At 42.0% G+C, this 121896-nt stretch overlaps 9 protein-coding genes and 1 pseudogene across 9 annotated transcripts; 5 read left to right on the top strand and 5 right to left on the bottom strand.

Moving 5' to 3' along the window:
• The first annotated feature begins 6790 nt into the window (after positions 1 to 6790).
• Positions 6791 to 16665, top strand: vap (vascular associated protein). The gene is made up of 10 exons (XM_085356823.1): positions 6791 to 6953; positions 7562 to 9496; positions 9596 to 9684; positions 9803 to 9861; positions 10463 to 10626; positions 12084 to 12249; positions 12338 to 12529; positions 14468 to 14689; positions 16222 to 16381; positions 16487 to 16665. The coding sequence occupies exons 1-10, from the start codon at positions 6911 to 6913 to the stop codon at positions 16559 to 16561; spliced, it is 3105 nt and encodes a 1034-aa protein (XP_085212949.1). The 5' UTR covers positions 6791 to 6910; the 3' UTR covers positions 16562 to 16665.
• Positions 16666 to 20460: 3795 nt separating this feature from the next.
• On the top strand, positions 20461 to 24048 carry LOC146630263 (actin, cytoplasmic 2). Its single transcript, XM_085356830.1, has 7 exons — positions 20461 to 20530; positions 21543 to 21668; positions 21758 to 21997; positions 22498 to 22744; positions 22829 to 23020; positions 23117 to 23298; positions 23386 to 24048. The coding sequence occupies exons 2-7, from the start codon at positions 21546 to 21548 to the stop codon at positions 23527 to 23529; spliced, it is 1128 nt and encodes a 375-aa protein (XP_085212956.1). The 5' UTR covers positions 20461 to 20530; positions 21543 to 21545; the 3' UTR covers positions 23530 to 24048.
• Positions 24049 to 26072: 2024 nt separating this feature from the next.
• On the top strand, positions 26073 to 31750 carry fbxl18 (F-box and leucine-rich repeat protein 18). The gene is made up of 7 exons (XM_085355704.1): positions 26073 to 26204; positions 26900 to 27097; positions 27232 to 27581; positions 27985 to 28120; positions 28202 to 29280; positions 31259 to 31477; positions 31594 to 31750. Exons 1-7 carry the CDS (start codon positions 26151 to 26153, stop codon positions 31748 to 31750), a joined length of 2193 nt encoding a protein of 730 aa, XP_085211830.1. The 5' UTR covers positions 26073 to 26150.
• A 3442-nt stretch (positions 31751 to 35192) lies between these two features.
• ptcd1 (pentatricopeptide repeat domain 1) lies at positions 35193 to 40191 on the top strand. The gene is made up of 8 exons (XM_085355705.1): positions 35193 to 35785; positions 35940 to 36080; positions 37198 to 37416; positions 37507 to 37608; positions 37775 to 38422; positions 38659 to 38775; positions 38940 to 39122; positions 39801 to 40191. Exons 1-8 carry the CDS (start codon positions 35321 to 35323, stop codon positions 40050 to 40052), a joined length of 2127 nt encoding a protein of 708 aa, XP_085211831.1. The 5' UTR covers positions 35193 to 35320; the 3' UTR covers positions 40053 to 40191.
• A 2875-nt stretch (positions 40192 to 43066) lies between these two features.
• LOC146630266 (uncharacterized) lies at positions 43067 to 51268 on the top strand. Its single transcript, XM_085355706.1, has 18 exons — positions 43067 to 43116; positions 43530 to 43659; positions 43740 to 43848; positions 43938 to 44031; positions 45049 to 45199; positions 45305 to 45422; positions 46969 to 47094; positions 47184 to 47246; positions 47338 to 47460; positions 47540 to 47695; positions 47767 to 47820; positions 48414 to 48643; positions 49181 to 49260; positions 49415 to 49504; positions 49607 to 49684; positions 49755 to 49859; positions 50825 to 50898; positions 51208 to 51268. The coding sequence occupies exons 2-18, from the start codon at positions 43539 to 43541 to the stop codon at positions 51266 to 51268; spliced, it is 1833 nt and encodes a 610-aa protein (XP_085211832.1). The 5' UTR covers positions 43067 to 43116; positions 43530 to 43538.
• LOC146630267 (small ribosomal subunit protein eS1 pseudogene) lies at positions 45597 to 46429 on the bottom strand (annotated as a pseudogene).
• A 2036-nt stretch (positions 51269 to 53304) lies between the features above and the next one.
• Positions 53305 to 62955, bottom strand: smcr8b (Smith-Magenis syndrome chromosome region, candidate 8b). Its single transcript, XM_085355707.1, has 6 exons — positions 62186 to 62955; positions 59353 to 59765; positions 57589 to 58310; positions 56724 to 57185; positions 55886 to 56387; positions 53305 to 55074 (listed from the first exon to the last, which is right to left on the bottom strand). Exons 1-6 carry the CDS (start codon positions 62369 to 62371, stop codon positions 54636 to 54638), a joined length of 2724 nt encoding a protein of 907 aa, XP_085211833.1. The 5' UTR covers positions 62372 to 62955; the 3' UTR covers positions 53305 to 54635.
• A 1131-nt stretch (positions 62956 to 64086) lies between these two features.
• mief2 (mitochondrial elongation factor 2) lies at positions 64087 to 71831 on the bottom strand. Its single transcript, XM_085355708.1, has 8 exons — positions 71681 to 71831; positions 68321 to 68480; positions 67544 to 67709; positions 67356 to 67447; positions 66706 to 66882; positions 66443 to 66606; positions 66120 to 66272; positions 64087 to 65703 (listed from the first exon to the last, which is right to left on the bottom strand). Exons 2-8 carry the CDS (start codon positions 68456 to 68458, stop codon positions 65193 to 65195), a joined length of 1401 nt encoding a protein of 466 aa, XP_085211834.1. The 5' UTR covers positions 68459 to 68480; positions 71681 to 71831; the 3' UTR covers positions 64087 to 65192.
• A 906-nt stretch (positions 71832 to 72737) lies between these two features.
• On the bottom strand, positions 72738 to 77106 carry alkbh5 (alkB homolog 5, RNA demethylase). The gene is made up of 4 exons (XM_085355709.1): positions 75780 to 77106; positions 75601 to 75681; positions 75378 to 75500; positions 72738 to 74358 (listed from the first exon to the last, which is right to left on the bottom strand). The coding sequence occupies exons 1-4, from the start codon at positions 76490 to 76492 to the stop codon at positions 74202 to 74204; spliced, it is 1074 nt and encodes a 357-aa protein (XP_085211835.1). The 5' UTR covers positions 76493 to 77106; the 3' UTR covers positions 72738 to 74201.
• A 1027-nt stretch (positions 77107 to 78133) lies between these two features.
• myo15ab (myosin XVAb) lies at positions 78134 to 120689 on the bottom strand. Its single transcript, XM_085356562.1, has 64 exons — positions 120613 to 120689; positions 120160 to 120223; positions 119918 to 120027; positions 118591 to 118665; positions 118408 to 118504; positions 118087 to 118190; positions 117511 to 117574; positions 116722 to 116835; positions 115331 to 115492; positions 115102 to 115215; positions 114933 to 114991; positions 114495 to 114618; positions 114288 to 114383; positions 112543 to 112674; positions 111700 to 111825; positions 110532 to 110609; positions 110277 to 110428; positions 108617 to 108662; positions 108347 to 108471; positions 107772 to 107889; positions 107492 to 107667; positions 105967 to 106051; positions 105606 to 105687; positions 105300 to 105430; positions 104792 to 104887; positions 103210 to 103338; positions 103013 to 103119; positions 102666 to 102844; positions 101166 to 101238; positions 100854 to 101045; positions 99240 to 99319; positions 99086 to 99159; positions 96941 to 97049; positions 96586 to 96650; positions 96122 to 96499; positions 94511 to 94592; positions 94327 to 94422; positions 94140 to 94200; positions 93709 to 93802; positions 93195 to 93312; positions 91002 to 91117; positions 90839 to 90898; positions 90619 to 90694; positions 90404 to 90519; positions 90180 to 90298; positions 88720 to 88861; positions 88411 to 88522; positions 88248 to 88322; positions 85606 to 85811; positions 85396 to 85514; positions 84683 to 84752; positions 84515 to 84587; positions 84159 to 84232; positions 83953 to 84035; positions 83737 to 83867; positions 83565 to 83659; positions 82546 to 82623; positions 82343 to 82439; positions 81075 to 81235; positions 80855 to 80988; positions 78858 to 78991; positions 78594 to 78727; positions 78324 to 78464; positions 78134 to 78235 (listed from the first exon to the last, which is right to left on the bottom strand). Exons 1-64 carry the CDS (start codon positions 120675 to 120677, stop codon positions 78134 to 78136), a joined length of 7080 nt encoding a protein of 2359 aa, XP_085212688.1. The 5' UTR covers positions 120678 to 120689.
• Positions 120690 to 121896: the final 1207 nt, after the last annotated feature.

Below are 121896 nucleotides of genomic sequence, written 5' to 3' on the forward strand. Positions count from 1 at the left end.
GAGGCGAATGCTGTCCAAGATAAAGACAATGTTGGACAATACCTTCCACCCACTCCATGACATGCTGGTCAGTCACAGGAACACGTTCAGTGAGAGACTGAGATTACCAAAAAGCACCACTGAACAACACAGGAAATCATTCCTGCCTGTGGCCATCTCCCTGTACAACTCCTCCATCTAATACAATGTAAACACTGCAATAGTTACATCCTTTTCCATACGCTCTTTTCTTGCTCTGTATGTTGTTGTCTACTTTTTATTATTAAATAATTTAAAAGAATGGAAGTTGGTCAGAGCTCCTGTAACTGGCAGCCTCTCCCGTGGCGACATCTTGAAACAGATTTGGGGCTTTGGATTTCTTCGAATTTGTTTTTTTAGTGGAGTTCATTTCTGGTTGTGTGCAAATGTATTTTCATTTATGTGTGCATGCGTGGAGATCTGAGGTTGGTTGGTAGGGTGGACCTCTGCACATAATCGCATGTGTGTGCAAACATTTCTGTGTTTGGATTTCTTAGGATTTGGTTCCTTTGGTGGACTTCATTTCTGGTTGTGTGCAAATGTTAGAACATTCATGTCTGCATGCGTGGAGATCTGACGTTGGTTGGTCGGGTTGGACCTCTGTGCATAATCACATATTTGTGCAAACATTTGTCTGTTTCGATTTCTTGGAATTTGGTTCCTTTGGTTGAGTTTTGTCTCTGTTTGTGTTCAAATGTATTTTCGTTCATGTGTGCATGTGTGGAGATCTGAGGTTGGTCAGTAGAGTGGACCTCTGTGCATAATCACATGTGTGTGCAAACATTTTTGTGTTTGGATTTCGTAATTTTGGTTCCTTTGGTGGAGTTCATTTCTGGTTGTGTGCAAAGTCATGTGTATTCATGTTTGCATGCGTGGAGATCTGAGGTTGGTTGGTAGGGACCTCTTTGCATAATCACATATTTGTGCAAACATTTCTGTGTTTGGATTTCTTGGAATTTGGTTTCTTTTGTAGAGTTTATAGAATTCCAGCATGATTACATTGCTTTGTTTTAGCATTATGCACCAAGTTAATTATTTAATGATGAATAACCCTATTTTTTGCAGTTAAGTCCAACTGTATTTAATTGAGTTGATCCAACCCATTCAAATTATTTTAGTCCAACAAAAATATTTAATCCTAGAAAGGCATTTATTAACATGGAAATCCTTTCCGTGATTTTTTTAAAATAAGTTTAAAATGATATTTTTTGGAGTCAGTAAACAAAGTCTAGTCTGGTTAACATAATAACTGATTACAAGGCTTGATACAGATTTTTATTTATATTTTTGTCCTTGACATGTTAAACTAATATAAATAGCAATACTTTTTTTCTTTTTCTGCCTCTTATAACACGAGTGATTTCCCGTGGTTTGAAATCTTGTGTGATCTCGTGAATTTTGCAAGTCCAGGCTACTAACCACTCTTTCTAGATTATATCATCTCATATTAAAGTGGCTGAATTTCATGCAGATCCTACACAATATAATGATGTTCACCATATAAACAGTTGTTTTGTTTAAATTACAAGTTATAAATGTAACAACCACCCAATTTTATTTTTTGAGTGCTTTATTCAAAGCACACAAGGATTTCAGTTTGGCACCAGTGTTTTCGAGACTCCTTAGCTTTCCACCTGACTCTGCTCTCTCAGGTAAGTAAAAACATTTTTCTTTTTAGACTCGAATTGAATTATTTTTCTTTTTTTTAACTGCTTTCTACATTATACTAAAAACATCAAATATGTTAAGCAAGATATGAGGAATTATGTAGCAAAGAGAAAAAAGATAAATAACTCTAAATATGTCTTATATTTTAGATTCCTCAAAGTAGCCACACTTTGCTTTGTTGACAGCGCTGCAAACCCTTGGTCTTTTGTCAATGAGCATTATGATGTAGCCACCTGAACTGGTTTTCACTTTCACAGGTGTGCCTGGCAGTATACAGCTGACAGCCCTATGAAAAGTGTTAGACTTAATATTATGGCAAGAACCAATCAGCTAAGTGAATAAAAGTGACAGTCCATCATTTCTTGAAGAACTAAAGGTCAGTCAATCTGGAGAATTGGTAAAATTTTCAGTGTGTCCCCAAGTGCAGTCGCAAAACCCATCAAGTGCTATGACAAAACTGGGTCACATAAGTACCACCCAAGGAAAGGATGACCAAGAGTCACCTCTGCTGCACAGGATAAATTCATGTGAGTCTCAGAGATTGTAGTTAGTAACACCTCAGATTAGGGCCCAGATAAATGCCACACAGGGTTCCAGTAACAGACACATCTCTACATCAACTGTTCAGAGGAGACTGCACGAATCAGGTGTTATGGTCAAATAGTTGCTAAGAAACTACTACTAAGGAAAAGCAACAAGTAGAAGAGATTTGTTTGGGCCAAGAAATACAAGGAATGGACATTAAAACCACTGGAAAACTGTGCTTTGTTCTTCTGAGTCCAAATCTGAGATCTTTGGTTCCACCCCTTGTCTTTGTGTGCTTTCCTGGTGACACTGTTGGGGAGTTGAACAGTAGCACACTGAACCAGCATGGGTACCACAGCATCCTGCAGTGACATACCATCCCATTCGGTTTACGTTTAGTTGAACCATCATTTATTTTTCAAGACCCAAATACACCTCCAGACTGTGTAAGGGCTGTTTGACCAAGAAGGACTGATGGAGTGGGAACTTGTTGGAAAACCATTTCTGGTGCCTACCTCATCTACAGACTGACTACCTCTCTCCAAAAAAGAGAATGTCAACAGTGTCCAAAGCAGTGATCAAAGCAAAGTGTGTGTGTCACGGTTCTGGGTCCATTGGACCCAGTATTTTGAGTTTATTATGTTTTGGTTTAATTTTGCATCATGGATTATTCTTTATGTTTCTCTGGTACTTTGTGTTTCAGTTATCTTGGTGTTTTGGATTGTTTTCTCATTCTCTTGTTATGATGATGATGATGATGATGATGATGATTAGAGTTTCATGTTTCTGTTATCCATGTTTTAGGAATTGTGGTTTCACTTACAGTTCAGTTCCATGTGTCATTTTCTGTCTGTCTCTCTGTGTTGAGTCCGTGTCTCTGAGTTGTGATTCATGTTTCCTGTTTTATTGTGAAAGTCTTTGTCTTATGTTAGTGTGTGCAGCTTTGTTCCCCCTGTCTCATTAGCCCTGATCTCTCCCAGCTGTGTCGCCCTCCTGTTGCCGATTCCCTCGTTACTACCCTGTGTATATAAGCCCTGTGTTTTCCCGTGCTTGGTGTTGTGTTGTACCCTCAGATTATGCCTGTGTGTTTTTTGTGGCAGTGGTTCACGTTCATTGCATTGCTCAGTTTATGTTTTGTTTTATGCCAGCAATAAAGCTGAGGTTTGAGTTACAGTTCAGTGTCGGAGTCCTGCGCTTGGATCCTCCTCTCCACCTGCCTGCACACAGAGCCCTGACAGTGTGTATTCTGTAGATTCTAAAATATATATTTTTTGTTTACTACATTCAATTCCAATGTGTTCATTCATAGTTCTGAAGCTTTGGTGAGAATCTACAATGTAAATAGTCATGAAAAAAAGAAACTATTAAATGAGAAGGTATGTTCAAACATTTAACTGATAGTGTATATAAAAAATGCTGATGTTATGCAATGGGATTGTGTACTCACATAAAAAAAATTTGATCTCGCATTTGTGTCACAGTGTTCAAAAAACACAGCATGATAGAGCAGGTACCCATGAAACAACCATATTTGGTCCATATTTTCTATCCTTTCTAATGATAAAGGAAGCATGTATGAGGTAAATAGAACTGGTCCTAGCACAGAACCCTGTGGAACTCCATAATTAAACTCAGTGTGTAAAGATAACTCTCCATTTAATAAATATTAATAACTGTAATAAAATATTATGGTCAACAGCATCGACTGCTGCACTGAGGTCTAGCAGCACAAGCACAGAGTCCGCTGCCAGAGGCCACAATGGTCATTGTAATTAACTTTCCAGTGTCCCAATTTACCATCTTATAAAAATGTTTTCTCTCGTTCTGTTGCACATCTCCCCTGACACTCTCCTCTTCACCTCTCCTGTGCACCCGACCCGATTCTATGCACCCATGTCTCCCTAAACTGGTGTGTTTAAATCTGCAGCAGAAAATATGCACATACAGCCAAGCTATAACTAAGCACTAACAAGCTTTCTAAAAAATGGAATTAATTAAATATTTTTGATTTCACTTTCTGTAGATGCATGTCACATGTGCTGATGATGTATGAGTTTTATTTGGATAATGGCTTAGAGTATGTTTCTGCTTTAACTCAGATGCAGAAGGCTTTTGAAGATGCCTCCTTTGCTCTCAAAGTGGGAAACATGAGCGGTCCATAGCCACCTCCTGTACATGGATGACATCAAGCTGTATGCCAAGAGTGAACGAGACATCGATTCACTGATCCACACCACCAGGATATACAGCAATGACACTGGAATGTCGTTCGGACTGGAGAAGTGTAGTCGGGTAACCAAGTGAAGGAAGGTAGTCAGAACTGAGGGGATATAATTACCAGAAGGCAACATTTCAGACATAGAGCACAGTTACAAGTACCTGGGGATCCCACAGGCAAATGGGAACCATGAAGAGGCCGCTAGAAAGGCTGCAACCACCAAGTACCTGCAGAGGATTAGGCAAGTCCTGAGGAGTCAGTTGAACGGTAAGAACAAGATCCAGGCTATGAATATCTACACCCTGCCTGTGATCAGGTACCGTGCTGGGATAATAAGCTGGTCAAAGGAGCAGATAGAAGCCACTTAAGCCAAGGAAGTTCCTTACCACGCATAGAGGGTTTCCCCCCAAGTCGGGCAACCTGAGGCTGTATGCTAAGCAGAAGGAGGGAGGCCGGGGACTGGTGAGTCTCAGTACCACAGTCCAGGGTGAGACAACGAAAATCCACGAATACATCAGGAAGATGGCCCCAACCGACCGCGTGCTCAGTGATTACCTCAGCCGGCAGAAACCCAAGAAAGAGGAGGAAGAGGAGGAACCATCATGGAAGGACAGGCATGGTACCACCGGCAGATAGAGGAAGTGTCTGACATCCAGAAGTCCTACCAGTGGCTGGACAAAGCTGGACTGAAAGACAGCACAGAGGCACTAATCATGGCAGCACAGGAACAAGCTCTGAGCACAAGATTAATCGAGGCTGGGGTCTATCACGCATGCATACATGGAACGCAACAACTAAGTAGCTGGCATAGTATACACAAACATCTGTGCCGAGTATGGACCTGAAGTCCCAAGGTCAAAATAGGAGACTCCTCCTAGGGTGGTTAAGAATGGCCGAGCTAAGATCCTCTGGGATTTCCAGATACAGACAAAATAGTGGTGGCTAACCAACTGGACATAGTGGTAGACAAACAGAAGAAGACGGCCGTAGTGATAGATGTAGCGATACCGAATGAAAGTAATATCAGGAATAAGGAACACAAGAAGTTAGAGAAGTACCAAGGGCTCAGAGAAGAAGCTTGAGAAGATGTGCAGGGTGAAGGTGACGGTGGTCCCCGTGGTAATCGGAACACTAGCTGCAGTGACTCCCAAGCTAGGCAAGTGGCTCCAGCAGATCCCAGGAACAACATCCGAGTTCTCTGTCCAGAAGAATGCAGTCCTAGGAACAGCAAAGATACTGGGCAGGACCCTCAAGCTCCCAGGATATATATATTTGCTTGTTTAAGGTCTCCCTGGAAAACATATACTGTCATTTATAAAATTTGTGAATATGAAAGAAGGATAATGATAGTACCAAGATTGAAAATGTATTTTCATATTAATTTGAAATTTGCTTCATCAAACAATCCTTTATTGGCAGCAATCACAGCCTTGCAGACTTTCATTCAGATGGTCTGACTGATTTAAACGAGATGTTTCTCTTTTTTGTTTGTTTTTTATTATTTCTCTCCAGTGACATCACGTGCTTACTGGGATTCTCTCTATGAAACTGTATTTCTTTACCTTACACTTTAAAGTGCTTTGACGTGGTTATTGTTGTTGGCATTATATGAATAAAACAAAACTGTGTCCTGTGTGATTGTTATTGTTTTTGATTGTTTGTTTTTAAATGTGTGGAAATTTCTCCTGTACAATGTGGTTCTGATTTTCGGGTCACCATCTTGTAGAAAGCAACCGTTTCTTCACAAGTCAGTCCATGGGGGTGTCATGGTGTTATAAAATAGGGGAGGAAGCTAATGTGTTTACAGATCTTACACGTTCTGATTACAAAGACACCTCCAAAGTTCATTTTCTCCCACATGTTTAAGAAATGATGTCATCCGCTTTCCCGGTATATTTTCATTTGTTCTGCATTTCCTAAACTTTTTTTGAACCTATAGACTTAAAACCTGTTTACGTGTTCGTAGCATTCATTTTTAGTCTTTCGAGCACTCCTAGTGGGGCGTAAGTATAAAAGCTCTAATGAACTGCTCCCTCTCATGCCTCCATGCCGCCTGCGGTAATTTTCCTGTGTAGACTTTACGCACTGGATTCCTTCCTCTCATCTCTGAAATGTCGTGTGGAACAGCCTGGAGGCGGCGTAAAACCTTCCCATCCGCAAGCCTCTGTCCATTCTGCAGTACAGGACAGGCTGCCTCTCACACACACGTGTGTTTAATTTAGGTGAGTGTACGGCGCTGTGCCCCTGACAGCGCAGCGGTTTCCGTTACAAGGAAATGATGGAGGAGGAAAGTTTCTGACGCCTCTCTGCTCTCTCTCTCTCTCTCTCTCAGGGACAGTCCACAGGAAAGACTGGAGCTCATTAATCATTTGCGCAGTTTGCTCGTCCTCCTCGTAACATGTACATGTTGTCAGTGTAAAAAAAACTGCATGTGTTTTGGATTAAAAGGGTGTTCTACACTGAAATGTCTCACCATTGGAAATGCAGCTCCACGCCTGTCTGTTGCTTTTTATCGTCACAACAGGTAAGAACGCCCGCCCGCCGCTGACATGTTAGATGTTATTGTGCTATTTGCTATTCTTTTGTCTTTAAATTAGGCTAAATCAAAGTGATATGCACACTGTCGGTATGGAATAGCGTTTTGTTCTCGGATCAACCTCAATATTATTGGGGTTAGTCAATGGAAATAAGATGTTCTGTAAGCTCTGAAATTCTCTGTTTAAATTAACCTTTTGGTTGTACTTCCCTCAGCTTATTCCCACAAATGCAGTTTGAGCTGTAAAAGTCTAACAAGGTTTTTCTCTTTCTCTTCTCAGATAAAGCGCGAATCACGAGAATCATAATGACATTTATTTCTGGTATTTTTAGAGCTGTTTCTGCCTCCTGATGTTCTCAGTGAATACATGAAATATATTCATGATTTACAGTAGGAGTCAGGTTGAGCAGTGTATAACTTAACATGCTGTGAAAATGTGTTGTTCCAACTGTGCCGTGAGCTGGGAATCTGTCGGAAAGATCTTATCTCCCTCTGTGGTGTTACACAGAGCAATGTTATGTTGTTGTGATTTCCACTCTGTCTCTTCTCACCCTGTCTCTCTCTCTCTGTTATTGTGTTTGTTCCTGGTTTTCCAGTCCAGGAAGATGAGAGGAATTCCTCGGAGGACCACTCAACCCAACATCCAGACCTAGACCCCACTCAATGGTTTCCAACAGGAACCAGCTTTACAAATAGTCCTCCTGTTGATCAAGAAGTGACGAGAGGCATGAAGGAGGGCAGAGATCACACCTACGATGGTCTGGAGAGGAGTTTTGCACCTCTGTCTGTGTCTAGTGCCTCCTCTCTGGATCAAGGACTGCTGAACCCCACCTCACCCCAGCAGGGACTCCCTGTCGCTGGGAGAAGTGATAGGGAAACTCTCCCTCTTCCTGAGGAAAAACCAAACAATGGAGCGGAAACATCTGGAGCGGCTCACCTCACCGATGGGCCCATGGCTGCCAGAAATACAACACACCCATATTTTCAGCATGGACTCAGTGCAGGCCCCAATACAAGCACACCCTCAAACCCGACTGAAAAAAGCCTTCAAACTCTGATGGCATTGACAGAGGAAACAGCCAGTAGTTCAGCTCTCATGCTTGACAAAGCTATACAAGATACATCCGTTCAGACATCTAAAAACACAGGCAAAGATGTTGCCACACAAATGGATCAAAGAGTGTCCAGCGCCAGCGTTCCTCTCCGTACTTCTGCTCCAGCTGAGCTATCTTCCTCCAGGACAGGTCATACAGGCATAACCGCACATGGTGTGGGTGTTAGTGGGACATCTGGAGATGAACAGCCTCATTCCTGGAGGAGCCAGAGAAGCACAGACAGACATAATTCTGACCTGACCTTTGCTGTCACTTCTGACCCTTTAAAATCCTCCATCAAAACACTGCAGGATGACTTCAGTGCACAAACCCACACTGAACCCACTGCATCATCATCATCTTCAGAAGTTTACAGCGGCACTCATTCATTCAACACCCACTTCACAGAGCTCAACAACGTTGTTAGCACTGTGGAGGCTGATCCAGTTCATCCAAACATAAGTCAAATTAACTCATTTGTATCTGTTGCTGCTGCTCAGACTGACACATCTGAGTTGCCTGATAAGTTTGAACAAACTGAGATGACGCTCCCATTTTCCTCAAGGAGTCTAACAGACTCTCCTCAAAGCACAGAGAGCCCCACACATTCTGCTTACACGTCATCTTTATTTACACAGACAGACAAAGAGACACAAACGGCAGTAGAAAGTGCACGCGGAAATATCATTGATGCGCACCCGACTAGAAACACTATCCCTTCCCCACCTGGTATTACCAAGGCTTACAGTTGGACTTCAGGGTTCACCGATTCTTCTTCTACACCCGGGGCAGCGCTGACCGTGGGAGGTGTAACCCAAAACTCAGCCATCACAGGAACCACTGGAGTGACATACACTCTGCATCCTGCTCACACACTCCTACGTGATGACTCGCCCACAGATTCTACTGCTGTTGCTGTTTCATCTTCCACCACATCCACAGAGTCCTCTACAGCTTTGTACACACTCCACACACACAGTACATTTCCTGATAGTTCACACCCTGCTTTAACCTCGTCTGTGTCTCAGACCACGGACCACACAGTCAGCAAAGCCACGCCTTCACCTCCACAAATGTCACCTCCTACACACAATCACCCGCCTCCTCAGACTTCTACTAATATGTCACCAACACATAACCAATCCCAACCCCTAATTATTACTACTACTGCACATACTCCTCTCCTTTCTACTGTAACATTAGATTATGGACATGGAGCTGGAGAAGAACAAGTAGAAAAGTATAAGTTCTGGCAGTGGTCTTCCAGCAGCACGACCACACGCACTCCCACATCTGGACTACCACAGCAACCTCCACAGCAGACAACCATGCATCCCAGCCAGGAGCCCTCTTCTGCTTTAACCTCCACACCTGCTCGAAGCTCCACAAACAGTCCCAAGTTCTACATCGTGCCAGATCAGCCTGCTGCCATCAGAGGTACTTCCCAAACACCACTGAAGTGTTTTACGTTTAGGTAAATATCCTGATTATATATCCAGAAGTCCTGAAATTAGTTTATTTACTTGTTCTGTCCAGTGGAGTCAGTTGAGCTGCTACTGCAGATAGTTGTAGAAGAGCCCATGTTGGCTTCAAATGTCAATTTGGAGAACGACACTACTACCTGGGTGAGGGATTGTACAGTAACACACACTGGCACAAAAAAGCAGAAATAATCAAATAATTAAGTATTTTTGACTTCAGCTGAGTAGTTTTTACAGAGTTCTCAATTAAGGTTTCTTTCAGATGAAGCCATACCTACAGAAAGCCCCGGGGTTCAGCCGGCTGCTGGGAGTCTGGAGCAGGTGAGGTGGTGCAGACAAGCTGAAAATGAAAGGCACCTCCAGGCTCTTTCTAGATTTCAATTAGCTCCACCTTGTCTCTCAATATGCACTGTCCATTTCTCAGTTGTGTGTGTTTCCTATCCCAGGTTATGGGACGTTAAATACATCATTTCTGCTAGGGGAAGATATAAACTCTCAGACATAAGTAAACACAATTAAAACACCACAAAAATCCACCAGAGTTAAACATCATTAGGGGAAAAAATGTGAAAAAAACATAATAAATTCTTCATCATCCTTCTGCATTTTTCTCCCCTTTCTTAAGTATTAACCTTTTTTTTTTTTTTTTTTTTTTTTTTTTTACCCATGCAGCTAATGGGACTTTGGAAACTAAAGTCAGTGTCCATTAAATTATGTAATGGTCTCTAACCTCTATGTTGCTTTCCCGACATTAATTTTATTAGCCATCCCTCAGTTTGTCAACAGGGCTCAGATAATTTCCCAACTGGAATGTTTTGATCTAACTAAAGCACAGTGGAAATTGTAATTGGGTTATGCTTTGGGATCGGTCACAGAAAGTTGCGTAAAAGGAGGTAAATCTCCAGTTCTGTTTTTGTTCCAGTGGCCGTGCAGTGCAGAGCCTGCTGGAGTTCAAAACCAGCAGAGCTTTGGAGTGGCTCAGCATAACAGAACCCACATCACTGCTGGAGCGTACTGGACTAGCCCAGGCTGTTCGCAACAAGAGGACATTCAGGACTTCCAGGATCACCAACATCACAGTCGGAGGTAAGCCCGTGTTCAGGTGCCGGTCTGCAGGCAGCTGACTGAAGCCCTGGTGGCTGAGCAGTTTGGGAGGAGTCTGGTTGCCTTTTCATGCACATTGTTCTTAATATCTTTCCGTTCATTTCCTGTCATCTTTCTGCAGAAGACTGGGTGTTTGTGTTTGTCATCAATGTCAAAAATTGACACCAAGATGTCCTGAGTTTCTTCATTAACCTGAGAGAAAGTTCCTTTTTTTTTTTTTAACGTCTTAATTCAATTAACCCAGATACAGGAAAACTGATGTAAACATCGTAACTCAGTTAGCCTGACTCAGTTAAGCTCAAAATCTAATTATGAAAAATCTAATTATTCTACCTGGCTTGGTCTAACAAACTTTTTCTTCTTTACTATAGCGTGGAGTCATTTTATTTGTTTCCATTTTAATGTTTGGCATCAGAAAAAATCTAAAATGCAGAAGTGCTGCAGTGTAGTTTAAATAGTCATTTGGTAAAAAACGCAGTAGGTTCAGTGATTCATTTTTGTACTGCAAGCTTGTTAGAGGCATAACATGTGAGGAGAGCACATGCTACAGACATCTTCACCAGAAAAGCAAGAGTGATGTCATGTAGCTTTAAGATGAGAATTATTCTAAAAGTGGGGAAACTTTCTAATAAATTTTTTATATTTCTCCAGGTGATAAAGTAAAACCTTTAAGATACTGAAAATGTGGCCGGTTCATTTCCATTTTCAGGGGATGCTCAGCCATCGAAACTCATGTCATGAAGCACTTGATGCGCATTTCTTGTGCTGATGTTAATGCCAGAGGAAGTTTGGAGTCGGAGTGTTGGTGACTTTTACACACTATGTACCTCACCACTTTGTGACTTTATGTGATCGGTTACTTTGGTGACTGTTACAACTACCTGGTGTGGAGATCCCTTTTAAATGGTGGAAATCTTGGAAGGAAGAAATTTGACAAATTGAATTATTGCAATGAAACCATCCTTGCAATAACAGTCCAACACTTGAATTCAGTTAACTCTTTAGAAAGACACATTTTTTTTTCACAACTCAGTCCAGGGCCACACCTGTGGTCACAGGACTGAAAACACCTGAGCTCAAAGATCAAGCGATGTAACCTTTTGTCCATACAGTGCACATACTTGTAACAATTTTTGAAATACGGATTACTGTTTAGACCAAATAAGAAACATTATCAGCTGGTTAATGGAGAACCTAATCAACAATTGTTAAGTTAAGTCTCAAGTATCTCAAGTACAACTGAAAATTCAGCCTTGTGACACATTAGCTTAATGTGTAATTGCATGATATTCACGTGACTACTAAAAACTTCAGTGCCTGTCTGATTTTTGGATGCATATATCATTACAATGAGATCACTTTATGATAAGAAAATTTAAAAAAAATGGCACCACCTTTATTATTTTCTTTAATTCTTTTTAAACATGCCTTCCCCTCAGGTCTGCAGGGCGACATCTGTGACTGGTTGCTGCAGTGCTCTGCAGGATATAAGTGTGTTTCCCAGCCTGGCACTGCCAACTACAGCTGTTCCTCAGTCTGCCACTTTGACTACTGCCACCATCACGGCATCTGCACACACCATCCACACCAGCTTCCAGTTTGCCGGTAAGAACGTTAAAAGGAAAAGCAAATATTTTTGTTCACCCAGGCATATTTTGTTTGCATGTGTAAATGACTTGTATTTGGGCATTAGCTGCCTTGCAGGTGACGATTTCTGGTTCATGGGTGAGAGGTGCGATGTCAGGATGACCCGCGCACGTCTCATTGGTGTGTGCCTTGCCATCTTACTCATCATAGTGACAGTGATCATCATTTTGGCGTTTGTGGCAGTGCGACGCTATCGAGCAATTCTGATTCAGGCCAAAGTAGACCAGACTCGCAGCAGGTAGGAAAAGGCTTTTATTAAGACGCACCTACAGTTCAGGCGTATGCATATTTTGTTAATTATACAATTTTTCTAATTTTGCCTTTCTGCACCACCACAGTGGATTTTTTTTATTATTATATTTATATATTATATATTAATTAAAACTGAAAGATTGCTCTTCAGTCACATCTTGTTTGCTTTTAGATCCATTGTGGTTTTTACTGCAAAGGTTACATTTTTTTTTGGACGATAAGTACTTCCATAAACCTTAAAATTTATAGTAAAAACGTGCATATTTGTGACGTACAGTAAATCGCAGTAGTCACAATAGGTGAAAGTATTCTGTTGTGATCCATGAGAGAAAAACCAGAGACTGACATAAACGCACATGCTCTTCAGTAACTGTAAACACTCATTGCCACTAGGTGGCACAGTCTAGCTGACAACGCACATACTAAGGATGAAGGTGGAACTGGATTGCTGGCTCAATCTGAATGTCTAACCTCCACATATGCTGACAGCTGAGCACACAGACACAGTCATTGATACTGTGACATGTTTCATTAGGGTGCTGGGCCAGGAGATGAGGAAACCTATTAGTTGTTCCTGAATGGAAATGCCTCCTACACAACTAATATTAGAGGTGTATGCATGGTAATATTAGTAAATCCAGCATAAATGCAATCTCAATTCTGTGTACTTTCTTTTCATATTAATGTTTGTTTTTAAACCTCGGGTGTTCCTCCAAGTGTAGTCTGGAAAAAATGACCTTGTGGTTTTGGATGGTTCTAATATGATGGCGTGCAGAGACTTGGATTCAGCTTCATGAAAGTCTACCTACAAGGATTCTTGTGTCGAAGCACTTTTCATTTGAACCTTAATAACAAACTGAGACTGCAAGAGGCAAAAGCATATTGATCTTAATCAAGATACTGTTTGTTTGACTGAATATTGAGCATGTACAAAGACAAAGATCAGACAGGAAGTAATAAGTCTGAAGCTAAGCCTTAAGTCCAGTATGTCTAGAGTAGGAAATGTGTGTTTTCCAGGAAATTGGGGCCTCTTTGGAGTCATCTTTTTAAACATCCCAAGTAGCTGATGATTGCCCGAGTTTAGAGAAACTTTGCAAAGCATATAATTTAGCACAGGAAAATATTTTAAAATTAGCCTAAAATAAGTTATTCCAGAGGATTTTTATACAAATAATGGGGAGGATTTGCCTTTTATAACTTTATACATCTTAGAGCAGTAATCTCCTGCCAGTATACACAAACCCTGGTTGTAAACTAGAGTTCATTACAAAACTGCTGACAACTACTGGTTTCAGGGCAATGGCTGGGTTTTAAAGGTGTTTATAAGTGGAACTTATGCTATTAAAATAACTTGGAAAAATCACCTGTGCCCATTAAATGGGGATTAAGCGGTATAGTTTTATATTGTTCTTGATCTGCAATGTTTTAAACAAATCTGTTAATGTTTCTTCTTACCTGTTGATCTATTTCTGGTAAATGGAAAGTTATTCACTGGCAAGGAGCAGTCATGTGTCACTGTGACACATCAGTTCATTCATGAAACATAACATCATCTGTATGAGCGGGGTCATCTCCGACCTTTCTGTTGTCATAGGAGTTCTTTGTTCCTTGGTGAAACTGAGCAGCTTTGTGAAGAGCTTTTAAGAAGAAACTCTTTTTAGGGGTAAAATAAGAGCTTCTATGAATGCCACAGAGATAAGGTTCAAGTTATGACCCCACATTGTAAAAGGGCTGTCTCCCATCGACTAGGTTGATTTTTTTTTTTTTTTTTTTCCTTCTTGAAATTTTGTTCATGTGAAACGTTTAAAGCTGGCACACAATTGTTAAAAAAAAAAGAAAAAAAAAGAGGAAAACCCAGATTGCAAAGAGAAGCAACAACAACAAGCATTGTACCCTGTGACCTCTCACGATTTTGTTTGCGCAGCTATCGCAGATTCAACCACTTTGATGAGCTGTCAGGTCGCTTCTGGTTGCGCTCGTGGGCGGGATCAGCAGACTCATTGGACAATCCTGCCTTCACACGCTCCGATGAGTTGCTGCATCTGCGAGCGCTTGACCGCCCCTGCTGTTACCACGACGACACGCTGTCACTGGCTTCCACCTGCCCCAGCCACGGAACACGAATCAACACAATCTACCCCCACAGGTATATACAGCGCGCGCGCACACACACACACACACACACACACACACACACACACACACACACAGTGTTCATTGTCTGACAGTGAGTTGTGTGTTCCAAAATGTGGGAGAGTTTTCAGTGAAAAGCTTCTCTGTTCTCACCAATGCCACTCTTGAAGCTTAAAAACAAGCTTGGTTCACAGTTATCAGTGATGGTCACCTTGGAATATTTACATGTTTTAAAGCCAGTAAAGCTAAAACTGTTTCTTACTGACATTTTTTTTTTTTGTATTGACAGCATATGGAATATAAGGAATTCTATATTCGGATTCTAAATCCCATGTTACTTTGGACCCTAAGGTCAAACTTACATAAAATGTAACTTATCTTAAAACTGCTTAAAATTCTTCTGCCTGTGTTTGCATTGGCAGCATTTAGGAAATGGTCCTGGTACATGGGGATTGTAAATCTCACATCATAGCTTGCATCCAAATATCATGTAACATTTGACCTCTGACTTCCCTTTTACATTTCAAATCTGCCTTTCTTTCAGTCTTACCCCAAAATGTGTTATAGCTTTAAAGAAATCGTTGTCAAGAGAATGAGCTGCCTAGTAAGAAATACACTGTAATAAAATATTATATAATCGGCTCAAATTATTCATGTCCCAGTCACTCTCCAAATGCTCCAGAATGGCATCAACAGCATATATCCAGGTCAGGTGGGGAATATCAGACTCTAGTAGCCCGATAAATCAATTATTAAAATAAGAAGAAGAAATTGAAACTAATAAATCACCCACCGTATAGATGTTTTGGAGAGGGGACAATCTATTTTTGTAGTGGACATGTTGTTGTTTTTAAGGCTGTAAAGCTGGCCATTTTAACATGGATGGGAGTCTGTGGACATTGACTCGCTTTTGGAGCCAGCCTCAAGTTGCCATTAGAGAGCATGCAGTATTTGGCACTTCAGCAGAAGTCGCAAATACCTTCTGTTCGCCACCTCTGCATCTCACTAATACATGGTAGTTTCAAAAAAATGTCAGATTTTGATTCATAAGCACAGAGTCCAAATTTCTAGTCAGTTCCTGGAGAGTTGTTGAAATGGAGTTTCTAATTAAACTCTGTGAGGCATTAGCGTGAGCTCTAAGTGTGTGTGAGGTGCTTTTAATTGCCAGTTCCCACAGCAGCTAACTCTAATGAATGTATCATGTGCAGATGAGGTTTCTCCAAGAAGTACGATGTTAGAGCATCAGTGGACTGGGCCTCCAAAATAATCCAAACTAAACTCACTTCATACAGTTTGGGATAAGTTGAACTGGATAGGAAATGAAATGAACTATCCATAATTAACTGCAGGACTTGACACAACATAATAATTAGAACATAAATGCAAAATACATTTGAGTCTAGTTTAAACGTTAATAAGTAATCTCTCTAATTCAAAGATCATTCAAAGATTTCACTACTCACTTCCCTAACTGTTGCTTAAAATAGCTACTAATTTGAGCTTGAAGTGATTAAATAATGTAAATAATCCTTTTGCATCCTGTAGTTCCCAGTATGGATGGAGGGGGAGTGAGATGAGCATGGGGGATGGTGTGCTGGACTCGGGTAAGGCCAGTGACCTTTCAGTGTGTAGCTGGCCAGTGGAACCCATTCACTGGACTCCATTTCCACTTCTGCAGCAACTGGCTTCTCACAGGACACCCACAGTGAGTGTGTGACTGTACATGTGGTTTCCATGAGAGTTTCGGTAAGATACAAATGTCTGCGTGGTTTCACAGTTTGAATGATGCGATGTTTCTCTATGAAACCAGGTCAGGGTGTCACGACCACGGTCCTACTGTGAAGGCATGGAGCTTGTAGACATGGGGAAGAGCTGGACTGCTTGACTTGCATATGGAGGATTCAATCTGTTCTGACACTGGTTTTTACAGTTTATTAATGCATTGTAAAGTTAAAATATTTGTGTTTTGTTAATAATAATAAAAAAGTAAGGCAGTAAATGTATAAATGTGTACACCTTTCTTTGAAAGATTAAATCTGTTTCTGATGCTGAGATGTTAACTGCATGTCTGTCATGTGTGGTACAAGGTCTTGGAAAATGTTCTACTGTTACTCAGGGCATCAATATATTGTATTTACTTTTGGAATTAAAGCCATCAAAGGATATTTATACTCTACTTACTTTCAATAACAACTGAAGACTTTACACTTATGAATACAATAAGATAAAAACACAAAGATGTTCTCACATTTTAGTACAGGCTAATTGATTTAAGTACTAGCTGAAATATTTTTAGTTACCACCCCTGCTTCCAAGGAGCAGGACTTTTTTGTAATTTTTCCAAGTGGTCCTGAACAATAGTTCTCCAGGCTTTCTTCAAAGTTCCTATTTGGACACTGGCTGCTTCCTGACAGGAGAGATGCATCAGGATCTTCACCTGATCCAGTTGATCCATCAGTGGAAAGGTCAAGAAGTCATAGTTAAGGAAAGGAAACTGGGAGAAAAGGGTGAAGTGTGCCTAATTTCATAAGAAGTGTACTGAAAATCAGTGGCAGAAGGTCTGATGAAGGGGTAAATCCAAACTGGAATTTATGTATTTTTTTTTGTTCACATCATTGTCTTTTTATGAAGGAGGTAGGGAGAGCGCTACCACAGTGAGTGTCTACATTAATCTGTAAAACACATTGGAGGCTCTGTCAGCCAGTGGTGTTGGAGATCTTGTCAGAATTGATGGAATTATGAACACAGAAGAAGTGCTGTCAAATTTAGATCCACCATGCAATACCATCTGAAAAGCATCTAATTGGCAACAAGTTTATTTTTCAGCATGACAGTGATCCAAACACACCTAATACAGTAAATGCATACCTGGGTAGAAAAACACACAATGAAAGATTATGAATCGGCCTCCCCAGAGGCTGGACCTCAACATTACTGAAGCAGTGTGGGATCATCTTTACAGAGAACAGAACAAAAAGCAGTATAACAGAGAAACAAGAAAGCTTTGAATGTCCTTTAGAAAGCCTCCAGAACTATTCCTGAAGACTACTTAAAGTATGAGAAAGCTTGCCTAAGAGTTCAGACTATGTTGGAGAGTAAGGATTGTCATACAAAGTATTGACTTTCGAGTTCCTTAGAATTGTACAAACTCTGTTTTTGCCTAAACAAAATATAAAGAAATGAGGTGACGCAAGCATAATACTGCATATCATTATTGTTCCTAATCTTGTAGCCCTGTATCTCATCTGTTAGGGGCCTAAAAGAAAGGTTGTGTGTCCCTGTGACTCTAAGATAGGACATAATATTTTAGAATTAAAAATTCAGTAAGCTTAAAGGTTGACAGAAGACTTCGTGCTAATGCCTTACATTATACACATGAGATGCATTGTTGTTTCACAGTAATAAATGTGCTATTATTTACTAAATGCGGTTTCTCTCATACCACACATACACGAGCCCTGCCCCCTCAATGCTGTGTGTGAAACTCTGCTGAAATGTGACCATTAAACGACTGGAAACACGGTGAAGATTGAAACAGGTATAGTATGCATACTGAGCACACATGGTGCTCACATACAGAAAAAGAGAGTGGCTGAATTGGAGACTTAATGGGAGTTTAAAGGAAGAGGGTGGGGAGAGAAGGGGATGAGTGAGAAGTGGACAGAAGCTACCTGCCAGCTTCTTCCATATACGGTCTTAGTCAGAGCTGGCCTTACCCAGGACTGTGAGTTTCTCTGACTGTGTGAGTGAGCAATGCAGGGAGGGAGTGCCTACATTTGTGTGTTGTAATGCGTGCATGAGTCATGCACGCTGCCTAGTTTTGAAATTGCTCAAGCAAAGGCGTGAGATTGAGAAACTACTGTCTGGATAGAGAACAAAGTTTAAAAGATTATTTTGTAAGATACATTTAATCATTTAAAACTGTGATTGAAACATAAATCGGATAAAGAATACAGAAGAAAATGTGAGCGGTAACAGACAAACATGGCCTTAAAAAGGGAGATTCATTCATTTCCTCAGAGTGGTCACATGACCGGAGCAGCGCATTCTTCCCCCCATGTGACTCTCTCCAATATCTCCTTATATGGACGTCATCCAAAGGAACTCTTAAAGGGATGGTGGTGCCCTGGGTCTATACTTGGTGTGTGTGCGTGTGTGTGTGTGTGTGTGTGTGTGTGTGTGTGTGTGTGTGTGTGTTTAGCGTCAATTCAAAGCAGGATAATGCTGAGCGGAAAAGCCAGTTCTCTGATCACCTGATTGCCTACCTACACCTAGGTGTGTGTGTGTGTGTGTGTGTGTGTGTGGTCACTTCCTCCATCTGTAGAAGTGAGGCACTTTAAAAGCTTGCTTCCTGTGCCTTTTGGTGATCCAGCTCCCATATATCCTTATTAGGAACACACAGGGCCTGTGAGAATTCCGAGTGTAAGTTTATGAGGCTTTGTCCGGTGCCCTTATTGAGTTAAAGCCCATCCAGCCACCTAATCTCTGGTCAACTTATAAAATGAGCCTTGGAGGAGGATTTTCATTATAAAAATTTTAAAAAAAAAATCAACAAAGAATTGAAATAGTTTCAGGCCAGAGGCAAACAATGGTGTGTGAAATACCTGCCTGTGTGTAGGCTGTATGCATACCAGAAGTGAATCATGTTCCTGAGTAATCAATCCAGGCCTAATTGTTTTTATTTTGACACCTAATATAAGTATGTTCTGAAAATAACACGCCTGTTTATCACACGTCATTCACAAGATTAGCCCCGTAAACTCAATTGCACAATTCCTGCGAGGTGATGAAAAGGTAAGACATTTACAGTCTCAGTTTTCAGTTTTATTTGTCATATGCAAGTTAGCACAGGGTCAACATTGCAATGAAATGTATTTGACGAGCAGAAGACAATCACTCAGCAGACTGGTACAGTAAAAAATAGTAAAGAGCAAAATATTAATAAAATATAGTAAAAGAAAAAAGATTTAACAGTTAACAGACTATATATATATATATATATATATATATAGTCTCGTTACAGTCATGCCCTAAACATTACCGCAATTCAGCCTGGATACATGCATTACTGTCAGTCTGCACTGTGTGCGTTTGTGTTTGTGTGACGCTGGTGTGCCGGGGCAGAAGAGCCAGATAGAGGATTAACCGTGCTGTCAGTGACCCTGAGATTAAACACCATCCCCAGTCCTGTCACCACAAACAAGCATCCTGCAAACAAATGGGAAATGGAATGGTGAAATCCTCTTCTGAAGCATTCCCTGACCCCGTGAATAAAATTAAGAGCACTCATTCATGGGTATATTATATCACTGAGGCTATAATCAGGATGATCCTGGCACCGTCACAATGTAGAGGATGTAAAAACGACGTAACTATAGGCTGGATTAATTCAGTCTATTAAAGTAATAACTAATACATGCTCAGGGACCATTCAGTGCTTTGCAGCAGGGGTTGTGGGATTTGTCATCCACTAGTCTGTATCCCACTTATGTATTATTATCACATTATGGCAGACAGTTTTAAAAAATCAGCAGGTTTACTGAACACTGAACGACCCCGGATTGATAACTTTTAGGGAGGTATATGGGTTAGTTTAGTGGAACTTGTCCCCCCACTGCTATGTCAGAGCGCACAAACCATGATCTGCATGCGCCACACCCAGTGGATGGAGCCGAACCAATCAGCGGGCGCCGTGCGGAAAGTTCTCCTTTTATGGAGAGGGGCTGCAGCACGAGCCCTCATAAAAATCCTCCACTTTATTGGCCTTCATTGCAGTCAAGTTCAGACACTACATCCTACCGGAGTGTAGCGCTCAGTCACAGTTCTCATACACCGAAAACCCTCCCTCACACAGGTAAGACAACTGCGGAATGTCGGTGGAAGTTTCTTCCTCACATTTTAACGCTTTAATGTAACATTTTGAACAGCGAGTGTTTTCTTTTTTATATATATATATCACTCCTTAGCTTACGAACCAAGTCGTTTTCTCATTTCAAGCTGAAGCCACTTGCTAGGCTTTACAGTGTTCCTATTATTTTGACCGCCACAGTTTTAACCATGTAACGGTTCGGTTTAGAAATGTGGTGACATGTTGCCGCTTATGTTTAAGTGGGTGTGAAATAACCTTGCCACTCGATGCTGTCATCACTTTGTAGTCCGACAAATCAAGACTACGTGTTAAAGGAAAAAAGCTTGACCTTCTCGCTTACATGTAAGCATCCACTGTGGCAGGTCTGCAGCTCTGGTGTCTCCGGTTTCAAACATTCAAACACCAGACCAGGCAAATGCAGATTAGATGGATTGGGTTTATAGAGACTTTACTAATTTTGTAAGTAGAGCTTCTGAAATTAAAGGTTTTTGCTGTGTCACTGCAGCTATCAGTTAATGTGCAAATCCTGGTGCGTCTGCTTCAAATAAATGTGCGAAGTTGGCTTTTTGTTCGTGTAACCTTGCAAATGCGTCAGTCACGACGTTCAGATATATCAGATTTAACTGTGATTTGTAGAAGTTCGTTCAGCTGCTAAAGGGTTTTCTGTGTGGTTAACGGTTGTGGTGAGCTCGGTGAAGGGAGTGGTCGCCTGTCGGTGTCATTTGAGGTTTAGCGACACGCGGGGCGGCTTCCGGGCCGGTCTACAGCAGTCTCTAAGCTGCATTCACTTTTGCCTTATATGGCCATGGCCAGCCCGAGTGAGAAACTGCCTTTGTTTCTCAGCTCTGGATTAGGACTCAACCTTGCGCCACTGCGACATCCAGCGTCCGTTCTCAATAACTGCAAGACTTCATCCAGGCTGTCTGCCAGATGTATCGCACACTGCTGCTGAACATTAGGATTAAAAATCCTTTCCTCCTGTTACTACTTCATACAGAAAATGGAAGACGAAATTGCCGCCCTCGTTGTTGACAACGGATCTGGAATGTGCAAAGCTGGCTTTGCAGGAGATGATGCTCCACGTGCTGTGTTCCCCTCCATTGTTGGACGCCCCAGGCATCAGGTACATATTCCTTAATAAACCTCACATACCTTGTAACCTTTTCATAACTGCTGACCTTTTCATAATCGCACTGCTCTTTGCATTCCTAGGGTGTAATGGTTGGTATGGGCCAGAAAGACAGCTATGTTGGTGACGAGGCACAGAGCAAAAGAGGAATCCTGACCCTCAAGTACCCCATTGAGCACGGAATTGTCACCAACTGGGATGACATGGAGAAGATCTGGCATCACACCTTCTACAATGAGCTGAGAGTTGCCCCTGAGGAGCATCCAGTCTTGCTCACAGAGGCCCCCCTGAACCCCAAGGCCAACAGGGAAAAGATGACGCAGGTAACAAGAGCTGACACCTTGACGAACTTCCCCCTAAGTCAGGAAACTGTTGAGCTGCAGTGCCCAACAACAGGAAACTATGTTGCCACTCGGGTGTTTCTTCCCCTGCTCAATCTGTCTTTCCTCATCCTCCTTCAACCCTCCAGGTTTCCTCTGCCCTCGACTGATCTTTTCAGCTCTGCAGATGCTTCAGGTTTCTATCTCTGCACTGTGATGCATCAGGAATGAGCTGCAGCATGGGCACTGCTGTTTATAAATTAGACTGAGACTTGTGTTTAACTACACGGGTGTCTGCATGAAGCAATGGATGATAATAGAGCAGTTTGCTGCACTTTAACTTTTAGAGTCAGTGTAACAAAGCAGTTTTCTATTGTAGTTGGCATAATACTCAACCCAGTGTGCTGTTCTTTCTGTACAATTGAACTAACACAGAAACTTATTCCAGAGTACTTTGGCTTTTAGTTTCACTGATCATCTCTTTTCTCCTGCTGTTCTTGCAGATCATGTTTGAGACCTTCAACACTCCTGCCATGTATGTGGCCATCCAGGCAGTGCTGTCCCTGTACGCCTCTGGTCGTACCACTGGTATTGTCATGGACTCAGGTGATGGTGTGACCCACACTGTGCCCATCTATGAAGGCTACGCTCTGCCCCATGCCATCCTCAGGTTGGACCTGGCTGGCAGGGACCTCACAGACTACCTCATGAAAATCCTGACTGAGAGGGGCTACAGCTTCACTACCACAGGTGAGCATGAGGATGGTTTTTGAGACATGATGTGCGGCTTTCAGGGTTTTCTTATCTTAACTGTAATGTTTTCTTGTCTCACAGCTGAGCGTGAGATTGTGCGTGACATCAAGGAGAAGCTGTGCTATGTTGCCCTGGACTTTGAGCAGGAGATGGGAACTGCTGCCTCCTCTTCATCCCTGGAGAAGAGCTATGAGCTGCCTGATGGACAGGTCATCACTATTGGGAATGAGAGGTTCCGTTGCCCAGAGGCTCTCTTCCAGCCCTCATTCCTTGGTAAGCAGCATCAGCTTTAAGACAGACTTCTGTGATTTGTAAAAAGTAGTCCTTAGCAAGGCTAACCTTAACCCCAAACTTTCCAACTCTCCACAGGTATGGAGTCTTGTGGTATCCATGAAACTACCTTTAACAGCATCATGAAGTGTGACGTTGACATCCGTAAGGACCTGTACGCCAACACTGTGCTGTCTGGAGGTACCACCATGTACCCTGGCATTGCTGACCGCATGCAGAAGGAGATCACTTCACTGGCACCCACCACCATGAAGATCAAGGTAAAATTCTTGTTCTGTCTGTTTTATTATAAGTTTATAATAAATGGACTGTATTCATTGCTGACAACTCTACTTCTGCCATTGCAGATTATTGCTCCCCCAGAGAGGAAGTACTCTGTATGGATTGGAGGCTCCATCCTGGCTTCTCTGTCCACCTTCCAGCAGATGTGGATCAGCAAGCAGGAGTACGATGAGTCCGGCCCCAGCATCGTCCACAGAAAGTGCTTCTAAACAGACTGTCCCCACCCCCACCAAAACACACTGCTACAAACCCAAACTAGCTCAGCATACATGCCTACACCACCACACTGGTGTATGCTGAGCCTACACCTCTTCCATTTTCCCTCATCACTCTGGCTACGGCACCATGCCCCCTGATGGGGAGAAACTCTGCAGGAAGTACGGAGCATCCCAGGCGGTGTGAATGTGTGAGAAACATGATATCCATTGTCGTGTTTGTGTAGGTCATTCCAGTTGTCTTTGTTCACCACCTTATTTGCCTCTATGAAGGTTTATTCTCTGGTGGGCTCGCTGCCCATCAGAACTGTAGTATTGCTTAATATGTAAATTATGTAATCTGAAACTTGTTTTGTTTTTGTACTTTCAGCCTTAAATGATACTTGGTCCAGTTTGTTTTTGTCATCATGCAAAAGACAAGGCTTGTACCTTGTATTGAGGTGTATGAAGGTTTGTGCATAGGGCTTTAAGCCTCTGGTGTACACAACAACCCAATAAAGCGCACATGTCTGACTCAAGTCTGATTTTGTCTTTATGTTGAATGCATCAAAGTAACCTATTCATCATTTGGCCTCAAACTGCACTCTGGGAAAGTTGTTTCAGCTTATGTAAGACTTAGTAAAATGCATCTGGAAGAGACAGAGGCTTTGCTGGTATAAATGGCAAAAGTCAAGAAGTGTGACACCTGGAAGTTAAACCATAGTGGATAGTAGGTTCAGTTTGCACATTAAAATTTAATAAAAGATGAACTCTGCACCCTTAATTTCAGGGGCAACACTTGTGACTTCAGTGTCATAAATGTAGTTGTGTGCTGTAACAATAAGCTACACCTGTCTCATGTTAATCTTGGCAAAAATATGACTGAAACAATAGTGTCTTAAATGACAAATCCAAGAACCAAAGCCTGCTTTTGTCTTAACAACACTTCAGCTTGCAGCTCGTAGGAAGGACTTGGGGGGTCATGTGAGGAAAGGAATCAAGGATGTCTAAATTAAGAAATGGGATAAGCATTTGGCGTGACTGGCATTGATGGCTGGAGCCCATTTGGCTACTGTTTGCATGTCAGTATAAGGTGCTGCACATGCAACAAACACTGATGCATCAAAGCCTCCATCCAAACACTGTGAATTCTGTAGATTCTTTTCTCAAGATTTTTCTTTAATCAGTTTAAAAAAAAAAAAAAAAGAATTTAACACACATTTCAGTCTGACTGCTGTCAAGAGTTAAACAGCAAATTTTACAGTCATCAGCCTTCATGGCAGGCTAAATACTGAAGATGGATTTTGAGGAGTATAACTTTACTACAAAAATTTTCTTTATAGTGCCATCATGTGAATAACTGATTATGGGAAACAATAATCAGCTTTTTTTTACATTAATGACTTTAGAAAATATATAAGATGTTATATAGTTCTATACATTAGGAAATATAAAGACTGCTGCACTGAAACTTTACTATCTTTCTGTTTAACACTAAAGCTGGCATACATTTGTCTTACCAATACTTTAGATTTGTGAATATTCAATAAATCCTGCATAACTCTCTTATCAGTCTGCATGCCAAAGTCAGGAGTGCAGGAGAAGTAATATGTGAGGGTGGGGCATGTATGAAAACAGCAGGACTGGTGACTGGTGATTTGTGACTGGTTTAGCATATGAGACTTTTGAATTCTCCCTCAGACTGTCTTCTCGAGAGGCTTTTGATTCAGTGGAACCAGCTATTCCTCTCATAAACAGTTCCCTTACATCTGGTTGTATTCCAGCTGCCTTTAAACATGCTGTTGTGCAGCCTCTTATTAAAAAGAAGAACCTGGACCCTGCTGTTTTTTCTAACTACAGACCTATTTCTAAATTACCATTTCTGTCTAAGGTCCTTGGAAAAAAATGTTTTTAAGCAAACAGAGTATGTGGGAAAAGTTTCAGTCAGTGTCAGGTCACATTACAGAGATGGCTTTTTTGAGAGTTCTTAATGATCTGCTTTTAACTGCTGACTCTGGCAGCCCTGCCATTTTAGTTCTTCTAAACCTGTTTGCTGCCTTTGATACTGTGGACAGCAAGATCCTGCTGTCTCGTCTGGTATATGTTACCTCTAGGGCAGTGGTGGGCAACTCCAGGCCTTGAGGGCCGGTGTCCTGCAGGTTTTAGATCTCACCCTGGGTCAACACACCTGAATCAAATGATTAGTTCATTACCAGGCCTCTGGAGAACTTCATGACATGTTGAGGAGGTCATTTAGCCATTTAAATCAGCTGTGTTGGATCAAGGACACATCTAAAACCTGAAGGACACTGGCCCTGATTCACTGTAGTGGGAGCAGCCAGCAAAAGAAGACAGCTCTGTTATCGCCCTGTATATTTTTTTTATATCTATCTAATAGCATCTATAAAAAAAAATACAAAACTTTATTTAATAACTTTTACAAAATAACTTGTATTTTATTGTGTAAATTGAACCAGCAGGAAGTGTGTCCGTCGCAAAAAGATGTCCGACACGTGCGACAGCATATATCGTCCGTGCAGCTAACGGTAACACAAACGTTCAGCCGCCTGTGGTTTCACGCAGCAGATTCACGGAACATGAAGCTCCAGCTGGGTGGATGAGCCTTTTTTAAAAACATGAGTGGGGATGTGTGCGGAGTTTCAGACGGCATGGATTACCAGATTTTACAGGTTGGTGAAGACGGCATTCACAGTTAGTTAGCGGTGCTGCTGAGCAGGTCAGCTCAAAGTAACGTTAGCGACAAAATGTTAACGCCGGTCAGGTAAGGTTATGCTCCAAACACTTTACACAATTATTTTTTTAATCCCGAGTTTGGTTTACCGGCGTCGGCAGTGTGTTGGAAATAAGTGCGTTTTGGTGTGTGCGCGTGTGGGTTTGTTTGTTTTATCGAGAAAACCTGCTAAGCTCAAACGCCCTGGTACTAAAACCATTAAAAGGTTGTATTGTCCCGAAGTGGTATTATCAAATAAAAAAATAACCTGGAGCACAGGGACCACTATTGCCATTTTCTATTAAAAATGTTTCATTTTTATTTTGTTTCTGCTAAATAATGCTTCAGCTATAGTGGGGGTCATACTTCATGAATAAAGATAAACCATGGAGAAATGATTGTTTCTGATCGAGTAAATTGAATACTTAACACATACCTGATATTAATGTTTAAAAAAAAAACGTACAAAAATGACAATAAAACAGGACACATTAAAAGGAGAGCTGTACAACAGCTACATAAAATAATACTGTCATGGTATAAATTATATTGTCAATTAAATTCCTCTAGAAGGAATTTAATTGACTAATTTTCTAATATTCTCCAAATGGCCTAAAAGCGCCTGTCACTGACACTGTGTGCTGTCTGGTTCAGGCTGTGTGCGATGAGGATACCTTGTCTTCTTCGTCCGTGGGGATGTCAGATTTGTCTGATGAAATCCTGCTATGCATCCTGCGCCATATTCCAGTGTGTGACCTGCTGCTGAATGTGGCAAATGTCTGCCAGAAGCTTAACACGCTGTGCCATGACAAGACCCTGCTCACACATGTCAGCCTGTCTGAGGATTATTGGGTAACTTACTGCAATATTCAAGTTCATGTATGTGTACAACTTTCCATGTATTTTAAAAAAAGAAAATGCCTCTGTAACAGCAAGTTGTATTCTAATGAAACATTAAATAGACTCTGTTCTTTATTTCTCTCCAGGCTGATGACGCATTGGTTCGACGCATACTAAAGCAGCTGGCCAATCATGTGCAGTCTCTGAGCCTGAATGGCTGCTACTGGCTATCTGGCTCCACCATGGAGCACATCGCACGCTGCAGAGGAGTGACGCACCTAGATGTCACCGGTTGTCGCATCACTTCACTTCGCCTGTCCCGTCTCCTCTCCTCCCTCGCTTTCCTCAAATCCCTCGCTTTTGACGTGGCACCAGGTTTCAACTCTGCTCAGCTCAGCTCAGAGGCAGTGGATGCACTGAGCCGCCTGTCAGAGCTTAGGCAGATGCTGTTGACACCAAGCTACGGTGTAGTGCCATGCTGTGCCCAACTCCGCAAGTAAGGATGTTGGCCCTGACCCAACTGTGTTTTTTGATCCCTTCCCTCCCTAAACCCCTTTCAAATGCTTAGGAGCGGCCCTCTTCAAAGTCTAGAAATATTTGGACAATGTCAGTTTTTATAGGTTTTGGCTCTCTGGACCACCATACTGCGTTTCCTTGAGGTTTTCTGCCAGTCCTTTAATCCAGCCACTCTCTGATAGGTTTACTTTGATTTTTCTTTGATCTGCTTAATTTTCATGACATAACGAGGGAACATGTCTAATTAAAAAATCTATAAATAGCCTATAAAATGGCTGTCATTTGTAAATTATGTGACAGCTGTGTCTTTGGCTTAAAAAACAAAAATGTATGATATTTAAATGATACAGTGTTGTGTGCATTTGCTTGTCGTTGCACCGTAGGCTGATGTTGCAGTTTGACATCCCAGATGTGACCAAAGAGGGTGTCGGCGTTTGCTGTCAGTTAATGGTCGGTCAGAGCAGCGTGCCACATTACAAACAGCTTGAGGAGTTCACTGCCAGGCTGGCTCCAGGAGAGGTGAGTGTGTTGGGGCTTATGTCCATGAAACCTGTTCCTATATGGGCTTTAATTAACGCGCTTGTGTTGTCATGTTCTTAGGTAAACCAGACCCTGCTCCTCCTATACCTGGCAGTGTTCAGCGTTAACGTTCCGAAGCATCTCAGAGTTTTCCTTGTGTCCATCCCCGGCCCAAACCCGGCTCCCTGGCCTGCTGCTCCCTCAGTGGCTCAGAGCTTGGGTGAGCGGGGCGACCTGGTTGCCCTGCAGCTCCCTCGGTCATGGCTGGACTCTGCATCGCTCAAGCAAGCTCTGGAAGGAAACAGCCCCAAACACCTTAGCTTCAGCCGATGCCCGGCATTGTGGCCACAGGTGTTCCAGTCGCTGTTGAACAGTGGTGTAAGAGACGCCACGCAGCTGGTTAGTCTGAATCTGAGCGGGATCAACCACGTTCCTTACTCGGAGTGCAGGATTGTGGAAGATCAGCTGGCTGCTGGGACAATGAGCCAGCTGGCAGACAGCTGTTCTAACATTAAATACCTAAACTTGATGCACACACATTATCATCATGAAAACGCACCTGGGCTGGAAGGGGAAACCCACCTGTGTGCCAGCTTGGCCAAATTCAGACACCTGCTGTCTCTCACTCTCCCTGCCTGTGCCCTGTCAGACGGTTTAAATACAAATCACACGCAAATGCAGAACACTCATCTCTCTCCGCTTTTCCAGGGATTGAAGAAGGTTCCTCGTGTGGGCCTCCAGAATTACAAGCCTGCCTCAGAGTCCTCTGTGTCAGGGGACAGCACATCGGGGCTCGCTTTGCTGTTAGCTGGCTGCCTTTTTTTAGAGACCTTTGAGCTTATCGGTCCAGGCTTTGCTTCCACACTGCCTCGGCTTGAGCCGTGCACTCGTGCAAGCGTGGAGCCTCGTGGCATGTGCGCTTGGGCACGAGGAATTGGAGACGCACATTTGGCGGTGCTTGAGGCTTTGCCTCAATTGCGTCGCCTGACTCTGGCTGGTCTTCCTGGAGTTCTTAGGGGAACGGGACTGGTACAGCTGGCAAAGCAGTGCAGAGACCTGCGAGTATTATCCCTCGCCAATCTGGGTTCGCTGAAAACCATGAACTACACCGCTGCCTTGCTGGACACACTTAAACAGTGCACGCAGCTACAGGAGCTCAGGTAAGAAGATGACTTTGTGTTCGCTTTGTTTATATAATAGTATGAAGTATGCTCATAGTATGAAAATGTGCTTTAAAACTGTCTGATTTCATACACCTGAAGCAAGAACATTAACATCACTTAAATATTATTCGTATTTATCTTTCTTTTTGCCCCCTATAGACTGTTAGGTTCATATATGCAAATGAGAGGATCTCATCTAAGAAGCACTAACCTGTATGACTGTCCAGCAGACAGTTGGCTCAGTTTTTTCTGTTAATTTGGAGAAAAAAAACATTAAGGAAATAAAATTTGCCCAACATTTTAAAGTTGACCAAATTGACCTGCCCTTGACTCTCTTCAATCAAAGCATTTAATGTTAATTACCTGTAAAGTGTAATTTGTGAATTATGTTTTGGTTTTGAGAGGCTTTTAAACAAATAGGATTTTCACTTTCCAGTTGTCCAATTGGTCTATATCAGGGGTGGGCAACTCCAGGCCTCAAGGGCCAGCGTCCTGCAGGTTTTAGATGTGTCCTTGATCCAAAACAGCTGATTCAAATGGCTAACTTGCCTCCTTAACATGTGTTGAATTTCTCCAGAGGTCTGGTAATGAACTAATCATTTGATTCAGGTGTGTTGACCCAGGGTGAGATCTAAAATCTGCAGGACACCGGCCCTCAAGGCCTGGAGTTCCCCACTCCTGCTCTTTATTTTACTCTGAACTGGGACAAATCTCAGACTGTTTCTACTTTTAATTCTGACTGAAGACATGTCTGTTCAGATTTTTGTCTTTATATAACCAACCAGCTCTTTATCCTCTCAAGGATACTTGAGGGCGCATGGGAGTTTGCCCAACCAGTCTACATGCGTTTTGTGGACTTGGAGAAGGCATTCGACCGTGTCCCTCAGGGTGTCCTGTGGGAGGTGCTGCGGGAGTATGGGGTGTCTGGCCCATTGCTACGGGCCATTCGATCCCTATACAACCGTTGCAAGAGCTTGGTTCGCATTGCCAGCAATAAGTCAGACTCCTTCCAGGTGGGTGATGGGCTCCGTCAGGGCTGCCCTTTGTCACCGATTCTGTTCATAATTTTTATGGACAGGATTTCTAGGCGCAGCCAAGTGGCGGAGGGCTTTCACTTTGGTGGCCTCAGAATCTCATCTCTGCTTTTTGCGGATGATGTGGTTCTGTTGGCTTCATCGGGTGAGGGCCTCCAGCTCGCACTGGAACGGTTCGCAGCAGAGTGTGAAGCAGCGGGAATGAGGATCAGCACCTCCACATCTGAGGCCTGGGTCTCAGCCGAAAAGGGGTGGAGTGCCCACTCCGGGTCGGGGAGGAGTTCCTGCCCCAAGTGGAGGAGTTCAAGTATCTCGGGGTCTTGTTCGCGAGTGTTGGGAGAAGGGAGCCGGAGATCGACAGACGGATTGGTGCTGCGGCCGCAGTGATGCGGACGCTGCACCGGTCCATCATGGTGAAGCGAGAGCTGAGTATAAAAGCGAAGCCCTCAATTTACCGGTCGATCTACGTCCCTACCCTCACCTATGGCCATGAGCTGTGGGTAGTGACCGAAAGAACGAGATCGCGGATACAAGCGGCAGAAATGAGCTTCCTCCGAAGGGTGGCTGGCCTCTCCCTTAGAGATGGGGTGAGACGTTCAGCCATCTGGGAGAGTAGAGCCGCTGCTCCTCCACATCGAAAGGAGTCGGCTGAAGTGGTTCGGGCATCTGACAAGGATGCCTCCTGGGCGCCTCCTGGGTGAGGTGTTCCGGGCATGTCCCACAAGGAGGAGGCCCCGGGGCAGACCCAGGACACGCTGGAGAGATTATTTCTCGGCTGGCCTGGGAATGCCTTGGTGTTCCCCCGGATAAGCTAGAGGAGGTGGCTCGCGAGAGGGAGGTCTGGGCTTCTCTGCTTAGGCTGCTTCCCCTGCGACCCGGCCCCGGATAAAGCGGATGAAGATGGATGGATGCATAACTAACCACGTGCATCTGTTTCTTAGGTTGGAGCAGCCCTACCTGAATGCGACTGCGTCGTTCTTCGAGGCTTTGTCCTGCTGCTCCCGACTGCAGCGCGTCTGCCTTATTTCACGCTGTGGCACTTTTGACCCATCAGCCACAGAAACTTTCATGGAGCGGTGCTGCCATGTCGTCATGTGCCACATGTTCATGGGTGGCACCTTAGTGATGTGTCGCACGCTGCAGAAAGCTCTGCTGGACAGGTTGGTGACTGTGTTCATGTATTTAAAGCTAGGGGGCATATTCTGTCGAAAGTTTTACCTGTGGGGTCTTTTCACTCGTTTTGTGTATTTTCTGGCTTTTTTTTTTCCTTCTTAAGGTTCTCAGCAGAGCGCCCGGCACTCAGTGTGGTCATCTATCCGTTACAACACGAAGACCTACCCTCAGTCATCAGAGATATCCCATTAACACTGCTGGACCGGATCACTTTGTTTCAGAGCCACGTGGCTCAACCACCACATTTATCACCATTGTGACCTCATCAGGATGCTTTAGTGTGATTGGTGCTCAGCAGTTGAGGTGCTCATCATTTTTTTTTTTTTTTTTTTCTCCTCTTGCACGAAATAAAATCCACAAATGATGCTGAGACTGAATGTCATCAGCACCATCATTTCTGTTTGTGTGCTCCACGATTGTTTACATTTACACCGGTGATCATCTTTCCAAGGGAAATAGACTCACTCAGGCTCACGGTTCGTTCCAGGATGTTTCAGATGTACTGCGGCTCTGTGACGGTTGTGGCTTCTCTATCACAAATCATTACAGTTCCTTTAAAATGAAGTGCCAAAATGGATTTTAGGATGCATTTGTATTTTAAACTTTGTACCAAATATCATAATAAAGTCTGTGTAAATAATTTTTAATCCTTCCCTTGTGTGCTGCTCTTCCATTCATGGCAGGCTGTTATTTTTATTTATTTATTTATTTTTTGAAGTAACTATAGTGGAATAGCACTGGAGGTAACTTTTTTTTTTTTTTTTTTTTTGTGTGTGTTTCAGTGTACTCAGTTTGAGACAAAATAATATATTGACATCTCTTTCATTTCAATATTCTCTGAGAACATAAAATTGGGTGGAGATTTGATTTATTTGATAAGTTATATTCATACTCAATTACCTTTTTATAAAGTATATTTGGGATCCAGACTTTTTAACACCATGTACAAAGTTCAAAATGAATTGGAAAGAAGCAGAAAGTCAAAATGAATCATTTAATGTTCATGGAACCCCATTTACAGTTAATTACTGCCTGTAGTCTTTGACCTACAGAGCCATCAGCAGGAGCTCTACTCAGACCTTTATTAAAGCCACTTAAAGATGGAGCTTCCTGTGTGATATTGGGCTCGCCTACAGCAGTGATGACCTCAGAGAATATGTCATCACCCTGACAAGCTGTGTGGCTGTTTGAGCTGCATGAATATGAATCATGTCCTTCACCGTCAGTCTGACTCAAACAATGCACACAGAAAGTGAGTGAGTAGCCATGGATACCCATCAGTCTGTGTGACTTGGTCAGGAACTATGACACACTAAAATGTACTGTAGGTAGGCTAGATGAGAAGGAAAAGACCGGTTGCCACCTCTCCTCGGTTACATTTTCAGGTTTCTTCCTGTTAAAAGGGAGTTTTTCCTTTTCACTGTTGAAAAATGCTTGCTCATGGAGGGTTGTATGATTGTTGGGGTTTTCTCTGTATTATTGTAGGGTCCATGGGACCATGATATACAGCACCTTTAGGGGACTGTTGTTCTAATTTGGCAAAATAGAAATAAAACTGAATTCAATTGAAAAAATGAAGATCTGTCCACATTCGCATATCTGTAAACTCCAGCGGCTGCAAAATCTTTCCAAACTTCTTGCTGTCTGTGATTTCAGTCGGAGTCTCAAAAACACTCCGAACACTGCCGAAGCTGTCTCTCGTACACTGGGGTTGTAGATTTCTGATTTTTCTGATCAGCCACAGCAGCGAGTGCCATGCTGGCCTTTTAATGATAAAGACTTGAAGAAGAGAGAGAATTTTTATTTTCTTCAAAGGCAGCTTCAGGGTGCCATAAAGGCAGATTATTTTCACCAAGAGTACTTGACTTTTGTTGGTTTTGGGTAATTTGCATGATTAAAAATTAAGATCCAAATATATGTATCTACAGGGATTGTAACAGGAAACAGGTGCACTTCTTTCCACATCACAATTCAGTGCTTTGTCTCAAAATAATAGCAAAATGCAGAACTTAGAAAAAACCCCAAAAAACTTAGTTCCTTAATTTCAAATAAAAGCTAGCATTGATTATTCATACATTTTTTTTTGCACTTTTTATCCACTTTAAAGTTTACTGTGCTTAGTGTCGACGTGGGACACTTTTCAAACTTTGTTGTGCTATTGTACTAACTATGACTGTGCAATGACAATAAAGAGTTCACAGTGATGGAAACATTCCTCAGAGATTTTGGTCCATGTGGACATGACAGCATCATACAGTTGCTGCAGATTATTCAGCTGCACATCCATGATGTGACTCTCCCGTTTTACCACCATGCTAAAGGTGCTGTACTTGATTGCTATCTGGTGACTGTGGACTCATTTTAAGTCCAACTCACCTTTAACTTAACTCTAAATCTTCAAGAAATCACTTTCATGACCTGAGCTTTGTTACATGGTGTGTTATCCTACTGGAAGCAGCCATAAAAAGATGGGTAAAGCCTAGTCCCAAAGGGAAAAACAATGTCAGCCACAATACTCAGATAGGCTGTGTTAAAGTGATGCTCAGTTGATGCTAAGGGGCCCTAAGTTTGCCAAAAAATACTCACCCACACTTTTACACCATCACTACCAGTCCGAACTGTTATAACTAAACATATCTGTTTATGCCAAATTGTGAACCTACAATCTGAATGTCACAGCAGAAATCAAGACTCCTCCGCTCGGAAAATGTTTTTGTAATCTTCTCTCGTGCAGTGTTGGTGAGCCTGTGCGAACTGTAGCCTCGGTTTCCTGTTCTTAGCGCACAGAAGTAGCACCTGGTGTGATTCTGCATACCTTGGTTGTAACGACTGGTTATTTGAATCACTGTTGCCTTTGTATCAGCTTCATTCTCCTCTGCCGCTCACAGAATATTTTCTCTTTTTCAGACCATTCAGTGTAATAAAAAGAGATGATCGTGTGGGAAAAGCCAAGTTAATCAACAGTTTCTGAAACACTCAAACTATCCCACCTGCCACACTGGAAGTCATGTAATGCTCGGTTTGACCATCAGCTGGTCATCTTGACCACGTCTACATCCCTAAATGCACTGAGTTCCTGTCATGTGATTGGCTGGTTAAGTATATGCGTTAACAAGCTTTAGCCTATTGAACTGAACTTGGAGCCCTCTGCTGAAATAATACCATAGTGTGACATGCTGCTGTAGCTTTCCTTGCAAGGGTAATAATGCTGACTAAACTATCCTGCCTATTCACTTGAGGGTTTATTACCTGTTTCATTTAAGCCTTGCTTGACCCCACCTGACCCGCCACTTAGATATTAACTAGAACATTTTCCTGGATGTTTAGTAAATAGAAAGATGTGGCTTTAGCCTTCACCTCATTTCACCCCATTCAAAAGACGGAACATGTACTTTCATAGCCAGCAGGGGGCGATATCAATCTATCTAAAGATTATGTGAAGCCTAAACACCACACAGGCGTACTAACATATTGTCGATGTAGTCGATCGAAGTACGCCATCCTTAATTAACTAGACTGGTATTTTTCAACAATTTATGTAAACCGTTAATAGAAATATACTTTTAATTAAATTAAATTAGTTAATTTACTCCAACGATCTAAAAAATAATCCCCCAAAAAGACGCTCATAATTATATTTGTATATCTACTATTAAGGTCTGGGCAAGTTTGTGTCATTGAAACATCGTGGTTGTACTCAGCTTGTCAGCAGCTAGTTAGTGCACCTTTAGCTAGCCTTGTAAGTGTAACACATTTTGTAGTTTTCTGACAAAAGGAAGAAACCCGACATGATCCGTTAGCTTTTAACCAGCTCGCTAACACTAACAAACATGCTGACGTCCGTTGTCCGTTCGTGTGCGCGAAACGGGAGGAAAATATCGCTTCCTGCTGCCAGGCTGTGCACATTTTCAACCTTTAGGAAGTCACCAGAACCGCTAACTCTAACAGGCAGACGGGATGTGTCACAGCACCCTTTATCCAGGCTTCTCACACACACTCCCTGGCATCCTAGGCCCGTGTGTCTGTCAGCCCTCTCCCGAGGAGACGCGGACCCACTGGACTCCCCCTCTGAACCACTTGACTGGGAAAATTTCGGCTCTCTGTCTACCGACATGGCCTCCAGGAGGACGTTCAGGAAAAGCAGCCCAGGCCTCCGGGACCTGCAGTACCGGGAAGACGGAACCGGGAACGAAGAAGAGCGAGAAGACGCCGGTAAACCTCAGAGGAGGCCCGTGAGGAGAAATACACCGTACTGGTACTTCTTACAATGCAAAAAGCTCATCAAAGAGAACAAGGTTAGTGTGGCTGAGCAGTTTTATGTTAACTGCTGTTCTTTCTCTTCTTCTTCTTCTTCTTCTTTGTGTTTAACTTGGCAACCAACGTAAAGGAGCATTCTGTTCTTTCTCTTCCCTGCTGATGTGTTTATAACCCTCCTCTGTGCTCTCACAGCTACAGGAGGCTCTGGATGTGTTCAGCAGGGACATGCTGCAGGGAGAGAGGCTGCAGCCGGAGGAGTACAACTACACGGTCCTGATAGGAGGCTGTGGACGAGCTGGACAACTGAAAAAAGCCTTCAAACTCTACAATGATGTAAGCATATTTAATTTGACCAATTGAAATGAGATGTCAGTGTGCAAGGTACACTCTAACTCTAAGTTAAAATATTCATGTTTGACAGTTTTAGAGTGGTGTTGATTCAGGTGCTGCAGTTTCCAGTTGCTGAATTGTGATGTTTGCAGATGACATTGTGATATGTAGTGAGGCTAAGGAGCAGGTGGAAGCAAGACGGGAGATGTGCAAGGAGTAGAGAAGGTGAATGCCTGGGGTCAACAATCCGAAGCAACAGGCAGGGTGAAAGATTTAAAGGGAAGGTCTAGAAGAGCTTCGATGGTGTATGGTTGGGAGACGGTGGCTCTGACTAAAGATAGGAGTAGTTCAAGGTGGCAGAGTTGAAGATGCTCTGATTTTCATCAGTAGTGACCAGGATGGACAAAATTCTAAATGTAGTTTATCACAGGGACAGCTCAGGTGAAGCAATTTGGAGACAAAGTTAGAGAGGCAAGGCTGAAATGGTTTGGACATGTGCAGAGGAGAGATGGTGGATGTAGTGAACAAAGGATGTTGAAGATGGAGCTGCCAGCGGGAAACAAGGAAGACCACAGAGAAGATGCATGAATATGGACCTCGCTTTTAATATCCACAAGAAGAGACTAAGATTAATACAAATGATTTGTACAATTGAACTGCCCCACATACCAGCTACTACAGCCATCAAAGTTACTATAAATTTATTTGTATGGCAGTCAAGATTTAATGAGAAACATTACTTTAAATGCTGCAGGCTGCCAATCCCTCCATCCTCCAGATTTGTGTCAGGAAAACTGTGGAGATTGGCTATAATCAAAGAACAGATTCTAGTATTTTTAAAGCTTCAGACACTGATGCGAGACTCCTATGTGTTTGTGTGTTAAAATAAATATAAGTCTTATTTCAAATTCAGAGGGGTTAAAAGCTTGGGGACTGCTTTAGTCCACTAATGCCATAGAAGAGCCAGCTTTCACAATCAGTTTAGTTTCATTGTAGATGTTTTTTTTTTTTTAATATTTAAGTGTGTTATTCATTCTTGTCCTTTATTCTGACCGATCGTTATACACAGTCAGAAACCCTCTCTGTAATTATTTGTTTATTTATTTATTTTCTCTCCTAGATGAAGAAGCGTGGTCTCACTGCTAACGATGCAACCTACACGGCGCTCTTCAACGCCTGCGCCGAGTCGCCTTCAAAACAAGCTGGCCTGCAGCAAGCGCTGAAGCTAGAGCAAGAGCTCCGTCGCAAAAACTACCCTCTCAGCACAATCACGTACCACGCTCTTCTGAAGGCGCACGCCGTCACCAACCACCTTCAGGCCTGCATTTATACGCTCAGGGTAGGACACACAGCTGCATGTTTATAAGGGAGAAAGCTCATCCATTGTCACCAAATTGTGTCTTATTCTGGGTTTGTGTGCATTTTGTAGGAGATGCTGGAGAATGGTCATGCTGTAACTCAGGAGACATTTCACTACCTGCTGATGGGCTGCTTGAAGGACAAAGAGGCAGGATTCAGGCTGGCGTTACAGGTACGCAATACTTAAGTGTGGGATGTTTTTAGGAGTAAACTTTAAAATAGCCCAACCAATGCCAGCTCTCGTTGATCTTAAAAATCTGATAATGATACATCAGGTGGTCATTAAACAATATTGATACTTGATACACAAATGAGCTCCTTCGTAATGTTCATTTCAGGTGTGGCGCCAGATGCTGCAGTCAGGGATTCGTCCTGACTCGCACAACTATACCCTGCTCCTGAGAACTGCCAGAGATTGTGGACTTGGCGATCCTGCCTTGGCCACTGCTCTTCTGCTGGGGACTGACTGTGAGGGTCAGAAAGGGAGCAAGGATGTGTCGGAGTCCAGGTGCAAGGCTGTGATAGACATCGACCTACTTGAGAGACGGTTATTTATCCAGCCTGAGCAGAAGGAAGACAGCAGTGAGACGCGACTCAGACATGACTCGGCCCATCTGATACCGGTCAGGCAAACAGTAAATGCCCGATTACCCGGAGAGTTAGTCGCCAACTCCTCTGCTCCTAACCTACTAGAACTTTTTGAGGGTAAAAGAGGTGCTGTGGTCTCCCTTGGCACTGTAGATAAAATGTCAGACAGGCTCGCCCTCATCGGTGGAGCTAAAGGTTTTCTAGAGAGGATGGAAGCTAACGGACTCAGTCCAAACCTCAGGACTCTGACCCTACTGGCCGACACGATGGAGCCAGGCTACCAGTCTCTGCAGGTGTTGTTGAAGGTCGCCAAACGGCATCAAGTGAAGCTTGATGTCGCGTTCTTCAACTCTGTGATTCACAGATCAGCGCGAGCCGGGGACTTGGACGAGGCAAAGGTGTGTGTGTGTGTGTGTGTGTGTGTGTGTGTGTGTGTTGTTTTTGTTTGTGACGCCCATCCTGGAGCAACTTCTTAGGAGAAATAGTCCTCAGAAAAACTGTTGTCTATCTGGTATCTGTAAATCTGGAGGAGGAAGGAACACAAATTTTAAACTTGGGTAAACGTTAACAAAATTGGAGTTAGAAATGTTTAAACTGTGCGTGCTGTTTTTCACACACTTCTTTCACTTTTCAGGCTGTGCTGAGTGTAATGAGACAGCGCAATGTAAATGTGGATCTGCAGACATTTGGGTGCCTTGCATTAGCCTGTGACCAGCAGAAAGACGGCCTTCAGTTGCTGAAAGGCATAGAGGTGACAAAGCATATGTTATTACACTAAATTTGGCTGTTTATTGACCTGAATTCTGTCTCTGGCATTGTTAGTGCAGAACTCGCCCCCTGCTGGTCGGTAGAAGGAATGCAGGGTTTAGGTGCTTGTGCATCTTAGTTAACTTTGCTCTATGCGTTTTTTCTCAGGAAGCAGGACTGAGGCCTAACGTCCACGTGTTCTCTGCTCTGATTGGCCGAGCGAGTCGCAAACTGGATTACGTCTACCTAAGAACAATCCTTAAAACCATGAGTGACATGAAAGTCTGGCCTAATGAGGTCATCATCAGACAGCTGGAGTTTGCTGCACAATATCCTCCCAACTATAACCAGGTCAGCATGCACCCATCTATACTGAGCACATCTGTAATGATTGGTACATGAGTGTTTCCCACATATTTAGAGAAGGCATATGCTCTTTTCAAATAATTGCTAGGATATTCCTTTATAAGTTTTTTTTTTCTAATTCACAAATAAGTGCCATATAACACAGAGTGCACAACTCTGTTGCTTGTGAAGCTCGCACACAAGAATTTCACTCACATGTGCTGTACCAATGTACCTGCACATGTGATGTGACAATAAAAGTGATTTGATTTGATTTGATATAATTAGCTGCCTCTCCAGTGAGTCTCTTATCACAGACTTCAGCTGGTGCCAAGCTCACTGAGGCTGCAGAGCAGAACAATTATTACTGGCTGCAGTCCAAAGCAGGCAAGTTGCAAGTCCAGCCAATGTTAAAATACACAGGCAGACCAGTCAAGTAAAATCTAAATTGGAAACACGGGAATAAAAAACACTGTAAACTATTTGGCTCTAATTGAAGTGTGTATGCTGTCAATCTTAATGCCTCTCTGTTTACTGACTTCAGTGCAGTCTGTAAACAGACAACTTCTTCTCATTTCGTGGCACAACAAAGATCCAACTTGGAAGGTGACTGTATGACTCACATTTCTCCTTTCACTCTGGTCCCCTCACTTTTTGGCACCCTCTCCCCTCTCTCTATCCCAGTACAAATCCAGAAACAACTATCTGGTCCAAATTGACGGTTTCCGTGGTTACTACCAGCAGTGGCTCAAGCACATGCCTGCTCAGAGCGCTGAGGAGGAGCAGGGAGCGCTGCAGTCCCAGACAGATGCTGCAGAGCTGAGAACAGAGGCTGCAGATGGGCTGACGGAGGCCCAGAGGAACCACAGAGCAGCAGCCAGGAGGTGTCATACTCGCAACAGGGACAGGAAGAGCAGCAGCACGTCCACTGTATGACTGAACTCCAGGAGATCATCACGACCACTCTTTTACCTGCTGCTTGTTCTGTAATAAACTTTATAACCCTGGATGGACTTGGATCAAAATAGTGGCTCATGTGGTTGCGTTATTCTTGAAAAACAGTGATGTCATTGTAATTTATGTTCCAGTTTCAAGTTTTTGGGCTTGTTTATTGAAAAATAAAACTTCTTCATCTCCATCTTTTCAGTTATACTGTCATTTTAAAGGTACCCAACCAACCCATTGGCTTTCAGTGACCCACACTGGTCATAAAATTTGTGGATTTCGGGTTAACTGAGTATTAATATTGATCAGCGTTTCAATAAACAAACAGCAGTTTCATAACGTTGTTTGGTGTGAGGATTACCTGCATTTGTAAGCAAGTTGAGGGCCTTTGTTAAATGTCAGGTTTGCTCAGTTCATTTTCAAAGTCAACTTTTATCCAAACGAACAGTAAGCGTGAACCTGATGACCCAGAGCTGAAGATAAATCATCTTGCAATAAGAGGCAAACGCATTTCTGATTTCTAAAGCAGCTGTTCCCAGACTCGCTGCTTCAGCCCACTCAAACCTTTAATCAGTACAGGACTGTACTACTTTGTGTTTTAATGGATTCAGTTTGATCTCCTGTGGATTTGCTTGAGACTGATTCTGCAGAAATGGCTTATATTTCCGTTCAGTTTCAACCTTCCTCCCGTGCTGACTGCTGGACGAGACCGAAGCACAGAGGAGGAGAGGAGAGGTGTCTGGCTCAGTGTGTGGGCTGTATACGGGGAGTGCAGAATTATTAGGCAAATGAGTATTTTGTCCACATCATCCTCTTCATGCATGTTGTCTTACTCCAAGCTGTATAGGCTCGAAAGCCTACTACCAATTAAGCATATTAGGTGATGTGCATCTCTGTAATGAGAAGGGGTGTGGTCTAATGACATCAACACCCTATATCAGGTGTGCATAATTATTAGGCAACGTCCTTTCCTTTGGCAAAATGGGTCAAAAGAAGGACTTGGCAGGCACAGAAAAGTCAAAAATAGTGAGATATCTTGCAGAGGGATGCAGCAGTCTCAAAATTGCAAAGCTTCTGAAGCGTGATCATCGAACAATCAAGCGTTTCATTCAAAATAGTCAACAGGGTCGCAAGAAGCGTGTGGAAAAACCAAGGCGCAAAATAACTGCCCATGAACTGAGAAAAGTCAAGCGTGCAGCTGCCAAGATGCCACTTGCCACCAGTTTGGCCATATTTCAGAGCTGCAACATCACTGGAGTGCCCAAAAGCACAAGGTGTGCAATACTCAGAGACATGGCCAAGGTAAGAAAGGCTGAAAGACGACCACCACTGAACAAGACACACAAGCTGAAACGTCAAGACTGGGCCAAGAAATATCTCAAGACTGGTTTTTCTAAGGTTTTATGGACTGATGAAATGAGAGTGAGTCTTGATGGGCCAGATGGATGGGCCTGTGGCTGGATTGGTAAAGGGCAGAGAGCTCCAGTCCGACTCAGACGCCAGCAAGGTGGAGGTGGAGTACTGGTTTGGGCTGGTATCATCAAAGATGAGCTTGTGGGGCTTTTTCGGGTTGAGGATGGAGTCAAGCTCAACTCCCAGTCCTACTGCCAGTTTCTGGAAGACACCTTCTTCAAGCAGTGGTACAGGAAGAAGTCTGCATCCTTCAAGAAAAACATGATTTTCATGCAGGACAATGCTCCATCACACGCGTCCAAGTACTCCACAGCGTGGCTGGCAAGAAAGGGTATAAAAGAAGAAAAACTAATGACATGGCCACCTTGTTCACCTGATCTGAACCCCATTGAGAACCTGTGGTCCATCATCAAATGTGAGATTTACAAGGAGGGAAAACAGTACACCTCTCTGAACAGTGTCTGGGAGGCTGTGGTTGCTGCTGCACGCAATGTTGATGGTGAACAGATCAAAACACTGACAGAATCCATGGATGGCAGGCTTTTGAGTGTCCTTGCAAAGAAAGGTGGCTATATTGGTCGCTGATTGGTTTTTGTTTTGTTTTTGAATGTCAGAAATGTATATTTGTGAATGTGGAGATGTTATATTGGTTTCACTGGTAAAAATAAATAATTGAAATGGGTATATATTTGTTTTTTGTTAAGTTGCCTAATAATTATGCACAGTAATAGTCACCTGCACACACAGATATCCCCTTAAAATAGCTAAAACTAAGAACAAACTAAAAACTACTTCCAAAAACATTCAGCTTTGATATTAATGAGTTTTTTGGGTTCATTGAGAACATGGTTGTTGTTCAATAATAAAATTATTCCTCAAAAATACAACTTTCCTAATAATTCTGCACTCCCTGTATTGATGCTGGCAGCATCTGATAAATCACATAATTTATGCATACTGAAAGTAACCTGCCATGAGAGGACAGAGTGCAGTAGCTGTGTATTAAAAGTGTTTAATGAATGTGTTTTGAATATATCATTAAGGTCTATTTGATCCCAGGAAGGAAAGTGTTAGTAAACAGATTTACCAATATCACAATTCTGGTAAAAATCTGACAGATTATTATTGAGTATTTAATTTAATACATGTTATCTTCAGTGATGTTTGACTGTCAGAGAGGAAGTAAAGAATACATAGAAAAACTGGATCTAAACATGGTCCCGTCCGAGCATGGAGGTCGGACAGGAGGGAAGACGAACATTTGATTGGTCAGAAGGTGGTGAGCTCATACCTCAAACCCAGGCTTAACACTGATGTTAACCTGAAGAAGTGGCTTACATGCTTTCTACTTCCTAACTGACAAAGTTGAAGAGACTCGACCGAGTGACCAAGTGTCCCCTTCATTTTTAGGAGCAATGTATTAACAAGATGATGATTTTCACCTTAATTAGACTGTTTTCTCTCTTCTATGCGGGAGGCGGCGGTAATGCAACTCGAAGCTGTTACACAGCCGCAAAAAACAGAAGAAAGAAACAGCAGCAGAGGAAGTGACGCCATCACATCCGGTGACGCAGAAATTTCAGTCGCCAGGCGCGAAGGAAAGCGTACTTCGGTTTAGACACAAACAGTAAAACAGAACAAGGTAAGAAAACTATGGTTTACGGTACCGACGCGGTCATTTATGTGGTTTACGTTACACGTTCGCCTGCAGCTAATAAAGCGCGAGGTCGACTTTTTTTTCTACGCGTTTCTAAAGTTGTAAAAATAAATAACTGTCCTCTTAAAAGTAAGAAAACCGTACTGTCCCTTTGTTAGGCCTGGCTGGAACAGTTCATGCTGCAGAATAACACAGTGTTGTTGAGAAAGTATGACCTCTAAAGTTTAGAAATTCACAACAAAGCACACAGCTGAGCCTGTGGGCTAGCAGCCTTGGTGCATGACTGCAGGGTTAAGTCTACATTCATGCACGCATTTCATACTGCAGGTCTGCATCTGTGAACTAACTGATGGTTGGTTTTCCTTTTTCTGTTTCTTTCTTCTTCTTTTTTTAACCAGGCATTTCTGATGTGCACGCCAGCAGACAGTGGAGATATAATCATCCTGAGTAGTGATGATGACGATGATCATAAGGATGACAGAGACATGTCCTGCCTCATCGTGGAGGTGGTGGATGTGAAGGAAAAAGGTGACAGCGGTTTTATTTTGTTTGCTCCATGTGTTTGTGGATGATCTTATGACTAATCACTAACAGCCTCTGTGTTCCAGACTGCGTGTCCTCTCCCAGCACTCTGGAGGAAGACCTGGTCGTGACCTTCTCCCGCCACGCTGATGTGCTACCTCATGCTCGCTACGACTGTCCCATACACCCTTTTACGTGAGATACACTTTGAAATGACCATCAGTGCTCTTTACCCCCGTCTTACTGTGTCAGGTGCTCACACTGCTTTTCTTTGGCACGCTCAGGCCTACAGAGTTGGAGACTAACATGCCAGTAGACAGTAACCAGCTCATTTGTGATCAGTGCTTCTGCTACATCTGCGATAAGCTGGCATCATTGGTAGGTGTTAATGTTAACAGGACAAAATGTTTCTGACCAGCAGTTTGGAGGGTTCACTAAACTGTATTCATCTGTTTTTTTTGCTTGTTTTTGCTCTTGCCTACTCAAAAATTAAATAAATGCATACTTTGTTTTTTGTTTTGTTTTTTAATAACACTGTATCAAGAAACAGTATGGGGGGAAATAAAGAATTAAAGATTTTTTTGTAGTGTTATCAGCTCATTTTAAGCTAATTTTGAATACAGGTCCTCTTCCACTTCTCTTACTTGTGGTGTGCCATAAGGTTCTGTACTGGGCTCTTATTGTTTCCGTTGTATCTGCTCCCTCTTCAGCACATTTTGGGGACCTTTAACAACATGACTGTCATCGCTGCTATCTGCTATGCTGATGACCTTCAGTTATACATCTCTCTTTTTAAGCTACAGATCCTGAATAGGTCTATGAAGAGTTGGATGGCAAACAGCTTTCTCCAATTTAATGAGGAAGTCCTTGTTTATGCCCCTGACTTATTTTTGCCTAAGGAAATAGAAGCTCTTGGTCGCCTTGCCTTGTTTGCTAAATTTCTATCAGGATTTGACATGAACATCACTTTGAGTGTTCATGTCTGATCTGTGGTTCACACTTGTTTTTATCACTAAAGACATATTGTCAAGTCCCATTGTGTCGCACTCTGACCTGGAGATTGTTATTTATGCATTTATTTCTTTACCCCTGGATTGCTGTAATTCATTGTTGTCTAAGTAAACACAACTTCCTGGAATGTCTGAAGGTTGGTCAGAGTGCTAAGTCTTCCAAGAGCTCTCATGGCACGCTGTTGCTGACCCAGCTGCACTGACTCCAGATTAAATTCAGAGTCGATTAAAAAAATTCAGGTTTTGATTTTTAGAGCTCTTCATGAACAAGCACCAGCTTATGTCAGTGAAGTTTTACATCCCTATGTCCCCAGCAGGTCCTTGAAGTCATGGGGAGGTCTCTTACAAAATAGTGATTGATGTGCTTTTCTCGCTGGTTTTTCAGTGTGAAATGTGGTGCGTGAGCGGCATTTGTCACTGCAACAGCCACAAGAGGAGTGCCTTCTGGAGCAACCTCAGAAACCATAAGCTGCTGGGAGGACTGACTGCTTTCAACCTCACCCTGTCAGAAATGGACTCGCACCTCCGACAAGCAGGTGCAAACAACAAATTCATGCGAGGAGACACCCGAGATGAACCTCTTGTACTGTACTTTAAATATATCTTACTAATGTATTTATTTATTTTCACTTCATGTCCAGCGACGTTGCTGCAGCAGTTCAGACAAGAGCTCTCTGCGCTCTACTCGTCCTACATGAAAGGCGAGGCACTAAAGGACTATGGTCTGAGCCAAGAGAACCAACAAGGCTTCATCTACAAGTATGTTTCATAACACTCAGATTTTGATTTCTATATTGCAATGATTAGGAGCCACATCTGGACCAATTATAAATCCATAGCTGTAAGAGATTCCCAATATGTCTATAAATATGTGGAGCATTTACATTGATTATTCAGGTCAGTGTTTTTACACTGTCTACGGGATGGGCACGGTCATAGCTGTCCGCTGTCTCTACCCTCTGCCTTTGCTGCACTGCCGCCACCACCTTCAACATGGAACTTCATCACTTTCCCCAAGTCAGACTTTTTAAGGCTTTTTAAGCTTCTTGAGCTTGCAGGTATACATCAAGCAGCTGGCTCGTAAATCACTTAATGCTCTGCTTTGATGTACAGTCCAGTTCACAATAACTTTGTATAATTATTTAGACATTTGACAGAAGGCCAACATTGAAGTGTGAACCACTGTCGTGGATCACCTTGTTCAGCACTTCCTTCTGGTCATTGGTCAGAGCATCACATGTCATGAGCTCCATCAGGTGTAGGAGGTCTTTCTAATCTGGTTGGTACAGTTTTTTGTGAAACCCACACAAAAAAGAAGAAGAAAGTAGCCATCAGTGGTCTTTATATTCACTTGGGCTTGAATTGTGGTCAATTCAATAAACTTTAGTTATATAGTGTCAAATTACATCAACAAGTGCCTCACAGTGATTTGGATTGTAAGGTGAAGATCCTACAGTTAGCCGACCCCTCTCGAGCCAAGTACTTGGTGACAGTGTGAAGGGAAAAACTCACACTGCAGGAGAAACCTGCAGCAAAACAGAGCTCAGGAAGGGGGCAAGTCTGGGGGGGGCAAGTCTGCCATATCTTGTTACGGATCAGGTCCATGGAAGTTGCTGTGACAATTTTTGCCTTGAACATTCCCAGTAATGAGCTTAAACCTGTGGAAAGACCAGCTATTCATCCTACAGATCACCAAGGCTCACCTCAAAAACATGTCCCTTTAGACCATCTGAGGTCATTTTGGTTCCCTGAGTCCTGGTGACCAATATTGTTTAACACAGCTGATGCCTTAACATCAGCCATTCTTGGAGAAAGGGTGCACACTTTTCTTTGCTTTTAGTGACGTATTTGGAGATAGTGTTATAAAAGCTTCAGTTTTTTTTCATAGGACTGCCTGGTTGTAAATCTGCGATTTTATATTTTTGATTTAATTATTTGTTTTAAAAGTATTTCTTTATTTATTGCTTGTTCTGTTGATGCATTACTGACTTCTCCTCTAAACCAGCGGTCCCCAACCTTTTTTCCGCCACGGACCGGTTCATGCCCAACAATATTTTCACGGACCGGCCTTTAAGGTGTCGCGGATAAATGCAACAAAATAAAACTAGTACCGGTACTGTAAAAAAGAAGATTTATTCATAACACACGTGAAAAGACCCAGGAAAACCGAGTTGAAAAAGTCTGACGTAACGTTTCAGTGAGGTCAGCTGTTAATTTTAGGAGTGCAGTGCTGGAACGAGTCCACACACTTGTATATTAAGACGTCTCTTTAACTTTCCTTTGTTTTTTGTTGTGTTTGTTCCAGTTACTCACCGGTGTTTGAGTTTGTGTCCTCGTTCCTGAACCAGGCAGATCAACAGGACAGCAGAGCGGCAGTCATCATGAGTCTGGGGGCTGCTGAGGACTTTATTAGACATTTCCATTTCTCAGGGTACTCACTGCAGCATTTCCGCTTCTACACACATTCCTTTTTTTCTTAATTTTCAAATGTTTTTCAATATTTTTTTATTCCATTTACAGGGGTTTCATCTTTGCTTCTCCAATGGCTAATGTTGATACAGCTAAAACGATGTTACTGCAGAGGTAAATGCATGCACGTTGACTTCTTGTGTTATACCTGTAGCTCATTCACCTGGATATTCATCTTCTACTTGTGTTTGTGTGTGCTTACCAGGGTAATAGCATTGGTACAGAGACAGATGGTGATGGCTAATTTTACTCCAGACTTCATTAACAAACTACAGGAGTTTTGCAAGAAACTGCATTTCCCAGCTGAGCTGAGGAACATGAGAAACAGGTATGCTCGCCCTTTAACCTCCAGGGTTACCTGTTACATGTATATGTTGTTGCTATAACTTGATGTTTGTGTGCTCCAGCCTGTGTGTTCGCCCCTGGAACGACGTCCTGCTCGTGTCTGTGATGAAGGGACAGAACGTGTCAGGCGTGCGTAAGGACAAAGGCAAGAAAGACGTCCTGACTGAACAGATTTCTGTGATTCTGCTGAGGACGGAGCTACTGCAGCATCAGCGCAGGTTTGTATACGTGAACTCATCCACTTTGCTGTGTGTAGACAGCTGTCTAACTGTGTTGTTTCTGTCTGCAGGTACAGAGAGCTGTGTCGATATCTACGAGTCGTCCAGACAGACAACACCGCACAGTGAGTACATGCACAGGTTCCTCTGTTTTTCTTTCCAGCAAAGTGCATTTTGTGTTATTGTCATGTCAGTACATGATTTAAAAACATAACCAGCACTGAGTGGTGTTTTGGGGGTGAGGTGAGGACCAGGCTTGACTATTTGTCGGCACTTTGTAAGAAAATCCTTGATCCAGGTGCAGGCGAGAGTGAGACAGTTTCCTGGATCAGGATATCAGTGTCGTAGGTGTAACGTGTTTTGTTCTACATTTACAAAGTAAAAACTATAAGCCGATCACCCCCACGCCACGGCCATTAGGAAGAGGGGAGGTTTGAGGCGCTTCTGCACTTGCTTCACATTTTCAATCTTCTTCTTCCAGTCTAGGATGGATAATACATTTTTAATTGAAAAAGGGGAAAACTGTAGCTCTTCCATATTTCATAGTTTAAAACCCCATCTGGAGTTCATTAATTCGTTAAATATAGGTTCAGAAATGACTGTCAATCTGCAGTTACCATCTATAGAGAAACTAAAATCTCAAATCAAACGTTTAAATATTTAGACACCAGCAGTGACATGTTGCTGACTTGCTGCATTGGATTTGTTTCTCTGTCAGGTTTCAGCAGATACAAGACCTCATCCCCTACTTCATGTGCATGGCTGGAGACTTTTCATCAGCTCTCACAAGTTTGTTCCCCTCGGTGAATGCTCCCGCTTCCCACTTTACTCCGGACCTCTTCCTCTTTTATCTCAAAGTCTTTGAAACAGCGACTGCACCAAAGCTGACACCAGTCAGTAAACCGGGAGAGCTCTGCTGTGCTGGTGCAGCGTGGGAGTCTATTGAAGGTCCAGCAGAGATGTTTTGTTTTTTTTTGGGGGGGGGTTTGTACCAAGTTCAGAAGTGACCCAAGTCAGTTTGTGCTTGTGTCTGATTTTTCTTAGTGTTACTGTAATTATCACGATATTTTCAGTTGAAAGTGCATTACTGAAGCCATTCATGTCATCACTCCACCACATTCCCGCTTCAACTGTGCATCCACATACACCTCAATAGAGATGTCACATGCACAATAATGTCATGTGATTGCAGCTACAGCCCTTTAAAGTTATACTAACTGTGACCTCTGTGCTTGCTTCTGTATGACCGCCTCCTGTGTGAGAAGTCTTTGTTGCTGTAAGAACAGTAACAAGAGCATATGAATCAGGTCACATGGGAATCTGATTTTGGCCACACAATTGCATCATTAATATGAACAGTTCAACAAAAAAAATCAACGCAAAATATCCAAATGAATCAATGAGGTTTGCAGTGTAAACGTAGCTTCAGGATAAGATTTAGTATAAAACAAGGATTGATAATAAATCTGATTCCTCTGTGTGTAGATGCTGTGCCGCTGAAACGTCATGAGCTGGTGAGGTTTGCTCTCAGGGCTCAGGGATGCTGCAGTGCTGTATATGCTGATGTAAGTTAAAAGCTCCTCATTCAAGTCTGAAAAATGTTTTTGTCTCTAGATATCTGCCATCTTTATTTCTTGGTTTAGGTACATTTTATACTTGTTAAAACCTTGACTAGTATGTCCCATGTCTGACTGCATGTCTAATACTCCTCTGATCCAGTCTCGGTGTTGGACCAGTTTGCTCTCGATTGTCAACAAGCCTTGCGGTTCACTCACTGCTTTACCCATGCCCAGTATGCAGTTTCTGCAGGTGTGTACTTCTTGATTGTTAGAGTTAGACTTGCAGCTTTCTCCATGTTTCTCTGCTTTGTTTCATTCTGTATTTTGTCTCCTCGATGTCTGAATGATGAAGGAAGCGCGGGATGTTGTGAAAGGGATATTGCTTGATCAGAAGGGCTCCAATATGCAGATCCCACGATCCTTGCATGAGGTCAGTGCATTAACACTTACACTTCAGTGTTTAGAATTTGCGAGAACTAAACAGTCCAATGTGTTCGCAGGTGTATCCAGATCAGGCCTTGCTCCTGTTGGTGACGGAAGCTTTGAGCCAAAGAATCCTCGATTCCGTTTTGTATCCGATCCTACCTGTGCTCAACACCTTTCAGGTAGCCAACTCTTGCTTTCCTTCCATAGACGCCACGCCACTGTTTGTGCTTTCACATACTTAAGCTATATCATGTAAAGGGCTCTATTGGCACACGCAACAATAACGGTGCTATAATTTTGTGTAACTATGACAGTTTGAGTGTCTCTTGCATCTTTGTCTCGCTAAAGAAATAATTAAAGGTACTTTTCGCGGCTCCCTTATTTCCCAAGGCGTCGCCACAGCGGATGGATCTGCATCTTTTCATTTGGCACTGGATGGCCTTCCTTTTTTTCCTTCCCCCCCCCCCTCAAATTACAAAACAACAGACGTGCATAACAAATAAGACAAGTACAGTATAAAGAAACATGGAAAAGCTTGTTTTAGAGAATCACTCTCAGCCTCACTCTTCTCAAATTGATTACAGGTCATTTTTTATTTATATAGCACCAAATCACAGGAATAGTCACCTCCTGCTATGATTTATTGGAAGGTAATACAGATGACCCAACCAACTGGTAACAGTGGGGAGGAAAACCTACCTTTTAAGACTTGGGGGGGGGGGGGGGAACAAAACAAAAGACACACTGTGGAAGAGTCATAAAATCCACATGTCTTCGGCTATTGGAACCACACACTGTTTTCCCTCAGTTAATTCTGTCTCCCGAATCCAAACTGGAAGCTGGTTCCACAGAAGAGGGGCCTGAAAACTGAAGGCTCTCCCTCCCATTCTACTTTTAAATACTCTAGGAACAACAAGTAGGCCTGCAGAGCGAGAGTGAAGTGCTCTAATAGGGTGATATGGTACTACAAGGTCATTAAGTTAAGATGGGGCCTGATTATTTAAGACCTTGTATGTGAGGAGCAGGATTTTGAATTCAATTCTGGATTTAACAGGAAGCCAATGAAGGGAAGCCAAAACAGGAGAAATATGCTCTCTCTTTCTAGTCCCTGTCAGTACTCTTACTTTGATCTACAATTTTGTAGCTGCTCTCTAAAGAAATGTTTAAGATCCAGCTCTTCACTCAAGTCTCATCTGTGATGGAAACCACCTGTGACAGGTCAGATTAACACACCAGTAATGGATAAATAACTCTCCAAATTAATAAAAGCAGCTGGAGTTTAGTGTGTAGTTTCCAGCTGTTCACAGAAGTCTTTCTTCTGACATTTTCACACTTAGGATGCAGGATGCTTTCTCTTAGGTGAGAGTGTTACTCGCAGTTAAACATATGACACCACAACTGTAAAATTGTATGCTTTGTCTGTTTGTTTGGGGTCACTATTGACTGAAAAGATTCTATAATTTCACACTTTGAATTCTCGGGGGCTGTGCTGTTGTTTGTTGTTTAATCAGCTTTCTTGTGTTGCAGGAGAATTCATGGGCCTTTAGGTGGCTTTGTGAAAGTTTTTCCTCCAGTGAAGAACATCTGAAAAGATTCTTTCAGGCGATTGCACAGGAGAGGGAAAACAGCAGGTATGTGAACAAGTCTTGAGATAAACCACTACAAATCTCAGCATCCTTTAGCTAATCAAATTAACTTCCAGAAACAGAAAAGCTTTGATTTAATACAATCCCAGTTCCCCAAAAAAGTTTGTGTGCGTTAAATGTAAATATAAAAATGGAGTGTGATGTCAAGTGGCTTTATTGTCATTCCAACCATGTGCAGTACTCAATGAGACGAGACAACGTTCCTCCAAGACCGTGGTGCTACATATGACATAGAACAGATAATCAACACAGGACTACATAAAGTGCAGTGTGCAAAAACAAAGACAGTGCAACAAGAGACAGAACGATACAGACACAACAGTGCAATAGAAATGTGCAAAAAGTAACTTGGTGTATGAATGTGTGTGATTCTGCAGATAAGTGCTTGGTATTGACGTGTATGAAGGTATGCATGTGTGTCAGTCCAGTTACTGAGTGTTCAGGAGTCTAACAGCTTGGGAAGAAACTGTCTCACAGTCTGGCAGTGAGGGCCTGAATACTCCAGTACCTCTTGCCAGAAGGCAGCAGGGTGAAGAGTGTGTGTGCGGTTCCTCCACAATGCAAGTTGCTTTGTGGATGCAGCAGGTGCGTTAAGTGTCTGCGACGGAGGGAAGAGAGGCTCTAAAAGCGTTAGAGCTACATATTTATGCCGACTCATACATTACCTCAGCACAAGTGGGACAAGCAAGGACTTTTTAACTATGAAATATTGTCTGATAAAGGATTTTTTTTTTTTTATTTAAATTCTAACAGCCATGTGATAATTTCAGCACTGCACGTGTGTCTGACTGAATCTCATTGTCATTACTTTTCTTCTTGTTCCAGTGCATCCTGATTGCACATACTTACCCCCTGCAGAGCTACAGAAGTCTTAAACACTGTTTACAGCACTGTTGCCTTCCACAAAGGTTTAAATACTGCGGAGAGTCGCCAGCGTCTTACAGATGCCCGACTGTACCTGCGTCCTCACACCAGCTCATGTTGGTACAATGCACATACTTCTGTTATTCACCATCTGATGACAAGAGACTTGATATTGATTCACCTTTTTAATGTTCATAAATGTTAATGTTACAGTTATAAATAAAAAGACAGTTTTATGCATTAGATTGCTGAATCGCTGCTTGAATATAAAATGATTTTATTGTCTCCACAGCAAGATAAACAACAGTACAAGTGTCAGAGAGAAGGATGTTGTTGCTCTGTCATTTTATAACGGCACTTTGTTTCAAATCGTGTGCTGTATACAAAAAAAAAACTGTTGGATTAACGGGCTTTTATGGAGTTCTAGTTACCACAGTAACTGATGGTGTAATGTGTACTTTTATAGACAAAAGTAAGGATTTTTTTACAAAAACGTTATAATTTTTTAATTCTAAGGAAATCCGTGGTTCCTGGTGCAGCTGCGCCCACACTGGCACTACTACTCGGATGATCTGATATCCTCGTGTTGGTGTTGTTCCCAGACCATCGTGAAAATGTTGTTCCAGGTTCAACATTGCAAGTGACCAATCACATTGTTGTGACGTTATTCTTTTGCGCGCCAAGCCATTCGTGCATTTATGAAATTCCAATGTTGCAAGGACAATATCAATTCTGCTTACTGTTTATTAAAGGGTTACGGTCAGGGTCCGTTGATCGGCGGACAGAGGCGGTTTCACGCAGCTTAAGTACAGTTTTTTGTTTTACGCTGTTTTTTCCCGAAGTCGCAAAAGTATGACGTCACAACATTCTGATTGGTCACTTGCAATGTTGATCCTGGAACAACATTTTCATGATGGTCTGGGAACAACACCAACACGAGGATATCAGATCAACCCTACTACTCACCATCTGATGACAAGAGACTTGATATTGATTCACCTTTTTAATGTTCGTAAAATGTTAATGTTACAGTTATAAATAAAAAGACAGTTTTATGCATTAGATTGCTGAATCGCTGCTTGAATACAAAATGATTTTATTGTCTCCACAGCAAGATAAACAACAGTTGTTGCTCTGTCATTTTATAAAGGCACTTTATTGTTTCAAATAGTGTGCTGTATACAAAAAAAAAAAAAAAATCCCGGTTGGATTAACGGGCTTTTATGGAGTTCTAGTTACCACAGTAACTGATGGTGTAATGTGTACTTTTATAGACAAAGGTAAGGATTTTTTTTACAAAAACGTTATTTTTTTAATTCTAAGGAAATCCGTGGTTCCTGGTGCAGAATTGAATCTGCGCCCACACTGGCACTACTACAGTGGAAAAGAGGTACCTGAACCATATCAATTTAAAAAAAACAAACAAAAAAAACAAAACATTTGTAAGTGCTATGGACTGTTTCTGCTTAATTTGAAAAAGGAAAAAAAAATCCTACAAATTCATAATCGAGGGATAAAAACAGGTAATTATCTGGTGTTCATGCAAGCTAACCATTTTGGCATAATAATGCCAACACTATAAATCCATTATCAATTCAGCCAAGAAACATTAGTGATCAGTTCACTCCCTGGCTTCTCCAGCCTGCACATCAAATATCCTTGGGCAAGATACTAAACATTTGCCCCTGCTGCATCCCTCAGTGTTTGTGCAATTGTGTGACAAGGCTCCAGTATAGAAAAATGCACTTGTTTGAATGAGGCTTGCAGTAAAAAGCACCCGAGTACTCAGTTGTAAAGTGCTTTAAAAGTACACATACCTTTACACCACACACAGCTTTTACAAAACAGTGCACACTTCTCCACCAATGCTTCACTTGAGATTTTGGTGATGGGTGATTCAATGTAATGCACTACCTGTCTGTTCAAACAAAATGGTACTGATCTTTCTGTTTAACCTTTAGCAAGAACCCATTGACATCCAACAGACCTGCAGGTTTACTGCATGGGCCGCATTGTCATTAATAGTCGTAGAATAATTATAGGCTGCCAGTTATTTGTGACTATCAGACATGCTAAAGGCAGGGTGACAGGTTTTTACAAAGTAATGATGTAATGGACCTACATGTCATGTGGATGTCGTGCTGTACTCTATAGTAAACAGTACTCTATAGAGGTTACAGGCTTGCTTACATTGCACAGTGTTCAGATAAGGCTCAGTTTTCTTAAATTACAAGTTCATGTGTCATTAAGTGATAAGGCTGCCAGCATGTGGAAGGGTTTTGGTGCCAAGTGAGGCACTAGTGCAACGATGTGACCTAAATCTATATTTAACACTGCACATAAAAACATTTTTTTGTACCGAAATGTTCACAGCAGCAGTTGATCAAACCTAAAAATTAGAGAAACATCTAAACATTCAGGGTTTCTTTTTCTCCGTCTGGACGCCTATGATGTCATTGTGTTTCTGTGCATTTGCACTGAGCTGTAAGCAAATCTTAACACTGGAGGTCCACGTCCCGCATACCGCTGTTTAATGAGATGAGACAGATAGCTCATCACTCTCAAATCACATTCGCTCACACCTCGTTCACACCAGGAATCCTCTTCTGTGTTACCCTTCTCTTTAGCAACGCATAGATTTTTAAAAAGAGGTATAAAAGTGTGCACCAGTACGTGATTGACCAGCGCAGCAAGGCAGCTCTCCAGATGCTGCAGGTAGGTGATGCCCCGGGTGATACCAGTGTGAGGATTGGCCAGTCTGCTGAGAAGAGAACCAGAGTAAGACGGGCACCGCAGCGTCCTCTGGTCGAGGTCCAGCAGAGCCACATAACGACTGTAGCGACTCAGAGAAGGAAGGATGGTGGAAAAAGAAGCTGAGGATGATCTGGTGCAAGAAACCATGACATGGATGTGACATTAATAAATTTCATTTATGACCTGAAGCTGAAGAAAAAAAGAAATAAGCTGTAGCCTTCTACACATGTCAGTTTACTGTCATTTCGGATCAACTTGAAGCTACCTAGACCCATAAACTTAGCAAGTAAACAATGAAAAGCATAAACCTCAGCTGCTCAGTTTGTAAAGGTGGTGACAGAACTTAATGTTTCCAGGTCTGACCAATAACTGCAGTCATTCGCCTTAAATGGCCACCTGATTAAAAGCGTTTATATACAGTTAAAGCACCCAACTTGACAGCAGACAAACATGTTTACAGTCTGGGACAAAAACTTTTTGGCTAATGTCCCCTCCTCGCTCATTACAACTGTAGGGAGGGTCATACTTTTTAAATTTCTCTATAAGATCTCCAGTTAAACTGTATTTGGTTTAAAGTCATGCATTATTAATGGTTTGGCCAATTTGAGGGCTAGTGGATATAAGCCATAGCTGCCTGCTAGCTCTAACCTTAGCTCAATGAACTGGACATCTCATCGGTATGAGGTTGCTGACTTTTAATTACCTTAATGAAGTTACGAAACAAAAAAAGCAGGACTTGTAATGTATTTTAACAAGTCTGTACTCTGGTTTTGGCGAGTGAAATATTATTTTATTTATACGTTAGCAGGTATCTGGTTAGTGCTGACCAGTAACCTAGCATTAGCCACTAGCCACCCTGTTACCGAAATATTTACTGCCAACTCAAAAATAAATGCATAAAAATAAACAAACAAAACAGCAGGATGGCAGATAGCCCTCACCTGTACACTCCCATCAGTCTCCAGGTGAGCAGGTCAGTCAGCTGAAGGGGCGTGGTCAAACACATCTTCACAGCACTTCTATGAGGACCAGGAGCAGGCAGGAAGAGGGTCAGAGCATCCACCGTCTTCCTGACTAGGTTCTCATCTCCTCCGATGACAACCAGTGGCCGGCCACTCAGGAGACAGAACACTGCATGCTGGGAGAACGAGTTGTGCTTGATAAACCTGAGGGCTCTGAGTCCAGCCTTTCTCCTCCTCCTCTTATCCCAGCAGATGTTGCTGTGGATATTTTGAATGGGGGATGGGGGCTCTGAAGATTCAGTGAAACTGATGCTGCTGAGTGTTGACTCCTCATCAACACTCAGCAGCCTCAGGGGAGGGCGGGGGGAAGACCAACGATCCACCTCGGCCATGTAGGAACCAGGTGCAAAGTTCGCATTGTCCTGGGGCATCAGCCGCACCTTCTGGTGAACCTCAGGTGAGGGCTTCATCGCTTCGTCAGCTGTGGAGTAATAACAATATTTTATATGTTTTAAAAAAACTACAGTAATCAGCTACTTTCCCTAGCAGTTAAGCGCTTTATTAAATGATCAGCTGTTATAATTTTAAATTATGTCAGAAGAAAAAAAAAACCCAACTAAATTTGCACTAAGCCACGATTACAAATGCATATTTTCCACATTTTTAAAATAGCTTCTCATTAATTTCTGTGTTGCTGCAGATTTTATTTAAAACGGATAAAAACCATACCGACAAAGTGAATATATGTTTTTCATAGTTTTATAGCATGGATGTAATAACGAGAGCTTGAGAAATGAATAGTTGCACAACGTGTTACCTTGCAGTAGTTTGGAGGTCTTCTCTTCACTGTTGTCTTTGCGAAACTGATTCATCTTTATGGCGCCTGGCTGCTCTTTGATCATGATGTCATCAGTAACCATTGTTTGCTCCAAAGGCTCTTCACTTTCAACGCAACACTGATCTTCCTCATCAGGCCCATCATTTTCATCCTCGCCTACTGCAGCAGGTGCATTCAGTGTCTCTTCCTCTTGGAGGACTTTGTAAGACTTATCCACCATCTGTAGTTCTTCTTCATTCTCAAAGCCGTTGCTAAGAGGCTGCAGCTCTGCTTCCTCCTCTGTGATGGCGGTGAGGTCTTCGGTAAGGATGGATTCTGTGGTGCTGAGCACTTCAATGCTGTCCTCGCTGTTGGCACGCTTTGCATAAGCTCGCGGGTGTCTGATGCCAGTGTCTACTGCTGCACGCCTGCTGCAACTCTCTGTCATTCCGACTGGTGTGTCTGTGGAAGAGAAAGGTTTTTGTTTCATTTTTTTATTTTAAAATAAGCATTTAATCTCACTAGATATGTAATGAAAAGCCGAAAGACTTTTTTTCATTGATATTTCTTTAAACCATCATTTGTTGCTTAAATCCCAGACATCCACACAGGAGCAGAGGATCAAATGTTCAAACTGAGTCCCTGTGGTATTTAATTAATATAAGACAAAATCAAACATGTCAGAGTTTATTGAAAGCCACCCAGTGGACCCGATTAGACCTTTGGGTGGGCCGGTTCTGATATATTTGGCACTCTTGATCAACAACCCGACACTATTTGTTATTTTTGTTCTTATATGAATTGACTAACAAAAATACCCAATCCGCCAAACATTTATTTGAGAAATGTTTCCGCACTGCCGTACCTCTGCTGTCGGCGACATGCTGCGTCATGTACGACTTCTCAGTTCCGAGCACTTCGATGCTGTCACTGCTGCTTACACTCCCCGTCATCTCTGTGCCAGGACCAGGACCAGGGGTCAGTGTATGTGCTTCTGCTGCCTCCAGTTTGATTGGGATCTCCTCCACACAGGAGAAGAACGACTCCATGCTTGGTGGTTCTGGCTGAAACGCCCCGCCAGTCCTCTTACTCCCCATGTCCTTCGGCAGCTCCACCTCAGTGCCCTCTTCATCAGCATCGTCCGGGCTCCATAGCTCAAACAGGAAGTTGGTGAGTGTTAGTCTCCTGGACAATGATTGTGTGGCATAAGTAGTTCGCAGGACACTTCTGTCACCACGGAGACGTCGCTCTGTGTCTTTGAGCCGGTCCTTCGTAAGAGACAGGTAGTATTCGTTGCAAAGCTCCTCCAGTGGCTTCAGGTGGTGCTCTGACTTGCAGGAGGGGGTGGAGAACGAGAAGCATGGCTCAAAAGGTGGATCCGTGAGAGAGGTGGCTGGGTCATAGGGCAAGAAGTCGGGCTGTTTGAGCTTCCTGTTTGGGTAAGATGCGACCTGACGAAGGAGCTCTCTGTGATTTAAGACTGAACGCTCCACAGCTTCGAGCTCTTCACTTTCTCCTTCAGATTCTGTCAACACATTTACCGTTGTCTGACGTTCTGCGTCCTTACGAAGGGTCAGCCGTCTGTACCTGAAACACAGGCAGTAACATGTGGTGAGCAGCCCTTAATTAACTAACAGTGGTGTCACAGTTTCAAGGCTGCCATGAACTACAAACTTCTGGGAAAAGCTAAATTTCTTGAGAAGACGAGCCACAATCTTAGCCAAAATAATCTTCTGTTTCAAGCACCCCACTGGCTTTCAAGTGGGGTGCTTGAATCTGTTTGTATCAGAGATTATCAAAAGTCCAAAATAAATTCAAGTTTGCGCAGCTGAATTTTGTTTTTTAAAGTCATTAGATATTTTTGCTGTACAATCGTCCACCCTGAAAAAAAGAACAGTTCAAAGAAACCATTAAAAGTTCAAAATTACCATGACAACCATGCCCAAGATACTTCTGAGTCTACATTTCTGAATACACACTTATGTGGGTTTATACATGTTTTTTAAAACATAAAAGCATCCCTGAGATTTGATGACTGAAGAGCTGTGTTATAAGCAAGTGAGTGGATTTGTGTAAAAGTAAAAGATCCTACATTAAAAATCCATTTGATTTTTAGCTGGGGGATGCAGTTCTTTTAACAAAAAGAAGGTTAAAGTTAGCAAAAGGTTATCAGGGAAGGCGGGGCCTAATGTTAGACCTGCTAACCAACCCTGCACATTACAAGTCATTACTAGTGGAAGGTGGTATCCAGCTCGTTCCTCTTTCAGGTTAGGCTTAGGCTTGAAGCTAGAAATTCAAAGTTACAGTGAAATTATCACTAAATGCAGCTGTGCCAAATAAACAAGAGGCCACACAGGAGGATCTGAAAAATAAGAAGCATCCTTTTTGATAAATGAAGTGATGCTTGAGCTTGTGACTGCTTCCTCTTTAACAGCTTCCCCTTTTCACCACTGAGATAGAAATTGAAGCATTTTCACTCTCTTCAGGCCGTCTTCATTATTCCTTCCAATTTACGCTCTTAATCTGCTCAAATTAAAGATATTTAGAAGTAAGTGGCTTGGATATTTTAGTACAAACAGTTTTGCACAGAACCGTCCAATTTAATCAAAGTAAAAAGTGCTGCTCTTACTCGAGCTCCTGTAGTTTTCTCTGCAGCTCAATAGAAAATGCTTGTCTGTTTCCCGTCTTGAGGCTTTCAGCTGCCTCAGAGAAGCGTGTCGATAGCTCAGAAAAGTTGTCCATCAGCTTCACCTGGTCCGAGCACACGTAGGCCATGCAGAAAGGGCGCACCATCCCCCGAGCCTCCAAGTCGTACAGCGTCAGGTGATGAACATATGCAAACGCATTCTCTGCTGAATCTCCCAGGATTACTTTGGAGTCCTCACTGAAGTTGAGTCGGGGGCCGGGAGAGGATGGAGGGGTGTGGCCGGGGCCAGACGCTTGGTAATCCACAGACATGATGCGAACAGAGAAGTGGTTGAGGTCAAATGACCCGAGGACTCTGGAGTCCTCCGGTATTGTCAGCACAGGAGATGGACCCACCTGGAGACACAGAGCAGGGGGTTTGTAGAGATGTAATCAAATCAGTCACTAATCATCTGGCTTTAATTTTAGATTTGTGGATTTATTTAGGTAGTCCAAAAATCACAAACTTGATTCAGGGGCTTTTTACCACATATGGAGCATACCACACCCTCTGTTCTTAGAGCCTTAAATAAGATGAAGAAAATGTCTACAGAAAAGCCATTCACAGTCATGAGAAAAACTCAACACACCCCATGACTTAATAGCTTGTAGAACCGTCTTTAGCAGCAATAACATGAAGTAATTATTTCCTCTATGACTTTATCAGTCCCTCACACCATTATGCAGGAATTTTGTTCCACTCTTAGCAGCATTACTTCAGTTCATTGAGAATTTCAGGCATTTGTTTCTGCATAGCTATGGTAAGGTCCCATCACAGATTTCGATTGATGTGCACACTTTGACTGAGCCATTGAAACAGCTTGATTTTTTTCTGTTTTTTATTCGTTCTGTTGTAGATTTGCAGCTGTGCTTGGGATTATCGGCCTGTTGCACGATCCAGTTTGCACAAAGCTTTAGCTTTTAGACACAGCCTCACATTTGACTCTAGAATTCCTTGATATACAGAAGAGTTCATGGGCATCTCAATGACTGTAAGGAGTCCAGGTCCTGTGGCTGTGAAACAAACCTAAATCACCACCCCTCTACCACCGTGCTTAACAGTTAGTATGAGGTGCCCTGTGTTTGGTTTTCTCCAAAGATGGCGCTGTGCATTATGGTCAAACATCACCATCCTGATCTCATCTGTTCAAATGTCCCAGAAGTCTTGCGTTTTGTTCAGATTAACGCTAACAAACTTAACAAGCTCTGCTGCCATGTTCTCTTTAGAGAGAATAGCCTTTCTCCTGGCAAAGCTTCCAAACAAGCAATACTTGTTGAGTCTTTTTCTAATTTTACTGTCGTGAACTTTTAACATGCCTGAGGTGCAAACTGCCGAACGTGTATCTGTATGATACCGCTGGGAGCAGACATCCTAAAATGTACTTGTTTACAAGGGGCGTCCTTATAAACAGAAGAAAGCTGTTTTCAGATGATTTTTATGCTTTTTCAGAAATAAAGAATGATGACAAAATTAAGACTAATATTACCATAAATGCTTAAACCTGGTTTCTCATTTGTTGTTTTTGTTTTAATATTATGTCTTTACTTGCCTTTGTGTATTCATGTCATGCCATGTGTTTTATTCATCCTTCATCACTGAACCCCAGCAATAATAATGGATTGGATTTATATAGCGCTTTTCAAGGCACCCAAAGCGCTTTACAATGCCACTATTCATCCATTCGTGCATTCACACACTGGTGGAGGTAAGCTATGGTTGTAGCCACAGCTGCCCTGGGGCAGACTGACAGAACCTCTGGCCAACACCAGTAGGCGGTAGGGTAAAGTGTCTTGCCCAAGGACACAACGACCAGGACAGAGAGCCCGGGGATCAAACCAGCGACCTTCCGGTTACAGATACGCAACAATGTGGGAAGTTGCACTTGCTAATTTATTATTTGTAACTTTTTGATTCGGCGTCCCTCTATGTGAGAGGTGGCTCGTTTGTGTGATTGACTTGGAGAGTATTTCCTGTTAATCATTCAGTAGTTCTGTCTTGACAAAAAGATCTTAATCTTAAAGAGACTTCCTGAATGAATAAACGTCAACTCACTATCTGCTGCAACACAGTGATGCATAAGTATCTAGAAAACAGCAGGAAATATATTGTTTGTATTGGAGTAAACATGGTTGCACTGTAGAGAATGCAGCCTGATTATATGTGTGTAACAAGTGATGCCGTGCTATTATAATACCTATGCACCTTAATGCAGATAAAGCAGGGTTATAAACCTAGGCCTGGATTGTCTTTAGCTTTCTTCTGGGAATTTATAAATGTACTTAAACTTTTTTTTTTTTTTTTTTACAAAATAATCTTTAGCAGATGGGTTTGCAATACTTCAACACCTATTGTTTCTGAAGGAGAATCAGTAAATATGGGGGTCCAACTTTGGCGTATCCCATTTGACACTTTACAAGCTCCATATTTGTATTATTTAACTGTAAAATAGCTTCACATAACAGTTCAAAATAATCTTTCATTATCCTACACTTGATGTAGTCCCTCAGCTCATACCATGATTGACTGATTGTGCATAAGATGACCATATTAAAGCTACCCCTTCTCCAATGCCTCATACACCTTTATATCAAGCACACGGGGATTACCTGCAGGTGTACTGACCCCATTATTCGAAGCTTTTTTTGTGTTTATGAGAATCCACCCTGTTAAAACTATATAGACAGAAAATAACCCCCCAAAAACATGGGATCCCGTTTAAAACAAGTGCGATCACAGTAAGAAACCAGCAGTTTTTGTTTGAATGAAGCAAACACACCTGCTCTGAGAACTCAGCCACCAATATGAAGTCTCTGTGAAACTGTGCTGCTGTGCTCCAGGGATGAGAAGAGGGGAAGCGAGGGACAGAGAGCTCTTCAGGTAGACCCTGAGCCTCCTGCTCGTCTTCCTCTCCCCCAAAGCCTTCCGTGCTGGTGAAGGCCAGCAGGTCCGGTGACCCGATCATCTTGACTCGGTGAAGGGTCAGCCCCCAGGAGGGTATCAGCGAGTACCTTTGATCTACTCCGCAGGGGAGGAAGAGTAGGCTACGGGCTCAAACACCGCCATGTCGCGGTGCCGCCCAGCCTACAGTCCGTGAGTCAGCTGTTCACACGGGACCCAACAGCAACAACCGCTACCAAGGAGGCAAAAAATAAATAAAAACAGTTGCGCAATTTTTTGTTGCAACAAAACTATAATGTTATTGAAAGTTAACCAGATTGAAACTTCAATGTGGGTCCTCCTAACCACTGCGTTTCAGCGCAAACAAGCGGCGTTCCCACAAACACGCAGCACAGAAAAGTCGACGGAGAAGCGAAAGTTCCCTGCGGGCTCAAGTCACACGGTTTGCTGACCTTCTCCCGGGATACGTGTTCCTCTTTTTCTCGCAATTAGCAAGCTAACTTTGAGTCTAAAACATGTGCCTCGCTGTCACATATCTGACCTGTGCCTCTTTGCAAATATTTAACCTTGTGACGGGCAGCCGCAGGGAGAGACGCCGAGACGCTCCCGTTCCTTGAGACGTCAAAGTGGGTGCTTTTAATGTGAAGCCCCGCGGGAGGTCCGCACTGCAGCAAGACTCGATAATGAACACTTCCGGTCACTGGTTTCAACTCAAGAGGGCACTTACAGACAAATACAAGCTGCAAAATAAACTCACGTGTTCATGAAGCTTGTCATTATCGGTGTGTGGTACAGTGTTGATTTAACGCTCTGATTGTTTTAAAGCCTGAATTATATTATACTAACCAGTCATTTTATTTATCTGTTGAGTTTATTTTAATGGAAGCACACTTTTTTTACTTAACATGTCTACACAATAATGCAGTGTCTTTTGTTGTACTGTCTACTGCGTTTTTTGTGTGTCTTTGATATTTGGCTGGTTTTAGCCAAATTTTGTTTTCTAATTGTGTGTATTTGTCAAAGGACTTAAAGGTCTTACATAAATAATGTTTATCACTATTATTACTCTAGTTAATTGCATCACACTACACCCAACACAAAACACGGCTGAATCTGAACAATAAAACTAAGACATTGCATTAGGTTTAGAAAAGTATACGTAGAAATTAAAATGGAAGTCAGCTTGCTCATATTAGAAATACTACCTTAAAAACAGAGGATCGACACTTAATTTGACTGAAGTAGTTCAGCCTACAGAAACCCTGTTAGAATATATTTGTTTTTTAATCCTATTAAGTTCAGGTTCTTTTGGCACCAAATCTTAGAAACAGTTCCTACCACAGGAAAACCCTAACAATCAGATGACCCCTTATGAACAAGTACTTGGCAACAGTGGAAAAGAAAACCTGCCTTTTAAAAGGAAGTTGCAGTTAAAAACACAGCATAGCTTTATGCTGCATAACTAATGGAGAGTTGTTTCTCAATTTTATCAAAAAGACCATATGAACCTGAAATAAGTCTGTAGTTTGAAAGCAAAGTGCTGTGTTGGGGTGATATGGTACTATGAGGTCTTTAAGGCATGATGGGACCTGATTATTTTATATGTGGAAAAGGATGTTCAATTCGTTTCTGGATTTAACAAAGAAACGAATGAAATAAAAGACAGGTTAATACATAAGAGCATGTCAAATTATTTCAAAGGACACCTGTTATGTTTATTTCCAGCTCCATATTTTTATTGTTTTACTGGAGCAGCTTTGCATAACACACAGGTCAAAATTATCTTTATTTAATTTTTTCTGGGCACTGGTGCCGCCTCCAAGTTCATCCCTCTTTAGTCCCTTATCCTTTAAATCCACCTTTCTCTTAAACCAACTTTCTTCTGAGGCTGCTCCTCACAAACATAGGGTTTGAACCACAGGTGAGTGGGCTTCAGTGCTCACAGCTCGCTGAATGAATATATTGTAAGAGGCCTAACAAGCAATGGTTTGAGGTACCCCCATGACTCATTTGAAATTCACAATACATGCCACCTTATAGGTTCATAAACGTAAAACACTTTTTAATGTAACAAAGTTACAGGAATCTAAATAAAAGCTTTTCATTTTTATTTGCAGTTTTGCTGTTCACTCACAGAAAAACTATTTCTCTTACGACCATCAAAGCACACAATTAAAATATTCCCACCACATTCACTCTGTATTTAAAAAAAACAAAACTGCATAAAATCATTAGGAAGGTTCAAAGCATAATTTAAAGGGTTATTATACCCAGAAACGACTCACAACAGACAGATGACTAAACAAGACAAAGAAAAATGCTCAGCACTTCAAACCATCATTATATTTAAATGTTCACAATGAGTTAAATAAGCCCAACTCAGATACACTGGATAGTGCAGCAACAGCTGGTGGTTTTCATCATGTTATTATTGATCTGCATAGAGAACATTTCAGTGATCTAAGAAGATGATTCGGGGCACACACCGTTAATCAGAGGATAAAGGAACAAGCCATTCTCCTCTTCTGCTGTTGATATATTGAGCTGTGTAATTGGGAAAGATACCACACAAATCTAAAGGTCTGACACACCATTTCAGACATTCTGACAAATATTTTTTCAACTCTTTGCCTGTCTCTTTTCCTCAGAGTGCCTTGTTTAGCCTGATTGGCAAATCTGCAGCCTCCTTGTAACGTCTCCTCCACCAGCGTAGACATCAAACCATGGTGCCTGCCATTATGCCACAGCAACTGTGCCCTTTTCATTTGTGTCAAATATGGAGGCGCTAGACAAGGAGCCTTGAACCAGACATCACAGATAAGATTATTCCTTTGATCTCTGCATGTCAGAGCTTGAGAGAACTGACATGCTGTGGGTGTGCAGCGTTAAATAAGCAGTATTTCCGGCTCTGACACAGCACAGTAGAACATGAAGCCCATCTGGTCCACCTGGTCCTCTGACAAGCCGCTCAGCAGATTGACGGCTGGTTTAAAGTAACTGTGCAGCGCCCCTTGCTCGAGGTAGCCAATTAGCTCTGTGATACATTGTTGGAATCTTACATCCAAGCTGGTCTCGGACCAGTCGCTCTCGGAGTCGCTAAGGTGCAGGATGAGATTGGCCAGCGGGGTGGCTTTGAGCGGTCGCAGGGCAGGGTTCTGTCTGCACACCGCTTTGAGTATTTTAAGGGTGTGTTTGCGGTAGCCGTTGTCGGCTGCATCAAGCTGAGCCAGACGTTGAGTTTCCCACGGGTAGAGAGAGAGATGCCAGGCGTTCACCCAAGGAGACGTAAACTCTGGCTGGGCGGTCAAAACCACATCGCCCTTGCTCAACAGAGGCAACATAGAGACAAACAAGGGCTGATAGTCGCTCTCTGCTCCTTCGACTGCATTTCCAGGCCTGCAGCATGACAACAGAGGAGTGTCAGTTCAATGCAAACAGACATTTCTGTAGAGTTTATTATTTTCTTAGTTATACCCATCACTCAGTTTGTTAGTATGTTTGTTGGTTAGATTACTCATAAACTCAGGTTTGAATGAAAATTATACTGAGGGTGAAGCTAGGTCTATCTTGCATCAAATATAAATATTTATAAATATTTATACCTTTTGAGCGTATATCACAAACTAATCTGGACTAATACATCTTTCTAGATCCAGAGACTCATTTCAAGAATGGTGTGTGCGCTTCGTCATACAATATCAAACTGTATTAATTAAGTAATGTCAGCAGTGAACTATTAAATACAACATGTTACTATTTAAAAAACAACAACACAATTTTCAACAAATCAGCAGTTAAGCATGGGCACACACCGGATCTCCAATCTCAGGTCAGGTCCTCCTAGTACAGGTCTGACGACACAGTCCAAAGTGCTGCTGATTGACGGCCAGTTCACAGTTTCCATGACAGCCTTACTGAACATGTTCACAACAGCTTCTGCAGACAGATAGCCGCCCACCAAATACCTGCAAGACACAAGTAGAGACCCTTGTTTCATCCATTTAACAGCGTCTCAAAAACCCCCAAATTCTATTAATTTTGCTTCTAAAATGGAAAGTGGAGGCCAATACACTATATTAATATGCTACACATGTGTTTGATTTAATACAGACATAAAAAAATGTGTGGTGATCACCTGTCCCAGTAGCTGCGTCCTTTGGGAAAATATTCTAGATTGATCCGTCGGACCATCCAGTGCAGAGGATGTGTGAGCAACGTTTCCTCTCCTGGGATGAGACGCCACAGAGAAGACTCCAGCTGTAGAGGCACCAGCAGGCACGCATGGTCTGCACTGACCACCTAAAGACCAGCACATAACAAAACAATTCCAAGATGTTGCTAGACAAAATCAGAGGCTCGTTTCCCCATCAGCGGGAAATATATTTCTGTTGTGTATACCTGCAAATCATCCAGCAGAGAACCGCCGAGTGTCATATCACCCAGAGGCATGTCTGGGTGACGGCTGTGCAGAAAACCTTGGATCTCAGTGCAGATGTCCAGAGCCACAGACTGAGCCCTCTGCACCTCCTGGGGAGAGAGCGCCGCCCTTGTGTGGTAGTACTGCTGCAGACGCTCCTGAACAGTTCACATAATTTAAAATCAGTTTTAATACTCCCTACTTTGTTCTAACACATCTATTGCTATTTATAGTCATCATGCAAGGAAACTCCCAAAGTTCATACTGCAACTCTTGATTTGACCATTTAAAAGCACTGCTAACATTTACTGAAGAAATTATTATCTTATACTAATTTCTCTGCTTATGTGGATGTTATGCACAATACCTCAGAGCAATGTCATGCTTGTCTGACTTCTTCTGTATCTTCTGCTTGCCCAGCACACACTGTTTTTTGAATTGGCAGGGCTCTTGGGGCTCTGTCAGCCTAATAGTGCATAATAAATATGTATCCCCTAAGCACTGCACTTAACAAAACATGCTGGACGCGCATACATAAATGAGCCAACAGCAGCAAAGGAACTACAGAGCAGTTGCTGAGACTTCATATTCTCTCTCTTCAAGGGCTCAGAGGTGAAGTGTCAGAGTGTACCTGCAAAGTCAGGGCGCACAGCTGGAGCCTCTTGGACTTTGACTCCGGTTTAGTCTGCACGTCCAGCATCTGAGGCTGCTGGCAGAGATCAGCTGAGTGAAAAGAGAACAGCTGTGATATAATAACAGAAGGTGTCACGCAGGATACGTTCTGTGTATTTGTGTGCCCACTTTCAGTCGCTCAAATACCTTTCTGCTGTTTGGTTGCCTTGGTGACATGCTTCATCACCACACCCTCTATGCCCTTCCTGATGAGTGTTGGGGAAGCAGAGACCAAACTCAACTCCTCCCAGCTCTCAGCCATCTTCTGCTCCACCTTTTCGTCATCTGCTGCGCGGCCTGCGCGCTCTATCAGCTGAATGAAAACACTCATTGTCACAGACGTGCAGCCATGAGTACACTCCACAAATACAATTACATACACCATCACAACCCACAGGCAAATAAACGTTGATAGACAGAACCATCCTCAGGACCTGTGCAGTCCAAAGTGCATGTAAGATTTTTTTTTTTTTTTAAATGGTTTAGCATAGATGAGGGTGAAAGAATCATAAGAGATTATAATATTTAACACTGACGTAAAAACAGCAAAGAAAATGGGGAGAGATGCCATAAGGCATGATTTTTAGATCCATGTGTAATAGTGCAAAATTCAGATTTTGCACTATTACTTTTACTTGTTTCATCCCTTTTGCAACACAGTTAAAGTACATTAAGTAAAAGTACTCATTGTGCATAATGATCTTTTTCAGAATCACATACATTATATTATATTATTAGATCAGAATTTAAAATTATTGTTACTGGCAGCTACAAGAGTGATGTATAAAGGCGAGAAAAGGCAAAAATGATGAACAAATGATGAGGAATCTGTCATTCATCCCTTTAGATACACAATATTTCCATACTCACTGGGCTTGGGAAAGATGTTGTGATGTGGTACTAACAAACTCAAAAAGCACTCACCCGTTTCACTGCCAGTGTAGCGATCCCCAGCAGAGCCGCACCGCCAACTCCCAGAACCAGCCGGGCATTAGACAGCAGAAAGTCAATCACTACAGCGATGCCTTCCTCTCCTCGCCTCCGACTGCTCTGGAAGTTCATCTTCTCCTTTTTCGTGGTCAGCCTTTGGAAAAGGAGACGGCATGCATTTGGAAGAGCAGAAGGCAACACAAGATATGACTGACTGTCAGATGGAAAACAACATTTTGGGGGTTTCTCTTCGTTTAGAAATAATTGTATGCAACAGCACTCTAAAGTGTTGAAGTCTGAATAATTCATGAAAGTGGAATAGTGTGCACAGCAACATTTCTATTTAATATGATGAATAACTTCACACACATCGAGCAGAGTATTCTTCAAAGATGTGTGGACACATTAAAGAAATAAACTGAAGCTTTTATACCTTGAATGAAGGGCTTGGTTCTTAATCTTTCAGCACTCTTTATGTCAATACTTCTACGAGCCACAGAGTATTTCTTAGAATGACAAAACCTGCTCTCATCTTTCTTAAAGCAGCATCCCTTCCCAGTTAAAGAATAACTAAACATGTCAGAAAGTGCTGGCAGAAACAGTGTTACATAAACAAACATGGCTATTATTGTTAGCGGGAATCCTGACAGCTCAGTTTTGACATGCTTCAGAATTGTCACTGAGTTAATAGTGATGTAGTTACATGAAGAGAGCTTCACAGACTGGTGTAGCTGACTACACCATTCAGGGCTCTGCTCACTGCTTTAGTATCAGGAACTAAATATGTCTGCAACGGTTGCCTTGAATATGGTGCAACTAAGGTCATATTTTAGACCTGAAACAGCCACAATAAAGGTTCTGTTTAAAAAAAAAAGTAAGGATCAATGTCTGACATGCATTCGCCTAACTGGGCTTGATACAACGATATTCCTTTCTTTTTTCTTTCATAGCTAGGTGTTATAGAAAGGCAAGCTAATTTAAAGCAGACTTTTGTGTCATGGTCTTTTTCCACAGGTGTAATCAATCCCATTAATTGCGCTCCTAAGCTCATTACAGTACACCAGCCCTTACTGATGACACCTGGGATTTTCCTGTTGTGACACATCAGTCTGTTGGTAAAACATCCCTCCCACTATGAGGTCTATGATCCAGTGCACTGCAAAACTTCAGTTAAGGAGCTTGTTTAAGCTGATTGTAAGCTTCTATAACTGAACATGACAGTGATAGAAATGTATTTTTAGTTTGTACAAAGCCGAAAGTTTGTTGAGCTTATCGCGTTTAGCTCCAGATGCCTGATATCCACAAATAGCTATAAGATATTACTCAAAACCATTTCAAACAACTCTGTGTCCTCGCTCCCTGCAAGAGGCACAGGGTCCCAAAACCAAAGGAGCGCTCTATTTATAGACCCGGTGCATCCCTGAGTCATCTAGTTACAGCACATACAGCATGGAGGTGTCACTTTGACTATCAGAACAGAGGTCACTGTTCTGTTACCATCAGGTCAATACTTACATCAATATCCTGATTGCTGTCACAATAGTGCTTAATTATACCACCGCATTCAAACTGCTAATTTAAGTGTGAAAAAAATATTATTTATTTTTATATATATATATATATATATATAAAACACCCAGCACGCCCCTGCGGGCGGTTTATCCTTCAAGCTCGGGTCCTCTACCAGAGGCCTGGGAGCTTGAGGGTCCTGCGCAGTATCTTAGCTGTTCCCAGGACTGCGCTCTTCTGGACAGACAGATATATATATATATATATATATATATATATATATATATATATATATATATATATATATATATATATATATATATATATATATATATATATATATATATATATATATATATATATATATATATATTACAGACACATTAGCACCACCATCAGCAGCAGCAGGATATCCTACTAGACTTCAACTGACAGAGGACAGGCAGCGCTCCGTCTTTGCCGACATTCAAAAACAAAAACAAACTCTACATTTAATAGCTGTGAGTGTGAATGGGAGGTTGTAAAGTTTTATTTTTGCCATTTTCACTTTAAAGCACTGCAAACCTGCACAGATTCTTAGGTTTTTATCTTAATATATATAAACCTGCCATTGCCATTATATATGACACTAACAAAGACATTATACAAATAAAATGCAATTTTCTTCTTTTCCATCTGTGTGATAGATTACTGACCAAATACTAAACATATCACATGGCAAATGTAGAAAGGGCAAAGTTAGACTTCTCCCACAGGATTAAAGGATTTGCAGTTTATCCTGCTGACTGGACTGCCAGTATGTTCACCGTAAGAGTACTGTGGAAAAGTTTCTAATGTTAATTGACTTCATAATAAGAGTAGTAAACTGAAAAGAAAAAATCTTGGTGTGCTGATCTTTTGCCCTTAAAACAAGCCTTCAAGATATTTGGCATTTTGGAGAATTCTTCTGAATGTTTAATTTCTCTCAGAGTCAACTGTCTTTACATGAATCCAAGATGCTCTGATTCTGCTGCTTGCTAAAGAGAGTTCTTTGCCTGTTTTCATGTGATATCACGATGCAGAACAGTGCAATGCGTTCTCAGCATTTCACTGACAATGTGTTTGGACCAAATTAGTCAAGTTTGCAGAATGTGGCTCCAGACTTTGAGGAACCTTAACCATGCTTAAGGTTTGATTAACCCCCTGTTTAGTCCGTTTCTTTTATCTGTCTCTTGGTGCTTTTGAGAAAGAGTGTGGAAAGCAGGTCATGACAGAAGCATATGGTGTTGTTTCAACTTTTCTTACTCCTCTTTAACTCTCCTCTTCAGAAACAACTTTTAGAGTCTGCTAATCACTCACCTAGTTTTATCTGTTTTGTTATCTTGTTTCTGTTTTTACCTCCAAATAATATTATATTATATTATTGCGGTTACTGCTTTAGTCATGCTCTGGGTTATATCCAAACGAACTAATTGCTTGCATAACTGGTCCTTTAACAGCCTCCAAATACATTGCTGAGGCATTTTTCCAAAGGGAGACTTGGAAATTTAAGAGAGGAGACTTCAATTAAGTGTTTCTGTGAAACATCTGGAATCACTCAAACTTTTGAAGGTCTCACTACTAACGAGTTGTGACAGTATTTTAGCGCCGACCTCCCCTCTCATCTCTAGCCTTACAAAAACAGTCGAAAAATACGTCGACGGAAACGAGTAACATACTGACAGACAGTAAAGTTACACAGCTGTCCGAATAACAACGCAGACAAAAACAAAGCGTTTCTCATTGTTAGCAGCTAGCCAGCTGGTTAGCCTTGTTAGCAGTCCATTATATAAGTTATCTCTCCACCCTCCTGATAAATATGCTTACCACTCAGTGCGAAGAAAATGTGATATTCAGGTTCAGAACCATTGGAGTTTGACAGAACACGTCTTTTGATGCTTTTTTGGCAAATAAAAAAAAGCCTGTCGACTGTCGTTTGCTGCCATAAGTATGCCATAAACAGTAGCTAACAGCTGGTGGCTTCTTCGTCTTTTTTTAAAATTTCGGATGATAATCATCGTTAAAGGTGCATTAGCGCCCCCTGGTGACGCTCTGGCACAACAGACCTTCAATAACTGTCCGGCTCTCTTCTGTACAGTTGTTCTAACTAATCGGGTTATTTCTATACATTTATCTGAATTTCCAAAAATAATGTAACAAATACATATATACACACATACATATATATATGTGGGCAGCTTTTTTCCTTTTTGTGGTTCTCCCTTTAAGTTAAATCATCACTTAATAATTAACTATTCCAAAGCTATAAGATGAGATTTCAGTGAAGATGAAAGTTCTCTCCTACTCAAAGTGGCTGACAAGAAAGAAGGTTTTTAGGCCTTTCAGCAAGCCTTCACTGAAGTTAAATTTCATCAGTTCAACATAGTGTAAAAACATAAACAGCTCATTTGGATCAGATGTTAAATTCAGCAGCAGTTTGTAGAGGAAACTTTAGATGAATACCCTGACTTAGTTCATGAGGTGGAGCTTGTGAGGAAACTGCTTACGTCAGCTTTCTGCTTTGAAATGATAAAATGGGAGTACTCTAGATTGAAGTTTCCAGAAGAAATTGTATTTCTGATACCACAGAATCAGACCATTAAAAAAAAAAGTTCATAACTGCATTTGTTTAGCAGTTTGCAGTGGCTGGAAAGTTTGCAGTAAATTGTAGTGCTATATGTTTCAGCTTCTCGATCATGGCTAAAGCACTTCTGGATGGATGCAAACTGCATTTCGTTGCCCTGTACCTGTGCAATGACAATAAAGTTGAATTCTATTCTATTCTTACTGATATTAGATATAAAATAAGATTTCTCAATAGATCATTTAATCTCAAATTCTGCACTTAAAAATGTAACAAATACATATTTGTCAGTATGGCAGGCAGAATAAATAGACTCGGGAGAGGCAAATTCAGCTTTATTTCATTTAGCGAGGACCTTTGTCAGTCAAAAAAATGACAACTAAAAACCCATGAAACCATTTTATGCTCCTTCACTGTCCACACAATCATTTCAACTTTAGCCGAGCTACACAGAGCCATGAACACCCCACGTCCTGTTTTTAGAAAGCAATTTCTCCTCTGAACCAAGGTTATTTTTGCTCATATGTAACTCCATACTAAGCAGTCATCTAATGAGTACCTCTGCCAAACATGGTTGACTGGAAGCAAGCAACAAATTTATGTTTACACAGCAAACCGCAAGGAAATTGTTTCTGCTCAGACCCAAACTAAACAGGACTTAATGGAGGTCATTCTGCTCAAATTAAAGTTCTGACTGACCCCAATTTCACCTTATTTAAAAGAAATTTTTTTTAGATCTAGCACAGGACAGCAACAACGTCAGAATGAAACAGGAGTGTAAAACAAGACCTGAGTTTTTCCATTGCTCCTGAAATGGTGCATCACTCCAGCTGACAGACCAGCAACAGAAGCCATGCGGCCGAGTTGAATCGTAAAACAGAAATCCAGGTTTCACGTCTGCTGCAACTTAAAACTGCAAAATGGAGGCTAAAGTGAACTGAGTGAAGTTACAGGTCAGAAACGTAGGTGCTAAAACTCAAACGCTCCATAAAAGTCCTCCAATCAAACACTATATAAACATATTGTACATTATAACAAGTTAGATTACAGCCCAGGGTTTCCTTTTTACAAGTCCATACTCCTTTCAGCTCTCAAGGTCTGTACATCTTGGTTACAAAAAAACAACAAAACATGCCAGTTTTAGGTATCTATGAACATACAAACAAAAAGTTTCATTTAACTGAACAGTTTATCAACAGAGCCTAACTGTAGTGAATAACTCCAAGTGCTGTAATAAGTAGCAGAGATGTAAGCTTTGTCTGCCAAAAACTAATCCACTCAAATCAAAAAGCAACAGTATGATAACTGCCCTCCCTGTGCCAAACTGAAACAAAAGGAGCAAGTTTGAATGAACAAATAATATAATACTGAAATATAATAATCAGCCATAACATTAAAACCACCTGCTCAAAACGGTGCAGGCCGCACTCAGTGTTGCCAAAACAGATTTGACCTATCATGCCATAGGGGTAGGGGTGTCTCTGATGGCGCTGTGATGCTAGCAGCAGATTCTTTGGCTGCCTGTGTGTCCTGCTAAGATGTTTTCCTCATTGCTGTTTGTCCTGCTGTGCTCCAGTGTTTAGCTGGCCAGAGTAACTTTGACATGAACGCCAGGGCCCCGAGGATTCAAACGACGCTGTTCTGTAATGAGATCATCCTGTTCACCTGTCAGTAGTTTTCATGTTGTGGCTGATGGGCTTACATAAAAAAAAAAAACAAACAACAACAACCAGATATTCATATATTCACATGTGAAAGGAGTCCTCAGTGGCGCCTCATTTTGACTTTGCGCCCTGAACTCTCCTGCTCTTTGTCGTAGTCTTGGCCGCGTCTCCTGTAGTTCTCTGAGGTGATGCTGTGACGATGACGGGACAGTGAAGGACGTCTGTTCTCCTCTTTATCCATCTCCAGAACCCTCGGCCTGGTGGAGTCACATTTGGGTCATTCATCACAAACCCTTTCATCGCACAGAGTTATCTTACTAACACACCTCACGTTTATTCTTGCAGATTCACCACCTCTGAGCCATGACAAAATATTACAGCTTAGAGCTCTGCTTAAGTGCTGCCCAGTTTTCCACGTGAGTAGCGAGACCAGAGGCTAGTATCGTCCCTGACCTCAGTGGAAGACGCTTTTCTGTCACAGCAACTTAAAAACCAAGATATGACACCCTCTATATCTTTTCTACATGTTTAAACTTGAACAGACTGTATGATGAATACCACTCACTGGTGTTTACACACATCATCTTGACCCAACATGGGATCACCTACTCCGCTCCGCAGCCTGTCATCCTGACAGGAATCTTTTTTTTTCTTTGGCAGAAATAGGTAAATGTTTTTGTTTGTACACATCACACTTTCCACACATCTAATTATGCTGGCAAAAACAAGCATTGCTTGTACTGTCATGTCAACAAACTTAGCCTTACAATATCTTTGGCCAAGGCTTTCTGCCTCATTTATTGATTGAGAAAGCGTTTGTTGTGCTGTTTGCCTGAGAATTAATTAGAGCCACTTAAAGAAGTACTCACACCGATGCCAACTGTGCATTTCATAAAAGACTCATTAATAGCCCTAGTTACTGTGACTTGAGGGGCAGACAATCTGCTTGAGACTAGCAGCCTCATTTTCAGGGGGCAGCTGTGAATTTCTAAACACCGGCTTTGTTAGAATGAATTAACGTTACATAAATACTGAGAGTGGCACCACTTGTCCAGACACTTATCAATGTTTCAGTTTAGAGGAAACTGGAATCAGTATGAATTTAATGCCAAACTCTGGTACCCCTTCCTAGCACTCACTGATTGCAGCCTCTATGTTTTCCAATTACATTTTGACCAGTTTCTCATCAGATGAAATACTCGTGCGCTGTCTGACTTTTCTCAGTTTAGTTTGTACCATGAAGACCTCTGGTGTGTTAGCACGTGCGGGTGGATACCTGTGAGCAGCATCAGGGTCTGCTTTGCGATGAGAACGTTTGGCTTTCAGGCGACCTGGTTTCTGTGCCAAAGAAGCTCTTAACGAGCTGTCAGAGCCCAGTCGAGGAGCGTCAGGTCTAGTCCTGCCAAAAAGAAGAAGAAGCAGAATAAGAAAGACTGGGGTTGAGAGAGAGGTTTAAATTAGGATTGTCAATTTTTCAAAATCACAGTGTGTTGACTCACTTTCTGAGGATGATTACTGCACGCCTTTCTTTTATGTCCTGTGGTCGGATGCAGTGGGTAATGTCATCTGCTGCATAGCCACTGAGAGAGGGGAAAAGAGGCTTTTAGTGACTGCTCTCTGCAGCCCGTGGGAACTACACAAAAACACAAAACATGACAGCAAACACAGCTATACTCACCTAAGCACGGTGACACTTCCTCTTCTCACAGGCAAGACAAACACGGGCTCAGACACCCGAATCGGTTTGAACTGGAAGCGGCAGCCGAAGCAGAGAGCGCTGTCACTGAAGAAGGACACGGACACGATGGGCCGGTCAAAGATGTGCAAAGGATCCACGTGTGACACGATGCAGCCACCTGGCTGATAGTCATTGATGACTGCACTGTTAACAAACCCCTCTGGGATGACTCCGTTTGTCACCAGCCGATTGATCACCAGCTCGTGCACCCAACTCGGGATCTCGTCCACTTCTCCTTTGCGGTACAGCCGCTCCTGACCCGGACCACGCTTCTCCAGCTGGGCTCCATACGTGTAGCCCTCCCCGAAGAAGTACTTATTCCGAAGGGGCGCTCTATCCACGGTGTGCTCGCGGTAATGTCCGGCATCTGCCTGTGCAACCACCTCGTCGATCTTCTTCTCGATGAGGGCGCACTCCTCCGGCGTGAAGATGGTCTTCTGCTGGATGCTGCTCCTCACCCGGCGGGCCTCCTGCTCCCGGAGGTCCGTGCTGTCATCGCTGTGCTCGTACTCGTCGTCATCGGATTCCCGGTGCTTGCGTTTTCGGTGTTTCCCGTTGCTCGTTTCGTCCACGCACTTGTTTTCGTAGTCGTCTCTGTGCGGAGTCATGGATTTGAGCTTCTCCCTCAGGTCGGAGTATCCACTGGCTGCCATATCAGCCAAAACAAGATGACCGGCGTGCTGCGACGAGGGCTGCTAGCTAACAGATAGCACGCATCAGCGCTGCATTTCAGCAACAATTACTCGGGGTCTTGTTAGCGTGAGCGGACTAGACGTCTAACAGATGAATATCACTTGCTTTAAAGGGTCCAGTTACTTTCTCGCAGCGCATAAAGTAGCTAACATTAGCTAAGCTGGTGGGCCACTCCGCGTCTGCATTGAAGTAACGATGTGGTGTGGCAGTTGACAGTCTGGAGATTACCTTACCGGACTCTCTCAGGAAAACAGAGCCGTGGCAAATGCAGCACGCTCGGCCAGCAGAAACGCGACAAAATATTATCTGAGCGGCCTGGCTACCAGCTAGCGAGCAAGCTAGTAAGTTAGTTAGCTCCACTAGCCTGGCTGGGTCTGTCCGTCGCCGCCTGGAAAAACAGACAAACCACGCAGCAACATTTCACATGTCGCCGTTAAACTCCAGACCTCAGAGCTCCGCAGACGAGTCAGGTTTTAACTCCAATAGCCTGGGAAACGCATTGCTATATGCGCACGAATCTTGACCTCCTCTTAGTTTACACCAGCACAAACCGTCTCCAAGAAAAAGGCTGAAAATAAACTCGTGTAACCTGCCAGAAGTGTGCGCATGCTCGGTGACGATTTGACAGTGTGGGGCGGGGCTAAATCCATTTTGGGAACCCCGAGGACACATTTTAGTCCTCTGCTGCTAATTCTGTCCCACTTACCTCTTATTTACCTCCACTGAGTCCACACTTTACATCCAGATAGCTCTGTTTTTTTTTTTATTAATTCCGCTGGTTCTCAGTTTATATAGCAGATATACAAAGAAAGAAAACTGTGCGACTAAAAAATAGTTTTTAAAGTTTTATGCAAACTTTTTATTTCATTACATATCACGAAGAAGAATAAAAGAGTGAATATAGTGGAATAAAAAAAAGTGTTGTTATACAGTAAAAATAACTACTTACCGGCCGCTATAGAGTTTGGAAGCAAGCAGTATTCGGCTTAACTCTCGCACACTGAAACAATGTATATTTTTAATATTATGTGTGTAAACAATGAAGTCAGTAAATACCTGATTAGGAGAAAGGTTGCTGATTAAATATTTCACTTTTTCCCCAGCAGTGTATAGTTATGCACGTAATATAATAATCACTGAAGAAGTTCACAATTGTTTTTAAAAACCCTGATTTATTGTGATTTATATATAATGTTTCTTGTTTTGATTTTTTTTTAACAAAATGGGCATTATCAAGGGCTGAATATAACAATAAAGAGTACAGTCAACTGTACTTATAAAAAAATATAAAACATGTAGCCTATCAGTTATAAAACTTTGTGAAGACACGACACCGGCCCTGCAAAGCCTCCCCACATTTCATTTACAGCTTCTGTACACATAAAACAGTTAAGTGCAATTATTAATGAGTCACACAGATAGAAAAACAGGAAATTCGTCCAGTATTGAGATCCATTCTTGTTCTGCACTCATAGAAAGTGACCTCACATTTGTGTGTGCGAGATACATATAGCAAACACCTTAAGCTGAGAAGAGGTAGGCTATTTATGAAGGTCTCATGTACATTAGCGAGAGCATGTGCACTCGTGAAAGTTTGTGCGTTACAGCATGGTGATTTCGCTGGGTGGCAGAGTGAGCCTCTTCTCCCGCACTGACATCATGTTTTCCACCTGCATGGCGACGACTCGACACAGTTCCAGGCCCTGAGGATGAAGAAAGAGTGGATCAGAGCCCGAAAGCTGACTGGCTAAAGATGATCAAGATTCTTTAGATGTGTGGTTTGCATAATACCTGCTCCAGCTGTAGCTGAATGACACGTTGTGCATTCATATCCCCTAAGGTGAGGTCTACATAAGGGTAACTGGTCCCAGCAGTGGGTCTCTGGGTGCGGGTGGACTGTATATCCGCCAGGGGGACCAGTGCCATCATCTCCTGCATGACAGAGACTAAACTTTTACAGCTGTCTGCTGAAATTACAGCTCTGCATATGAGTTCATCTTCTCGTCACGATGCGCTGAGTCATAAGCCGACCAAAGGTGTGTGTGTGTGCGCGCTCCTTACATGGGTATTTTTGTGGAGGAAGTGGAGACCGTGTTGATTGACAGCAACGATACTGGGAGCGTAAAAGGTGGTGGAGCTGCTGCTGTGGATGTAGAAGAACGAAGAGCCGAACATGGGGAATGCACTGACCAGGCCTGAAAGCGCACAAGAAAAATTTGAGTAAATTTTCAATCTTGGGGTGAAGCAGTTGAGTTTTAGTTTAACACATTACTGTAGACCACCAGGTGTTCCTGCAGCGCTTCTTAATGTCCACAGCAATCTTACCCAGAAACTGTGCTCGGGCCTGGTGCGGGTTCAGTGCCTGTACTTGCTGCATATGCTGTGTCGCCATGGTAACCCACTGCTGGGGTGGCTGCTTTTTGAAGAGAGGTGTGGCGATGTACTCCGATAATTCGTGTCTGCAGGAGAGGGAGAACAGAAACAGAGTATCAGATAAACAGCAGTCTGTTTCACTCTGTGATTTCCCACATTTCTCCAGAAGAGTTTTACAACTCAGTGAGCTGCTCTTCTCCGCTTTAGGCTGTGTGTGTGTGTCTGTGTGTGTCTGTGTGTGTGTCTGTGTATGGGGGAGGAAGGATCGAGGATAACAGCGGTTAGAGCAAGAAGTCATATAAGAGTTTTTACAGTTGAGAAAGTAGAAAAGCAGTCATGCCTTTTAAACACAATAACTGGTGACTGCACCACAGTCTGTGCCTGCATTTACTAAACTGCTGCAAGTCGAGTCAGAATCCTCCACTTAAACATTAACATTATACAAGATTTTACTCTGTTTTCTTTTATGCAGGCCATTTTATGAGGTCTTTACTCTTAATTTTTCAGCTTGACACTAAATTCTCGTTCCTTTATTTCACACTTTAATTGCTGTAATTTCTCACCACTAAAATGAGCATTAATACTACATTATAGATATAAAAGACCACAACAAATTTGGTCATTGTAGGGTGTATTACCAAAGTTTTTGATGGGAACAGAATTATTTCATTTTAAAGTCTAACCCATCCAGAAATCCTGGGGAAAGTGTTCATTCAACGTTCAAATATCAAGAATAACTTAGTTAACAAGTTATAATATTTAAAGGCAAAAACAAAACCGAAGTTAGACAAACATAAAGAATGTATAGAAACATGCTGACACTGTTTTTACATCATGAATGACTTCCATCTACAGTCACTGAACACTTTATTAGGTACATCTTATTAATACCAGGCTGGATCTCTTTTGCCTTCAGGACTGCCTTCATTGTTTGTGGCAAAGATCCAACAAGCTGCTGGAACCATTCCACAAAGATTTTGGTTCATATTAACATGACAGTATCAAAGAGGTGCTGCACATTTGTCAGCTGCAAATACAATATGAGAATTTCTCAATCTACCACATCCCAAAGGTGTACAGTGAACTCATTGTCATGTTCATGAAACCAGTTTACGATGTTCTGAGCTTTTAGGCATGGTGCGTTATCCTGCTGGAAGCAGCCATCAGAAGATGGGTACACTGTGGCCATAAAGGGATAGACGCGATCAGGAATAACATTCAGGTGGGCTGGGATGCTTGAAGAAAATAAGCCATTACACCTGCAGGATAAATTGTTGACAGGATGGATCCATACTTGTACAAAGTGTATGCCAAATTCTGAATGTTATAACAGAAATCAGGTTTTACCAGACCAGATTTTGCCGATAATGGGCAAATTGTGCAAAAAAAATGTAGTTTCCTGTTCTTAGCTAACAAGAGTGCCACCCAGTGTTGTCATCTGCTGCCTGGAGCTTCTCTGTTTCAAGGTTCAGTGTGCTATGCATTCAGAGATGCTCTTCTCAGAACAGAACAGTCTGGCCAATCTGAACCAGAACTGTTGCTCGCAGAATATTTTCTCTTCTGTAGACCATTCTCTGAAAACGCTAGAGATCAGCAGATTAGCAGTTTCTGAAATACTCAGTTTAGCTCATCGGGCATGAACAACCATGCCACATTCAGTCATTTAAATTAACTTTCTTCAACCATGTTTATCTGCCTAAATGCACAGAGTTGGAGCTAATTGCTAGTTGCTAATATTTTCTTTTAATTGGGATTTGTTTGACATCAGGATTGTTAAAGTACAATAAGTTTGTGTTTTCAGGACAATGATTATCACTAAAGTAAATTGTTCAGAACAAAGTAAGTATGTAAAATTAAGTAAAATTGAACTCCAGGTTAAATTTAAAGTCCTCTTTGGGGCTCATTAGAATTAAACTATAACCACTTTCTCAGTGCTGCTGTTTCCTCACATGCTGGGAATGAAGATGTTGTCTTTGGCTCGGTGCTGCAAAGCTGCCAGTTTGGAGATCTGGTGAAACTGTTGATCGCTCACTTTTCCATGTGGAAGAACATTCAGCAGACCCTTACAGTAGTCTGGAAGGATCTAAATAATCACAAAAACAGGGTTATGCACACATGCATACACACAGGTAAACAGCAGCTACCGAGTATGTGCAGCAAATGTTGTACCTGGTTATAGTGCATGGCCACACAGAGCTCATTGTCAAACTTGAGCGGCTGAGTCCAGACGACTCGCCTGAACCAGAAGCTGTAGCCGGTGTCGACTAACTCGGCCTCTGTCGCCACATCCAGGATGTACTCATGCTTGTTCAAAGGACGCACATTCTGACCTGAACATGCAAATATGCAAAGTTTTTACACAGTGGACGTGCATATTTTCACACTGGCCACTGCTCAGCCCCCAAAAAGGAGTTAAAACTATTGATACTCGTGTTCTGAAATGTGCTGTGCAGCCCCATGCTGCGTGACCTGCTGTGCTTCGGAAAAGCGCAGGAGTCAGAGCAGCTGCCAGCTGTTATCATGTGGAGATATTTAATGCTCAGGGAAGAAAAAAGACAACAATGGTGTTTGTGTATAAAGTATATGTACTGTGAGAGCATTTCAAGGGGCTTAAACATTAAATTATTGATAAAGCAGAAGGAAACGAGCCATAGGGCCGTTCTTCATCACTTGTGTTTTTAAATACACACAAAAAAATGTTTACTTTTAGAGGTACAGTCATGTGAAAGAAGGTGCCCCTTCCTCAAATGATAAGGTTTTACAGATCACGACATAAAAATAAAAAATATAACATATTACACTTTGGCTAATTTACCTGCCTTCTCTGGCAGACCAGTCTTCCTGAGTTAAAATCCTGAGCATACTCGTTAATAAACCTTTTGAAATTGCAAAGCTGTCGGTCTCCAGGTTGTGTTTGAGTCCAGGAAACTGAGTTTCCTTGATTGGCTATGGCACTGCGTTGAATGTTTTCCACTTGTGAATAATCTTTCTCACTGTTGAATGGTGGATGTCAAATAGTTTGGAAATTTAAGCCCTTCCAGAGTTAACTCACACCAAAATGCTGCAGATGAGCAACCTGCCGAAACTTCTGCTTTAATCGAGTGGATCTGATTAGCAGCAGCTGGCTGCTTCTTACCCTGTTAAGTCAGATAGAAACCATGACAGTTGTAATTAATTTTTCCGCACACTGCTTCTGCATTTTAGTGTAATTTTGGGTAAATTAAAAATGCAATACGTCGTGTGTTATCTTCACTGCGGGCTGTATTTACCTCATTTTAAGACCTGCAAAGGATTAGATGATGAGTTTTACCATTCCCTGACTTTCTCTTACAGCTAAACCTCAGAGAGCAACTAACAGAGATTCTCAAAGAGCATAAATACAAAGTTTAATATGTATTTGTTTGTATGTGTTTGAGACAAGCTGCCCATGAGCATACCTCTATTGGTCACTAAAAATATGGCATATTCTTCCATAGCCTCCAGCTTGTGCAGACCCATCTCATAACACAGCTCCTCGATCACCTCCAGGGCAACCTAAAAAAACCAAAACCCAAACACAACAGTGTCAGTGCAGACACATGGATGCACTCGCTCTCATGATGCACACCAGTGATGGTGAAAGTGGCAGCTGAGCACTTACAGAGCAAGTTTTGATTTTCACATGACGTTCGATACCCCCGGGGAAGAGGAACAGCTGACGTTTTGAACTCCGTCCCGCCTGAGGAGGCACGAACACATACACATGTAATACACTGCTAGAGATTAAACTACACACACTGTATAAGTGGGGCTACTTCACAAGATCCTACACCCAATGAAACCTGTTTTTTTTTTTTTAAATTAACAGCATGTTTTTCTCTCATTAGGCTCTCCTGTTTGTAGCATTCAGCCCCCCAAGCCTGCTGGTTCCTCAATAAATCTTTTAAAGTGGCTTCCAAGTTGCATCCTTTAGTTATTTGCTAAAAAAGCTGGACGCTGCACTTTTTGCCAAGTATTGCTGAAACAGGAGAAAATTGTGCATTTGTTGGGAATTAGTCTCACACTAGAATCCCCAGAAGCGTGTCAGCCACTGCAACACTGTGGCTTTCTGATGTGTAATAGATTTTGGACAACAATCGAGTTCCCTGGCAAAGAGGGAGGGGAGAAAAAAAGCTTTGATTATTCAGACAATGCCTGCTGGTGGGATCCGACCATTGCTTGGTTTGGTCTTTCATTCAATTTGTTGCCTATTACAATAAAATAGAATATAACTTTTCATCTTTCAAAAGCCAATTCAGTTCAGCCAGCTACCTCATTAACTTACTGCTTACATCAATAACAGTACTGTAACATAACATAATAGGAGTAAACTTCATTCTAATTCAAGGCAGACTGGGTTTGGAAATTGTGTCTGTCCTTATTCAGTTTGTAACAAAAAAAATATAGTGAACAAAGAGTGTACACACCCACAGAGGTGCAACGAAACAATGCAGACAGGAGCACAGCACTACTGAAGCGCTGGGGTAGCTTCAGCTTTGAATGCTCCCTAAACCTGACACCATTATTTTAGTACAATTTACAGCAAATAGTTTTGCTTTTTATTCATTTTATGCACAAATCAGCAAACGTGATAAACTGTGAGTGGAAACTTCGGGACATAAATTAAAGAGAGACACTGACCATCATAGCCTTCAGCTCCATGCTGTTGGGTGGAACAATGCGGCCGCCAAACTGGAACGTCTTCTTCAGATTCTGCTCGCACGCTTTAGCTATGCCTGCCAATTTTATAGGCAACGTTACACATTTACACTCACGGGACAGTAAAAGCTGTGTGTTTGTGCGCGCTCGTTACCCTGATACTGCACTCCTGCGCTGCGAGAGGCCTGCTGCAGGTATTTGAGGAGGAAGGGCTTGAGGACTTCAGAGCAGCAGTGGAAAGCAGTCAGGATGTACAGCAGCCGCCAGCCTCGCTGGCAACTGTCGCTGTGGAGCACAGGAGTGCACGCTCGGAATCACAGGCTCAGTGATGAAAGAGGCTTGTACCGTGTGTGTCGGTGTGCGGACTTACGGTTTGGAGCTGGTGTTAGTGGTAAGCTGTTTGAGGAGCTGGCAGTAAGCCTCATCCCTCATCAAGGAGAACTCTCTTATGAGCTGAGCGGTGGATGGACGCACACACATACACACAAAAATACATAGAACAGCATAAAAAGATTAGCCAGCTGTCAAAGAGAAAACAGCAGAGTAGACAAGGCGAAAAATGATCTGTATGTTTACCTTGAGGAAAGTGCTGACCACTTCCTGTTCTGTTAGCCCCCTTAATGGAGAGTCGCCCATGAAACGCATCATGGCTACATAAAATACATAACCAGGACACACACACACACGCACACCAACATTTAAACCTGAACTTCAGATGGTCAAATCACATAATGAAAAATTCCCCTCAAATCCTTTTTACGGGGAAAAAGCAGGAACCTCAGCTCTTGCTTTGCCGAGATGAACAGATATGCAGTAGATGGCACAGGATATGAGAACATCTCCTCTGAACAGAAGATCACTTGAAGCCCGGGTTGTAAAAAAAATCAGAAAATTATTAATGTAACTGAAGACGACAGAAGGTGAGAACTTACACAGGAAGAGATCGGCTGCCACTCTGTTCATGGCCGGGTCTGTGAACTCTATCAGAGATTCAGTCAGAGGCGTCTGCAAAGGTGAACACAGTACAAGAAAAGTTACGCGAACGACGCGGTGCGGCCGTAGTGTTACGACAGCAAAACTGAGAGCAAAGAAGAAGGCACCTTGGAAAACTTGATCATTTCAATGGGCTCCCGGCAGTCTCTGTTCTTGCTTTTGCTCTTCAGGGAAGCTCTGTGAACACAGTCAGTCATGCCTCATGTTGCCTTTTAGTTCCAATAAAACAGCATTTATTTGAATTGCCTGAAAATTAGCAACCTTCAAATATGTATCTAAACAAGAGTACGCAAGCACTTTCGACACAACTGATTTCAGTGTACCTATGATGCAGATTAGTACCTCTCAGTGTTACATCATTTTAATATTCTATCATTGGAGCAGGACTTAGCATCGTAAATTGTATTTCAATGCAGAACTTGTGAACACAGGAGCGCCTAGCTCCTAAATGATTTTCAAAGTAACTCAAGTATTTTTGATTACTTTCGATGCCCCTTTCTGATGCTCCTTCTCGGGCCGTACCTCCTCATTTCACTCTTTTATCTTTGCCTAGTGAAATTTCTAACAGCAACAGGTTCGCTGTTCCTGCTGCTCAGCAGCTGCATCCACTTGAAGACTGTGCACTAAAATTAAGGAGACATTCTGTTGCTTCTAATGTTCTCACTCAGTGATAATTTTACATGAAAATACAGTGTTATTGTTAGGAAGTCTGGTGGCTTTGTCTATTCCCTGCTGATTACTAAGAACAAAAGATAACTAACACATCTTTTTCCTGTTCTGCTGTTAGAGCACGGTAAACTCATTCTGTGTTTTCCCTCACCCTTTCCCGCTGGGCGCCTGTCTGAAGTACTTCTTGGCAAACTCCAGCATGTCATATTTCGTGTCCTGCAGGGCGCTTTCATCCAGATCTCCATCAGCAAAGCCATCAACAGAGACCTTCTGAAAGGCAAAGAGTGACAGTGAAAAACAACCTGAATTCAGTTTGACAGAAAAACAAGCAATCTGTATGCGTGTGTGAGTGTCTGTGAACCTCAATTGTTTGATCTATCTCATGCGCGGCCATGGTGGATGCTACGGCGACAGCGACAGCGGATGACACAGCGAACTGTCCTGCTCCACCTCGAGGCTCCGACTTTCGGTCCAGTGGAAGTGACAGGAAGTCAGGAGGAGCGACGGGATGGACGCACTCGGCGGGGAATGCGCCGGAGCGGCCGAACACGGCGCCAAACTTCCAGCCTGATGCGCAGACAGAGCAGAGGGGTAACAAGGTGCAGGTGATGCAGGGCAAACAGCTGATTGTTCACTGTGCCTAAACAAGCTTTTGCTTTACTGCAAATCCTGATCGCTATCGGCCTTTCCTCTACCAGCAGGTCAGCTGCCACACTGATAACCTGGCACAAAAGGCAGTCTCCTCTATAATTGTAGAGACATAAGGCTAACTTATCTGATATGGGGCAACCTCCAACCCTGATCCCAAACATGACATGGTGCTGCAGCAATCCTCGAAGCTAAGCGAGTGATGAAATTAATGCTGCAATATTCAATAGTTTAACCTGTCAGCTGGCTCATAGTTTCCAGAGACGCCGTTTGTTTTTTTCTTTTTCAGACTTATGTGAAAACTGGTTCAGTTTTCTGAGGAGAAGAAGCAAAGTTAGAAGCATGCAGTTGTCATTTGTCAAACCAAGATTCATCCATCAGACTACCAGATAGAGAAATAAAATTAATCAATCCACAGAATATGTTTTGACTGCTCTAGAGTCCTGAGACACTTCATCTGACAGCTGGCATTTTGCTCAGTGATGTAAAGCTTGCATGCAGCTGGACAGCCATGGAAACCTATGCCACAGTTTCCATGGCTCCATAAATACAGATTTCGTATTTATGATAATGCCAGAGGAGGTTTGGAGCTCAACCCATCAACCTGCTCTGTAAGTTTACACCAAGTTTCTGTGGTTCCTAAATGCTTCCACTTTGCAACAGTACATGTTGCAGTTGATTGGGAAATATCTATGAGTGAAGAAATGTCACCAACTGACTTGTAGCAAAGCTACCATCCTATGACAGCTCCACACCCAAATTTAGGAAACCCTTTAGAACAGGAGTGTCAAACTTAAGACCCGGAGGAAGAAATCAACAAGGACTCCAATCTCGCCCACCTGATGGCTTTGGAAATGTGAAGGAGGGTTTAAATTGTGTACTTTAAAATACAGCATTCCACTGATAAAGACCTCCCTGTGGCCATTCTTACTACACCAAAGTAATTATGTAAAAGATAAACAAAAAAATGAGAGAAAACCCATTTTTTCCACTATCTACAATAGAAATCTCAGTCTGATTTTTGCAATAGACCAACAGTAAGATAAAAAGAAACAGAATTTCCTGTGAATTAATGAAAAATTTTTTGTAATTACAGGTCAGTCTGGGGATTATCGTGCTGACAGATGTCTTTTATTTACTTAATTTCTTTATCATGCAGGAAAGAAATGAGTTGAACTGTTGAACTTTCCTTCTTTTTTTGCTTATATTACGATATTTGACAGATTTAATGTGCAGTTAAACTTCTTTACAGTGACAAAAAGGGAGGTTTACTCTTAGATGAAAGTAAGCAGTATGTGGCCTATTACATAAAATGAGTTGGATATCCCTTCTGTAGACTGACCCATTCTTTCACATATTTTTGTATGGCCAGACTGCATAGCTAGGTGCATGATTTTATACTCCTGTGGCAATATGACTGAAAAAAACCTGAATTGTTAATCTTCCAATTTTGATATAGTGCTCAAAAACATCCTCAACATCCTCAAGCAGTAAACAGGGCTGGGGACCAACTCAAAGAGAAGTGACAGAAGTAACTGGATAAGAAAACCGTTGTGTCTCAACTTTGGAGATCATCTTGTTTCAGGCAGAAGTAAAAGAAACGTCGGCTTATAGGGACCAGCACTTTGCCACAAGGTCAGCAGTAAGTCCCTTTTTGTGTTTCATAAGAACACACGCAATGAATCTTAAAAAAGAAAAAACAAACACACATTTCAGGCACGTAGTTGATGAAAAATGTTTTATGCAGCCCATAAATCAACTTAACATTAAAGGTTAATTTATGTAAAAATATAGCTTTTTATGCTACCATTTAAAGACTGTGGTTGAATGAGAGCGGTCTCAATGGCGCAGGCAGAATTCACATGAATAAAACATGAGCATGGAGTGCTATATGAGCAATTTATAAGTTCTGAATTTAAGACCCCGAAAAACAAAACCAATACGTCAGATTAAATTAGAAATATGTGCGCAAACTTCTGCTGTAGTTTGTCTTATCCACTGACTGCTTGACGTGACATTTGTGATCCCATTTCATCTTTTATGTCCTCAAGAAAACACATAAATCAATAGTTTTGGAACTGCATTGCAGTCATCCATCTGGAAAATAATTTTCTGATACAATATTGTATTTAAAGAGTGCCGCAGGCGCCGTCAACACGACTGCAGCTATTCTTCCCTGGCTTTAAAAATACCCTCACATCCCCAGGGTACACAGCGCAGCAGAGGTTAGTAAATCCTTTAAAACCGTCATTTTGAATTGTCGCTTTGTTTATATTTGGGCCTCGTCCAACATCTGGGAACTCTGTGCAAAACTGATTGTTTTTTGTTATTAAAATAACAGGATTTCATAAATACCAAAGTCCTGAGTGTCTCTTTTGAGCTCCTCCAAAAACACAACCTTCTTCCTCACCACGCAGCCATAGCTGTACCCTGGAGAATGAGCAAAGGCAAATATGAGCTCATGAGTCTGCCGCAGATTCACACAGAATACAGCGTGACTTCCACACCAGTGCCTCACCTTTCTCCAGCCCATCCATAACCTGGAGCCTGATGATGTCACCTTTATGGAAACTGAGCATCGAGCGTTCATCTGTAACAAAGTTACGCTCTGCAATCACGTAGTCTGAGTCCTTGAGGGGGAAAAGGGGAAAAACACAGAAAAAAGAGCTTATTTTTGGTTTTTCTTTCTTTTTTTTTAAACAGCTCAAATACCTGCGTATGTTTTATATGTGTAATTGTTGTTTATCTTTGTGTATCTGGACGTTGGTATAACCTACTTAAGCTGAATGTTTCAGGTGAATTGTGTGTGTGTGTGTGTGCTTTGTACCTTTTTGATCTCATTGATGAACATGTCTATGAGGTGTTTGACTTGTGGTGCCTTGGTTGAGAACAGTATGAGCTTCTCATTGGTCAGATTGAACTCCAGCATGTTCTCAGATGGGATGGTCACAAACAGGATGTCGGCATAGCTGGAAAAAAAGCGGAGTAAATATTTTAACAACAAACAACAAAAACAAAACAAAATAAAACACACTATCAGACAACAGATTGGTGAGAGCTTGGAGATACAGGACTGTCTAAAAGTCTCGAGGCAACCGTCATTTCTTCTCAATTTTTTTAGGTGGTCTGGTTCTCCAGGCTTTCTGAAGACCATTCAAAGTTTTCCTTTGAACATTGGCTGGTTTTTCCCCTCATTTTCAGTCCTTTTCAGAGGAATGTTTTTTTGCGGCCTGATATATAAAGACATAATTGATTTCTTCAGTTTCATATACAAAAAAAGAAGCCAAAGAATAAAAGAAGTGTCAGGTAAGAAACTATCGATAGCAGAAAGTCATGTCCTAATAAATAGGAAAAACTATTCACTGACAATGGAAATGGTGACAGTGGAAAGAAGAAGCCATGAAGGAAAACAGGGAGAAAAGGCTGAGGCATGGACTGAAAATCAGCAGCAGCAGCAACAGGTCTAATGGAGTCCATCCATTCTCTTCCGCTTACCCTTGTTAGGGTTGCAGGGCTGCTGGAGCCTATCCCAGCTAACTTAGGGCAAGAGGCAGGATACACCCTGGACAGGTCACCAGTCTGTCGCAGTGCTAACACACAGAGACAGACAACCATTCACACTCACATTCACAACTATGCAGTTTAGAGTTACTAATTAACCTAACCCCAGTAACTGCATATCTTTGGACTGCAGGAGGAAGCAAGAGTACCGGGACTCTGGGAGAACCCACACAAACACAGAGGGAACATGCAAACTCCACAAAGAGCCCTCTTGCTGTGAGGCAACAGTGCTAATTCGTTTGAGATGGGTTAGCAGCAAATTTGAAAGTTTTTGGTCATCAGTATGTATAGAGGAGATCAAATGAGAGGTACAACAGTGAGTGCCTATAGCCATCTGTAAAGTAAAGGCATAACTGGACAGAAAAGTGAAAAACTATCAGTCACGGATTGGCTTCCCCAAGGCCCAGACCTCAACAGACCTCTTTTAAGCAGTGTGGGATCATATCAGCAGAGAACAGAAGGCAACCAACATCCTAAGAAGAGCTCTGAATGTCCTTCAAGGAGCCTGGAGAACTATTCCTGAATACTTCTTAAAGACAAGATGAGAAAGGTTTCCTAAGAGAGTTCAGGCTGTGTTAACAACTAAAGGTGTTCACACCAAATACTGACTGTCAAGATTGTTAGAATTGTGCAAATGTTGCTTGTTGCATTATGTGCTGTATTTCCGTGTATGTTTGGTGTATTTGTCTGTGACATAAATCTACACAGAGACAAACAAGCACATACGTGTACGGTCTTAGGACTCGGAAGTAGTCTGGAGCTGTAGCACTGCTTTTTACAGTCTTTAGCAGTTTGATTCCACTGTGGGACACTGACAATACCTGCACCCCCGTTCCTACACTACCCTGCAGAAATGTAGACAGAAAAAATATAAAAAAGTGTTATTAAAAATGAAAATTCCCCACCGACTCAGAAATCATACTGCCCTAAGGATTCACCGCCAGGCTCACCGAGGCTGGGAAGAGTCGGGAGAAGTATATTTCCCAGGTTTCCCTGGCTGCTGTGACAACAGTTTTCTTTACGTGCTCCTCCACTGGATCCATATTCTGTCTGACGCCGTGCTTAGCTGCCATTTGCACAAAAAGACACACACAAACTCATGAATGTCAAAGAGATTCAAGCATACGATCTTAAAAAATGTCTCCCGGAAGAACAGACAGACTACCAAAAAGAGCTTTCATTTTCTGCCTTTCATCCCGGGTGACGCGAACACACGCCTCTGACAAGGTGTCATTTACTATCTGGAGGACAGAGGAGAGCAGAGAAGAGGAATTGTTAGAAATTATTAAGACGAATCTTTCTATGATCTTTGCGTTATTAGTTAAACTTATTGAGCTCAAATGGGTTGGAAATTTAAAAAAGAAAGAAAAGAAAAGAAAAGTTACCTGTTTGAAAATTAGATCCAGCACCAGGGGACTGTTGAAGCTGTCTTTGGGATAAAATACCTGTGAAGGAAAGGAAATGCGGTAGGAAACGTGGTTTAATAGTGAGGAGATACAGGTCAGAATAAGTGGAATTTTTAGGATTTATATTTGTATATGTGCTCACTTCCTTCCTCAGATACAGCCTCCAGGGAACATTGGTGTAGGTGTAGTGCTCTTCATTGGTCCTCTGATGAAGCTGCGTCTGGATAGTTTGTGTCTCTACTGGAAGTTCTCGAGAGACTGCATAAAACAGGTCAGATTATGTCTGTGTTACCTCCAGTCAACACTCTTATTTATACATGAGGATAGAGATGAGACTGTGCTCAGGCAAACCTGTGCTTTAAGCTACGCAAAGAAACTTTGCATTTCACTGCCCTCCTTTCCCTGACGTCCAGAGTAATTTATTATAGTTATCTATTTTGACGTTACAAAATGCAAGCATGACACAAAAGAAAGCAGTTTAACAACTGCTTGCAATGTTAAGACACCTTAAAATCTAAAAGATCATGTGTGGATCACAGAAACACAGAGTGAGGCAAGCAAATGATCTGACAGAACTATTTATACACATTGGGCTAACTGGGAACAAGGAATAGGAGGGGAAACCAGACAAGGGTGTTTATGCTCCCCATTTCTGTTTAGCACCCTAACCTGTGCTAGTTAGCACTCCACAGTATAGGGGAGGCTAATGTGAAGGCATTGAAGTGAATCTTTATGTCTGCTATTAGTTCACTACAGAAAATAGGGAAAACTCATTCCAACATTTTGTAAACCTTTTTTTTTAACAGAAAGTCAAACGTTTCTAATAGTTCAGAATCTATGTGCCGTCAGGCTCATGTGGGGTCTCACTGCTGGCTTGCTGTGACAGTCCCATTTCACAGCTGTCAATATCCTGACCTTTAGAGAGCTATTACAGTTGTCTCAGCTATTACTTAGTGTTTACAAGCAGGTAGTGTGGGATGTCAGGAAAATTACAACTGACAGTCAAGATACAAAAGCAAGCTGTTAAATGGCAAAGTGAAGAATACTAAAAGTCTAAAAGAACATACAGATCACAGAAAAACAGGGGGAGGAGACCAATGATCTGAGAGGGATTAAGAGGAGTCAAGACTATTTATACACACTGGGTTAACTGAGAACAAGGAACAGGAGGGGAAATTAGACACAGGTGAAAACATTCAGGAAGCAGGAAAAACGCTAATGCAGGGCAGGAAAGAAACCCAAGTGTTAAGTAAAAGTGGAAAGAGAATTAATGCAGACTCTGCATTAAACAAAAGAAATTACTCAGGTGGAACCATGGCATTAAGACAGAAACAAGAAAGATGGAGGAGCAGACTGGCAAACACTGAGGAAACTAAGAACACAAATAACCAACTTAAAGAACAAAATGAATCCAAATGCAAGGACATTAACTATCCATTGAGTAGGCCAAAACTTTATAATAACCAGATATCAAATTACTAGAAATCTATTTCAAATTCTCAGAGAAGCCTGGAACCATTAAAGTGGCATTTCCTAGATGAGGTCAGGAGGACAGAGAAGTAGATAAAAAGAGGCAAGGAGGCAACATAATGACCCAGTAGTACCTGAAAACTGTTAAGAGACTCTTTTCTGGGTGCTTGGCCTTAACTTTATGTAACAATAAGCATATATGTTATTTTTTTAAAACATTAACTAAACACGTGGCATAGAGGTTTGGAGGAGAAATAAAAGCTTGGGAATTTCAACCACTTTATTCATAAAGCACTTTTCCAAATACATTATGAGTTACTTTATAAAGGCAAATTTGTCACTGACTGAACCAGTTTTACAGCTTAGAGTCCCCTGGTGAAAATAAAAAACACTCAGCTTTAGACTTGATCTAGTCATCCGAGTCCTTGCTGAGAATCTGGCTGGTTGGGCAGCAGTAATAATGCTCATAACCAAGCAATAAAGCGCTTAAAATGTGAATAATAAAATCTTAAAATTAATTTCCCAAGTGAAGGGAAGCTAAAACAGGGCTCATGTGGGTTTTTCTTTTTTATTCATCATTTATAAGCCTTGAAACACAGTTTTGAACTAAAATCAGGTTCTGCAGGTTTTCTGTGAGCCAGACAATATCTTCAGCACGTAATTTCTTCTTGTAAGGTCTATTTGATCTAAACAAAACAGAACTGCTCCCTCTCCTCTTTCCTCTCATCCCAGTTGGTCATGGTCGATCCTCTTTGAGCCTGAGGATTATAGGGTCCTGAGATGACTACTGTTGTTTGGTTAAAGCTGAGATTTTTCTAACAAGGGAAAGTGATTTAGCTTCATCTGTACACAAATCAGTGTATACCTGGAGGAGGTATGGGGAGGGGACGGGCAGGCGCTCTGGTCTTTGTGCTCTTGGTGGGTTTAAACCCTGCCTCTTTCACTGCAGACGCAGAGGGTGAAGCAGCAGCAGGACGTTTGGGCTGGAGAGACACAAAAACATTTTGTTATGTGACCTTTTACAGCTGTGGTCAAAAGTTTGCATCCACACAGGGGCAGGTGATGCTCAGACCTAAGAACAAAAGCTGTTAAGTACGGTGGTGGAAGCGTCACGCTCTGGACCAGTTTTGTTGCCAGTGGGACTGGTTTGCCTTGTGTGGATTATAGAAAATAAAAAAATAAATTCAAACTAAATTAAACCAGTTGTAGTTTTTTAAGTCATTAAAGCTGCATCTGTACAATCATTCCACCTTGTAAAAAGAACAAAATAAATAAAAAAAAAAATTAAAAACCTTAAATTACCATGACGAGTGGATTTAAGCTTTTGACCACAACTGTATATGCTGCTTGCATTAACGTGTGTGTGTGTGTGTGTTCACCTGTGGAGCAGGAGGGTTCTCCATCTGTGGTTTGAGGATCTGTAAAGCTTCATCGCGAGGTGTTTGCGCCTTCTTAAACTTCCCTTCTGGTCTCCTAAGTACAACCACACAGTGTCAACATCACACATTACGGTGCGCAGGGTTTTTCTACTACAAATACATCAAATTGTATAATCTGCGTTTATGTTTACTGAGTGTAAACACGATCGTTCTGGTGCTGCGTGCTTAATGCAGGCGTTAACATCGGAGCCGGTGTCTGTCGGTGCTTTGTTTACAGCGTGCGCAGTTATTTCTGTGTCTGCAGACAGCATCAACTGCTGTGCTGGATTTACAAGCAAAGTTTATCGTAGGAAAATCTGATCACCGAGCTGAGAGCTGATTCCTCAACACAGAACACGTGTTTGCGCGCGTGCGTGTTTGTGTAGCCTCACCTCTTGCCAGGTGGCAGTGGGTCCGGCGGTGGTGGTGGAGAGTTGTATCTTTTAATGATTTCTTTTTAATGAAATAAAACATGTCAACAAAGGGTGGTTTCAAAGTTTTATACAATATTTCAAGAATGTCAAGAAAAAGACTCGCTTATTCACATGTGTGTGTGAACCTGTCAAAAATTGCAGTTACCTTGGATATCTTGGCTGGGGACGACATGATCTGAAGTCTGAGCTGAATACTTCACCACTTCTCCAGCAGGGGGCAGAGGAGACGTCACAACCGGGGCTGAGGCATCCGCAAAAACAGATTAGATTTCCTCTGCTCTCTTAAATGAGAGTTCTGTGAGAAGCGAACTTCTCTCTCACTCTCTTACCAAATTTCCTGACTGGTTTGTCCTTGTTCACGGGGATGCCCGGAGCTTTTCTCAGAGGGACGCTGTCCTTGGCTGACTGAGCCTGAAAAAGCCACATAGACACACACACAGAGAGAAAACAGAGAGTTTGCACTCAAGATTCTGCAGATGTTCAATGTAGTCATCTGCAATTTTGCCGGAGAAGTCAGTTTGGGAGCAAAGAAAAAAGAAGCTGACAGTGTTTTTGGTGCAGATAAACCTGTGGATAGTCTGCACCTGTGCATAATGTTTTTGGGGGACGTTTTTGTTGTTGATTTGTAACATTAAAAGATAGACATGCCAGAGTTCTGACATGAAGGAAGGTCTAAAATGAAAGGTATAAAACTGGTGGATCAAAGGACAATACAGTTAATGCACAGGGTGACATTTTTCCCTCTCAGATAACTATTTTCCCTTTGACCACTACAAACATGAGGATTTATAATAATGTAAGAGGAAAAGTCATATAGACGCTGAAACAACTTTACATATCTCACTGTACAAATCAAAGCTGCCATCCCAGAAATTTATGAGCTCGGAGGAAAAAAAAAGGGATGACCCGAGGATCTCATCACTTGACATGAACTTAGCGAATGTAGCGGAGACAGAGGGAGATATTCTATTCAGTTTGGTCTTTGAATGCCGCTGATGGATGGCTCTTAACTAGTGAGCTGAAATTTCGCACTGATGGAATGTGCCTCAATCCAATTTAACTGCTTCGCCCATAACCTGTCTGAAATTTTCTCCTCAGAATACTTAATACACGGCACTTTACTCAGCAACGTGTGCCAGGGAAATAAAGATGGGCAAACTGTGAGAGTAAATGTTTGGAGGTAGGGATTCTGGGCATCACATCAAAGGGAAGATGAGACTGGCAACTAAATTTGTAATTTGCAACCAAAAAAACAAAACCAAAACAGTAACCAAGGCGGACACCGAATTTCACCTTATTTTGTCTTTTATACCATATAATACGTCTGCGTCTGTGCATAAAGAAACGAATAAGGAAGAAACGTTTCGTCACTCATCCAAGTTCAGTCACAGCTGATTGTTCTCACCTTATAAAGAGATCTGTGTTTTCAGGGTGCTGTGCATTGTGTTTGTGAATCTGTTTATCTCTTTAATGAATTAGTGAGTTTTTAGCTGAGAGTTACGGAGGATTGCAGACCCAGAGTAACCTCCACGAGTAAAACTAAGATATCAGAACCAAAGAAAAGTTGCAGCCGCCTCCGCAGCAGCTGTAGTCGCACAACTGCTTCACCCTCATTTGTCTGAACATTTGAGAGTCACTTTCAGATGCGCTTGATTTCGATTGGCTGATTAGGCATAGAAATTAGTATGTTTACTATTGCAGATCTTTGGTTGATGCATTTATGTGTTTTGGTTTTTATATTTGTTGTTTTTTTTTAACCAGCTGCTGCTCATTATCCTGACAACACATATCTTCTTTGTATTTCAAATAAACTGCTTCTCCTGGATAATGTCTCCTGTTGCTTTAAGTTCACGGCAGCCTCTTTTATACACTCGCAGTGCTGGAATATTACGCAACGTGTCAGTGCGAACTGTTTCCTCACATGTCTCGGAGTTACTGACCTGTGCTGCTGGGTTAGCTTTGTCAGTTTTTGTGGAGGCTGGCTCAGGGTTAGGGTTGGCAGGGGAGGCCTGAGGCTGAGTCTGGGGACCGGCAGGAGGCCGAGCCTGAGGCTGTGACGGAGCCTGAGCAGAGAGAGGATGGGGGCGAGGCGGGATGTCTGCTGCAGCAAAGGGAGTTGGGGTGAAGTTGGCGTAGGGGCTCGGTGGCATGTTTGCATACGGGCTTGGCGGTATGGCAGCATACGGGCTCGTGGGGGCATAAGGGCTCAGAGGGTGATGGAACAGAGGACTCATGGGAGGGCTCGTGATCGGGGAGGTGGGCGGACTCGACACCGGGCTGCCGACCATAGCCATGGCTTGCATAGTCATCTGTTGGGCCTGAGAAACAAGAACATGACACATTACATTGGTAGCAGAGAGCAGTGGGATAGATAAACAGACGCGGATCCAAAACCGAGGCGCACCATGATGACGGCCTGCTGGTTCACAATCGCCTGCTGCTGCTGGGACAAAACAGCCTGCTGGGCATCTGGAGGAAAAACACAGTAAACAGGATGGAAAATCATGTTTGATGATTCCCCCCCATCATCATCATTCGTTATACAAACCAGGTGTTACAGGTGCCACTGCAGCAACAGGAGGCGACATCACACCTCCCACAGGAAGTACTCGCACAGCTGTGAACACAAACACACACAGCCATCCAGTTTCTGTCAGATGTTAAGTGTGTTTGTTTTATTTCACACGCTAATCATCTGTCAGGACTGTGGAGTGCGAAGGAGTAAATATTTAGCATGTGTGCCCATGTCTGTGACTGACCTCCAGGTGGAGGCGGTGGGCCCGTGGATGCTCCTTGTTGATGCCAACCACCACCAACTCCCCCAGCTCCCTTCATCCGGCTGGATAGTCCTCCAGCTGATTCTACTTCCTGTGAGGATACACAAGCAGACTTTAAAACCACAGGCTGTATATAAAAGATGAATATAATCACCGTGAGGTCAAGCACCAAAGAGTCAAAGTCATTTTTGCTCTAAATGTATTAAGAAACACTTGAAATACTTCGAATTTGGATTAATCGCTCAATCACACCTGTTGTCACTGATTTTCGGTCCAGCTCTTGTGTAATTTGTATAATTTGGCAAACCAAAGGCATTTTCTCTGCTTCCATGGCTTTTTCCACAGCCATACTTCCACTCAGACCATTTCTAATGAGGTTTCAGCAAAGTTCAGCTTCCTCAAATTTTTTAAGGACACACTGCACACAGTGCTGAGGTAAAGATTTTCAGCTAACAGCTGATGCACAAATACCATTTGATCCCATTCAAACTCTTATATTTGTCATTTTTCATAGATACAAAATAAGAAAATGGAACAAGTGCCTAAAGGTACAATTTAAAAGTAGCTTAACAAAAAAATAATTCCTCTGAAAATGTCAGGTTCAAGGTCTAAACTGATTTTTTTTTTCTTTTTTTAAAGCAGCCAATCTTCAAAGAAAAACTCTGAAAGGCCTTCAGAAAGCCTGGAGAACTGTCCATTTTAAAAATCACAAGAAGGTCAGGCTGCTTGTAAGCAAATGTAGAGAAAAGAGGGATAGCTCAAAACTTTTGCACAGAACTCTCTATGTATATTTGTATGTGTGTATATATTTAAATATATATACAATATATGTATGTATCTGTGTGTCTGCTTGTTGAAACAGCATTTGTGCTTACAGTATCTTAGAGCGAGTGACTGTCTGCTGTGTGATCAGAGGAATCTCCCTCTTCAGTGTGCAACCGTTCCATCAGAAATCAGCCACTGACCCATAAATCCTCAGGTGTGTGTGCGTTTGTAGGCCATGTCTCATTAAAAAATAAGCCCTTCATTTGCCAGAGTGTCAGTCCCTCGTAAGCAGATCCCCTGGGTGGGAAATCATCGTGGCGATCTGGTGGCTGTGACAGTTACGGTAACTGGGTAACGGAATAGGTTGCTGGCCGGGAGAGGTCTGTAGAACACATTTGATACATGCTAATTCCTGTCAGCCACATCCGATAGCACGACTAACATTCACCACATCGGCGTCCAGAGGACTGGCCGGCCGACAAAGTCACGCATTCACTGCAACACTGCCCTGACAAAAGGCTTTAACTCAGTCTTCAGATATTCTCTGCAATCACACATTTTAGATGAAGAATAAGTGTTTTTACTGCTGTAAGAAAACAATTTTCAAGTGAAAAAAGCTTTTATCTGGCACAACCAGGCTAAAAAACATAAATCACCAGACACACTTTACTAAATATCCTCCTTTCTAGAAACATGCCCTAATTCCCAGTCACAGTTTTGCTGTAATTAACTTGGAGCTCACAGTTTGTGACAAAGACGCTCAGGCTTTTGCTATTAGGGCCTCACATTATGATATTCACTCTCTACCAAACTCCCACTGAGTCTCGTGTCCTTTTAAATGTTCTCAGTCTCTCGATGACGCCTGTTGAGAAGGTGATGTAAAACAATTATTGTTCTTCTTTAATTAGACTTTGCTCTCTTTAATGACTTTTGTCCTTACTCTCATTTTATGCACCATCCAGTTATGTTTTGTATTATATTTTTACTATTATTGGTGGAAAAACTGTGGAAAAAATGGCTGCAAAATTACAAAAAGGTTTATTGGATCAAACACTAGACTTTCTGAACATCTCAGACCTGCACGTCCATAGGACAGACCTGAAATTGGGTGCTTCTATTGGAAATTGCTCTCAGAGGTATATTCACAACTGTCTGTATGCTAGTGGCAAAAGTGCTCTCTATATGCATTGTACATCTAACTGACTTTTACCCAGTATACAGCTCATTCCTTGAAGGCACACTCCATTCCACTTTCTAAAAATAGAGCTCTACAGAGATTTACAGTGACTGACAGTAAGTGGTTGATGGAGGAGTCTGCTCGCATGCGCAAGTGTTTCAGAGTGAATGAATTATGTAACTTACTCCAGCTCCGTCAGACAGCACAGGGTCAAACAGGCTGTCAAGATAACGATCCATCCCTCTGTGAGGCTCCAGGTCTGAGAGAGGGGAGAGGACTTTGAAGTCTGCTCCAGTCACAATCAATATGTGCACACATATGTTTGGTGTAGTGACGTACCTTGGCTGATTGCATCCGAGCTAGACATGGCTGTAGATATGACATCATCGTTCGTGTTAAAGCCACCCCCCAACAGGCTTCTGTGGCACAATAAGAAAGAAAAGGCTGTTTAAAACTGGTGGCGACACCTTTACAGACTTTTAAAATGTCCTTTAAAGTTGTTTAAAGGTTTACTAACGTGCAAACAATTAGTTATGTACACATCCAACAGTTCCAAGCAACTTTCATGTCTGTGTTTTTCTGGGAAGCTCCATTTTTGGTCTTTACCAACTGTCTTCAGCTAATAAAAGCTCAGCTTTGTGAACCAATGAGTCACTATTTGTGCTACTGCATTTTTATCTGGTGCCGAGCAGGGAGTGTGCAGTTGCTTTTAAGCAGGGGGCAACCTCTGCGATTGGAAAATGAAGCCAAAGAATTGGTGTTTGAGGCTGGATTCAAAAGTGAAAGTCAGTCCCCAGAGACTCACATGCCAGAATATCCAAATTCACAGCAGAAATCGACATGTTTCACCCTGGAACAAAAACCTGTTCTGGTCTCCATAGCAAATTTCTCAGTTCGTGACAAATGTTCAGTCTTCTTATTCATCTATTTAATTGCATTAATGATAGGTGGATACCAACCCAGAGAGCCATAACCAATAGCTACCTGCTAAGCTTCTCTGACAACGATCTGACAAAGAATACACTTTGAAGTCTGGGTGAGATTTAGCATTTTATTTGTATGCTACACAGTATTAATTAGCAAATATCTGTGTTTTTCAGATGCACTTTGCTAGCCAAGCTTGCAAACATTAGCTGATTATGCAGCATTCTAATCACTCAAGTGTCCCACTTCCAGCTTAAATAAAAGTAAGACAGCGACAGACAAAATGCTAAAATCTAACTTTTAAAACGTGGCTTCACAAATGAATCCCTGATGTCCTCATCCTGGCAACTTCCATCTTTTATATACAGTCTGCAGCTTAAGGAGTTTGTTGTTTGTTTGTTTTTTTACTTCTTCTTTTTTTGCTGAGAACAGCTATAAACAATATTTACTGTTGTTTCTAACTGAATCACTCAGTTTGCAGGTACAGACAAAGGAAAGCATAATTTATAACTATACTAACCTTAAGCATCTTAAGTTAAAATACCTCTGAGGCTGGAAACTTTTTGTATATTATTTCATCATACTGACATTTCAGAGATGTATCAGGTCAAGGTGGAGTTGTTTTTAAATCATCATGTATGCTTAGGTATTTGGGTTTAGTGGTTGTTAAATGATAAATATCTGGGGTTGTGACATCAATAACAGGGCAAGAATGAAGAAAATCTAAATTTGCAGTAAATAAATCTATATTAACCTTGTTGATGTGTCCCTTAATGTTAGCCTTTTGTGAAATATTTAAAGAAAATTCCAGTGGGAAATTATTTAAAATCCTGCAACAATGGATCCAAAGAGCCTTGGTACATTTTTAAATGGAATTTGTGCTACCAGTGGAAAGTTGAATATTTCCAGCAGGCCTGAAGTTGTATCTCAAAAGTATCTCAAGGTTATGAGTAAGTACAGCACCAGAGAAAATGCAATGTGTGTGTGTGTGTGTGTGTGTGTGTGTGTGTGGGTGTGTGTGTGTCTTACATGCTGGCATTGGCCCGCACTCTGGCTGGTTCCTGTGCAGAGATGATGAAGTAGCTGCTGTGTTTGGGGAAGTCAGCAGGAAGTTCCAGATCTGACATCAGGTCCAGAACGTAGTCTGAGCCCTCTAGCTCCACCCACTGAGCCGGCTCTTTCAGCAGCACCGACCATCCTCGACGGCCCTCCACCACACCCCTAGACACACATACACACACAGAGGCACACAATACAAGACTGTAATCTGTTCACTTGTCATCAGCTTTTCTCTTTTCAGCATTTCTACATTACCCAGTGAATTTTGTGCAAAGATGCTACCTGTGTTGTAAGATGTCTTTGGCCATCTCTTCTCCTGTTGTCCATGAGTGCAGTGGACACAGAAAGGACACACCTGAAGAACAAATGTCCCAGAGTGAATAAAATGAACTGCTACATGCTGTGTTTGTCTTCATTCTCCCTTCTGTATTGCTTAAACAAACTTCTCAGCGCCCTCACTGGTGTGTTTGGGAAGATTCCCACAGACACCAGTACAGCAAACAGGCACAAACAAGACCAGTGAACCAGAGCGAGTATCAGGTGTTGTCTAATCCTCAGCGGACTTGCCACGAGGCTCGAGGACAGATTAGCTGAATGACAGGCGGAAATGAGAGAGAGAGACAGCTACCGCTGTCATGCTGGAGAGTGCACACATTGACAGGGCTCAGGGGGAAATAAAGACAGTCGAGCTACAGGGAGTCAAATTGTACCAAATGACCAGTTCAATAGGTTCAATAATAAGACCACAACTCCTCCCATACAGATATAAATGTGGCCAAACTCACATTTTAGATGGTCTCCCGCTAATTTTAGATTACTCCGAGGCTTCAACTTTAATTTATCTTTGGAGAAAAGGACAAAATCGTTTGTCAAACACTGTGGGTGGTGAGCGATGATTGTGTCGGTGTGAATAATGGCAGTGAATAATCTCCCTTGGACATCTCAGGACATTACAGAAAGATTTAGTTTTCACAGACCGATCCTGGGTAATAAATTCACAGTGCAATGCCTGCTGAATGTGGGAAAAAAATAGGACCATTCTCCTACATCATGCTCCTGACATGATACTTGACACCATCTAGTCTCAGTAAAGACTGAGACATGAGTCATTTTAACCTGGTTTTTGCCCTTTTCCCATCTTCTTTTACAAATAGGTAAAAAAAACAAACCCGCTTCCAAAGAGCAATAGAAGAGCAGCATCCTCACTGAAAGTGAACCAGAGGTACACAAGGAGGTGATCCTGAAAATGGAGATCCTCCAACTTTATATCAGGTAAGGTAACCTTTGATTGGCTCTCATAGTTATTATGTGTGTACATGTTGCACAGTGTTGCTGCACCAGATTAAGAGCATTCAGTCAAAAAGGCAAAGGGTAGTTAAAAAAATTTATAAATGCAATTTTTTCAACATCCTTTTTATCATCTCCCTTTTTGCTTCTTAGCAAGTTTTACAAAACGACAAATGATTTGAAAATAGGATTGAGCTTAACTAAATTCAAAGAAAGTGAATATGCTGACTACAAATATAGCTGGTAGACCCAGGCTCCGGCTCAGGGGCACTTTGACACATCTCTAAAAATATAAACAAACAAAGCAAAAAAAAAAAAAAAAAAAAAAAAAAAAAAAAATATAATAATAATAATAATAATAATAAATATATATAAATATATATATATATATATATATATATATATATATATATATATATATATATATATATATATATATATATGCTTGCATTCTCTTTCATAAAGGTTTTCATTGTGTGTTGTTCATTTTCTCACCATCGAAACAGTGCACGTGCAGAACCGTGTGAGCTTTCTTGCGATTGGCGGTCCACTCCAGTAGGCAGGGTGGGTACGTCCTGACATACTCTGGCCCGACACTGAGCCTCTGCAGGGCCTGAAGCAGACGGTGCTGGCACACACAGTCATAGCCCTCCGGCCCATAGTCAGACACAAACCTGCAAAACAACAACAAGCATGAACAAACACAAGTATCAGCACAACCACAGCAAAAATATACCAAGGAGCAAAATACTTCAAAAGAACATATTAATTTAGAGCATAAAGATCAATAAACTGTTGCTAATAGTGATGGATGGTTTATATGTTGCAGGCTCACGTCTTACTTCAGCAGGTACTTTGCAAGCCTCTGAGAGGGCAGGAAGGCAGAAAGGCAGGAAGAAAGCAGGAGCCAGCCGCGCTCTGAATTTAGGATGTTAGGATTCCTCCACACCTAGTGGTACAAAAGACAGCAATGAAGTAAATTAAGAAAATATTTAATTAGTAATATAGTTTATTAGTAGACACAAAAAGTGGTTCTTACTTGATTTGCCACCTGAACCAGAATCTCATCTCTGAGGCTGGGATTGGCCAGTCCTCTTTGGATGATGTAGTTCCCAAACAGATTCTCCTGAGCCCCGTTCAAGTTTGGGTCACCCATGAACCTAAGTATCTATTAAAGGCACGGGTAGTTGGTAGTTAAGACATGCATAAGTAAAACTCAAGCCCCCAAATTTATAGGTTTGGTCAAAAAAGGTTTTACTGATTTTGAACAGTTGATGTCCAATTAAACTGATGGTTAAATCAACACAGATACAGTTAGAACCACAAGTGTTTGGACCAGGACAGATACTAAATCAAGCAACTAAGATGTGATGGAAGTGCAGACTTTGAGCTTTAATTAAGTGGTTTCATATAAATATTAAATGAACTATTTAGGAACTACAGCTATGTTTATGCATATTTCCCTCAATTTATATAGTTTTATTTTTAAAACACCAAAAACTGAATGTAAAGCACCTCAAGAGACACTTTGGAAGAGAGCTAGAGATTAATAATAACTAATTAATAATAACAGAGTGGTGTGAAAACACACTGTGAGTGAAAAGAGGTAAGTGAAGAAGAAACAGTCAGTACTTGATGGGAAGCCATGAAGGAGCCTAGACCTATTGCTGCATAACTAAGGGCGGATTTAAGGTCACCTGATCCAGCCCCAACTATAAGCTCCATAAAAAAGGAAAGCTTCAGCAGCTGCTTGATGCTTGCTTGTTTGTGGGTCCCTTTGCATTCAGTTTTGCCTTCACTAACTGCAAAGCATACTCAGCTGGGTTGAGATCGGGTGACTGACTTTGGTCACTGAATAATATTTTCTACTTTCTTCGCCTGGACAAACTCTTGGGTTCCTTTAGGTCACTATCCTTTTTCACTGTGAAGCACTGTCCAATCAGTTTTGCAGCTTTTGGCTGAGTCTGAGCAGAGAGTGTAGCCCTGCACACTTCAATATTCATCCTGCTGCTTCTATCCGCAGTCACAACATCAATAAATACCAGTGACCCAGTTCAGCTGGCAGCCATACATACATGCTCATGCTGTAACATTGTCCCCCCATGTTTGACAGATAATGTGATATGCTTTGGATGGTGAGCTGTCTCTCTCCTTCTCCATACTTTTCTCTTCCCATCACTCTGGTGCGGGTTGATTTGGCCACTCCTAAAGTTTTTGCTACCTCTCTGACAGCTTCCTTCCCTTGCATGTCTTGGGACCTCGTATTGAGAGCTGAAGAGCCAGCAAATGCACCTTCAGCCACAGATCTTTTATCTGCCTAAGCTTTAATGAAATAACAAGAGACCCGGCTTCACCTGGTCACCTGCTTGTTTGAATGTTTGATTTATAATCCACCGAAGTGTCATGCAGAGGCGACATTACAAGAAAAAAAAAGTATCATTTTCCAAAGACCTGTGGACTTAACTGTAGCTGAGGGATTTTTAAAGTGCCAAAAACTGGAGGACACATTCATTTGATTGCTTTTCATTTCCTGACATTAGATTTGACCTTTCAGCACCGCAAGGTTTTCATTTACACTGTAGATACCAGAGTTACCCAGCAACAACTGAATGCAACTATACCAGAAGGAAAACGTTGAGGGCTCCGTGTTTTAGCTCCTCATCCATTCGAATCAGGGAATTCTCCAGCGGGGCAGTCACCATCCCAAACAACGGCTCCTATAAACACACACACACTCAGCCTGAGAAATAATATATCCAGTTACCATTTACAACCCTCATATAAATGAGTCCTGTGACGCTTCCCATTTATTTAAACCAGTCACAAAAATTTACATGCATTTCCTGAGTGCTTGTACTTTTCCTGTTGTAAGGGACATGAAGCTGTTTAGACAGTGATGTTGTGCAGACCTGCTTCCTCTGTGGTGACAAAAAGCAAGTCCTCTTGATGTAAATAATTACATTTTATGACAACCACTTGATTTAATGTTACAGTAAAAGGTTTATGGTTCAGCAAGTGGCAGCAGTAGCATGTTTAGGGTTACAGAAAGTCTACATGCGATAAATGTAAGTCAGTGTAATGTCCTCTAACACGATCTGAACATAACTGTGCGTGTATCTTCATTATTACCCTAAACATAGCCCGGATGTAGTGTGTCATGAGGTAGTTGTTGATGTCCAGGGGCAGGGTCAACTGGGGGTCAACCTGAACCTTTGGAGCCTGAACGACAGCCAAGCAGTCAGAATGCAGCTCCTCACCACCTGCACGACACACGCATACAAACAAAAGCAGCAGGCCGTGTGTGAGCACAGAAATACGACAGCAAATATTCTCGAGGCCACCTGCAAACAAGATGGAACACATCTTCTGATGGAGGTTTTTTATAGCACTGTCTTCATATCAGCAAGTGTTATATATGAGTGTGTGTGTGTGTACCTGAAGCAGCCTGTAGCAGGGCGGCCAGCTCAGCGGGAATGGGCAATGTTGTCACATTCACCACTTCTCGATTGATGCGATCCTGCACACGTTGCAAACACACACACACACACACACTCAAACATTTATACACGTACACGAAATCTTCTTCTTTTACTCAAAATGCGGCCCTCCTCCCTTTGACGTATTCTCCCTACGTCCTCCCTGTCTCACCTCCTCCGCCTTCCTTGCAGGCTCCACCACTGTCTGACAGAAACACAACAGCATCATACTTGACACGCTGGTTCATTTTTTATTTGTTCGCTTGTTTTTAGAAATATGTAAAAGTGTCCAGCAGTTTATTCAAACCGTGTGCGCCTACCCTCATGTAACGCTGGCGATTGACGATGAGCAGCACGACGGAGCGTAACCTGATTAGGTACTTCCTCCTCAGAGCAAAGTTTTTCCTGTTCAGGGAAAGGATTAACCATGAAGGATTTGAAAAGAAGCAAACAGAGAGCAGAGAAAACACTGATTTAATGTTCAGTACATAGAGTCATGGTAAAATCACTGACATATCAGATTTTAAAATTTGGAAGTTTTATGTTTTAGGACGTTATAAAAACAATCACGTCATCAGCAGGTGTTAAAATGACAAAAATATGATCTCAGATGAGCAAACAAATGTGACATATTACACTGTCGTGCGTTTATTTGACAAAAACTAAAGCAAAATGCAGCAGCAGTGTGTGTAAAACTAAGATCACCCTTACTGCTTCCATAGGAATTGAGAGGGTAAGTAGCAGCTGGGTGCTGTTAATCAAATTGATCATCAGCGAATGTGAGCATCTGTTGTGCTTTTGCACGTTTCTGCTGTGGAGCACTCAGGTGTGAGAGATTGATAAAGTCATACAGAAAATGATTACTGTATGTAAATGTCTAAATGTGGTTTTAGACACTATTAAGTCATGGGCTGCACTTAGTTTCTCACACACTGCTTCTGCATTTTGCTTTAATTTTTGTTAAAAAAAAAAGGAAAACAATGACAAAGTTTAATATGTAATCCACTTTTGTTGATGTCAGGTTGCATTTACCTAATTTTAAAACCTGCTAAGTAGTTGATATCATTTTTATTATGTCCTTTCTTTTTATCATGACTGTATGTAAATAAAGAAATGAATAAAATTGCCATGTTTTTGTTCAAAAGTCTGACATCTTACTCTAACAAGAATTAATGCTGCAACCAGTGTAACAAGATTTAATGTATCATTTCCCCAAATTCATCAGAGGGAGACCGGCCGCTGCTGAACTATAATTAATGTCTTGAAATGTCTGACCTTGAGTTTTAGTGCTTTTTTATTGATTTTTTTACACAGTAGAACAAAATGTAAATTGGAACATCTATGGACTTTGGTGGGCCGGCAGCGAATCAGACATCTATCACCTTTGATGGATAAGTACAGCCTGAATCCTCTGGCCTTGTCTCCTCACATCAAGGACAAAGAAGCAGGTTGTCTGAGATAAGGTTTGACCTGTTTGACTCTGTGAAACCAAACCCTAAAGCCTAAATTGCCAAGTGCAGGACTGAAACTCCAGACTAAACAGGGCAACATGTTGGCTGCTGAAGAAAGCCGAGGCTCAGTCGACTTCCAGGAAAAGACCGATGATACTGATAGTGTTCGGCTTTAAGATTTTTAGAATAGAGAAATAAGATTGTGACTATTTGGAGTTTTTCTCTGTTTTCTGTATTTTTTGAGGAGGAAATATCTATATAGATATCTATATATCTATATAGATATATATATAGATATATATATATATATATATATATATATATAAGGACATTTGAAATGTGAAGTGATGATGCTTTGAAGCATTAGATGAAGGCAACACGATGGGCATGTTACCTGGCTAGGTAGCCTCTGCTACGAGCTTCAAACACAGTCAGAAAGCGCTTGAATTTGATGAAGTTCTTTCGGATGAAGAACATGCGCGTGTATCTCTGCAGCGTCATGGCAGCGAGGTTCAGCACACGGTCACGCTTGCCCTCCAGCAGCTGATACAACTCCTCTTTCAGAAAAATCTAACACACACACACAAATAAAAACTCATCTGTTTTTAAATCTACAGCACGACATAGCTGACCTCATGATTTGTACTTGTGTGCAGATTTCTGAGAACGCTCACCTTACTGACACCCAGCTGATACGAGTCGGTCTTCACTGGGCCGAGTCTTTGGAGCATGGCAACGCAGTTTTCTCCGTCTGCAGGTGGAGTATCCTTCAGGCAGAGCAGGGCTTTATACCTGCATCGACATGTGACAGTTCAATCTGAATTCTGTGAAAACACCTAAATCTTGTGTATCTTTGCTTATTACTTGTGGTGAATCTGAGAGCTTATTGGGAATCTGGGCATTCACAGCTTCGGTAACTTCTATCTGTGAATCTTATTGTAAACGCTGGACTGTGCTGACATTGTTTTCTTTTCTCAGACTACTTTGGCAGTGAACGGCGCTGTGAGATCAATTGATTTCAGCTGCTCTCCTACTGCAGGAGGTGACAAAAGCCAGATGGCTACTTCAGCGTGAAGAAATCTGTGTGTGAAACGTATTCTACCCAGAAAAAAAAAGACCAATCATCTGAGCAATTTTTGAAAACTGAAAGCAGCGAGTGGAGAGGGCAGCAGAAAAAATTTATTTGAGGAAAGGAAGCTGAGAATGATGATTCAAACACAATCAGCTTGGAGATAAGTAGGTGGCCAACCTCGATAGGAAGCTGTGAAAGTGCAGTCTGATTGGATAACCCTCCTTCCTGATGTGGATGGTCTCCATGATGCCGGAGTAATGCAGCTGAGTTTTGACCAGCTCCATGTCAAACATTCCTGGCTCCTATAACAGTACACAATGTACATGCACACACACACACACACACATATATATATATATGCTTTTTTTTAAAAAAAACAGAAATTAATAAAAATCTAAACAAGAAAGCACTGCAAGCCTGCACACATCATCCAACTTGCAAATATACCTTAAGATGGTTTGGCTTGATGCATCGCACAAAATAAGGGTTACACCTGTCACAGATAGATGAGAATGAATGGATGGATGAGTGAATAAACAAATGCATGAGCTGATGAAACCTGATAAACTGTGCGGGGAAGTCTACTTTCCAGCTGAAAATGAGAATGCATGGCATGTACTTTTATAGCTGGAGCTACATTATTAACAATTTCAGACTGACAGACCTCCTGAGGCCTCAGTTTTCATCTATTTGAGACATGATTGAGGCTAATAAGGCTGTCAGAGATAATCACTTTAGTCTAATGGTACACCACGGCAAAACAAATTGTTCAATCCGCCTTTAGGAACAAGGCCATGATAGAGTGTGCGTTGTTTGATGAGAGCTGTGAAAGAAACCACTCCTTCTTTTGCTCATTGCCCACATCAGACACTCTCATCACAGACAATTTCATACATTTATGAAGCATCATTATCTTTTTTCACCAGTGATAGTCAGGACCACTTTAGTCTAAAGGAGATTAATATTTCCCACGACTGCGATTCATATTTGGTGGTGTGGCGCTGCTCACCTCCCCGTCCTTCCATGTGCACACGTGCAAAGCTAGAGGCAGCAGGGAGAGGACCAACGAGACTGTCTGTACAGAACTGACAGCAGACATGATACTAATTAAGTCAGACACACCATAAAAGGAGGAGATGGGGGGGGGGCTTGGTACAAAGGGACTTGCAGATGATTCTTAACTGCAAGCAGAGTCATGGCTCAGTCACACTACAGCAAAAACAGGATGGCAACCTCATGGCAACTAGGAAAAACCGGACCTCTGAGTGACCACTTTTGATTGGAAGGTGACTGCACCAGTTGCCTGGTGGTTGGCAACCTGTCTCCAAACAACTGCAGTCTGGCTTGACTCTCTGCAACCACTCACATACAGACTGGTAAAAGTTGGCAAGTAACTTTCTAATTTATATTCTGAGTCAAGGTTAACAGGTATGCAGGTGTCTTTTTGCAACGGGGGACTCATCTCTCAGTTTGATTGTAATCTGGTTACATGTCTATATAAAAGCAGGTTTGCTGGTAATATGGTCAGTTTGCAAGTAATTTCTGAATATTTGTTTCAAATCTAAGAGGTTGTGTCTGGAGTCTGAATGAAAGTCGTTAATGTGAATTTGATGCCAACAGATTTGTGATTTAATCTAATTAGTCACAGTTAAACACCAGATTATCACAAACAGATTTCACATAATTGCCAGATTGACCCTATTCAGCTGCACACTGGCTCAGTTGTATTGTTATTTTATCAGCATGTTGATCCACCAAAACCGCTTTAAAGACAGTAGCTGACCCGATTCTCATCTTCAAAGCAAGCATTTAATTTTACTGCACACGGCTGCACTGTGGTCCACTGTTTTTCCTTGTGTGACTTTAGGATAAAGCTACTTAAACTGCCCACCCATTATGCGATTTGTCAGCTGGATGCATAGAAGACTGTCAGCTGAACATTCAGCTGATTCATCGCAGTTGTAGCTGAGCTTGACTTTGTGGTTCACCTGAACTGATGACAGGCTCAGTGTATTGTGGGAACTCGAGTGAGTGTCAAAGAGGGAGAGATTTCAAAGAAAGCTGTGATGCAGTCTTCTTGTTTTAAAAAGATAAATGAGCCTAAAACCTTTCCATCTTTTCCAGCAGCTCTTGCAGGCTGCTTTGAAACTTTGCGCTGACCGTGTTGGCCTGATAACGGCGAGCCGCGCTGCTGCGCCGCACGTTAGACCGCTGCTGAGACAAAGACTCTGAGTGCTTCCAGAAGAGGCTCGAAACCACCTGCACACACAGAAAGACACAGATAATATCCACGTTACAATATCATGCTTCACCATACTTTAGTATCTGAATCAATTTTTTTTTTAACATTTCGACTTCTCACTCTGTTCTTGCTCTGGGTGAAGAGGTCCAAAACATCCTGGCGCACCATATCAAAGTTCTTATCCAAGAATTTGTAGACCTGCATCACAAATCATTCAAAACTATTGCAAATTGATTCAAACCAGAAATTTACAGCCACATGCATGAACGACAGGGAGATTTTTATGGAACGGAAATATCTCTGGAGTCTGGTTTTGACAGATTACATTAGAATATGTTTAAAACATACCACACAGTATGCAAGCGACTACCTGTTTCACAATCATACTGTCCAAAGCAAGACATTTTGATGAAAAACCTAATAACCTTCAATACTATATCACATTCATTCATTATTATAACACAGTTTTTCAGTACTCCTGTGTACTACTTCACAATGATTTATTCACAATAGAAGCCATGTGAACCTGAACAAGAATGGATGGAAAAAAAGAGATGGATGGACACACAATTCTAGAGCTGTTAAGCAATTAGTCAACTAAAAGAAAAATCACTCACTCAAATTTTCAATTAAAAATGTCATTTCAACAGCACCTGTGGCTCTTAGTCTGTCAGATGTGTGGATTTTGGTGTGTATTCATTTTAAATTGTTTAAAATCCTTACATCCAAGAACAATGTGGACTTTGGATCTGATGGGCACCTGTTTAACTCAGTGTTTGAGCAGGTGCACATATGCTATACGGCTGAAATGCAAAAGCCCCAGTTTGAATCCGACCTGCGGCCCTTGTATGTCTGAATTTACCACATGTGGACTCCAATCACGTTGTACAGACATCTGACAGATGATCACTGGCAAAGGGTGTGAATTCTTATTTATGTGCATGTTATATTTTAGCTTTTTATTTTAATAAATTTTCAAGAATTTCAAGCAAACTTTTTTTGTACTGTTTGTAGAATAAAAAGTGGAAAATGAATTTAATCAGTGATTTGAAATAATGCTGTAATATGACAGAATGTAGGACAAGCAAAGAGCTGTGAATACTTTCCAGATGCACTTTATATGAGAATGCAAAAAAAGAGGGGAAAAAAGGAAATGATCAGAGGAAGAACACTGGGGAAAAAAAGGCTATAAAAGAGATTGAAATGTTGAGAAATGAAAAGTTGAAAATGTTAAAAAGCAAAACACAGAGAAGCAGGAAAGAAAGAAAACAGGGAAGGCAGGAAGTACCTGGTAGGTGACCTTCCCTGCATAGTGTTTCAGGGTAAACTCTGGCTGTGGCATCTTTGGCCTGGCATAGAGCGGATTGTTTCCATGGTGATAGTGGCACTTCTGAAGGAAGGTGTGGTCTGTTGCCTAGCAATGATTGGAGATGGTTAATGGTTGTTGAGCCATGGAAACTAAACCTCTACAGCACAAACACATGTTTCCTGTGCGTGTCTGCGTGTGAGTGTTTGGCAGATCGCCTCAGTGGGTTTTTCATGTAACGGCGTGTTCATATTTCACTCCGAGCATCAGAGACTCATAATACATTTATCTCACTATGAGCTCAGACAGCTTCTTACACTGGGAGCCCCGGGAATTATGATAGCAGCAGGTAGGCAATTAAGTGAGCATGTGGGATAGTTTTGTATTGATTGAAGCTGGCTACAATACAGTCTCCTGGTTAATGAGAAATCCAATAGTGCAGGGGTTTTTTTTTCTTTTTTAACTCAATTTTTTTTAAAACTGAGATATGAAATATGAAGTTAGAGCTGTTGTTGGCTTGTGTTTTTTTAACAGCACGCTTAAAGAGTGCAACTCTTCCAAAGTTTCCTGTAATCTAATATAAGCTTATTATAAGTGCGCTCGCTTTCCACATACTGAGTCTGTCTCAATCACTTGTTCTTCGCGCACTTGGGGCTTCTCTCTCCGTGGAGTTATAAGTCATTAAACACCTTTGTCTTAATTAAAAACTGCTTGTGTTTACCATTATTGTATTCACTTTCATATTGTATGTGTTTTTGATTCAATTTAAGCGAATTCCAATAACTCTGGAGAAAACGGTTATTAGTTTAACAGGAATGGGCTTACCTGAGGGAAACCGCACTGGTCGTCCAGTATGCGCAGTATCCCATGGGGCTTAGCAGCAATAAGGTCGAGGCATGCCTCGTTGTGGCCGAAGGGCTGCTGCTGCCATTTGATCTGCTCCCGCATGTACTCCTCCTACGCAGCATAATTCAGCACAAAACAAGCGCAAGATTCGTCAGGCTGGTGTGTGTAAAACTCGACTAACTCGCTGCTAATTGTTTCTTGCTTTCTGCTATGATTTGTGAAAGATTTGATAGCCTGAGTTTAAATGTGCCTCTGGAAATACCTCCTTTTTTAGACGGGTGACATGGGGCTACAACTGTGAAACGGGAATATAGGTTTCATAGTTGTGCTTCTGTATCATTAACACAAAACTCTTTAAGCTTCTCTGGTGTCATTTTAACTTTTTTTGTTGCTACATTAAATTATCTTGTTGGCTTCAGTGGTGAACTATGCGGGGGTTTTTTCTGTTGTTGGGGGTTTTTTTGCTTTGTGGCTGCCTGTAAACTATTGTGATAGTTTGCAGGCAGCCTTGCATACATACAGTCACTGAAAACTTTATTGGGAACACCTTGCTAGTTTGTGCTCATGTTTGACATTCAGAACTGATTTAATTCTTTATGGTATAGATTGAACAAGCTGCTCAGAAACATTCTTCAGAGATTTTTGTCCTTTGTGACATGATAGCATCACACAGATACTGCAGATTTGTTGGCTGCAAATCAATGATGTGAACCTTCTGTTCCACAACATCCCAAATGTGCTGTACTGGATTGAGATCTGGTGACTGTGAAAGCCATTCAGTACAGTGAAACCCATTATGTTCAAGAAACCAGTCTGGGAGGGTTTGAGCTTTGTGACATGGTGTATTATTCTGCTGGAAGCAACCATCAGACAATGGGTACATTGTTGTCATAAAGGGATGGACATAGTAAGCAGCAATACTCAGGTAGGCTGTGGTGTTTAAACAATGCTCATTTGGCACTAAGGAGGCCCAATGTGTGCCGAGAAAATATCCCCACACCATTACACCATTACACCAACAGCACCCTGAAGCATTGATACAAGGCAGGATGGATCCATTCTTTCATGATGTTTATGCCAAATTTGGATTCTACCATCTGAATGTTGCAGCAGAAATTGAAACTCAGTGGACCAGGCAACATTTTTCTAATCTTTTGTCCAGTTTTGGTGAGCCCGTGTCAATTATAGCCTCAGTTTCAGTGTTTAGCTGACAGTAGCAGCACCCAGTGTGGACTTCTGCTGCTGTGGCCCATCTGCTTCAGGTTTCAAGGCATTGTGCATTCATTCTTTTGGATACATTGGTTGTTGCTTTCCTATCAGCTTAAAGAAGTCTGGCCATTCTGCTCTGAACTCTGACATCAAAACAACATTTTCACAGAGAAACTGCCGGTTATTTGATATTTTCTCTTTTTCAGACTGTTCTTTGTAAATCCTTGAGATGGTTGTTTGGGAAAATCCCATCAGATCAGCAGTTTCTAAACCATTCGGACACATCTCATACCAACAACTATGCCATGTTCAGAATCACTTAAATCAATTTGAACTTCAGCAGGTGGTCTTGACCACATCTACATGTCTAAATGCATAGAGTTGCTGACATGTGATTGGGCAATTAGATACTTGCATTAATGAAAAGTTGAACAGGTGTACCTAACAAACTGGTCAGTGATGTCACTGATGTGAACTAAATGGGAAATGAACACATTAACTTGTGGTTCTCTGACCTGCTCCTCCTGGAAAATGACCCTGTTAAAGTAGAACTGCAAAGTTTCATTGGCGTAGTTGATGCACAGCTGCTCAAAACTGTTCACCTGTAGCTCCTGGAGGACACACAGAAGAGACAACCGGGGGTTATGTGAGTCACTTAGCACACAGGTCAGCTCAGACACAAACACAGATGTGACGTTACTGCGAGTGCTCTTCAGTTTGACCTCAAATCCATAAATGTCCAGCACGGAGATGGAGAGGGCTTCGTTGCGAGGGTAGACGCGTCCGTTGATGCGCTCCGTCAGCCAACTAAACAGCAGCGAATACAGGATCTTGGCAACAGCATCTCTATGAAAAACGCACAATAAGGTTTCTATGGAAACAGAAAACCCGGTTCCTATGGAAACAGAGGACATCTGAAACCCCCCCCCCACTTCAAGCCCTGACGTCCTTTGTCCTCACATGCCTCTACCAAAGATTGGAAGAGAATATCACAGACTCTTGGCTCCCTCTCAGCAGTCTCCTGGTATGATTTTAAAGCAGGGGGTGAAAAAAACATGAGGACATTAAAAAGCCCTAAGATTTTCAGTTTTTTTCCCCCAAGCAGAGCAAGGTGCATCATGTTTAATTTAACAGATTGAGACTTTAAGTCACTCACTCACCTGGCATCCACAGCACTCTCCACTGTCAGCGGAGTATAGATCTTCTCCTGCACCGTATCCTGGGGGATCAAACACATCTCTGATATCTAACATCTATATTTTGTTACAGAAATAATCATATCTGTGGTGTGTGCACGGGGCTGTTTCTGCAAAAGTGTGCACCACTTACTGTCAGCTTGAAGGTGACAGATTTCTCTAGGCCCTCGGGTGAGACCAGCAGCAGCTCAGCCACCACCCTTATCTCCTGCGTGCTCACCACTGACGCGACCTCCTGACCCTCAGCCTGCGGGACACAGTCGCAGACACATACATATGGAGTCACTGTCATTATTACTGCCAACGTCATCCTCACCATTAGGTCGTGAAACTAAATACATGTTTGTGTTTGAAAGACAGACCAGGTGTGGCTGGAAGTAGATGTTCCCCAGATGAAGGACAGAGGAAAGAAGTCTGTAGATGCCATTTTGCTCCTCTGGGGTGAAACACAGGATGTCCATGGCACTCAGCAAACGCCTGAAGTCCTCCCCGTCATCCTTTCCCTCTATGGTACAGTTCCCTCCCTGCATGCATGGACACACACGTGCACCGTTAGGAAAAAGACATTTTACCCTCTTTAGGTCTAATTTAAGAGCAACTTATCAGTGATTTGAGTCTCTTGGTGCAGTGATGGGGAGGATCCACTTCAGGGTGTATCAGAGCACCGTGACCTCACTGGCGATTGCAGTTACGAGTGCAAAAGGGCTCACTTGTCAGCACACTTTCAGTCAGGGAGAGCAATGACACGCTATCTCTCAGCTCGGTGCTAAGTTACTCTTCAAAAAATGTTGTTGTAATTACCACAAACACACCGCTAACTGGGTGGGAAATAGTCCAAGATGAACACTACCTCATAAAGAAATACAACAGCGCAAATCAGCTTGGAAATAAAGCCCAGAGGTGAAAAAACAAACAGAAAATGTCATAATTATGAACAAATGGCCCTAATTAATTCTTTTTGTGTGGAAAAAAAAAACCTGGTGTTGGCAGGACAGCTGACAAAGAAGAAACAAGACTACAGCTGTGCCTGCAGCTTTGCTAGGCTGCAGTTACGCACACCTGTGTTTCAATATAAATGTTGAAAAGTGGACGTTCAACAAGTATAATGTTAATCCTATTCACCAGGATAGGCTGTGGTTTCATGGTTTTAAATCTGTGAGCAATGAAATGGTCATTTCTGTGCTGTATTAATACTGTGACATTAGTCTGATCTCTTTCATTGTTCAGGACTGGTTTAACAATGGCTGATTTTGGATCACACTGCACGCCACCACAGTGGATTTTAAATAAAACAATCAACATGTAATCCAAGTGCAGACTTTCAGCTTTAATTAAATGGGTTTCACAAAAAAATTCCATTAACTTTTTAGGAATTCAAGCCATTTTTAGATATATATATATTATAGATAACGTGACACAGATGCTCTTCCAGGGCTTTACTGTAGCTGCCTTCAGTTGCTGTTTGTTTGTGGGTCTCTCTCCATCCAGTTTAGGCTTCAGTAACTGAAAAGCATGCTCTATTGGGCTGAGATCGGGTGACTGTCTTGGTCATTACAGATTATACCATTTCTTTGCCTCAAGAAACTCTTGGGCTGCTTTTGCAGTATGGTTCTTATTGAATTTTAGTCCCAAGACTTAATGGCTTAAGGCTTACTGAAGTAGCAGTTATACTAATGGTAACTCTACAGGAGATTAATGTCCTTGTGATTTTCTTTGATATCTGATGGATGTCTGCGTGTTTGAATCTGAGCACCTGATTGAGATAGTAGTAAGTCTCAGCTTCCTGCAGGTACAGCGAGTGCTTCTCATGAGGAGGAAGGCCTGCCAACATCTCATAGAAGATGTGATAGTTCCTCTCTGATTTGGCCTGTGAATAGACACACATACAGAAAAAAGTCACCCTGACACATGCGCACACACACTAGGACTGCTTAGCAGTTTAAATCTCTTATGACTGAAACGGACACACATAATGCCGTTGACAGAGAAACACATATTTGAGGGATACTCAAAGGATGTGTGACCAGATGAAAGCGACCACGAAGAAAGTCTCGGGCTACATCTCTACATCTGTCTGTAAGACACAGCTGTCTGTCATTCAAAGCCATTCAGATATACGTCACTGTTATTAGAGCCACAGTATGTGAATATTTAATTCTCCCTTAGACCAGGCTTAGAGGTATATCTGGACTGTGGATGGCAAAAGCACATCACAGAGCAATGTTTAAATTTTACTTGAACTTTTCTTGAAATTAACAGTGAACTTAATTACACAGGTAAGACACTGCTACGACTTTGTGCTTGCCTGTTCTTCAACGCAAATGCCGTTCGGTGACGTGTAAGTGGCCTAGTACCAAGAAAGGTTGCTGTTGCAGGTTTTACAGGAAAAGTGAACAGGGTGCCTACTAGGATATGTAGCGCTAGGTTCAGATGGCATTAGATTAATGGAAAGGAGTGTATGTCTGAATGGGGCTCATGACTCAGTGGTAAAAAGACTCCACCTGAGCTGTTGTGTGAATACGTGTGTTTGAGAGTTTTTCACCTGAAAGACAATGCGTGACTTCTCCAGCAGGTACTGAGACGTTATGGCACCGCTGATTACACCCCTGGTAAAATTACACAGTCAGGTACACACACACACACACACACACACATGCAAACACAGAGTAAGGCTGAGTTAAGTAACAAGTCATGCATGTGTAATGTGCTCTCTGTCACAGTTCTAACAGAAAATCAACTCCTTATCTAACTGTGCCAGTGGGACATATTAGCATATTCCCCAGTAAACCCAGTGTCACCAATTCTCTGTGTGTGTGCATGTGTGTGTGTTTCTGTGTGTGTGTTATGATACAGGGATAACATTACAGATCTATAAAGACATTTCAAGTGACCAAAACGGGCGAGATAATGTATAACACAGAGTAGAGTCACAAAATAGGCCGTTTCTTTATTTTATATATAGCCTCTTCATAAATGCTATAGATTACAGTCTACCTAACAATAAAAGCAAAATTATTACAAATAAAAAAACACACTGAAACATCGGAAATCCCTTTTTGGCGTAACACCAACACCAAAAGGAAGCAGCTGAAAGAAGAAGAATGTTGTTACTACTCACTCGTTCATGTAGATCTGCGTGTATTTGCCAAAGCGTGAAGAGTTGTCGTTGCGCACTGTTTTGGCATTCCCAAAAGACTCCAACAGGGGCATGGCCTCAAGGATCTGCCCAGTCAGCACAGAGGGAAAATTACTATGAGCACTTTCAGTATGACGGTAAAGAGAGCAAAATATGGGGGAAGCGATGAGAATACTTTACCTCTATCTGAAGGCAGAAGATAGATTTAAAGACCACGATGTGAGAGAAAAAAAAGTTAGTTTAAACTGAATATGAGCTTCATTCTGTGTCTGTCCACTCATACAAAAGAATTGGACACTGGACATATACCTGCTGTGTGACATTGCGTTTGTGGTGTATGGCTGTCAGGTAACGCAGGATCAATTTAGTGGCCTCAGTCTTCCCTGACCCACTTTCTCCACTGGAATAACAAAAACCACCAATATGAATGATTTATAGCGCTCGTTTTATGATGCCTTTAATCAGACTTTAATCAGCAGTTCATACCTGATCACTATACACTGATCTTTTTTGGCATCCATCATGGTGGTATATGAGAGATTAGCAATGGCAAAGAGATGACTGCAACACAACAAAAGATGTCGAATTAGAATAAAATCACACACACACACACCAGCTGTGTGCATGTCAGCTTGGTGTGTGTAGAAGTGGCAGTGAAATCCATAACCAAACTCTCCCTTGGCAACAGACCATTAACAGTGTAAGGCGAGCCTGTTACTAACACCTGAGAGTGCTGGCCTTTAACGCCTTTATTTACCGCCGTACAGGATCTCAGAGCACAGCTTACGACACATGTAGACAGATGTAGTGGGACAGCGTATGCCCACACAAACACAGCTGTAAAGGTTTCACTTAAAGGTTTAACCTTTTAACGGCTAGTGTATCACATTTGATACGTGGTGTTTTGTGAGTTTTTGAGACTTTTGCGTCATCAGTGTGAATTTTTTCACCCACAAAAACCAAAATGAATTACACAATACATTTTTTAAAACTCATGTAGATGCAAATTAATATTTTTGTTTTTTCAAAAAATTGTTTCAATAAGCACTCCATTTTCAAACAATTGTGGTTCCAACTTTTTCTGAACCATGAACCATTCTCTGGCCTTTAGTTTTATTTATGCATCTAGATTTTGGGGTTAAGGTCACCAGGAGAAATTAGCTGTGTAGACGTCTGCCTTTCTCTAGAATAAAGTGTATTAAACTGCCAAAAACTGCATTTGAAAAAGTCATTAGCAATGTCTCTTGCAATGAATTACAACCCGTTTATTCCCCCAAAAACGTTTCATGAAGGAACTATTTTCTTTATTCTGAACTATGTCAGCTCAGTGTATCACTTTGCTTGTGGCAGCCTGACCGAATGTAAAAAATAACAGCATCCTTTAAGCTGAACTATAATGCTAGCTAGCTACCTGCTTTTTTTGCTTTATAAACAAAAAGAAAAGCTCCTGTCGACTTTTTCAGTTTAGAACTACAGGGCTAGTGTCGTCTAATTCATTATATTCTAAACAAGGCAGACATCTTCACATCTGATAAATCCAAAAGCGGGTAGTCTACAAAAATAAATAAATAAATAAATAGTCTAGAAAAGGTGACTTCTTGCTAAATTCATAGGAAAATGCCTGACCTTTGTCACACTTCTGAGACAAAGTTAGAATTAAATCATTTCGAGCCTAATAATCTTGTGCAGTTTATTAATAGTAAAATACTCAAAAATGGCCTATCTTGCATTACCTCTTTGCAGAAACTCTAACAGGTCCAACACATGCAAAAGCCCAAACACACACACACACACACACAAACACAGATCTTACGAGGGGTTATCACTCAGTCCATGACCTTCATAAAGGAGCACCATGTCTGTCCCGTAAATGTTGAGCAACTTGTATGGATTCACAGACACAAGGATGCTGCCTATGTAGGTCTGAGTGGAAGACAGAGATGACAGAAGGACAAAAGGACAAAAGGGAGGGTAAACGAACTGAGGCAGCTGGCAGTGTCCGTGACATTTTATGATATTACGTTATTTAATCTGCAAATGAGTGATTTAGCATACATAGACAAGATCCTGGTCGTAGCGTTTCTTCAGGTTCATCAGAACAGTGGTCTCATTCAGCTCACTGAAATTAAACACAGAAAATTAAAATTCATGTCCTGAGCACATATTGTCCTGCTGAAGCAGCACTCCCACTCTCACTTTGACATCCAGCATTAATTCGTTTTCAAAGACACTCAAGAGCTCTCTGATTTCCGAAGACTTGTAGTTAAAAACAAAACAAATATCTAATGTGGGGTTTTTGCTCTGGATGTGTTTTTAATAACACTCACATACTTAACATATAATTTACATAATTATAGTGTTTCAAAGCTTTTCAGAGCTTACAGGGACACTGGGAACAAACAAGCCATAGAATAAACTGTGTTACACTGTGCTCAGGGAATAAACTGCTTGTAAGAGTGTGATATAAGTAAATAAGAAGTGAGGCTGCTAATAATGGTTTGTGCTTACGGGAGCTGTGTCAAGTCCTCCATTCCCTCCGCCCAGCGTTTAACCCTGTGGCTTGTTGTGGGCATGCTTAGGATAGAATAGATCTGGACACACACATGAAATGTACATAGTTAGTCAAGGACTCACAAATAACAAAGCCTGGGGTGTACAGTCACGGCTCAATGCATAGCTGATGCAAAACATGCAGAAATTCAGATGTTTGTGAACTCTATGAGGAAATGCTGCTAGGGCCATTTAGCTTTAAAGCTTCTCAGTTATTGCTTGAATAATCTGTACATTACGCTTGTTCCTATGCCAATCTATTCTCCACCAATTGTAAAAAATTATAGAAACTTAAATCCTCCTAAAAATGGGTTGATCTTGCATTCAGGTACCTTGTCATACCAGCTTTGACCTGGTACTTTCGGCCTGGCTCTCTCTCTCTCCGGAGCCCAGTCTGGGTCCTGAGCCTTTCCATCCACAAATCGAGGTGCGGGTGAATATCCTTCTAACACCCCATCTTCTTTGTACATCGACCACTTAGATAAATTCTGCACAGTGCCATGTGGTAAAACCCTCTCAGCTGCCCAAACGTCCTCACCTCCATCCCCTCCTCCTTGGGCATTTCTGGCCCAGTGGCCTGAGCGTGGCCCATACGGAGGAATCACAGCATAGCGATTGTCCTCACCCTGCAGTCCTGTTGGCACCGCGTATGAAGCATAACGAAGCTGCTGGTTTTGAATGGCATCAGACAGGCTTGGATTGTGGAACCGCCGTGTGAGAAGTGATTTATCTGGAAGCCTAATGGACAAGAAAATTGATGAATAGCATGTAACTGTGGAACACTGGCAAAATGTGAACACGAACATTAAGTGGGCTTACTCTCTAGTATGTGGAGTATACAAGACTAAATGCTGCAAAATGGTCAGAATCAAAGTATGAAAGAACCATCAACATATGCAGATTGTATAAAGTCAACTGGAGATGATTTGGGTTTGTCTGTTAGTTAGTTTAAATGAATCCCCAGCTTGCAGATTGATTTCCTAATAGGTCATTTACCTGGAAAAACCTAATCAGGTCACTTGTGATAGTTTCCAGTAACAGAATAGTTTCCTACCTGTAACTGGCGCCACGCATATCTTCCTTCTGCAGCGCAGTGTATAGGTTGGGAGGTGTAGGTTTGGGCACGCCTGTCAGCACAGAGTTTTCTGACAGATGATAGAGACCTGTAGAACGAAGAGCCCGGTTTTGCCTCAGAGCAGATGAAAGGTTTGGAGGCTGACCAGGGATTACCAGGGTCCCATC

The sequence above is a fragment of the Diplotaxodon limnothrissa genome, linkage group LG6 (assembly GCF_057381915.1).
Source record: "Diplotaxodon limnothrissa isolate DT_005_m linkage group LG6, D_limnothrissa_male_GT1.1, whole genome shotgun sequence".
NCBI classification, from domain to species: Eukaryota; Metazoa; Chordata; class Actinopteri; order Cichliformes; family Cichlidae; genus Diplotaxodon; species Diplotaxodon limnothrissa.

Excerpts from the sequence above, each read along its gene's own strand:
- vap (XM_085356823.1), top strand. The coding sequence starts at position 6,911 with ATGCAGCTCCACGCCTGTCTGTTGCTTTTTATCGTCACAACAG. Across the intron at positions 10,627-12,083 it reads CACCAACATCACAGTCGGAG|GTCTGCAGGGCGACATCTGT; the intron begins GTAAGCCCGTGT and ends CCTTCCCCTCAG. Across the intron at positions 12,530-14,467 it reads GTAGACCAGACTCGCAGCAG|CTATCGCAGATTCAACCACT; the intron begins GTAGGAAAAGGC and ends TTGTTTGCGCAG.
- LOC146630263 (XM_085356830.1), top strand. The coding sequence starts at position 21,546 with ATGGAAGACGAAATTGCCGCCCTCGTTGTTGACAACGGATCTGGAATG. Across the intron at positions 21,998-22,497 it reads ACAGGGAAAAGATGACGCAG|ATCATGTTTGAGACCTTCAA; the intron begins GTAACAAGAGCT and ends CTGTTCTTGCAG. Across the intron at positions 23,021-23,116 it reads CTTCCAGCCCTCATTCCTTG|GTATGGAGTCTTGTGGTATC; the intron begins GTAAGCAGCATC and ends AACTCTCCACAG.
- fbxl18 (XM_085355704.1), top strand. The coding sequence starts at position 26,151 with ATGAGTGGGGATGTGTGCGGAGTTTCAGACGGCATGGATTACCAGATT. Across the intron at positions 27,098-27,231 it reads GCCTGTCTGAGGATTATTGG|GCTGATGACGCATTGGTTCG; the intron begins GTAACTTACTGC and ends ATTTCTCTCCAG. Across the intron at positions 29,281-31,258 it reads ACGCAGCTACAGGAGCTCAG|GTTGGAGCAGCCCTACCTGA; the intron begins GTAAGAAGATGA and ends TCTGTTTCTTAG.
- ptcd1 (XM_085355705.1), top strand. The coding sequence starts at position 35,321 with ATGCTGACGTCCGTTGTCCGTTCGTGTGCGCGAAACGGGAGGAAAATA. Across the intron at positions 38,776-38,939 it reads AGTTGCTGAAAGGCATAGAG|GAAGCAGGACTGAGGCCTAA; the intron begins GTGACAAAGCAT and ends GTTTTTTCTCAG. Across the intron at positions 39,123-39,800 it reads ATCCTCCCAACTATAACCAG|TACAAATCCAGAAACAACTA; the intron begins GTCAGCATGCAC and ends TCTCTATCCCAG.
- LOC146630266 (XM_085355706.1), top strand. The coding sequence starts at position 43,539 with ATGTGCACGCCAGCAGACAGTGGAGATATAATCATCCTGAGTAGTGAT. Across the intron at positions 48,644-49,180 it reads AGCGTGGGAGTCTATTGAAG|ATGCTGTGCCGCTGAAACGT; the intron begins GTCCAGCAGAGA and ends CTCTGTGTGTAG. Across the intron at positions 49,261-49,414 it reads GCAGTGCTGTATATGCTGAT|TCTCGGTGTTGGACCAGTTT; the intron begins GTAAGTTAAAAG and ends CCTCTGATCCAG.
- smcr8b (XM_085355707.1), bottom strand. The coding sequence starts at position 62,371 with ATGATCGGGTCACCGGACCTGCTGGCCTTCACCAGCACGGAAGGCTTT. Across the intron at positions 59,766-62,185 it reads TGGCTGAGTTCTCAGAGCAG|GTGGGTCCATCTCCTGTGCT; the intron begins GTGTGTTTGCTT and ends CTGTGTCTCCAG. Across the intron at positions 56,388-56,723 it reads GACCTCCAAACTACTGCAAG|CTGACGAAGCGATGAAGCCC; the intron begins GTAACACGTTGT and ends ATTACTCCACAG.
- mief2 (XM_085355708.1), bottom strand. The coding sequence starts at position 68,458 with ATGAACTTCCAGAGCAGTCGGAGGCGAGGAGAGGAAGGCATCGCTGTA. Across the intron at positions 67,448-67,543 it reads GGCAACCAAACAGCAGAAAG|CTGATCTCTGCCAGCAGCCT; the intron begins GTATTTGAGCGA and ends CTTTTCACTCAG. Across the intron at positions 66,273-66,442 it reads GGACGCAGCTACTGGGACAG|GTATTTGGTGGGCGGCTATC; the intron begins GTGATCACCACA and ends TGTGTCTTGCAG.
- alkbh5 (XM_085355709.1), bottom strand. The coding sequence starts at position 76,492 with ATGGCAGCCAGTGGATACTCCGACCTGAGGGAGAAGCTCAAATCCATG. Across the intron at positions 75,501-75,600 it reads GCAGTAATCATCCTCAGAAA|GACTAGACCTGACGCTCCTC; the intron begins GTGAGTCAACAC and ends TCTTTTTGGCAG. Across the intron at positions 74,359-75,377 it reads GACCCTGATGCTGCTCACAG|GCCGAGGGTTCTGGAGATGG; the intron begins GTATCCACCCGC and ends TGACTCCACCAG.
- myo15ab (XM_085356562.1), bottom strand. The coding sequence starts at position 120,677 with ATGCCCACAACAAGCCACAGGGTTAAACGCTGGGCGGAGGGAATGGAG. Across the intron at positions 96,500-96,585 it reads ACCAGCAGGCCGTCATCATG|GCCCAACAGATGACTATGCA; the intron begins GTGCGCCTCGGT and ends CTTGTTTCTCAG. Across the intron at positions 83,660-83,736 it reads CGCAGGAGTGCAGTATCAGG|GCATAGCTAAAGCGTGCGAG; the intron begins GTAACGAGCGCG and ends TAAAATTGGCAG.